General features: G+C 39.3%; 2 protein-coding genes, 1 long non-coding RNA gene and 1 pseudogene across 10 annotated transcripts; 3 read left to right on the top strand and 1 right to left on the bottom strand.

Moving 5' to 3' along the window:
- Positions 1-7,536: 7,536 nt before the first annotated feature.
- Positions 7,537-8,146, top strand: LOC131821798 (tubulin beta chain-like; annotated as a pseudogene).
- A 13,985-nt stretch (positions 8,147-22,131) lies between these two features.
- Positions 22,132-75,883, bottom strand: LOC131821799 (uncharacterized). Of its 7 annotated transcripts, none has more exons than XR_009349984.1 (10): positions 75,703-75,883; positions 64,170-64,259; positions 63,374-63,532; positions 61,250-61,320; positions 55,830-55,958; positions 55,117-55,268; positions 28,573-28,728; positions 26,199-26,252; positions 24,061-24,156; positions 22,132-23,200 (listed from the first exon to the last, which is right to left on the bottom strand). It is a non-coding gene; the product is annotated as an uncharacterized LOC131821799 (long non-coding RNA). The 7 variants fall into 7 exon arrangements; XR_009349989.1 differs by having other exon boundaries at positions 75,606-75,883; XR_009349983.1 differs by lacking the exon at positions 63,374-63,532 and having other exon boundaries at positions 75,707-75,883.
- Positions 75,884-108,982: 33,099 nt separating this feature from the next.
- On the top strand, positions 108,983-112,013 carry LOC131821689 (germ cell nuclear acidic protein-like). Of its 2 annotated transcripts, none has more exons than XM_059157953.1 (3): positions 108,983-109,118; positions 109,701-109,770; positions 110,110-112,013. In XM_059157953.1, exon 3 carries the CDS (start codon positions 110,138-110,140, stop codon positions 111,830-111,832), a length of 1,695 nt encoding a protein of 564 aa, XP_059013936.1. In that variant the 5' UTR covers positions 108,983-109,118; positions 109,701-109,770; positions 110,110-110,137; the 3' UTR covers positions 111,833-112,013. The 2 variants fall into 2 exon arrangements, with proteins under 2 accessions (XP_059013936.1, XP_059013937.1); XM_059157954.1 differs by having other exon boundaries at positions 110,115-112,013.
- Positions 112,014-121,297: 9,284 nt separating this feature from the next.
- TCEAL3 (transcription elongation factor A like 3) lies at positions 121,298-123,379 on the top strand. Its single transcript, XM_059158206.1, has 3 exons — positions 121,298-121,492; positions 122,044-122,117; positions 122,492-123,379. Exon 3 carries the CDS (start codon positions 122,519-122,521, stop codon positions 123,119-123,121), a length of 603 nt encoding a protein of 200 aa, XP_059014189.1. The 5' UTR covers positions 121,298-121,492; positions 122,044-122,117; positions 122,492-122,518; the 3' UTR covers positions 123,122-123,379.
- Positions 123,380-144,179: the final 20,800 nt, after the last annotated feature.

Consider the following 144,179-nt stretch of genomic DNA (forward strand, 5'->3'; position numbering starts at 1 on the left):
TAGATTCAGAGCCTTGATCCAATTCATATTTTTTTGGCAAAATTACCTCAGATGTATTGTTGTTTATCCTCACAGTATTACACCAGGAGGCTTATTGTGTCTAGTTGTCTTCCACCTTGTGATGCTGAGATTAGTCACTTGGTTCAGATGTTGTCAGCCTGATCTGTCCATTATAAGATTTCCCATCTGCTTTTCACCTCAAGTTTTTTGCAGCATGTAAAGATTGTTGCCTATGATGTGGATGGAATTAGAGGGTATTATGCTAAGCAAAATAAGTCAATCAGAGAAAGATAATTATCATATAATCTCACTCATATGTGGAATTTGAGAAAGAAGACAGAATCATAGGGGAAGAGAGTAAAAAATGAAGCAAGACAAAACCAAAGAGGAAGACAACCCATATCTTAATCTTGGGAAACAAACTGAGGGTTGCTAGAGGGAAGGGGAGAGGGGGTAACTGGGTGATAGACATTGGGAAGGTTATATATTGTAATGAGCACTGGGTACTACATAAGACTGATGAATCACAGACCTGTATTCCTGAAAGCAATAATACACACATATATGTTAAACAAATAAATAAACAAATAAATAAAGATTGTTGTATAGATCTACATTTCATTAGAGATCACAAAATGGTGATATTCTAATCTTACAATCTCTTCTACATTTATTAGCTGGAATTCTCCCATAAAAGGAACTTCCCCTAATCTCCTGTTAGGTTATGCTGTGGTATGGTTCACACAGGAAGGATGAATGTTTAATTCTTTTGCAATATTTCTGTTTTCAAATTTTTTAAAGATTTTATTTATTTATTTGACAGACAGAGATCACAACTAGGCAGAGGGGTGGGGAACAGGCTCCCTGCTGAGCACAGAGCCTGATGTGGGGGGCCATCCCAGGACCTTGGGATCATGACCTAAGCCGAAGGCAGAGGCTTTAACCCACTGAGTCACCCAGGTGCCCTTTATATTTGTTTTCAAAATAATAAATTATTTCCCTAGGATCCTTCGAAAGTAAGCAATAAGTTGGTTTTGTTGCTTTTTTTCTTTCAAAATGTCATCATGAGCTCTTGATTCATTTATATTTTGATGAGTTTTAATACATTGCAGTCATTATTTTATTTGACAATCAAATGATTTTATCTTTCATCAGTGAACGCCCTTTCAGGTTGACTTCTCTGTCTTTGACATGCTTTCTGGTATGAGAGTTTGGTCCAGGCTCACCTGGAACAATTCCTACCCAGACCTGGAATGAACCATTTCTCCAAGAAAGCTGAATTCCTTTCAGTAGAGAATGCTTCAGCGGATTCAGTTTGAGGACTAGGGGTGCTCACTGCTACTGGGTTGTTCACTGTTTCCCTGCCCTCTTCAGTATATAGAGCTCATAAATCTGTATAGTATTTTTAAGAGAATACAGATCATAACCTTCCATCCTGGGCTCTTTCTCTGTCCTCTTACACATAATAATCTTTATCTGTTTTTGTTTTGTTTTGTTTTAACCTTTAAGTTCTTAAATATACAAACAAATATATTTTAATTGTCTTTCCTTTCATAGGTAAAAGGTGGTATATTCTACATTAGCATTATCCAATAGAAATTTCTGCAGAGATAGAAAGACTCTGTGTTTTCATTGTCCAACACAGTAGCTAGCTGCTTATAGCTGTGGAACATCTGAAGTGTGGTAAATGCGACTGAGGAATTGAATTTTTAATTTCATATAAATTTAATTATCTTCTATTTAAATAGCCACATGTGTCTGTGCCTACCATATTGGATAGCAGCAAGTTTACACATTTTCCTGCACCTTGCTTCTTTCACTGAATAATATATCCTGGAGATCATGCCATAACAATATAGGGAGGAGTTCCTTTTTGCTCCTTATAGCTGCATAGTACTCTAGTATTAGATGTCCTTAGATTATCATTTAACCTTATTGGTAAACATATGTCTTATTTCTTGTCTTTTGCTGTTATGATTTGTTCTGTGAAGAATTGCTTTGTGCTAATGCCTTTTTGTCTTTTTTACGTGGTATCTCCTATACAAAGTCTAAGAAGAGATTCCTGGCTCCAAGAGAAAACACCTTTGTCTCATAAATAGAATGCAAATTTTGGTCCCCTGTCATCATTCCCTTCATTCCATGTATCTTCTGGTCTCTTATTTTCTTTCTAGTTTGACATGGGTAAAGCAGTTGCTTACTGAGCTCCAAGAAGTAGAACAGAATAGTAAAGAATAATAATGGGTGATCTAGACAAAAGATGGGAATCATCAAATCTCTATCCCACTGGCAAGACACTCTGACTGGCACAGGATACAAATCACTTAGGCAAAGATGATGTAAGTGACAGAAACAGTCTACACAAGCATGTGTAATTTAGAAGGTCATTAAATGTAATACTCAACATGTTAAAATATTTATATAAAATATCTAGACCCTAGTGACAAAGAGATGGCTTGTGACCTTGGTGTGAGAAAGCAAGGGTTCATTGCAATCACAGGGGCAGAAGCTATAGTACAACTGAAGAACGAGTCTTTGTGTTGGGGAACGTCATGAAAAAGACGCAACCTCTGATTGACCTGTGAGCTTGGACCCAGGCACTCAAAAACTTCTCACCCCCTCTCCTGTTCTTGGAATGTGAGTTTTTCTTGCCTTTCCTGTTCCCAGGGGCTGCCCCAAGAACATAGTGTTGAGATGTTGATGTGGTATTGAAAACACCTGTACAGTATACATGACTGAACCCGGTTAGGGCATCTTTATAAAAACATTAAAGATTTGGAGGGCTGGTGCAGGGATCCCTTCATCTTGCTGTTGCCCAAGACAAGCTTTATATGTAAGTTCCCTTTCCTTATTAAAACTGCCACTTACCAACCTGGAGTGGCCTGTTCTTTCTTCAGTCTCTCCCTGCCTTCGAAGTACAGGATCCAGTTTCAGATAACATCGGGAAGCTCCTGGGAGGGTTCCAAACCAACACTGTAGGAGATGGAAAAATGTTAACAGGGCATGTTTAAAAAAAACTCTGGAAATCTTATTTTGAGGGAGGAGAGAGAGAGTGAGGAAGACTTGTGACTATATGGGGATGAGGGGTCCAAGGAGGGATTTTTTAAAATCTCCAGTTCCCTGAAAGTTTTAAAAGTTCGTGTGAAGAGTCGTTTCTTCTCTGGTTTAATTCTTGAATTTCCCCATATACTGACTTTCCTTCTTACCATTCTCACTTCCACTGAAGATTTAGTGAGACATCTCCCGTGGAACAGCATGGGTTTTGAGCTCAATATATTTAGTGAATGGAAGAACAGATAATTGCATGTCAAAAAAAACAAAAAACAAGAAACAAAAAACTAGGCTTTGTGGATTTTTTGCCTCTCGGGGAGGCAGCAGATGGCAGGAATCCTAGTGTGGTGTTATTGGATAATGCATGATCTGAGCACGCTTGCACTGGTGACTGCATGACGGGTCCAGAATTTTTCTATAAATATGTTAGAATATAGAGTAGTCCAGGCATAACAGTTAAGAAACACAACAGCTTGCTGCCTAGTGCCATCCTCCACTGAGCTCACCAGGTGAGTCAAAGACAAGCCTGTCTTCCTAGCATGGGGAACTGCTTTAAGGTCTTCTCAGGGGCACAATGTTGAACAGCTCTTATGAGATTCTGAATCGCCCAAGAAAGTGAAGAATCTCTCTGTCCAAAACTTTGAGTCAAGGCATATCAGAGAGATAATTGCTTCCCTCCTCTACCTTTCTGTAATCTCATTAAGAGAAACAACTTTTCACGGTGCCTGCCTTATCCTTGAGGCTCAGCCAGCACAGACTGTGTGTTCTAGCTCAACATTTAAAGGGCCCCTGAAGTCCCACTACATGCATATAATATAGGCAACTTTTCTCATTTACTCTTTGAAACAGTTCTGTACAAAGGTATGGTGAGTACTGCTTCACAGGTGTCCAGGTTCAGACTGACAAAGCCTACTTAAGTTACCTCTCTAGATCAGTGGAGATGGGAATGAGGTTTCATCCTACCCCTCCCTAGGGGACACAGAGCAGTCTCCCTTTTTGAAGATGGGCTTCCAGGGATGGAGAAGTCATTGGATCACAAACCCCCTGCCATTGTGGCCGCTCAGGTATTCACTCAGCAACCGCTCTGGGTGATAAAGATAACTGAGGAAATGAAATACGGCCTTTATGCGGAGAGACCTGGGTGTCAGACCACATCTGTTGGCTGATCTCTAGGGAGAAGTGGGGTTCAGGCAGAAACTCAGGTGTTACCCTTGGAACAGATGATCTAGAGGGAAAGAAAGTGATATGTACAGGGCCACATTAAGCAAATATATATTTTATCACCTTTGATCCTAACAGCTATGCAGGTTACCTATCATTATGACCAACTAAAAGTACTTCTTTTAGAGAAGTTGAATCAATCAATGAGCCAACTCTGTTATCTCCTGATCAGCAGCTCACTCTGGAATTACTCAAGCTTTTTTTTTTTTTTTTTTCCTTCCGCTTGTCTTGATGTCTTGATGCCAGGGTTCTAAATGCTATAATCTTCCTGAGGCTAACAATACAGGCTCCCCACATTTTTCCTTTTTTAATTATACTGTTGTTTCTTTTTTTTTTTTTTTTTTTATTTTTTATAAACATATATTTTTTATATACATATATTTTTATCCCCAGGTCTGTGAATCACCAGGTTTACACACTTCACAGCACTCACCAAATCACATACCCTCCCCAATGTCCATAATCCCACCCCCTTCTCCCCAACCCCCTCCCCCCGGCAACCCTCAGTTTGTTTTGTGAGATTAAGAGTCACTTATGGTTTGTCTCCCTCCCAATCCCATCTTGTTTCATTTATTCTTCTACCCACTTAAGCCTCCATGTTGCATCACCACTTCCTCATATCAGGGAGATCATATGATAGTTGTCTTTCTCTGCTTGACTTATTTCGCTAAGCATGATACGCTCTAGTTCCATCCATGTTGTTGCAAATGGCAAGATTTCATTTCTTTTGATGGCTGCATAGTATTCCATTGTGTATATATACCACATCTTCTTGATCCATTCATCTGTTGATGGACATCTAGGTTCTTTCCATAGTTTGGCTATTGTGGACATTGCTGCTATAAACATTCGGGTGCATGTGTCCCTTTGGATCACTACATTTGTATCTTTAGGGTAAATACCCAATAGTGCAATTGCTGGGTCATAGGGCAGTTCTATTTTCAACATTTTGAGGAACCTCCATGCTGTTTTCCAGAGTGGCTGCACCAGCTTGCATTCCCACCAACAGTGTAGGAGGGTTCCCCTTTCTCCGCATCCTCGCCAGCATCTGTCATTTCCTGACTTGTTGATTTTAGCCATTCTGACTGGTGTGAGGTGATATCTCATTGTGGTTTTGATTTGTATTTCCCTGATGCCAAGTGATATGGAGCACTTTTTCATGTGTCTGTTGGCCATCTGGATGTCTTCTTTGCAGAAATGTCTGTTCATGTCTTCTGCCCATTTCTTGATTGGATTATTTGTTCTTTGGGTGTTGAGTTTGCTAAGTTCTTTATAGATTCTGGACACTAGTCCTTTATCTGATATGTCGTTTGCAAATATCTTCTCCCATTCTGTCAGTTGTCTTTTGATTTTGTTAACTGTTTCCTTTGCTGTGCAAAAGCTTTTGATCTTGATGAAATCCCAGTAGTTCATTTTTTCCCTTGCTTCCCTTGCCTTTTGCGTTGTTCCTAACAATAGCCCAGGGCCAGACGGCTTCCCGGGGGAATTCTACCAAACATTTAAAGAAGAACTAATTCCTATTCTCCTGAAACTGTTCCAAAAAATAGAAATGGAAGGAAAACTTCCAAACTCATTTTATGAGGCCAGCATCACCTTGATCCCAAAACCAGACAAGGATCCCACCAAAAAAGAGAGCTATAGACCGATATCCTTGATGAACACAGATGCGAAAATACTCAACAAAATACTAGCCAATCGGATTCAACAGTACATTAAAAAGATTATTCACCACGACCAAGTGGGATTTATTCCAGGGCTGCAAGGTTGGTTCAACATCCGCAAATCAGTCAATGTGATACAACACATCAATAAAAGTAAGAACAAGAACCATATGATACTCTCAATAGATGCTGAAAAAGCATTTGACAAAGTACAACATCCCTTCCTGATCAAAACTCTTCAAAGTGTAGGGATAGAGGGCACATACCTCAATATCATCAAAGCCATCTATGAAAAACCCACCGCAAATATCATTCTCAATGGAGAAAAACTGAAAGCTTTTCCGCTAAGGTCAGGAACACGGCAGGGATGTCCATTATCACCACTGCTATTCAACATCGTACTAGAGGTCCTAGCCTCAGCAATCAGACAACAAAAGGAAATTAAAGGCATCCAAATCGGCAAAGAAGAAGTCAAATTATCACTCTTCGCAGATGATATGATACTATATGTGGAAAACCCAAAAGACTCCACTCCAAAACTGCTAGAACTTATACAGGAATTCAGTAAAGTGTCAGGATATAAAATCAATGCACAGAAATCAGTTGCATTTCTCTACACCAACAGCAAGACAGAAGAAAGAGATATTAAGGAGTCAATCCCATTTACAATTGCATCCAAAACCATAAGATACCTAGGAATAAACCTAACCAAAGAGACACAGAATCTATACTCAGAAAACTATAAAGTACTCATGAAAGAAATTGAGGAAGACACAAAGAAATGGAAAAATGTTCCATGCTCCTGGATTGGAAGAATAAATATTGTGAAAATGTCTATGCTACCTAAAGCAATCTACACATTTAATGCAATTCCTATCAAAGTACCATCCATCTTTTTCAAAGAAATGGAACAAATAATTCTAAAATTTATATGGAACCAGAAAAGACCTCGAATAGCCAAAGGGATATTGAAAAAGAAAGCCAACGTTGGTGGCATCACAATTCCGGACTTCAAGCTCTATTACAAAGCTGTCATCATCAAGACAGCATGGTACTGGCACAAAAACAGACACATAGATTAATGGAACAGAATAGAGAGCCCAGAAATAGACCCTCAACTCTATGGTCAACTAATCTTCGACAAAGCAGGAAAGAATGTCCAATGGAAAAAAGACAGCCTTTTCAATAAATGGTGCTGGGAAAATTGGACAGCCACATGCAGAAAAATGAAATTGGACCATTTCCTTACACCACACACAAAAATAGACTCAAAATGGATGAAGGACCTCAATGTACGAAAGGAATCCATCAAAATCCTTGAGGAGAACACGGGCAGCAACCTCTTCGACCTCTGCCGCAGCAACATCTTCCTAGGAACAACGCAAAAGGCAAGGGAAGCAAGGGAAAAAATATACTGTTGTTTCTAAGTCACATTATTGAAATTTAAAATACTTCCTTTTTTCAAAAACAATTTCTAAATGAAAAAAACACTAAGTGTTGTGTTTTTAAAAGGGAAAAACATTTATAAACTGCACCTCAGGTACTGGGTTAATAGTCATGATTAGTGAAGTGCACTCAGTAACAAAATGATTGACAACTCCTCTGCTTCCCTGGTCAGCTCAATGCTGACCTCCACAAGCTAACAGTCAACATGGTGCGCTTCCCACATCTTCACTTCTTCATGTCTGGCTTTGCACCTCTGACCAGCCTTGGAAGTCAGCGGTATTGAGCGCTCACTGTGCCTGAAATCAATGAGCAGGTCTTTGATTTCAAGAACATGATGCTGCCTGGGATGCCTGCCACGCCATTACTTCACTGTGGTTGCTGTCTTCTGTGAGCAGATGTCCATGAAGGAGGAAGATGAGCAGACCCTCAATGCGCAAAACAAGAACAGCAGCTACTTTGTGGACTGGATCCCCCAACAGTGTCAAAACAGCTGTCTGAGATATCCCACCCCGTGGCCTCAAGATGGCAATCACCTTCATTGGAAATAGCAGAGTCATCTGGGAGCTCTTCAAGAGCATCTCAGAGAAGTTCATGGCCATCTTCCAGCCAAGGCCTTCCTCCACAGGTACAAAGGTGAGGACATGGACGAGATGGAATTCACTGAAGCTGAGAGCAACACGAATGACCTTGTCTCTGAGTACCAGCAGTACCAGGATGCCACCACAGAAGAATAGGAGGATTTTGGTGAGGAGGCCAAAGAGGAGGCCTAAGGCAGAGCACCATCATCTAAGGCTTCTCTGTTCCTTCAGCCTTCCTCCTCAGTTGCCCTGGTTCTCTCCCTCAGACTTTGCATTTTCTGCCTCTGTCTCATCTTGTTTTGTTTTGCTTTGCTTCCTTTTTTGGAAGGGGGGTCCTAGAACAGTGCCTGGTACATAATAGGCACTCAATTAGTATTTGTTGGGTGTTGAATGTTTCTTCTCTTCCACTCTGGGAAACCTAGATATTCTGCCATTCTGGGTAACCCTGTATTTTGTTTTGCTGTCCATTTCTCCTATCTGTTAAGTTGATATTTCTCTTTGTTTTTTAAGATAATTCTCCAAGAAGCTAGGTAATCATATCTCATTTAGAACCACGTACTAAAAACCCAGTTGATGGACACTATCCTAAGCCCATGTGGTATACCAGGGGAAAGGAAACCAAGCTACCTCATAGTAGTAGCGGTAGCTGTAAGGAAGGGGTAGAGTTTTCTATTCTAGAGCAGTTTTGGAGAAGGATATCCAGGTTATTGAGTCCTCATTTCCATGAATTTTCCTGCTCCTCTCTCAGCTTCACAGGAGGTGTTGACAATATTAGTTCTATTTTTAGTCTTCTTCCAAGCTCTGTCCTGAAATGTTCCTTTTGCAGGGGTCTACCCCGCTCTGTTAAGCAAGATCCTTCCCTCTCCTCTATAACCTCCTTCACATGTTAGATTCCTTCTTTTTCTCCTGGTTGGAGAAGGCAGGGCAAGAAACTAGCCTTGACCCCTAAAGTCTCCAGAAAGGCCCTCCCTTGATCCCTAAAGCCTCCAGAAAGGCCATCCCCACCTTTTCTTAGTCGAAACCCAGCTCTAGGGGCGCCTGGGTGGCTCAGTGGGTTAAAGCCTCTGCTTTCGGCTCGGGTCATGATCCCAGGGTCCTGGGATCGAGCCCCGCGTCGGGCTCTCTGCTCAGCGGGGAGCCTGCTTCCACTTCTCTCTCTGCCTGCTTCTCTGCCTGCTTGTGATCTCTGTCTGTCAAATAAATAAATAAAATATTTTTAAAAAATAAAAAAAAAAAGAAAAGAAACCCAGCTCTACTGTGTACATGTGGAAAGGTGTGTATTGGCACCTAAATCTTTTGAATCATTCTTCCAGACAGGGGACAAGGAGACCCTCCACCTTTTGGCAACATCTCAGTTCTTCCTTTTGCTATTACCTACCCACTCTCCTCCCTTGATTTCATCCTGCCCTACTCTTCAAATTTCTATTTTGTGTTGAATTTGCTTTTTTTCATACTGAAAAATAACATTGCTCCAAGAGCCAAAAATAAATGACAACTGAAAGAAATGATTAGCAACTAATTTCAGCAAGAAATTCAAATAAATATATATAGCAACAATAAGTATTGGGGTGCCTGGGTGGTTCAGTGGGTTAAGCCTCTGCCTTCGGCTCAGGTCATGATCTCAGGGTCCTGGGATCGAGCCCCACATCGGGCTCTCTGCTCAACAGGGAGCCTGCTTCCCCCCTCTCTCTCTGCCTGCTTCTCTGTCTACTTGTGATCTCTCTCTCTGTCAAATAAATAAATTCTTTTAAAAAAATAAGTATGTTAGAACATACTTAAAGCAGTAGTGTCTTAGGGTTTTCCAGAGAAATGGAAACAGGACGTGCATATATGTGTATATATATATATAGAGAGAGAGATTGATTGATTGATTTACGAGGAATTGGCTCATGCTTTCATGGAGGATGAGAGGTCTCACAGTCTGCCATTTGCAAGCTGGAGACCCAGAACAGATAGTGGTAACATTCAGCTTGAGTCCATAGACCTGAGAACCTGGGAAGACAATGGTTTAAATCCCAATGTGAGAGCCAGAGAAGATGAGATGTCAAGCAGTGCTGTAGGCAGGAAAAAGGGGAAAATTCTTCCTCTTTACACTGTGTTCTATTCAGGCTTTCAACGAGATTAGGTGAGACTCAGCTGTCCTAGGGATGACAATCTACTGAGTCCACCAATTCAAATACTAATCTCATACAGAAGCAGTCTCACAGACACACCCAGAAATAATGTTTAAACTGGGCACCCCATGACCGGTCAAACAGACATATAAAATTAACCATCACTACTGAACTAATAAGATGAAAATATAAACCCCAAGAAGAATATTAACTGGAAAAAAATAATATGAAAAAGATTAGAAATGTGATTCTTGTTTGAGAGACACTGTGTGTGTGCAGGTGTCTATGTTCATGTAACCCTTACCTACAAGGACACATCTTACTGACAATAGACCCCTTCGGGTCAAAGGGTGGCAGTTGGGTTGATGAGAGATGCAGACTAATTTATAATATACTTTCATATATTGTTTGAAATGTAGTATTGAGGGGAAAAGTATTTGGATAAAAATTTGAACACAATATATTTGTGGACAAATTGACAGAAGTAATATGCACATATATTTCTTACTTTGAAAAACTTTCACTGTATTCAATTATGGGGTAATTAAGCCAATAAAAATTGAATTGACAGTGTATCTGTGGGCGTGGGGGGAGTATGTGTGGTCTTGTGTTTGTCTCTTCCAGCTGGATCACCCCTCAAATACAAACTCACAAGTACAGCTTTATCTTCCGTTTGACAAAGGTTGGACAAACAAATTAAGGTTTAGAGATCCCAGAAAATGATAGCTTCAGAGGAGTTATTCCCTTTGAAGAATAATTCTAGAAACCTGGCTGATACCATTAAACTAAGATCCCAAACTCCACCGCCGCACTTTGCTTATCCCCCAGGCGGGACTCTCTGAGCTGCAATCCTGGATATGGCCACTAGGTGGGAGCCCGCTCCAATTTTTAATGAAAAGGAGCACATTTTACAAAGAATAACATGTCTTGTGTTAGATAACAAAAAACAACTAAGTACATTTTTTTAAAGATTTTATTTATTTATTTGAGAGAGAGTGAGCGAGAGAGAGCACGAGCAGGCTGGGGGGCAAAGGGAGAAGCAGCCTTCCCTACCGCCCCCCCCCCCCAAATGACCATCAGGGAGCTAGATGTGGGGTTACATGTGGGGCTCAATCCCAGAACACTGGAATCATGGCCTGAGTAGAAGGCAGATACTTGACCAACTGAGCCACCAAGGCGCCCCTCAACCAAGTAAATTTTAAAGATCTAACTGGGTTTATTAATCCGTTCATGAATCAGGCAGCATCCCATCTAGCAAATAGAGGGAAACTCCAAAGGACTATAAAAAAAGAGTAAGAGAGAGAAAGGTTTGTTAAAGGGAGAGAGCGAGAGAGCAGAAAAAAGGAAATTATTAGAGAAAAAATGTACTGTTGGGATGCCTGGGTGGCTCTTTCAGTTTAGAGTCTGCCTTCAGCTCAGGTCATGACTCCAGAGTCCTGGGATGGAGTCCCACATTGGGCTCCTTGCTCAGTGGGAAGCCTGCTTCTTCCTCTGCCTGTGGCTCTCTCTGCTTGTTCTCTCTCTCTCTCTCCCTGACAAATAAAATCATTTTTTTTAGAAAAGAAAAATGTATTGTTTTAGGCAAGGTCGTGCTCCTAAGGGAAGAGGAGGGGTCCACCAATAAATTCCTAGTGCTGACTGAGAAATTCCCATGTTCACTGGTTAAAGCTTACCTTTCTGGGAGGTTGGAAATGAAGTTAGGTTGGGTATTGGGTCTTGGTTTACTGACTTGGGGCCTTAACCTAGTGACACCACCTGGGGCCTGTGGTTTACTTTTTAACACTTGGAATGGTTTCTTTAGTGTATTACCAATTCTGTGTAGAAAAATGACATGTTTATCATAGCAATTCCATCTGCTGTTGACCCCAAATCTACATCACACTTACTGATTTTGCTCTTCCCTCATCAGTGTAGGATGACTGATCCATACTGTAGAGGCAGTTACCTCCAAGAGGACAGGATATTCATCTTTCATTATCCCATCCCTCTACAAACTGCCCATTTCTTCTCCCAGCCCCCTACCATTCCCTGTCCAGGACACTAGACACAGAACCCCAGATCACACTTCAATGCCCCATCTTTTTTGGCACCTCCTGCCTGCCCTGCCCTGCTCTTCACCTACCTGCTGCCCATTGTCAAGGAGCACTATTTCATCTTCTCAGGTCCTGAAGTATATGTTTTTACAGTCTTCTTTTACATCCATCAGTTTTTTTTCAATCATTCGACACATAAGTTCATAGGCTGTGTCTTAAGGCAGTTTCCTTCCTTCCTTCCTTCCTTCCTTCCTTCCTTCCTTCCTTCCTTCCTTCCTTATCTTCCTTCTTTCCTTCCTTCTTTCTGTTAAAGATTTTATTTATTTACTTATTTATTTACTTACTTACTTACTTACTCCTTGCAGGCACAGCTTAGAAATTTGATGACAGTGGTGCGTTGGTGCCATCTTGTGACAGAAGCCTGAACTGCACACACATTTCCACTTTTGGCTAATACTCCACACATTCATGTACAAGTTTTTATGTAGGCATATGTTGTCTTTTCTCCCAGGAATGGCATTGCTGGGTCATTTGATAACTCTCTGTTGAACCATTTGAGGAACTGTCAGACTGTTTTCATGCCTGTGACAGTGTTGGGGAGTACATGCATAGTCTTATTTTTCTCTTGATTGGACCGTAATTTTTGGTTTTGAGAAAGAAAACCAGAGTTGAAGTGCCCTTCTCATCACATATTTAGGAGAATGTAATATTCATGTAACATCACTGTGGTCTGCCTCCCACCCAGAGCCTGCAGCCTATCACATGCTCAGGGATGCCCTGCCATCAACCACTGGGCCAGAAGCCTGGGGTTTGGGGCCTAGTGCTGTGACTGAGCCAACAGTGGGCTCCTCCAGGAATGGGCTTATCTGACCTAGTCATCAACCTTCTCCAGCTGAGCATCTGTCGCATGGGAAGCTTTGCATCCTTTTAGTCTTTGCTAGCTATTGTGTGTGTATGTGAAATGTTTTTATGGGGGTTGGGGTGGGGGCTCACTGGGTCCCGATTTTGGTGGTTTTATTTTTGTAGTTTACATCTAATAAATTTCATGCTCTCTTAAAAAAAAAATCAGAGGGGTACGTGGGTGGCTCAGCAGATTAAGCATCTGCCTTCAGCTCAGGTCAAGATTCCAGGGTACTGAGATCAAGCCCCACATTGGGCTCCCCGCTTGGCGGGGAACCTTCTTCTCCCTCTCCCTCTGCCTGCTGCTCCCCCTGCTTGTGCTCTCTCTGACAAATAAATAAATTTTTTTTTTTTAAATCGGAGATGTTCACCTTCATCGCTGGGCTAAGATGGTACTTGTCTAGTTTCCCCATTATACAGTATGCATTTTTCATTCACCTGCTCTGTTCCTTAGAAGTGAATCACTAAGTCTTCCTTGCCCTCAGGTGCAGGAGGCAGAATGTTTCAACTCATGGAGGGAAGGTATTTATACATATTATTTTGAGCTATCTGCTAAAGAAAATGTATCTCCAGTAGCAAAAGGGAGTAACAAATAATCTGATTAAAAATGGACAGAGGACCAAAAAGCCATTTTTCCAAAGATGACATCCAGACATCCATGCCAACAGACACCTAAAAAGATGCTCAACATCATTAATCATTGGGGAAATGCAAATCAAAACCACAATGAGATATTATCTCAAACCAGAATAGTCATAAAAGATAAGAAATAGCAAGTGTTAACAAGGATATGGGTAAAAAGAAACTCCTGTGCACTTTTGGTGGGAATATAAATTGATGCAGCCACTGTCCAAAACAGTATGGAGGCTCCTCAAAAAATTAAAAATAGAAATACCACACAACCCAGTTATTCCACTTCTTGGTAAGTAGCTGAAGAAAATGAAAACACTAACTTGAAAAAATTCATGCACTCCTGTTTATTGCAGAATTATTTATGATACCCAAGATTTGAAAGCAACTTAGGTGTCGATAGTTGAATGAATAAAGATGTGGCATGTGTATATATAATGGAATATTACACAACCATAAAAAAGGACTAAATCTTGCCATTTGCTACAACACGGATGGACCTAGAGGGTATTATGTTAAGTGAAATTAGTCAGACAAAGACAAATATTGTATGACTTCATGTAAATGTGGAATCAAACAAATGAACAAACAAGCAAAAAAAAACAAACAAACAAATACAGAAAACAAACTGTTGATTGCCAGAGTGTTTTATGGGGGGAGTGGTATGGGCAAAACAGGTGAAGGGGATAAAAAGACACAAACTTCAGTTATTTTTTTAAATATTTTTTTTATTTGAGAGTAAGTGAGAGAGAGAGAAAGAGAGAGAGTATGCACATGAGCAGGGGGAGGGGCAAAGGGAGAGGGAGAAGCAGACTCTCCACTAAGCAAGGAGAGAGCCCAGTTTGAGACTCCATCCCAGGAAACAGAGATCATGACCCGAGCTGAAGGCAGATGCTTAACTGACCAAGCCATTAGGCCCACAAACTTCCAGTTGTAAAATAAATAAGTCACAGGGATGAAAAGTACAGCACAAGAAAAGGTTCAATAATATTGTTATAACTTTTTATGGTGACAGGTGGTAACTCACTTATTGTGGTGAGCATTTCATAATGTATAGAATGGTCAAATCACTGTTGTACACCTGAAACTAATATGTCAACTATACCTCAATAAAAAAGAAATTTTTTAAATCTCCTCTCCTATTTATTAATTCACTTATATTAATATAGATTCATGTATATTTTTATTATAAAGGTATTATTTTACTGGAAGGATATATCCCAAAAATGTTATTTCTGTGGTGAAATGTAAGTATTTTAGAGTCAGGAACCTACAAAAGATTTATCACCACTATTACATTTCAGAACCATTATACTGTCTAATTGTGGTATACCAATGTTTTTAGACAATACATTTAAGCATGGCAGAGTCTGAGACATAATTTTAGATTATTTTATTGCATACTTGGAAATCAGTTGAGAAAGAAATAACAGATAAGACAGTTTAATAAAGTGACCATAAAAATTGTAACATATACTAAATTTATTTACAAAATCTATTTTAATGAAACAAAAATACAGGATGTAAGAAGTGTGAAAAGCTTTTATTTGAAAGCCTGCTGTCCAAAGCACAGCATTCACATTATCTGACTCTATAGAAGGTATTTTACAACTTTTTTTGGTAACTAGTAGCACTGCAACATAATCCTTGTCTATACACAAGTAAATGAATTCTGTCCTTAGGACAGAAATACCTCCTGGAGAAGTAGCTACTTGTCTCCTTTGAACCTTCATTTCAACAACCTTGTTCTATAAATGTGACAAAGAGGTGGTTGTTGACCTTGCCAAGGTTAATGTCCATGGAAGCATGGTGGAACAGAGCTCTGTTAGATGAAGGATAAAGTCTGAACTGGAGAAGTGTGGGGCATATAAGTTGAGATTCATGAATTCTTTATAGGGTGGGCACCTGGGTGGCTCAGTCCATTAAGTGTCCAACTCTTGATTTCAGGTCAGGTCACAATCTCATGGGATATGGGATCAAGCTCCGAGTCGGGTTCCATGCTCAGCATGGAGTCTGCTTGAGACTCTCTCCCTCTCCCTTTGTCCCACTCTGCCATGCTTGTACATGCATTCTCTCTCTAAATAAATTCTTTTTTTTAATATTTTATTTATTTGTTTGACAAGAGGAAGAGATCACATGTAGGCAAAGAGGCAGGCAGAGAGAGGTGGAACCAGGCTCCCTGCAGAGCAGAGTCCGATGCGGGGCTCCATCCCAGGACCCTGAGATCATGACCAAAGTAGAAGGCAGAGGCTTAACCCACTGAGCCACCCAGGTGCCCCTCTCTAAATAAATTCTTAAAAAAAAAAAAGAATTCTCTATAAGACTTTGGGGCGAAGGGGAAAATATATGTAAAGAGGACAGAAACTAGAGGAATAGAGAAGGGTTCATGGTATTAAACTGCATTTGAAATTGTCAACTAGAGGAAACTTGAGCAGACTGAAAGCTTACTGGGAAGGAGCCATCTTTTCTTATTTACCACCTAAAGGGGCGCCCAGGTGGCTCAGCTGGTTAAGTGTCTGCCTTTCGCTCAGGTCAAGATCCCAGGGTCCTGGGACTGAGCCCTGCACTGGGCACCCTGTTCAATGGAAAGCCTGTGTCTCCCTCTACCTCTGCTGCTCCCACTGCTTGTGCTTTCTCTCATTCTGTCATATAAATAAAATCTTTTTTTAAAAATCTACTATCTGAACTTACCACTTGACCCTTTCCACATTTTACTTCCTTGTTTCTATTCTGGAGCAGCCTGAAACTTAACCAAAGCAATGATGTAGTTTGGTGCTAATGCCTGTTGATTGGATGCATGGATGGATGCAGGAGATGTCAAACATGTGCTGGGAAGTTAGAGATTTTTGCATCAGGATAGAACTCTTCATTCAACTGACGAACTGGTAGTGTTGAGTAGCTGAGAAAACACAGCTTCTCAGGACTCTGCAAGTGAGGGCTGTAAGATGGGAGCCCTCAACTTCAGGGTTCATGGGCAGATTTAGGCAGACTGCCGCACAGGTCCTGGAGGGATCCTGCCCCAAGCAGGAAGACAGTCTTGCCATCCTTCAAGGGTGTGGGATTACAGTCTGCTCAGAAACATGCTGTGGTTCAGTTCTTGTGTCATTCAAAGTCTCAAGGAAGAGCAGCTCCAGCTCCTCCCCAAACTTGAATTCAAAATGTATCACAGAGAGATTTTCTCAATCTCCTTCTAGGCATACATACTGTAATTAGGAACCCCCAGAGGCTACACAAACACTCACACACAGATCCTGGAGCCTACTAGCCAACAGTAGTACTAGGAGAACCTGCAGGCCTTTGTGGCTGTTGCTCATTGTTAGGCTGCATATGTAACTGGACCCCTTTGCATGGAAAAATAATGACAATAATGGTTAACAGAGTCTTTTGTATAGTAGGAAAGCTTTTTAAATAATCTTAATATTCAGTTAAATATGATGACGATAGATTTTCTACTTATTATGTCAGCAAAGTATAACAAACTGTTGAGGATTCCCAATGTGGGTGTGCGTGTGGGGAAGCCTGCAGTCCTGTTATTGCTAGTGGGGATGTCAATAACTACAACCTCTTTCTAGGTTGAGTTGTCAGTGTTTACCAAAAGTTTCTGTTCTCCCAGTCTCTACATATTTGGGGCTTGCTCCTTCAAGTGTTCATCCTCAGCATGACCCTCATCCCTCTCAGAGAATCCATATTCCTTGAATCATGTTGTCTGAGCCCCCTACCTTCAAAAATATCTTAAACATATTCTCTTGGGTTTTTTTAGCTTTATTAAGGTATAAATGATACATACAAATTTACACACATTTAATGTGTACATTTTCATGAGCTTGGACCTATGCATATACCCATAGCACAAACACCACAACCAAGGTCCTCAACATATCCAGCACTTCCAAAAATTTCCCTGTGTTCCTTTCACACTCCTTGTTTTTACAGAATAGAAAATTGTGGTTGAAACAGCTTCACTGACTTGTATAAATACAGACAGCACCAGCATCTTGGAATCATAAACAAAAATACAGGTTTCAGAAGTGAAAGAGATGAACAGGAAACCAAGATTTTCTTCATTGTGTGATGTGCAGCTGAGTATCATGTAGTCTACATTTGAACATATAAGGTTGCAGTCTCTGCTTTTAGTCTCAGTAGCAGTGTGACCTCCAACCAGGTTCCTCAACCTCTCTGTACAGTGTCATTTTACTAGATCTAAAATGGTGGGGCAATCACATCCTCTGCGTCCCTAGAATTTTGTGGGAAACACATGAGACAAAATGGTAGCTTGAATTCAGGGACATCGAGTCCTCCCGGGTTTCCTGAGGTCAGGAGTCCTGCTTTTTGTGAGAGTTTTAAGTTCCAACCACTCTATGACCATGCACAAATGGTCGTTCAATTATAAAACACTCTAAAAACTTACTGAGTTCACCTAATACAGAGTATGACAACAGCTGCAGTGAAGACTGGAAATAATTACCTGGAAATCACTGCTCCTTCCCTCCCAACTAAGGTCTCAAAAGTGCTTTCTTTCTTTTTTAAGATTTCATTTATTTATTTGACAGAGAGAGAGAGAATACGTACATACAAGCAGGGGGAGCAGCAGGCGGAGGGAGAAGCTGGTTCCCCTCTGAGCAGTGAGCTGGATGTGGGACTCAATCCCAGGACCCTGGGATCATGACCTGAGCTGAAGGCAGCTGCTTAACCAACTGAGCCACCCAGGTGCCCCAAAAGTGCTTTCCTAAATGGAATTCCATTTACCTCTAGTCTTGTCTGAAAGCTTTTATCCAAAAAACATGAGCACAGGGAAAAGGACTTACCCAGAGTGTTCCCAGTGTTCTATTACAGGGTCCTTTTGCAGAGCCTCTTCTCTCAGAGTTATGCTGTACATACTATTTTTGAGAGACTAACGCAGAAGATTAAAAGTGGGATGGAAGGGGCATGCGGGTGATTCAGTCAATTAAGCATCCAACTCTTGATTTCCATTCAGGTCATGATCTTGGGGCTGTGAGATCAAGCCCTGCATTGGGCTCCAAACTGGTTGTGGAGTCTGCTTAAGATTCTCTCCCTCTTGGGGAGCCTGGGTGGCTCAGTGGGTTAAGCCTCTGCCCTCAGCTCCAGTCATGATCCCAGGGTCCTGGGATAGAGCCCCACATCAGGCTCTCTGCTGAGCAGGGAGCCTGCTTCCCGCTCTCTCTCTGCCTGCCTCTCTGCCTACTTGTGATCTCTGTCTGTTAAATAAATAAATAAATAATAAATATTTTTTAAAAAAAGATGCTCTCCCTCTCCCCTCTGGCACTCCCCCACTTTCCCTCTCTAAAAAAAAAAAAAAAAAAAAAAAGGTGGGATGGGAAAGTATATGAAATAAAGTGAAATGGGGTGATAGTTTTGATTTTGCTTTTTTTCCTCAACAGTTATCTCATATCAACTATAAAGGGTTTCTGTTTTATAAATGAGAAAAGGCAAACTAAGAAATATTACATAGTTTTTAAAAATCTTGCCCTAAGTGTAAAGATCACAGAAATCCTAATCCTGAGGCGGTATTCTCCTCATATAACACAATGCATCCTTTTTACTTTGTAGCCATGCAAAGCTTAGAGATAAGTGTTTCTGAATTGTCTGCACATGCTCTTCTTGACAAGCTGTGCATGTATGGACACTAGTATACTTTCTCCAAGTGGACCTTTTCAGCAAATGAAAGCATTTAGGTCTCAGATGAGGGATCTGGGACATGGATTTTCACTGGAATTTCTGGCAAATAGTACCCACCCAATAAAAACTGATTGAAATCACAAATCCATGAATCAGTAGAGTATTACCATTAATGCATGTAGAGCTCCTATAATAAAACAGCAAAATGGACAAAATGTATAAAGAGTTCACAGTTGAAGAAAAGCAAATAAATGGTCAATAATCACAAGAAAATATGTTCTAAATCACTAATAATTTAAAGAATGCAAATGAAATCATCTAAATATCCTTTTATTACCTACCATCTGATATATATTAAATACAGAAAAAAAATTGTACCTCTTAATTCCCTTCATCTATTTTGTCCACCTCCCCATTCACAGTTATGAAACTTCCAGTTACAAAATACCCTAAATGTGAGGCAGGAAATCATTAAAATCCTAGAGGAGAACACAGGCAGTAACCCCTTTTACATTAGCCATAGCAACTTCTTGCAAGACATGTTTCTAAAAGCAAGGGAAGCAAAAGTAAAAACAAACTATTGGGACTTCATCAAGATAAAAAGCTTCTGCATAGCGAAGGAAACAACTAACAAAACTAAAAGGCAGCCTACAGAATGGGAGAAGATATTTGCAAATGACATATCTGATAAAGGGCTAGTATCCAAAATATATAAAGAACTTAAAATACTCAACACCCAAAAAAACAAATAATCCAATTTAAGAAAATGTTTCAGCAGAAGACATGAACATTTAAAGAAAACATAAAAATGGCCAAAAGACACACATAAAGATGCTCAACACAACTCATCATCAGGGAAATACAAGTCAAAACTACAATGACATATCACCTCATACCAGTCAGAATGGCTAAAATTAACAAGTTAGGAAACAACAGGTGTTGGCAAGGATGCAGAGAAAGAGGAACCTTACTGCATTATTGGTGGGAACATAAACTGGTGCAGCCACTCTGGAAAATAGTACAGAAGTTCCTCAAAAAGTTAAAAATAGAACTACCCTACAATCCAGCAACTGTACTAGTAATATTTACCCAAAGAATACAAAAATACAGATTGGAAGGGACACATGCACCCTGATGTTTATAGTAACATCATCAACACTAGCCAAACTATGGAGAGAGCCCAAATGTCCATTAACTGATGAGTGGATAAAGATGTGGTGTGGGGTGGGGTGGGGTGGGGTGGGGTGGGGTGTGTGTGTGCGTGTGTGTAATAGAATATTACTCAGCCATCAAAAAGAATAAAATCTCGCTATTCATAATAATGTGGTTGGAGCTAAAGTCTATTTTGCTAATCGAAATACGACAGTCAGAGAAAGACAAATACTGTATGATTTCATTCCTATGTGGAATTTAAGAAACAAAATATATGAACATGGGGGGAATAGAGGCAAACCAAGAAAGAGACTTTTAACTATAGAGAACACACATGGCTACTGGGTGGGGGGATGAGTTAAACAGGTGATGAGGATTAAGGACTGCACTTGTGATGAGCACTGGGTGTTGTGTGTAAGTGATGAATCACTAAATTCTATACCTGAAACTAATATTACAGTGCATGTTAAATAATTGGAACATAAATAAAAATTTAGAGAAAAAATAATAAAAGTCACAGAGATGAAAAGTACAGTATAGCAAATATAATCAATAATACTGTAATGACATTGTATGGTGACCACATTTAATGTGGTGAGCACTGAGTAATGTATAGAATTGTGGAATTAATATGTTGTAGACCTGAAACTAACATAACATGATGTGACAATTACACTTCAATAATAAATAAAAAATAAAAATAAAAAATATATGGAGAAAAATGAATAAAAATTTAAAATTCACAAATAAAAATGTGAAAATGGCTCTGTGTGTGTGTGTGTGTGTGTGTGTCTGCATGTGTGTGGTAGAGGAAGAGAGAAGGAGATTCAATTTCAGTAGGAGTCAAGGAAATGGAAACACAGAGACCAATTTAAATATTATGAACAAGTATAGAGGTGGGTAAGAAATGAGAACACTTGGGGCACCTGTGTGGCATAGTTGGTTAAGCCTCTGACTCTTGATTTCAGCTCAAGTTGTGATCTCCGGGTCATGAGATCAAGCCCCATCTCGGGCTCTGCACCAGTCTGTTTGAGATTCTCTCTCTCTCTCCCTTTGCCCCTACCCCCTGCATATGCTCTCTCTTAAATAAATCTTTTTTTTTAAATGAGAACACTCACTTTTTGAGGGAGTTTAAACTACTGAAATGAAGCCCCAGGGAAGATCATTAAGCAATGCAATGCACAGAAATTTTTTAATATGTGCAAAAGTAAGGAGGTAAGAGATCATCTGATACAGTATTGCATGAAATAGAAAAAAAAGAAAAGAAAAATATAAGCAATCTAAATGTCCACGAGTACAGAAAAACTATAAGCAAAGTTAACAAACCATTTATACTTCCCTATGGACCTCAAAGCAAAATGGAAAAATATTTTAATTCCAGAGTGAGTTGCTGATCAGGAGATAATAAAGTTATCTCCCTGACTAATTAGACAACACCAAGTCAGTACTCTGATCTGAATAATGGTCATAATGATAGGTAACTTGAACAGCTGTTAGGATTAAATAAATGAAACAGGGACGCCTGGGTGGCTCCGTTGGTTAAGCAGCTGCCTTCGGCTCAGGTCATGATCCCAGCGTCCTGGGATCGAGTCCCACATCGGGCTCCTTGCTCCGCAGGGAGCCTGCTTCTCCCTCTGACTTTGCCTTCCACTCTGTCTGCCTGTGCTCGCTCTCGCTCGCTCTCTCTCTGACAAATAAATAAATAAAAATCTTTTAAAAAATGATTTTTTATTTTTTATTTTTTATAAACATATATTTTTATCCCCAGGGGTACAGGTCTGTGAATCAATAAAAAATTAAAAATTTAAAAAAAAATGAAACAGAATGTGTATTTACTTAATGCAGTTCCACACATATCACTTTCTCTCCCTCTAGATCATCTGTCCCATCTATGCTGGGACAGCCTGATTCAGCACTTCAGGGATTAGCCACTACATGTAGCCTGACATATGCATAGTCAGATCTGTGGGCACAAGGGATGGGATTTCAACTCCTCTGTCTTCTTCATTACCCAAATGGGTTTCTGACTGGGTTACTCAGGGGTGAGAGTAGCAGGAAATTGTGACCAACCATTTCTCTAGCCCTGAAAGCCCATCTTCTAAGAGGGAGGCTGCTGTGTGTCCTTTAGGGAGGGCAAGAGATGGAACTTCATTCCCACCCTGCCACAGACCTGGAGTGACGACTTAGGTTCTATCAGCCTGAGCTTGGTCATCTGTGAAATAAGACTCATGATACCTGATTCCTTTGTCACAGAGCAGTCCCAAGGGGTGAGAAAACCTGCCCAGAGAATACAACACGTAGGGGGATTGCTTGGCCCTTTAAATGTTGTGATTTGGCAGAAGGGGTTGGCTGAGCCTCAGGGCTAAGGCAGGTTTCATGAAAAGTTGTTTCTCATTGTTTCCCCTAATGAGGTTACGGACATGTAGAGGAGATGAACAAATATGTCTCTGACATGGCTTGAGTTCAAAGGTTTGGGGATGGATGGTGATCTACTTTCCTGGATATTTCTGAAGCTTATTATAGCTGCTCACCATCATTAGGTTCTGCTCAACAGAACCTAATGCAGGCCTCCATGCTGGGAAGACAGGCTTGTCTTTGATTCACCTCATGCGCTCAGTGGGAAATGGCACCAGGGCAGCATGCTATGCTGTTTGCCTAGCTACTGCTCCTGGACTGCTCCATATCTTAATACATTTATGGAAAAATTCTGGATCCATCTTGAAGTCACCAGTACATTATTCAGCCACACCATACCAAGCTACCAGCCATTTACTGCTTTCCTAGGAGACAAAAATCCAAGAATTATTATCATTTCTTTGATACACCATTATCTATTCCTCCATTCACTAGTAACTAATAAATATATATTGAGCTTATGAGTATATGGGCAAACTCAAGGGTTAAATCTGAGATGGGCTAGTTCCTCCCTATTCACTTTTAAACTCACTCAAATTTCAAAGAACTGAAGATTTCTAAAAATCCCTCCTTGCTCTCCTCATCAAAATTCCAAAAAGAGTTTCTTACCTTCCTTGGTAACATTCTTTACTTCCCACTAATACCTCCTTCCACTGCACTATAGCTCTGTCCCCATGACTGCAATGAACATGGCCTCACTAAGGTCACAAGCCACGTTTTGTCACTAGGTACACTAATTTTGTATAAAAATATAAATATATAAATATAGCTTTTAATGAACACCTAAAACACTCATGCTTGTGCAAACTGTTTCTGTCACTTAACAAATCTGACAGTTTCCAGGCTCTAGATCATGAGGTACTGTACGAATCCAAGCTGTACTACTCCCTAACTATGTAGTCCTGGGCTAAATCCTTATACTCTCTGTACCTCAGCTCTTCATCTGTAAAAATGGGGATTAACACCATATCTAACTCATAATAGTTCTGTAAGCATAAATGACTCAATACATATAAGGTACTTGCTACATAATACCTCTTAGTCATTTTAATTTCTCAGTCACTGTCTTTGTTGGCCATTATTATCTCTACTATCCATATGATATGTACTAATCTTTATTCACAATCAATGACCTTAGAGGTACATTGTTAGACGTGAGCAGGTCGGAGCGCCTGGGTGGCTCAGTTGGTTAAGCATCTGCCTTCAGCTCAGGTCATGAACCCACCGTCCTGGGATCGAGCTCCACATTGGGCTCTGCTTAATGCAGAGCCTGCTTCTCCTCCCTCTGCCTGCCGTTCCCCCGCTAGTGCACATGCTCTCTCTGTCAAATAAATAAATAAAATCTTTTGAAAAGATAAGCAGGTTACAAAACTAAATAAATGCATATGTGCATAAATGTATAAATACCAGCATAAGAAAATTTCTGAAAGGATATAACACAGATGAAAATCTTAGCAGGACTTTTCTTCTGGTGCTTATGTTTGAGGATAAAATTATTCTCTTTTTACGTTAATTGTTAGTATTTTTTCTGCTATCTAATTTTTACTATACTAAATGCCTTGTAATAAATACTCTTACAATTACACAAAACAATGAAACAACAGTAAAATTTAAGCAGTCTCAGCCCATCTATAGGAAAGCTGTCAGCTTTAGAACAGGGACATCCCAAAGGCACAGGACAGGAAAGAAGATACTGGGGGAGCCCCTTCTACAGTAAAACAGGACACAGCTCCCCAAATTCCAAACTACAATAATTATTATCAATACTTCAGATCTCTGCTTAGTTAACTGGGGAAAAACATGGTACCCTAGTTTGTTTCATTTTTCTTCACCCGGATTAAAAGTAAGGTTGACAGTCTTACCATATGAGAGGCAGTATCATATACTGGTTGGATGAAGTGACTCAGGAGCCACAAGCCTGTGTTCTAATATAAGCCTAATGACTTACTAGCTCTGTCCTCACTGTGCCTCGGTTCCCTGATTTTAAAGTCTGGCAACAATAGCTCCTCTTTATAGGCTGTGGTGAGGTTGAAATAAGTGAAAGCTTAGCCCTGACACCAGTGTGGGGCACTGAGGAAGTCAGAAATATTAACCTTTCTTATTATTATTATCACATCAGAATGCATTAGAGATTCTACTGTCATTTTTATTACTATATGGATGTACACTGATAGGCATGGATTGATCTTTATAACATATTTATTGTAAAAAAGCCATTTACAAAACTGTTAAGTAGATATAATTTCATTTTTGTTCTTAAATATACAGTAACATATAAAATTTCTGAAAAAACATATATTCAAATGATAACAGTGGTTACTCATGAATAGTAGACTTCTAAGGGTTCTTAACAATCTTTTCATCTCCTACATTTTGCATTTTTATCTACAACAAGAATGACTTGAGGGGCACCTGGGTAGCTTAGTTGGTTAAGCATATGACTGTTGATTTCAGCTCAGGTTTGTGAAATCAAGCACCGGGTCAGGCTCCATGCTCATCAAGGAGTCTGCTTCTCTCTCTCTCTCTCTCTCACTCACTCTCTCTCCCTCTGCCCTGCCCCCCACTCATGATCTCCCTCTCTCTAAAATAAATAAATAAATCTTCTTTTAAAAATGTCTTGATTTGGGAAAAAAAATGTCTTGATTTGGGGGGCGCCTGGTTGGCTCAGTGGGTTAAAGCCTCTGCATTTGGCTCAGGTCATGTTTCCAGGGTCTAGGGATCAAGCTCCGCATGGGGATCTGGGCTCAGCGGGAGGCCTGCTTCTCTTCCTCTCTCTGCCTACTTGTGATCTCTGTCTGTCAAGTGAATAAATAAAATCTTTAAATAATAATAATAATAATAAGTAAAAATGTCTTGATTTTGGAAGTAAAAGAAATATATACCCTCAGCCCTTCCCATAAGAAAGTGGTTCAGGATCAGAATGCGTAATATCACTAACCCTCGGGAATTAGGTAATAGAATGGTCTTAGAACTAATTTAGTAATCTACCACATGACTGTTCTAATTGGGTGTCTTTGGGAAAATTATAGATGCCTAGGGAAGAGCAAGCATGTTGCTCATATAAACCTTGCATTCTACAGACAGACAATGTTTCTACCTCCCAGGATTTAGCAAAGGTCATGAGACAAAAGTATTTTCACAACATGCTTCTCTTAACTCCCAAATAAAACCCCCCTGAATGGAAAGCAGGCTCATGGGTTTAGCCTCCTGGTTAGCCAAGCATTAAAATAGTAAAAGGAAAGGAAAATATACAGTTGCCCAGCATTTGTAATTGAAATCAGCTCAAGTTCAGAATGGGATGCATCCCTAAACCAACCCAAGGATTTGGTCATTAGTCTGTACACAGGAAAACAAACTCCTTACAATCACTGTCTTCTTTCACCAGAGTGGCCCAGATTAGATTCCAGATCTACAAACCTAGATGAGTAACAGAGAGGATTAAAGCCAGAAAATTAAGCCTGGATAAACAAGAAGATGTTCTGCATTCAGGACATATTCAGGTACTATTTCACAGTGGCTGGCACCTAACAAACTAAAACTTTGAACATCACACACAAAAAAGTTACTGAAAACAGTATGTTCAAAATCTATTCATGCTCCTTATAACATATAAACTGAGAAAATGGGTGTGTCCATTTTAGAAGCTTAGAAAGAAAACACATATAGCAAGGACGCTGATAGGGCAGGTCACACTGCTAAAATGTGAATGTGGATTTGTTTTTCTCATATTTCTTCCTGTTTAATTTCTGTGAGATAGCCAAGCATCTATGGGTAAACATATGCAACAAAATAATACCGTATTTTTTGTAAAGAATATATACATATGTAATAAAACTACAGAGAAAAGTATTAAGAATGAAAAATCCAATGTTTTGCTAGTAGTTATGCCTGGGTTAGAAGGAGACTAATGCTATCAGAAAAGAATTCAAATGAGATATGTAATGCTTTATTTATTAATATGAGTACCAAACTCCATTATATGATTTCTATAACTTTTTGTATGTGTGAAATACCATAACAATCACCATTAAATGGTTTATATATGCTGTAAGCAACAATACACATCAATTCGAAAATTTCGGAAAGCACAGTTAATTCCAGTGATACATAATTATTCAGCAAACCAACCACCTATTAATATAAAAAAAATACTGTCAGAGGCACCTAGGTGACTCAGTGGGTTAAGCGTCCAACTCTTGATTTTGGCTCAGGTCAGATCTCGGTGTTGAGACCAAGCCCCACATTGGGTTCCATGCTGGACATGGAGCCTGCTCTGACGCTTCCCCTACCCATTCTCTCTCCTCCTCCTTCTCTAAAAAAAAGATATTGTCACATATGTTCATTTCCTCCCATTATATTCACTATGCATGCATATATAATGTATATACAACACATATGGGTTTCATAGATCTGAAGACTTATAATTTGCTTTATGAAGATCATGAAACCAGCAATTAAACATGCCCAAATTTAAATCACACTCCACAGAGCCCATGTCCCTATCCACTGAGTAGATAATCTTTTTCTGTGTCAGGGCTGAGGTCAGCAAAGAGGAGGTAGCTACCCACAGTCCTGTGGGCAAGAATTTTTCTGATATTTTGGATGTAGGTCTCCTATTCCCAGTCAGCTGCAGAGCTGACCCATCTTCATACTCTGTTATTCTGTACTGTTTCCTTTCTGGAAATGAGTGGGGCCAGCTATAACAATGTCAAAACAGACATTGTTTTTTGACATTGACGACAAACAAAATGTCAAAATCTTTTAATTAAAAAAAAGATTCAAAAGTTAAAGATCAAATAAAAATTTTATGAGAAGATGAAGTAAAAAGTAAAGAGAAGATGATCTGCATCCTCTTTCCCATCATCCCCACGTAACTTCTTATAGGAATAAGAAATGCTACCAAATCATACATATAACATAAAGAAAATTTAAAAATACCCCACTACTTCAAAAACCATAAAAATTTCAACTTGAATGAGAAATGACAGTCAACATATAAAAACAGCAAGATGCCGCAGATGTTGGAATTATCTGATAAGGATTTTAAAGTAGTCATTCTCAGAATGTTTCAAAGAGTAATTATAATTATACTTGAAATAAATTAAGGGACAGAAATTCTCAGGAAAGAAACAGACAATATATATGAAGAACAATATAAATATTTTAGACCTGAAACACAATAACTGAAAATTTTAAAACTCAGTATATGGACTCAACAACTGAATGAAGAGGAAAATAAAAAGAATCAATGAACTTGAATACACAACAATAAGAAGTACCCAATTTGAGCAATGGAGAGAAAAGAGACTAAAGAAAAAAGACAATGACTCAGGGACTTGTGAGATTATATCAAAAATCTGAAATTAGTGTCATGGTTATCTTAGAAAGAAAGGAGAAAGGGTGTATGGATAAAAAGTATTTAAAGAAATAAAGGCCAACAACCATGTAAAATATTACAATTCATATTAAGGGGATTTGATACTATTTAGTAAAATTACTAGACTATTTCCTCTTGGAACCAGCACTTTCTCTCCTAAGACTCTATCCCAAAGATATATGCAAAAAGACAAAAAAGCATAAGTACAGGACCATGACTAGCAAAACAATCACAATAGCAGAAGATAAGAAATAAGACAAATGTCTCCCCATAGGGTACTGGGGGGAGAGGTACCATAGGGTACTCCATCTACATCCTAGAGTACTAAGCAAGTATAAAAAAACATGAGGGAAAGGGCACCTGAATGGCTCAGTTGGTTAAGCATCCATCCTCAGCTCAAGTCATGATCCCAGGGTCCTGGGATAAAGTCCTGCATCCGGCTCCTTGGTCAGTGGGGAGCTTCTCCTTCTCCCTCTGCTGCACACTCATAGTCTCTCTCTGTTAAATAAATAAAATCTAAAACAAAAGAGGGAAAAATGTGTATATATATGCATATACAATGGAATATTATTCAGCCATTAAAAATGAAATCTGGGGGTACCAGGGTGGCACAGTCGATTAAGCATCTGACTCTTGGTTTTGGCTGAGATCGTGATCTCATGGTCATGAGATGGAGCTTCTTGGGCTCATGCTCAGTGCAGAGTCTGGTTCAGATTCTCTCTCCCTATCCCTCTGCCCCTTCCGTTTGTGATTTCTCACTAAAATAAAGAAATTTTTTAAAAAAGAATTAGGGGAATAAGTCAAGCAGAGAAAGACAACTATCATATGATCTCCCTGATATGAGGAAGTGGTGATGCAACATGGGGGCTTAAGTGGGTAGGAGAAGAATCAATGAAACAAGATGGGATTGGGAGGGAGACAAACCATAAGTGACTCTTAATCTCACAAAACAAACTGAGGGTTGCTGGGGGGAGGGGGTTTGGGAGAAGGGGGTGGTATTATGGACACTGGGGAGGGTATGTGCTTTGGTGAGTGCTGTGAAGTGTGTAAACCTGGTGATTCACAGACCTGTACCCCTGGGGATAAAAATATATGTTTATAAAAAATAAAATAAATTAATTAATTAATTAAATAAAATATGCAAAAAAAAAAAAAAAACTCCCAACCAAAAAAAAAAAAAAAAATCAAACAAACAAAAAAAACCAGGCCCAAATGGCTTTGCAGGATAATTCTGCCAAATATTTAAAGAAAAAGTAGCACCAATCCTCCTCAAACTTTCCAAAAATTTGAAGAGGAGAGAATATTCCCAAGCTCATTGTATGAGTCCAGCATAACTCTGACACCAAAACAAGACAGAGATACAAGAAAACTACAGAACAATATCTCTGATGAATATTGATGTAAAAATGCTCAACAAAATACTAACAAATGAAATTCAATAGCACATTAAAAAGAATATACACCAGAGAGGAAAAATATATATATATACACACACATATATATGTGTATATATGTACATATATATGTGTGTATATATATATATATATATATATATATATATATATATATAAAACGTGACCAACTGGGATTTATTTCTGAAACACAAAGACATTTCAACATATGATAATCAGTCAATGTAATATATCACACATTAACAGAATAAAAGGAAAAAAATCTCATGTAATCATCTCAACTGATGCACAAGAAACATGAGAAAATCCAAACTCTTTCATGATAAACTTTCAACAAACTAGGAATAGAAAGAAATCACCTCAACATAATAAAGGCTGTATATAGAAAGCATATAGCTAACATTGAACTCAGCCTTGAAAAACTGAAAGCCTTTCCTTCAATTATCAGGAAAAGGCATGAATGCCAACTATTACTACTTCTATTCAACATAGTATTAGAAGTCCTAGCCAAAATAATTAGGTGAAAGAAAGAAAGAAAGAAAGAAAAGCCATCCCAATTGGAAAGGAAAAGTAAAATTATCTCTGCTCACAGATGACATAATCTTACATGTAGAAAATCCTAAAGATTTCACCAAAAAAAACCTGTTAGAATAAACAAATTCAGTAAGTTACAGGATATAAAATCAACTTTCAAAAGTCACTTGAATTTTTATATACTAACAGTAAACAATCAGAAGAAGAAATTAAGAAAACAACTCTACTTTAGGTGATATCAAAAAATAATAAAATACTCAGGAATAAACTTAATCAAGGAAGTGAAAGACTTATACGATGAAAACTACAAGACATGGATGAAAACTAAAGATACAAACTAATGGAAAGACATCTCAGGTTCATGGACAGGAAGACTTAAAATTATTAAAATATCCATACTTCCCAAAGTGATCTACAGAATCAGTGCAGTCACTATCAAAATCTCAATGCCATCTTTTGCAGAAATAGAAAAAATAATCCTAACCTTCATTTGGAGCTTCAAAGGACCTGCTAATAGGCAAAACTTGGGAAAGTCTATCTTGAGAAAGAGAAACAAAGTTGAAGGCTTCACGCTTCCTGATTTTAAAACATATTACAAAGTTATAGTTCTCAAAACAGTAGGGCACTAGCATAAATACAGGCATATAGACCAAACAGACTAGAGAGCCCAGAAGTAAACCCTTGCATATATGGCTAAATGATCCTTGATAAGGTTGTCAAGGTGACACAATGAAGAAAAGATATAGTCAATTCAACAAATGATACTGGGAAAACTGGCTATACACATGCAAAAAAAAAAAAAGATGCTGGACCCTTAACTTACACCATATAGAAAAATTAACTCAAAATGTATTAAAAACCTCAAACGATAAAACTCCTAGAATAAAATATAGGGGAATACCTTCATGACAGTGGACTTGGCAATGATTTCTTCATGACACTGAAAGTACAGGAAACAAACAAAAATAGACAAATGAGACTACATCGAATTTAAAAACTTCTGGGACACCTGGATGGCTCAATTGGTGGTACGTACTCTTGATCTTGAGGTTGTAGGTTTAAGCCCCACAATGGGTATAGAGATTACTTAAAAATGAAATCTTAAAAATTTTTAAAACCTCTGTGCAGCAAAAGGAAATAACAGACTGAAAAGGTAACATACTGAGTGAGAGAAAGTATTTTCTTTTTTTTTTTAAAGATTTTATTTATTTATTTGACAGAGAGAGAGAGATCACAAGTAGACACAGAGGCAGGCAGAGAGAGAGGAGGAAGCAGGCTCCCTGCTGAGCAGAGAGCCCGATGCAGGGTCGATCCCAGGACCCTGAGATCATGAGCTGAGCCGAAGGCAGTGGCCTAACCCACTGAGCCACCCAGGTGCCCTGAGAAAATATTTTCAAATCATGTATCTGATAATGAGTTAATATCCAGAATATACAGAGTTCCTACAAGTCAACAACACAAAACAAATAACTAGATTTAAAAAATGGCCAAAGGACTTGAGTAGACATTTCTTCAAAGAAGATATACAAATGGCCAAGAAGTCTATAAAAAGATGTTCAACATCACTGATCATCAGGGTAATGCAAATCAAAGCCACAATAAGATATCATTTCACACTCACTAGGATGACCACTATTAAAAAAACAGCAAATAACAAGTATTGATACAGATGTAAAGAAATTAGAAGCCTGTGCCCTGTTGGTGAGAATGTAAAATGGTTTATAGCCCCTATCATAAGCAGTATGGAGGTTCCTCAAAAATTAAAAGATACAATTAGGGGCACCTGGGTGGCTTAGTCAGTTGAGCATCTACCTTTGGCTCAGGTCATGATCCCGGGGTCCTGGGATTGAGCCCTACATCAGGCTCCCTGCTCAGCAGGGATCCTGCTTCTCCTTCTCCCTCTGCTGCTCCCCCTGCTTGTGTTCTCTCACTCTGTCAAATAAATAAATGAAATCTTTTCAAAAATCCATACAATTAATATATGATCCAGCAATTCTACTTTGGGGTATAGATACAAAAGAACCGAAAACGAGATCTTGAAGAGGTATTTGTACTATTTTTCACCAAAACAATATTCACAATAACGATGAGGTAGCAACTGTCCAACTACCAATGGATAAACAAAATGTGACATATCCATAAAATAGAATATTATTCACCCTTAAAAAAGAAGGAAATCCTGTCATATGCTACTACATTGATGAGCCTTAAAGACATTATGCTAAGTGAAATAAGCCAGTCACAAAAAGATAAAAATACAACATGATACCACAGATACAAGTGTCTAAAGTAGTCAAATTCATAGAAACACAAAGTAGAATGGTGGTTGGAAGGGTCTTCGAGGAAGGAGAAAGCATTGCTCAATGGAAACAGAGTTTCCAGTTTTATAAGATGAGGAAGTTCTATAATTGTTGTTGTTGCACAACAATATGCATATAGTTAACACTACTATAAACTTAAAAATTGTTAAGATTGGGACGCCTGGGTGGCTCGGTGGATTAAAGCCTCTGCCTTTGGCTCAGGTCATGATCCCAGGGTTCTGGGATCAAGCCCCGCATCGGGCTCTCTGCTCAGCGGGGAGCCTGCTTCCCCTCTCTTCTCTCTCTCTCTGCCTGCCTCTTCACCTACTTGTGATCTCTGTCAAATAAATAAATAAAATCTTAAAAAATATAAAAATGGTTAAGATGGTAAATTTATGTGTGTTTTAACTTAATAATTATTTAAATAAAGCAATGAAGACTCCTTCTCTGTAGGGATATAGCATGGTATCCAAGATACATCATTAAGCGAAAAAAGCAAGGTGCATTTAGAGAGTTAAGATGGCAGAGGAGTAGGGGTCCCTAAGTTCATCTGGTCCCAGGAATTGTACTGGATAGTTATCAAATCATTTTGAAGACTTACAAAATCAATCAAAGATCTAAGAAAAGAATCGTGCTACAATTCTAAAAATAGAAAAGTGACCACTTTTTGCAATGTAGGAGGTGTGGAGACATGAATCTGGGGTGGGATGTGAGAGGATACTACAAGGGGAGGGAACCTTCTTAAGGAGGCTACTGTCAAGTATTATAAGCAGTGGAACATAAAATCAGAACTTTTAGGTCTGCTACAGTGGGGCATGTCTCTGGCTTAAAGGTTCTCAGGTGGTGAAACAGGGCAGAAAACCAGGTGGGAAAGTGAGGTATCAGGATCCCTGGGGTCATAAGAACAGGGGGAGGGGAAGCTGAGTGTGGCAGTGATGCCAGGCATCAGAGTGGGGAAGCCAACTGTAAACAGTGAGTCTAGACACCAGCTTTCTGCTTGGTGTTGCCATAAACTGAGAACCAGTGCATGGTTGCATGACTGCTCTCAGAGCAGGGGCCCGGTAAAATGCAGAAGCACATTTACCCGGGAGGAATAGCGCAGGTCCATGCCACAGGAGTTGTAAAGTTTGGAGACTTGAAACTCAGTTGTGTGCCTGAGATAAAAATTCTCAGTCACAGGCTGGGGAAAAATAGTTTGGACAGAAACCAGAGAGACAAGATAACTGCTTTTCTGTGAGGGCTCACTGAAGAGTGGGGAGCACGAACTTTCGGCTCCAGAGCTAGAGATCAAGGCCTCACCATTTTCATCCCACACCTCTGTGCCAAAAGCCATCAGGGAGCAAAACTGCGCTACATATTGCAATCTGGAGCCTCTTGCACTGAACCTGGCCCCCTGGCAAGGGGGATGCAATTCCACCAGAGCAAGGGCATCAAGAATCAGCACACAGGTACCTCCCAGAAGACCAGCAGGAACAATCAGCTAGCACCGAGTTTGCTGATCAGAGAACTGCAAAATTTCAGCCCTTGGGGAAAAAGGTATATAGCGGACATGGTTTTTGGCCAGGTCTCAGGTTTGGCCAGCAAATCCTGAGGCAGTAAATGAAAAGATCACTCCAGACACCTAAGTAGAAGAAAGGAGAGGGCAGCGGGACCAGATGCTCTAGTGGCAAAAGGCCCGAGCTAAGCGCTGCCTCCACTTTTATTAGGAATGTTATCAATATATCAAAGGAATAAGAGAAACAAAAAGGAGTGCAAAGGTTTAATAATCAGGTCAGCGATATAGGGGAGTATCATGTGATTAGAATGAGCTGTGCTCTTGATGCACATGCAGGCAGGGAGTACGTGACCACCAAAGATAAATCTTTCTCCTAAGGATTTACTCCCTGGATGGGTACATTGAGCCGCAATAACAATCTAGCTGTTTTTAGTCCAAAACCGTTTAAAAAGGCGAAGTTTTATGGACACTCGTTCTTTGCTTTTCAACTAGTCTCACCCAGGGAGGCATATGTTTATTAAAACTTACCTAGCCAGGTATTACAAATTCCCACAGGTTTTATTATTATTCTTTAGTCTTTTGGTTTTATTTTCTTTCCAACTATTTATTTACTTTCTCAATTCTATCTCTTATTCTTTTTTAATGTTTATTTTTATGTATACATTATATACACACATACACACACACATATATATATATTTTTATTTTTTGTTTCTTTCCATTGTCTTTTATTTTATTTTTGTATATATTTATAAGTTTTACTTTCTTTCCTATTTTGGGATCTAGTTTCTTTTAACAACTGACCAAAATATACCCAAGATCTGGTTTATTGTTTTGTTCTGTTTTACTTCTTGCTTTATTTTTTTCTTACCTTGTTTTGTTTATGCTTTCTTCTAGTTCGTTTTGTTTCTACAATTCTGGCCTTGTTATTTTTGTCTTTTCTCTCTCTTTCTTCTATTATTTTCTGGACATAATGATAAGATAGAGAAACTCACCCCAAAATAAAGAAAAGGAGGAAGTACTCACTGCCAGGGATTTAATTAATATGGATATAAGTAAGATGTCAGAACTAGAATCCAAAAATTCAAAACAATGATTATAAAGATACTAGCTGAGCTAAGAAAAAAAGCATAGAAGACACTAGAAAATCCCTTACTATAGAAGTAAAAGAGCTAATATCTAATCAGGCTGAAATTGAAAATGCTATTACTAAGATACAGTCAAAAATGGAGGCTCTAACGGTGAGGATACATGAGGCAGAAGAATGAGTCAGTGATCTAAAAGACAAATGATGGCAAATAAGGAAACTGAGAATAAAGGAAAAAACAACTACTGGATCACGCGGAGTGACTGCAAGAAATCGGCAATACCATAAAGTGAAATAATATCCAGATAATAGGGGTCCCAGAAGATAAAGAGTGAGAGATGATCAGAAAGTTTATTTGAACAAATTATAGCTGAGAACTTTCCTAATATGGAGAAGAAAACAGGCATTCAAGTCCAGGAGGCACAGAGAACCCCCCTCAAAATCAATAAAAATAGGTCAACACTTTGACATGTAAGAGTGAAGCTTGCAAATTTCAGAGACAATGAGAAAATCATGAAGACAGCTCAGGACAAGAGGTCCTTAACCTACAAGCTTAGAAACATAAGGTTGGCAGCAGATCTGTCCACAGAGACCTGCCAAGCCAGAAAGGACTGGCATGTTATATTCAATGTGCTAAATGGGAAAAACATGCAGCAAAGAATACTTTATCCAGCAAGGCTGTTATTCAGAACAGAAGGAGATAGTTTCCAGGACAAAGACTAAAGGAATTCATGAGCACTAATCCATCCCTGGAAGAAATATTAAAGGGGATCCTTTGAACACAGAGAGAGCCCAAAAGTAATAAAGACCAGAAAGGAACAGAGACAATCTACAGAAACAGTAATTTTACAGGTAATACAATGGCACTAAATTCATCTTTCAATAACTACAGGGAATGTCAATGGACTAAACGTTCCAATCAAAAGACACAGGGTATCAGATTGAATAAAAAAACAAGACCTACCCATATACTGTCTACAGAGACTCATATTGGAGCCAAAGACACCTCCAGATTGAAAGTGAGGAGGTAGAGAGCCACATATCATGCTACTGGACATCAAAAGAAAGCTGGAGTAGCATCCTTATGAAAGATAAACTGGATTTTACACCAAAGACTGTAATAAGAGATGAAGAAGGACACTATATCATAATAAAAGGGTCTATCCAACAACAAGATCTAACAACTTTAAATATTTATGCCCCCAACTTGGGAACAGCCAAATATATCAATCAATTACAAACTTAAGGAAACTCATTGATAATAATACAATAATAGTAGGGAATACTAATACGCCATTCATAGCTATAGACAGATGGTCTAAGAAGAAGATCAAGAAAGAAACAATGGCTTTGATTGACACACTGGTCCAGATAGACGTCACAGTTATATTCACAGCATTTCATTCTAAAGCAACAAAATACACATTCTTTTTGAGTGTACATGGAGCAGTCTCCAAAACATATCAGATACTGGGTCACAAATCACATCTTCACAGCTACCCAAAAACTGAGATTATACTAGGCATATTTTCAGACCACAATGCTTTAAAAGATGAACTCAATCATAAATCCCCCTACGATTTGCGGTCTCTTCTGATTTGGTTAACACACATTTTTCTGGGGTCTTTTCCACCCTTTTAGTACTTTATTCTCTCCTTCACATATTCTTATCTGGATAAAATGACTAGGCTGAAAAACTCACCACAAAAAATAAAAAGAGGGACACCTGGGTGGCTCAGTGGGTTAAGCCACTGTCTTCGGCTCAGGTCATGATCCCAGGGTCCTGGGATCGAGTCCCAAATTGGGCTCTCTGCTCAGCGGGGAGCCTGCTTCCTCCTCTCTCTCTGCCTGCCTCTCTGCCTGCTTGTCATCTCTCTCTGTCAAATAAATAAATAAAATCTTAAAAAAAAAAAAAAGAACAAGAGGCAGTACTGAAGGCCAGGGACCTAATCAATATGGACATTGGTGATATGTCAGATCTAGAGTTCAGGATGGCGATTCTAAAAGTGCTAGCTGGGCTCGAAAAAGGCATGGAAGATATAGGAGAAACCCTGTCTGGAGAAATAAAAGCTCTTTCTGGAGAAATAAAAGAACTAAAATCTAACCAAGCTGAAATGATAAAAGCTATTAATGAGGTGCAATAAAAAATGGAGGCTCTTACTGCTAGGATAAATGAGGCAGAAGAGAGAATTAGTGATATAGAAGACCAATCACTAATTCTCTCTTCTGCCTCATTTATCCTATAAAGAAGCTGAGCAAAAGAGAGACAAACAACTACTGGACCATAAGAGGAGAATTCGAGAGATAAGTGATACCAGAAGACAAAACAACATTAGAATAATTGAGATTCCAGAAGAAGAAGAAAGAGAGAGGGGAGCAGAAGGTATATTGGAGTGAATTACTGTAGAGAATTTCCCTAATATGGCAAAGGGAACAAGCATCAAAATCCAGGAGGCGCAGAGAACCCCACTCAAAATCAGTAAGACTAGGTCCTAATAGTAAAACTTACAAGTCTAGTGACGAAGAGAAAATCCTGAAATCAGTCCAGGACAAGAAGTCTGTAATATCCAATGGTAAAAATATTAGATTGGCAGCAGACTTATCCACAGAGACCTGGCAGGCCAGAAAGAACTGGCATGATATATTCAGAACACTGAACGAGAAAAACATGCAGCCAAGAATACTATATCCAGCTAGGCTATCATTGAAAATAGAAGAAGAGATAAAAAGCTTCCAGGACAAACAAAAACTAAAGAATTTATAAACACCAAATGTGCTCTACAGGAATTATTGAAAGGGGTCCTCTAAGCAAAGACAGAGCCTAAAAGTAGTAGACCAGAATGGAACAGAGAAAATATACAGTAACAGTCACCTTATAGACAATACAATGGCACTAAATTCATATCCCTCAGTAGTTACCCTGAAGGTAAATGGGCTAAATACCCCAATCAAAAGACACAGTATATCAGAATGGATAAAAAATAAACCCTATCAATATGCTGTCTACAAGAAACTCAATTTAGACTCAAAGACACTCCCAGATTTAAAGTGAGGGGATGGAAAACAATTTACCATGCTAATGGACACCAAAAGAAAGCTGGGGTGGCAATCCTTATATCAGATCAATTAGATTTTAAGCCAAAGACTATAATAAGAGATGAGGAAGGGCACTATATCATACTCAAAGGGTCTGCCCAACAAGAAGATCTAACAATTTTAAATATCTATGCCCCTAACGTGGGATCAGCCAACTATATAAACCAATTAATAAGAAAATCAAAGAAAGACATCGACAATAATACAATAATAAGGGACTTTACACCCCCCTCACTGAAATGGACAGATCATCCAAGCAAAAGATCAACAAGGAAATAAAGGCCTTAAATGATACACTGTACACTGAACCAGATGGACATCACAGATATATTCAGAATACTCCATCCCAAAGCAACAGAATACACATTCTTCTCTAGTGCACATGGAACATTCTCCAGAATAGATCACATCCTGGGTCACAAATCAGGTCTCAATCAGTACCAAAAGTCTGGGATCATTCCCTGCATATTTTCAGACCACAATGCTCTGAAGCTAGAACTCAATCACAAGAGGAAAGTTGGAAAGAAATCAAATACATGGAGACTAAACAGCATCCTTCTAAAGAATGAATGGGTCAACCAGGAAATTAAAGAAGAATTGAAAAAATTGATGGAAACAAATGATAATGAAAACACAATGGTTCAAAATCTGTGGGACACAGCAAAGGCAGTCCTGAGAGGAAAATATATAGTGATATAAGCCTTTCTCAAGAAACAAGAAAGGTCTCAAATACACAACTTAACCCTACACCAAAAGGAGCTTGAGAAAGAACAACAAAGAAAGCCTAAACCCAGCAGGCGAAGAGAAATAAAGATCAGAGCAAGAATCAATGAAGCAGAAACCAAAAACCAATAGAACAAATCAACAAAACTAGGAGCTGGTTCTTTAAAAGAATGAATAAGGTTGATAAACCCCTGGCCAGACTTATCAAAAAGAAAAGAGAAAGGACCCAAATAAATAAAATCATGAATTGAAGAGGAGAGATCACAACCAACACCTAAGAAATACAAACAATTATAAGAACATATTATGAGCAACTCTATGCCAGCAAACTTGACAATCTGAAAGAAATGGATGCATTCCTAGAGACATATAAACTACCAAAACTGAACCAGGAAGAAACAGAAAACCTGAACAGACCTACAACTGGTAAGGAGATTGAAACAGTCATCAAAAATCTCCCAACAAACAAGGGCCCAGGGCCAGACGGCTTCCCAGGAGAATCCTACCAAGCATTTAAAGAAGAATTAATCCCTATTCTCCTGAAACTGTTCCAAAAAATTGAAATGGAAGGAAAACTTCCAAACTCATTTTATGAGGCCTGCATTACCTTGATCCCAAAACCAGACAAAGATCCCGTCAAAAAGAAAATTACAGACCAATATCCTTGATGAACACAGATGCAAAAATTCTCACCAAAATACTAGCCAATAGGATCCAACAGTACATTAAAAGGATTATTCACCACAACTAAGTGAGATTTATTCCAGGGCTGCAAGGTTGTTGGTTCAACATCTGCAAATCAATCAATGTGATGTATTAATAAAAGAAAGAACAAGAACCATATGATACTCTCAATAGATGCTGAAAAGCATTTGACAAATACAGCATCCTTTCTTGATCAAAACTCTTCAACATGTAGGGATAGAGGGTACATACCTCAATATCATCAAAGCCATCTATGAAAACCCCACTGCGAATATCATTCTCAATGGAGAAAAACTGAGAGCTTTTCCACTAAGGTCAGGAACACGGCAGGGATGTCCATTATCACCACTGCTATTCAACATAGCACTAAAACTCCTAGCCTCAGCAATCAGACAACAAAAGGAAATTAAAGGCATCCAAATCAGCAAAGAAGAAGTTAAACTATCACTCTTTGCAGATGATATGATCCTTTGTGTGGAAAACCCAAAAGACTCCACTCCAAAATCTGCTAGAACTTGTATAGGAATTCAGTAAAGTGTCAGGATATAAAAATCCAATGCACAGAAATCAGTTGCATTTCTATACACCAACAACAAGACAGAAGAAAGAGAAATTAAGGAGCCAATCCCATTTACCATTGCACCCAAAACCATAAGATACCTAGGAATAAACCTGACCAAAGAGGCGAAGTTCTGTACTCAGAAAACTATAGAATCCTCATGAAAGAAATTGAGGAAGACACAAAGAAATGGAAAATGCTCCATGCTCATGGATTGGAAGAACAAATATTATGAAAATGTCTATGCAATCTACACGTTTAATGCAACCCCTATCAAAATCCCATTTTGTTTTTCAAAGAAATGGAACAAATAATCCTAAAATTTATATGGAACCAGAAAAGCCAGAGGAATGTTGAAACTCGAATAGCCAGAGGAATGTTGAAAAAGAAAGCCAAAGTTGGTGGCATCACAATTCCAGACTTCAAGCTCTATTACAAAGCTGTCATCATCAAGACAGTATGGTACTGGCACAAAAACATACACATAGATCAATGGAACAGAATAGAAAGCCCAGAAATAAACCCTCAACTCTATGGTCAAGTAATCTTCGACAAAGCAGGGAAGGATGTCCAATGGAAAAAAGACAGTCTCTTCAACAAATGGGGTTGGGAAAATGGGACAGCCACACACAGAAAAATGAAACTGGACCATTTCCTTATACCACACACAAAAATAGACTCAAAATGGATGACGAACCTCTATATGAGAAAGGAACCCATCAAAATCCTTGAGGAGAACACAGGCAGCAACCTCTTTGACCTCAGCCACAGCAACTTCTTCCTAGGAACGTCACCAAAGGCAAGGGAAGCAAGGGCAAAAATGAACTATTGGGATTTCATCAAGATCAAAAGCTTTTGCACAGCAAAGGAAACAGTCAACAAAACCAAAAGACAACTGACAGAATGGGAGAAGATATTTGCACACAACATATCAGATAAAGGACTAGTATCCAAAATCTATAAAGAACTTCTCAAACTCAACACCCTAAGAACAAATAATCCAATCAAGAAATGGGCAGAGGAAATGAACAGACATTTCTGCAAAGACATCCAGATGGCCCACAGACACATGAAAAAGTGCTCCCCATCACTCGGCATCAGGGAAATACAAATGAAAACCACAATGAGATACCACCTCACACCAGTCAGAATGGCTAAAATTAACAAGTCAGGAAACAACAGATGCTGGCCAGGATGCAGAGAAAGGGGAACCCTCCTACACTGTTGGTGGGAATGCAAGCTAGTGCAACCACCCTGGAAAATAGCATGGAGGTTCCTCAAAAAGTTGAAATAGAGCTACCCTACGACCCAGCAATCGCACTCCTGGGTATTTACCCAGAAGATACAAATGTATTGATCTGAAGGGGCACGTGCACCAGAATGTTTATAGCAGCAATGTCCACAATAGCCAAAGTATAGAATGAACCTAGATGTCCATCCACAGATGAATGGATAAAGAAGAAGTGGTATATATACACAATGGAATACTATGCAGCCATGAAAAGAAATGAAATCTTGCCATTTGTGATGACATGGATGGAACTAGAGGGTATTATGCTTAGCGAAATAAGTCAATCAGAGAAAGACAATTATCATATGATCTCCCTGTTTTGAGGAAGTTGAGAGGCAATGTGGGGGGTTTGGGGAGTAGGAAAAGAATAAATGAAACAAGATGGATCGGGAGGGAGACAAACCATAACAGACTCTTAATCTCACAAAACAAACTGAGGGTTGCCAGGAGGAGGGGGGTAGGGAGAGGGAGGTAGGGTTATGGACATTGCAGAAGGTATGTGCTATGGTGAGTGTTGTGAAGTGTGTAAACCTGGCCATTCACAGACCTGTACCCCTAGGGCTAATAATATATGTTAATTAAAAATGAAAATTTTAAACACATAAATAAATAAAATAAAAATAAAAGCCACTGAAGGTTAAACCTCTGCCTTCAGCTCAGGTTATGATCTCACAGTCCTGGGATCGAGCCCTGTGTCGGGCTTCCTGCTCACTGGGGAGCCTGCTTCCCCCTCCCCCTCTGTCTGCCTGTCTGCCCCCTTGTGATCTCTCTCTCTGTCAAATAAATAAATAAGATCTTTAAAAAAAATAAAATTTTAAAAAATGCCATTGAAGACTTCAGAGAATTAAAATTAAAACCACAATGAGATACTACCACAAGCTTACCTAAACCACAAAAATGAAAAAGACGAAAGGTACCAAGTGTTGCTGAGATTGGAAATATAGCCTGTAACAACCACTTTGAAAAAGTGTTTGGTAGTATCTACTAAGCTCAGCATGCACACACACATACTATGACTCAGAAATGCCTGTCTTAGGTATGTGTCCAAGAGAAAGGAAAGTAAGTATCCATCTAAAAGGTAGGTACAAGTATGGACATCCATAGCAACATTAAGTAAAAGAACTAGAAAATACCCAACTCCCCATAACAGATATATAGATTAAAGTATCTACAATGTAATACTATACACCAATGAGAATGATCTGCAACTACAATGATAATATAAATCACATACTCAAACACACACACACACATACACACACAAATCCCTATTATGTTGATCTGAAGGAGCCAAACGTAAAAGAGTACATGCTGTATAATTCCAGAAATTTTTTTCTTCGAATCTCCCTACTGAGTTTAAGAAAGAAGAGGAAAATCAACACCTCATTTCCTTTCATTTGAAAGTATTTAGTGTCCCCTTATATTACCTTCAGAATAACCTCAGAGAAGCACATATCCTCTGAGCTCTTGAAAAGTGGTGCACTGCACAGAGTACCATATCTGATGGAAAGAAAACTGAGTATTAGCAGGAGATATATCTGACCTGCACCAGACCTAACCCACTAATTCTAGGTGACCTTGGGTAAGTTAAGACAGCTCTGCTTGCCTCACCAGTCAAAAGGGGTCAGATCATACTTCCCACCCAACAACCGAGGCCTCAGACACAAAATAATGTCATTCTCATCTTGAAGAGCACTCTGAATTTATAGAAAGAATTCATAGTGGAAGCCCAAGGTATTATTTTTATAGACAAGTTGTCCAATGCATAGTAACTATGATAATTTTTTTTTGTTTTTTATAATTATTACCTTCTCGTTTTTCTTAAATAAATACCCCCTATGTATTTTTTAAAAAATGCACACTGAAGCATAGCTTTAACCCAAAGACATGGCCCTGGGGGCACCTGGCTTCCTCAGTCAGTAGAGCATGTGACTCTTGATCCTGGGGTCATGGTTTTGAGTCCCACACTGGGGGCTGAGATTACTTAAAAAAAATAAATAAACTTTAAAAAAAACATATAGCTCCAGCCTAACATCACCCAGTATGAGCTGACATAGTTCAACACATGTTTTTGTTGTTGTTCTTGATGTTGTTTAGATTTTATTTATTCATTTGAGAGAGACAGCATGATTGGTGGTTGGGGGGTGGAGGAGGAGAGGGAGAAGCAGACTCCCCACTGAGTAGGGAGCCCAACACGGGGCTCAATCCCGGGACCCCGAGATTATGACCTGAGCTGAAGGCAGACAGATGTTTAACCACCTGAGCCACCCAGGCACCCCCAACACATGTTTCTTAATTCTTCTTCAGTACACTGGTTAGGAATGTAGCCTCTGGAGACAGACTAGGGCCAAACCCTAGTTCTGCCATTTACAAAGTGTGAGTGTGAATATTTTACTTCTCCTTGGATTGGCTTCCATCTCCCCTTCTGACCTCATTTCCTACCATCTGTACTCTATCTGCCAGGATCCAGCCACTCAAGCTCATCATCAGCTCCTGGAACAAATGATGCCACACACATCACAAATCAAGAAGCCAGCCTAGGCCTAGTAGCCTCTTGTCCTTCAGGACTCACCTCAAATGCCACTTCCTGAGAAAGAACTTTATGGACAGCCCAATCTAAGTAATCCCTGACCCATCATTTTCTCTTCTGTGTATGTGTTTACCTTCCTAAAGCCCAAATGGAACTGACCCACTTATGATCTAACAGCTTATTGCCAGTTTTCCCGAATCTGAATGAAAGCACCAGAAACTCTGCCTATCTTGTTCTCTGTGCTATATTCCCAGTACCTAGTTTAAGGCCTCACATATAAATCACTAAAAATGTATGACCTAAATGAAGGAATTATTACCTATTTGACACACAGGAGCAGACACAGATATTTGACAAATAAATTAGATGCCAAAGATTCAAAATTTTAAGAACATTTTGTTGTAAATCCAGAGTTCTTTTCAAATTGGAATGAGCCAGAACCAACTATTTGAACCAAATTATTCAAAATTTAAACCCTTCCCACCTACCTCCCTGTTTGGGATACAGCAGACCTAGGATGAGCCCAGGAATCTTAAGTTTCCACCAACACTCCCTGACAATTTTGATGAAGTGGTCCATGAACCACACTTGGCAAAATCCTGACCTAAACATCTGATATTTGTGTAACATTAATGCATACCATGCAGATTATGTGATATGAAGGGCATCTCCATTAATATAATTACTCAAAGGGGGCACTGGTCCTTCCCTCCTACCTATGACCACAGATTGCTTCCCCACATAAAATCACACTTAAATTCAACAATATTCCTGTGTAGGGGGAGGAATTGGGTATCACTTTACTAAAGTATAGATGAGGCTGGTGGAAGGGTAGTGACTTACCTAACGTTTCCCAATGATGGGAACCCGATGTCTTCATTCTTGCTCCAGGAAACTGACTAGCACACTGGAAATTATACTTGGTTCTTCTCTATCAGCTCCTGTTTGGAGGGCCTACACTCCACACCTTTCTCTGATGTTCTACTAGAAGGGAAAGTCAAGGAATCAGACAGAAGTTGGAATAGAGGAAAAAGTGAGAGGAAGGGAAAGCACATGAAAGACAGGGGAAAGGGTGAGCACAAGCTTGCCTGTGCCCACTCAGTTCACAGAAAGCTGTGCAATGATGCATAGCCCCCTCCCACACACACAAGTGACACTGAAGCTCTCATATCATGGAAATGAGGCCTCATCCCTGTTTACTGTTCCATGTCCAAGTACTCTCTCTGGTAGTTATACTATGAGGTTTATGTCAGAGGTGGGATCACATTGACAGAATTAAGGAGGCCAAGTTGGAAGAGGCAACTAGCATTTAGAGGGCCTACTAAATGCCACCCAATATAAGTCATTATTTTCAGACTTTTTTTCTTTAAATCCTCAAAGTATTGCTCTAACATGGGCAACGTTGCTTTCTTTCTATAGACAGGGAAATACTCCAGCTCAGAAAGTAAAAAGTCCATGCTCAAAGACCCCTAAGGAAATGACAAACAGACAGAGAAGCCAACCTGAAGAAGCTTCGGATGGCGGGACCTCAGCTTCAGCAAGCAGACCACTGCACAACTTGCTACCCAAAATAAGCAAAGGGAGCCTCTGCAGATTACTGGACTGAAGGAAAAAGAGGCCAAGACTCAATAGCAGAACACATACAATACACACAGGAAACACAAGCAGAAGCACCAGGCCCTGGGGAGCAGGGGACACTACACTGCAGGGCACTACAGGACCTCTTCTTTTTAAGGCGATTATCATTCAGAACAAGAGAATTAGTAGACTTTCCTAACATACAGAAACACACAGAAAGTGAGACAAAATGAGGAGATAGGGAAACATCTCCTAAATGAAAGAACAGGACCAAACCACAACAAGAGACCAAAGTGAAACAGGTACAAGTTGTATGTCTGATAGATAATTTAAAGTAATGATCATAAAGATACTCACTGGAACAGAGAAAAGAGTAGAGGACATCAGGAAGACCCTTTACACAGAGATTAAAAAAAAAAAAAGAACCAATCAGAGATCAAGTGCACAATAAAAGAAATTAAAATTAAAAATACACTTGATTGAATAAATAGCAAGCAAGGTAAAGCAGAGGAACAAGTGAATTAATGACCGGGAAGACAGAGTAATGGAAAATAACCAAGCTGAGCAAAGGAGAGGAAAGAAAATTATGCAAATTGAGAATGGTCTTAGGGAACTCAGTGACTCCATCGAGTGTAATAACATCTTCATTATTAGGATCTCAGCAGAAGAAGAGAGATAAAGGGGCAGAAATTTTATGTGAAGAAATAATAGCTGAAAATCTCACTAGTCTGGGGAAAGAAGCATATATCTAGATCCACGAGGCATAGAGATCCATTCCCCTCCAAATTCACCCCAAGGAGGTCCACACCTTGTAATATAAGGCTATTATCATACAGAACAAGAGAATTAGTAGACTTTCCTAACATACAGAAACACATAGAAAGTGAGACAAAATGAGGAGATAGTTAAACATCTCCTAAATGAAAGAACAGGATCAAACCACAATAAGAGACCAAAGTAATTAAAAGGTCAAAAAGGAGCAATAGGGTGCCTGGGTGGCTCAGCTGGTTGAGCGTCTGCCTTCGGCTCATGTTGTGATCTCAGGGTCCTGGGATCAAGTCCCACATCAGGCTTCCTGCTCAGTGAGGAGTCTGCTTCTCCCTCTGCTTCTGCTCCTTCTCCCTGCTCATGCCCTCTCTCTCACTCTCTCTTAAATTAATTAATAAAATATTTTTTTTAAAAGAGCAATAAAGAAAAAAATTTTAGAGCAGCAAGAGAAGACAGTTACATAAAAGGAAATCCCCATGGGGCACCTGGATGGCTTGGTCAGTTAAGCATCTGCCTTCCACTCAGGTCCTGATCTCAGAGTCCTGGGATTGAGTCCCACATTGGGCTCCCTGCTCTGTGGGGAGCCTGCTTCTCCCACTACCTCTGCCTCCCTCTCTCCATTTCTCATGAATAAATAAATAAAATCTTTTAAGAAAAAAAGAGGATATCCTCATAAGCTTATCAGTGAATTTTTTAGCAAGAACTTTCCAAGCTAGAAGGGAGTGTTATGATATATTCGAAGTGCTGAATGGGAAAAATCTGCAGCCAAGAATACTCTATCCAGCAATGCTATCATTCGGAATAGAAGTAGAGATAAAGAGTTTCTCAGACAAACAAAAACTAAAGGAGTCCATGACCACTAAGCAGCCCTTCAACAAATATTTAAGGGGACTCTGAGTAGAAAGGAAAATAATAAGTGAGAGTATAAAAAGTAAAAAACACAAAAGCAATAAAATAAATATTACTGTAAAAATCAGGCAAAGAATTCATAAAACAAAAGGATATAAAATGTGACATAACATACCTAAAACATGGGAGGAAGAGGAGTAAAGAATGAGTTTAAGCAACCATCAAGATAATATAGACTGCTATATGCAGAAGATATTACATACAAACCTAATGGCAAACACAAATCAAAAACCAGTAATTGATATGCAAAAAATGAAGGAAAGGAATCCAAGTATATCACTAAAGAAAGCCAACAAATCATGAAAGAGAGCAAGAGAAGAATCATAGAAAATCTATAGGAAAAAAAAAAAAAAACAAGTAACAAAATGCTAATAAATACTATCTGTAAATAATTACTTTGAATGTAAATGGACTAAACACTCCAATCAAAAGACACAGGGTGACAGAGTGGATAAATAAAAGAAGACCTGGGGTTCCTGTGTGTCTCATTCAGTTGAGTGTCCAACTCTTGCTTTTAGCTCAGGTCTTGATCTCACGGTCGTTGAGTCCAGGTCCCACATGGGGCTCCATGCTGGGTATGGAGCCTACTTAAAAAAAAAAAAAGACCATCTATGTACTGACTATAAGAGGCTTGTTTCAGACCAAAACACACCTACAGATTAAAATTAAGGGGAGGGGCGCCTGGGTGGCTCAGTGGCTTAAAGCCTCTGCCTTGAAATCAACCACAGGAAAAAACTTGGAAAGATCATAAAATACATGGAGGTTAAATAACATGCTACTAAACAATGAATGGGTAAACATAGAAATCAAATAAGAAATAAAAAATTACATGAAAATGCAAGCACAACAGTCTAAAATCTTTGGGATGCAGCAAATGTGGTTCTAAGAGAGAAATTTATAGCAACACAGGCATACCTCAAGAAGCAAGAAAAATCTCCAATAAACAACCTAACCCTATACCTAAAAGAGCTAGAAAAAGAACAAACAAAACCCCAAACCAGCAAAAGGATGGAAAAAACAGATCAGAGCAGAAATAAATGATATAGAAATTTAAAAAGAAAACAACAGAATAGATCAATGAAACCAGAAGCTGGTTCTTTGAAAAGATCAACAAAATTGAGAAACCTATAGCAAGAATCATTTTAAAAAGAGGGACGACTCAAACAAAATTACTAACGAAAGAGGAGAAATAACAACCAACGGGGCGCGCCTGGGTGGCTCAGTGGGTTAAGCCTCTGCTTTTGGTCCAGGTCATGATCTCAGGGATCGAGCCCCGCATTGGGCTCTCTGCTGGGCAGGGAGCCTGCTTGCCCCTCTCTCTCTCTGCCTGCCTCTCTGCCTACTTGTGATTTCTCTCTCTCAAATATATAAATAAAATTAAAAAAAAAGAAATAACAACTAACAACACAAAAATATAAACTGTAACATAATATTATGAAAACCTATATGCCAACAAATGGGACAACTTTGAAGAAATGGATAAATTCCTTGAAATATATAAACTACCAAAAGTAAAGCTGGAAGAAATAGAAAATTGGAAGAGAAAAATTGAATCACTAATCAGAAAACTCCCAAAAACCAAACTTCAGGACCAGAGAGCTTCACATGTTCTGCTGAACATTTAAAGAAAAGTTAATATCCATTCTTCTCAAACTATTCCAAAACATAAAAAAGGAAGGAAAACTTCCCAACTCAATCTATGAGGCAAGCATTATCAGAAACCAGATAAAGACAACAACAACAAAAAAACTATAGGCCAGTATCTCTGACAAAAATAGATGAAAAACTCTCAACCACATACTAGCAAACCAAACCCAAAAATACATTTCAAAAAATCACTTACCACAATCAAGTGGGATTTATTCCTGGGTTGCAAGGCTGGTTCAATATTCATAAATCAATCAACGTGATACATCATATCAATAAGAGAAAGGATAAGATTATTTCAACCGATGCAGAAGAAGCATTTGGCAAAATATAGTATTATTCACGTTAAAAACCTTCAACAAAGTCAGTTTACAGGAAACATACCTCAACATAGTAAAGGCCATCTATGAAAAACCCAAAGCTAACATATTTAATGGGAAAAACTGAGAGCTTTTCCCCTAAGGTCAGGAACAAGACAAGGATGTCCACTCTCACCACTGTTATTTAACATAGTACTGGAAGTCATAGCGACAGCAATCAGACAACAAAAAGAAATAAAAGGCATCCAAAGGCAAGAAGGTAGTAAGACTTTCACCATTTGCAGATGATATGGTATTATATATAGAAAACCCTAAAGACTCCACCAAAAAACTGCTAGAACTGAAAAACAAATTCAGCAAAGTCACCGTACACAAAATCAGTGTACAGAAATGTTTCATTTCTATGCACCAAAAACAAGGCAGCAGAAAGAGAAATTAAGAAAACAATTCCATCTACAATTATACCCAAAACAATAAGATACCCAGAAATAAACCTAACCAAAGAGGTAAAGGATCTATACTCTGAAAACTATAAAACATTGATGAAAGAAATTGATGACACAAAGAAATGGAAAGACATTCTACGTTCATGGATTGGAAGAATAAATATTGTTAAAATGTTTATTTTACCCCAAGAAATGTACACACTTAATGCAATCCCTATCAAAATGCCAACAGCATTTTTCACAGAACTGTAACAAATAATCCTAAAATTTGTTTTGAAACACAAAAGATCCCAAATAGCCAAAGTAATCTTGAAAATGAAAAGCAAAGCTGGAGGCATCACAATTCCAGACCTCAAGCTATAGTACAAAGCTATACTAATCAAGACAGTATGGTAATGAGGAGCACCTAGTTGGCTCCATCAATAGAGTGTGGGACTCTTGATCTCAGGGTCATGAGTTCATGTCCCATGTTGGGCATGGAGTCTACTGAAAAATAAAAAAGAAAAAAACATGCTATGATACTGGCACAAGTCAAAGGAACAGAATACAAATCCCAGAAATAAACCCACAATTATATGGTCAATCTTCAACAAAGCAGGAAAAAATATCCAACGGGAAAAAGACAGGCTCTTCAACAAATAGTGTTGGGAAAACTGGACAGCAACATCCAAAACAATGAAACTAGACCACTTTCTTACACCATACACAAAAATTAACTTAAAATGAATTAAAGACCTAAATGTGAGACCTGATACCATAAAAATCCTAGAACACAAGCAGTAACTTCTTTGACATCAGCTATAGCAATTTCTTTCTAGATATGTCTCCTGAGTCAAGGGAAACAAAAGTAAAAATAAATTATCAAGACTACATCAGAATAAAAAGCTTCTGCACAATGAAGGAAACAATCAGCAAAACTAAAAGGCAACCAATGGAATGGGAGAAGATATTTGCAAATGATATCTCTGATAAAGGGTTAGTGTGAAAATATTAAAGAACATATAAAACTTAAGACCCCAAAAAACAAATAACACAATTAAAAAATAGACAGAAGACATGAATAGACATTTCTCCAAAGAACACATCCAGATAGCCAATGGACACATGAAAAGATGCTCAACATCATGCATCATGATAAGTGTACTCTTTAATCTCCATCTCCTATTTCCTCCACCCACATTGCCACTTATCAGATGAAAAAAATAAAATGAAATGATTAAAGTTTTATATAAGGTATGAAATTAATAACATTTAGTTTGTAAAAAAAAAAAAAAAGGAAAGCAACACTTGATAACTATCATAGTAACAAATGATCCAGGCAACAGATCTGAGTGCATCAGTCTGCATCAAATCCCACAGCAGTCACTGAGTCACTATGGTAAACATATAAACATATTGGCCAGGGAAAGCTAGGAAAAAGCAAACAGCAACCACCCTCATTTGGTTCCTAACATGTGCTAGGAATTGGGCTGGACTGACATAACACACAGTAATTCACCCCTCAAGTATTCCTGACAATATATTCCCAGCAGCTTTAGTAATATATACATATGTGCATACATATGTACCACATTCACATATGCTTCTTCCTCTTCTCTCCCCACTCGAGATCCCAAGAATTCATTATAGTGGAATATCTGGGGAGTAAAAAAGAAAAACACTACAATTCAATGGATTCAATTCTAAATACACATACAAACTTGAAAACTACTAAACTATTTTTTACAGATGAACTGTAGACTTGTCTTTGGAACATTTTTCTCCCTAGTTTCAATACATTGCCAATAACCTCTAAAAGCTGATATAAAAATACAAACAAATGCATGTTATACATCAAGTACTTTTTCCACTGCAGAGGAAGTAGCCTGAGCTTTCAACCAAAAAGATTCCTCGATGGCTATTTTTCAACATTTTGGCTTCTGAGAGTTTAGTGAAAATATATGTGTAAATTGCAATTAAAAGATAGTGTCATTTGGACACCTGGGTGGCTCAGTCATTAAGTGTCTGCCTTCAGCTCAGGTCATGATCCCAGGGTCCTGGAATTGAGCACCGCTTCAGGCTCCCTGCTCGGCAGGAAGCCAGCTTCTCCCTCTCCCACTCCGCCTGCTTGTGTTCTTTCTCTGGCTGTCTCTCTTTCTGTCAAATAAATAAAATCTTTAAAAAATAATAAAAATTTTTTAAAAATACTATCATTCATGATAGTACCAAAAAGTATAAAATACTTGGGAATCATCTCTCTACTTATATGTAAAGGTAGGTACATTGAACAGTACAAAACACTGCTGACAGAAATTAAAGATCCAACTAAATAGAGGGATATACCATTTTCATGTGTCAGAACACTAGTATTATTAAGATTCTGTTCTGCTCAAACTGATCTACAGATTCACTGTAATCCTAATAAAAATCCTAGCACACATTTTGTTTTTAAGAAACTAAGAAGTTGATTCTAAAATTCATGTTGAAATGTAAAGGACCTAGATTATAAGAACAACTTTGAAAAAGAACAAATTAGATTGTGCTATTTACAACATGGATGGACCCAGAGGGTATTATGCTAAGTGAAGCAAGTCAGACTAAGACAGACAAATACCATATGATTTCACTCATATGTGGAATCTAAAAAAGCAAATGAATAAACAAAGAGCAGAATCAGACCTATAAATACAGAGAACAAACTGATGGTTGCCAGAGGGGAGGGGGTTGGAGGATGGACAAAATGGCTGAAGGGAAATGGGAAATACAGGCTTCCAGCTATGGAATGAATAGGTCACAGAAATAAAAGGCAGAGCATAGTCAACAGCTTTGTAATAGTGTTTGTATGGGGACAGATGGTAGCTACACTTGTGATGAACACAGAATAACGTATAAACTTCTTGAATCAAAATGTTGTACACCTGAAACTAGTATGACATTGTGTGTCAACTACTCAAATTTTTTTTAAAAAAAGAACAAAGCTGGAAGATCAAAACTACCTGATTTCAAGAGTTATGATAAAGCCTTCAGTAACCAGAACAGTGTGGTATTGGCATCAAGGTAGACAGGAAGAAGATCAAAGGAACAGAATTAAGAGTCCAGAGTTCACACCCATATGAACAACTGATTTTTGACAAAATTGCAAAAGCAATTCAGTGGAGAGAGGAGAGTCTTTCAACAAATGGAGTTGAGACATATTGAGTACAATATGAGTGCATATCCATATGCACAATCATCCATGTATCTTACCATATACAAACATCAACTCAAAATGGATCATAGACCTAAATATAAAACCCAAAACTTCTAAAATAAAACAAATGAGAGGGGTACCTGGGTAGCTCCATCGTTAAGCATCTGCCTTTGGCTCAGGTCATGATCCCAGGGTCCTGGGATGGAGCCCTGTGTCCGGTTCCCTGCTCTGCGGGAAGCCTGCTTCTCCCTCTCCCACTCCCTCTGCTTATGTTCCTGATCCCACTGTCTCTCTGTCAAATAAATGAATAAAATATAAATTAAAAAAAAAGAAAAGAAAAAGAAAGGAAAAAAATCCTTATGACCTTGGGTTAGGTGAAGATTTCATAGATGCGAAATCGAAACTATAATTAATAAGTGAACAAATCAATAAACTGGACTTCCTCAAAGTTAAAAATTTCTACACTTCCAAAGACACTATTGAGAGAATTAAAAGATAAGCCACTGACCGGGAGAAAATATTTGTAAATTAGAACTCTGATAAAGGACTTGTATCCAGAATACAGAATTTCTCACAATGGTCATTAACAAGAAAACAGTTACTCTAACAAATAAATGGGCAAAAAAATTTTGAACAAACACTGTTAGAGAGAAGGGAGTTGGGGTAAATTGGAAGGGGAGGTGAATCATGAGAGACTATGGACTCTGAAAAACAATCTGAGGGGTTTGAAGTGGTGGGGGGATGGGAGGTTGGGGTACCATGTGGTGGGTATTATAGAGGGCATGGATTGCATGGAGCACTGGCTGTGGTGCAAAAATAATGAATAGTGTTTTTCTGAAAATAAATAAATCACTTTAATAATTTTTAAAAAAAGATACATAAATGTTTGGGCACCTGGGTGGCTCAGTGAGTTAAGCCTCTACCTATGGCTTAGGTCATGATCTCAGGGTCCTGGGATCGAGTCCCGCATAGGGCTCTGCTCCACAGGGAGCCTGCTTCCTCCTCTCTCTCTCTCTTCCTGCCTCTCTGCCTACTTGTGATCTCTGTCTATCAAATAAATAAATAAAATATTTTTTAAAAACATACATAAATGTTAAATAAGCACTTGAAAAGATGCTAAACAAACTTTTCTCAAATATTCAAATCCATTAGGGAAATATAAATAAAAACTACAACATACCACTACACCCTTCTAAGAACAGCCAACATTAAAAAAACTGACCATACCAAGTCCTGGCAGGGTTGTGGAGGATGGAACTCTCATACACTGCTAATGGCAATGAGAAATGGTGCCAACACTTTGGAAAACAGTTTGCCAGTTTCTTAAAATGTCAATCTTACACCTACTATATGTCCCAGCCATTGTACTCCTAAGTATTTACCCTAGAGAAAGAAAATGTTATGTCCAAATGAAGACTCATATACAAATATTCATAGCAGCTTTATTTATAAGAGCCCCAAAGTGGAAGGCAGCTATGCTCACCACTATACCACCAATGCAGAGAGCCCCAAATCGGAAACAACTCAAATATTCATGACCAGGTAAATGGACAGAACAAATTGTGATACATCCATACAATGGAATAATGGAATATTAGTCAATCATAAAAAGGAGGAACTATCCATACATGCAACAAATGGATAAATCTAGAAATAATTAGATTGTAGGAAACAAGACAAAATACACACTGAATATTCTATTCACATACAACTGTAAGAAAAGAAATCTAACCCATACTGACAGAAGATCAGTAATTGCCTGGGAATGGGGTAGAGTGATGTGGAGAGAGAGAGGATGGAAAGCGGTAGATGGGGGTATTACCAAGGGGCACAAAGAATGTTTTTAAGGTGATGGATATGTTCATTATCTTGACTGTATTAGTATTAGATTCACAGGTACATACATGCAACAAAGCTTATCAAAGCATATACTTTAAATATGCAGTGTACTGTATGTCAATCATACATCAATAAAGTACTTTACATATATTTATATATTCAAATTCTCTGATGCAATTAAATAAATCAGGGAAAAGATTTCCACAACTGTGTTCTTGTAACATTAGCAGATCCACACACTGTCTTACCAAATTTGTCCATGCTACATATAACCAAAATAGAAATAATCATTTTAGTGAAATATATCCAAATACTTAGGGAAAGTTGATGTCCATATCCTTCTAAAGTATGGAAATAAAAATATTCTATTCTAGGAAAATAATCATAATGACATTTAAGTGTAACTGGTTATTTTAGGGAATGTAGCTGAGTATCATTATAAGAGGGCAAACTCTAGGGTAATAATTATCTTTTTTATGTTAAGTTCTAGGGGTACCTGGGTGGCTCAGTTGTTTGAGAGTCTGTCTCTTGGTTTCAGCTATGGTCGTGGTCTTGGGGTCCTTGGATCGAGTTCCACGTTGGGCTCTGCACTCGGTGAGGAGTCTGTTTGTCCCTCTCTCTCTGCTACTCCCCTTGCTCTCTCTTTCTCTGAAACAAGTGGATAAAATCTTTAAAATAATAATAATAACAATAATAATATAATAACAGTAATAATAATAATTTCTTGTCACTGATATCTTTAACTAACACTTGGAAATTTTCTGGCTCTTTAAAACATTTCATTATATAATAGGAAAAAATCATGGGCACCAGAGAAAAATCTGTTACAATGTCATATTACTAGGAAGATCTAACAAATGCACATTTCCATACCCATCTGAAAGACATGAGAATTGCTGATTATTTACACAGAACAATTTAGGTGTATTTATGTTAATGTATATTAAATGTATGTTTAAGACCAAGTAAGTTTCTTCCTAAACCGGATGATTCATTGTTTTTAGGGAAAAAAAAGTCTCTCTAAGATGGGCCTCAAGGGCTTACTACACAGGCTATAGCTGCTGATGAAATAAAATTCCACCTGCTAAACCTCTTCTCCCATGATGAGATCAAAGCAGCTTCTCTACTTTTAGGCTAGTTTGTGAACCTCAAAGGAGCTGTTCCACAACATGCTTTTTTCAGATCTATGCACTCTCTTTAGCCAGATACCATATTCCACCAGGGATGTAAGGTGATGGGCTCTCCTGAGGACTGCTAGAGTAGAAGCCATCCGGACACATCCTCAGAACCTGCCTCCTTCAGGCACCTGATATGAGCTGGGCCATCCACCATGAAGAGCTATACAGGGAGAGACAGATCCAGCAATCACTGTGTTTTACTGGAATAACTAAGTGCCTAATACAACACTAGGTCCCCTTTCACCAAAAGCAAACCACCTTCACTCTTCAGACCACCACCACTAGCTGCCGGTGATCACCCCTCCATTGGAGCAAGTTCAGGGAAATGAGCAACCATATTAGCAATAATAAGCTGGTATTGGAGGAATGAAGGGAAAATGGAGTCTCACATACAACGTTATGTCAAATAGGCATATCTGTTTCCTAAGGCCCATGTTACGACAGATGAATAACTTAAACGGCCTTTGAGATGGAAGTCCCATTTCTCCCAACCAGAGAGTTTCAGATGAGGGTTTAGAAAAGGATTCCAAGGTGATTCTGACCTATGTCCAGGTTCAGGGCCCTATCTGAGCGGCAGATAAAGGAGATACAGGAGTTATCTGATTTGGGGGGGTACAGACATCTAATATTTATGAAGCATTTAGTTAAAGCAGGCCCTAGGGAAAGGTTCTTCATGTTGTTGACTAGATTTAGTTCTTCACCGCAAACTTGCTATGAGGTGTTGCTATCCTCTCTTCATGGATGTTTGCAACTCCAAGCATGTGTTCCTAACCAGAAACAGACAGCAAAAAGATAAAAGTCCAGGTTCCCCCTCTCAGCTCCACTGACATGGGGTGGGGGGTGTTTGTGCATGGTAGTGGAAGGGAAGGAATGCCTTGTTCCTGTTTGGCAGAAGTATGATTTCACTACCCCCCGCCAGGCCTCCACTGACACCACCCTGGCAGGTGGGGAGGACCCTTCCTTACTGCCTTCCGTGTGATCTCCACTGACACTGTGGAGGGGAGGAGGCCTTCTCCTTATTGGATGGTCACAAAACTTCTAAAAGAGGAGAAGGTACCTCATTATCACTGAATGGGGTTGGAAGGTAGGCTCCCACATGGTCTCCACTGACGCCATGAGGAGGGGTGCTCATTTCCCCCAGGTTGGAATGAAAGTCTCTGTTCTACATACAGTCTTTTCTCATATCCCCCAAGGGTAAGGATGGGTGCCTAATTACAATTGTGTGGGCATGGAACCCATGCTCCCCACTCAACTTTTGCTGGCATGGTGGAGGTGGAGCTATGCTTCACTCTGTGGTGTTTGGGCAGTTGTCTAAAAACTATCTTTCTTGTTGGGTTCCCCCCTTTCTGGTTCTTTGTCCAGAGAAAAGATTCTCTGGGGGTTCTTCTCATCTTTTCCTATTGGCATTTTTTTAGTTCCCTATTCCTCTAGCACCCAGTCTGGTATATACAAGGCAAAATACAACCAAGAGAATTCACTGTGTATCATTACTTAGGTTCCAAAGTCCCAAGACAGTCTGTCTTTTTCCTCTCCACCTTTCAGAGTCTTGTATTTGTTGCCCATGTAATACCCAGAGATTTCAGCTGCACCTAGTAGTAACAGGGAGTGTATCTACTCCTTCTGGTCCCCAAAAGAGAAGTCCTTTTACTTTTAATACAAGTAAAACATTTTTACATTTGCATTCCCCCTTTCCTAGATAAAAAGTACCATGCAATTTATAACTTTGAATACACTGACTTTTTCATTTAACATTATATTCTGGAGATCCCTCCACAGTCATATGTGGAGATTTTCATCAGTCTTTTTACAATGTACTTTGTGTACACCTTGTGTGACTGTGTGATAGTTTACTTATCCATTACACAACTGATGTATAAAGTTATTCCCATTCTTTTGCTATTCAAATAGTACCAGAGTGAGTATCTATATCTATATTTATTATTATACCCCTATCAAAAATCTTTTTGTGTCATTGCCAGTATATCTTTAGGACAATTCTGGAAATAGGATTTCTGAGTCAAAAAGTAAGGTCATATATAAAATTGCAAGATACTTTCAATTTCCCCACTGTAATGATTTGTTCCCTATAGTTACTTTAAAAATTACCACATACTCAGTGTCATTAAATGGAAATATTATCTCACAGTTTGGAGGCTAAAAGTCCAAAATTAGTTTTATGGGGCCAAAATCAAGGTATTAGTAGTGCTTCACTCCTGGAGACTCTACGGAAGCTTCCCTGCCTCTTCCAGCTTTCAATATCTACCAACAGTCTCAGGCTATGGCTTCATGACTCCAGCCTCTATATCCTTGGCACATTGTCTTTCTTCTTCTGTCTATGTCAACTCTCCCTCTGTCTCTCTTATGAAGACACTTGGGTTTGCATTTAGGACCCATTTTGATAATCCAGAATAACTCCACCATTAGGTTGTTCCCATTCTCTTGCTATTCAGATAGTGCCACAGTGAACAGCCATATATATATATATATATATATATATATATATATATATATTATGATTATACCTAAAAGCATCAACTTAATCACATCTGCAAAGAACATTTTCCATATAAGCAATATTTACAGGTTCCAGGGATTAGGACCTAGTATCTTTGGGGACCACTATTAAGCCTACTCCAGCAATTATACCATTTTGCACCTCCGTGAGCAGGGAGTGAAAGGACATATTTTTCCACATTCTCACCAACTGAATATATTGATAAATATTTGGATCTTTGCCAATCTAACAGTTAAGAAACAATATCTTAGTGTAGTTTTAATTGCATCTCTCTTAATTAAAGCAAGGTGGAAACTCTTCATACATTTAAAGGCAATTTTTCATACATTTAAAAACAACTTGTTTTCTGTTAACTGTTAATTTCTTTGTCTTTGATAGCACTGTTTTTTCATGCCTCTATATTGATAAGCATTTACATAGGGGGGATATCAATGCTTTGTTAAAGATGTTAGCTGCAAATATTTCTTCCAGTGTCCTTAAATGGCTAGGCTAGCATGTTTTTGCCATGCAGAGTTGTCATTTTTATTTTTATATTGTCAAATATATCAATCTTTTTCTTTACTGCTCCTGGATACTGATTTATATTGAGGAAACTTTCTTCCACACGGGTTATAGAATAATTCGCCTATGTTTTCTTCTAATACTTATATGGATTGTCTTTTCTTTTTACATTTCATTCAGAATTGTTTGGAATCTATCCTGCTGTTTCAAGATAGAAAAATGGGCTCCTATTTATTTTTTAACCTTTTGGTTACTTAGCTATCTCAATACCACTTCTTAATCATCCATTATATCTCCACAGATTTGAAATGTTGCTTTAGTCATACTTTAGTTTTTTAAATGTAATTGAGCTTATGTCACTATTTTCTATTGTTACATTAACCTAACCTTTTTGCCAATTAATGGGCCAATAAAATAAAAATAAAAAGGATCTTTTAGGGGTGCCTCGGTGGCTCAGTGGGTTAAGCATCTGCCTTCAGCTCAGGACATAATCCCAAGGTCCTGGTATCGAGTTCTAAGTCAGGCTCCTTGCTCAGTGGGGAGCCTGCTTCTCCCTCTCCCTCTGCCTGCCTCTCCCCCTGCTTGTGTACTCATGCTCTCCCTGTCAAATAAATAAATAAAATCTTTAAACAAAATAAAATAGAAGGATCTTTTGCCTCCACTCACATAGAGCTTTTTCTTCAACATGGGAAACTACACTTTCTGTCCAAAGGTCCTTAATAACCATACCTTGGAAATGTCCCCTTTCCACACAATTTCCAGAAGGCTCTGTCTGGGTAGTTTGGGGCCACAGCCCCTCCCTCCCACCTTCCTGCTCTGCCAAGTTCAAGCTGCAGTTCAGCTTTTTGTCACAAGATGGCACCAACTCACCACCACCATTAAATTTCTCTATAAAGAAAGGTCAGCTAGGAGCAAAAAACCACAATACCTTCATTTAAAATACAGCCTTTGAATCCACGTTCAGAATGATTCTAATTCTGTCTGAGAAAACTGATGAATGTAGAAGATTCGAAAACATATGCTCCAGGTCCTGCAGATGATGAAACACTAGGTGGCAGTAGCATGCCTTGGCAGTGTGTGTGAAGAGGCAGCTGAGGCAGGAGGGAGGTGACTGAAAGGATGGGGCCTTTGGGCAGGGTCTGGACAGCTGTGTGCTGTGTCATGGACAGATGACAGGGGGTGGAAGAAGGTTTGGAAGGCTTATAAGGATGGAACAATGGAGGATGAATGCCCTACTCTCTCGGAGAACGTCTACAATGTGGACATGTCAACCCATATTGGGGAGGGAAGAAATACGTCAATGAACATGAACTAGATTTAGGGTCAACTATGGATGGAATTCCTTTAGTATTCATATGAATTTTCCCATTTTTTACTTTTTAAAAAAGATTTTATTTATTTATTTATTTGAGAGAGAGAAAGAGAGAGCATAAGCAGGGGGAGAGGAAGAAGCAGACTTCCCACTGAGCAGGGAGCCCAATGTAGGGCTCAATCCCAGGACCCCAGGATCATGACATGAGCCAAAGGCAGATGCTTAACCAACTGAGCCAATTGGTGTGTCTTAGTAAACAAACCATCTGATATTTCTTCCCCTTTGCTAAATGCACTCGTTTCCTCTAAAAAAAAAAAAACAAACAAGGAAGGGCGCCTGGGTGGCTCAGTGGGTTATGCCGCTGCCTTCGGCTCAGGTCATGATCTCAGGGTCCTGGGATCGAGTCCCGCATTGGACTCCCTGCTCAGCAGGGAGCTTGCTTCCCTTCCTCTCTCTGCCTGCTCTCTGTCTACTTGTGATCTCTCTGTCAAATAAATAAATAAAATCTTTAAAAAAAAGAGATATTATTTAAAAAATAAATAAATAAAAAGAAAGAAAAAGAGAAAAAAAAAGAAAGAAAGAAAAGGAAAAGGGAGATGGACGCCACCAGGTAGCCAGATCTAGAATGTCAGCACTAAGAGTTTCAAACCTGGGGGATCGGCAAGGGGAAGAAAGGGACGGGAGTTTGGATCTTGGTCTAATAGTTTCAGCCAGAGTTTAATGGAACTTTTTAACCCACTAGCAGCCATCCAGCTGTATCACCATCACTTTCTGGGCTGTCTCGGCCTGAGATTGGCTGTCCAGCATTGGTCTGAGCTGAAGATAAAGATGCACTTGTGAATGTGAGTATGTGGGGTGATACAGCTAGAGAGACCTATAAACACACATGCGTACAGGGAGAAACACTTTCAATTCTATTTTTTCCTACATCATTTTTCTAAGTAATTTTTTAAAATGAATGCTTTTCCAAAGTAATGAATACATGTGTGCATTACTTTTCTGAATCTGTTTATAAGTATATTCTGCTTTCAAATTTTCATCAAAATACTTTTTTCCTAAATACTGTATTTCAAACAACATATGCAAGTACATTTATAAACGGAAATTGTCCTGCATTTCTTACCAGCCACAGTCCTACTGCCTGACTCAAAGGGGTCTGTTGTCATAGAACAGTGCTCCTCTCCAGATGTGTCCCTGTAAGTGAAGGATACATGAAAACAGATGCCTGCACATGTGTGTGTGTGCACAAATATACACATACACACACATATGTCTTTTCCAAAAAAGGAATCACATTTCTCATCTTTTGCATATTATATTTTCCACTCAACATGAATCTAAGCATTTATACTCGCATCTTTTTAATGCTTGTGATTTGGGCATATTTTGACATGTTTACTATTCATTTATAATTTTACATGAATTTACTATTTAAATTACAAGCCAATTTTTATTACTAAGTGTGTTTCACAAACTATGGACACTAATCCAGTAGATGAGCTGTAGTTTGCCAATGATTTCTCCCTTGTTTTCACACAATTCTTAGTATATTCTCCATTTAGAATGTTTTAAATTTCAATAATATTGTAACAAAAACTATGTAGCTCACAATTCTAAAAATTAAGTAACACATAGAGACCTTGCCTAGGGTTTAAGTCATTCAGAGCCCAGGAGGATTCAAGACAAAAGGTGAAAAACTTTAAAATAATACCAGTTCGCTGTTGATTCCAAGAACATAAGTTGTTTCCCTAATGTATTTAAACTCCCTTAAAGTCAGTACCTGATTTGAATAATGTATATTTAAAGCTGTTAAGATTAGAGGAAATTAAATATAAAATACATTTGCTTAAAGTAGCTCTGTTCTTATTGCTTCCCTTCTCTCTGGATCACCTGTCTGATCTGTGCTTCTGCCCCAGCCTAAGTCAGCACTTAGAGGATCAGCCAACACACGTGGCCCAATACCCAGGTCTCTTAGCACAAAGGGTGAGATTTCATCTCCTCTGTTATCCTCATCAACCAGAGGGGTTGCTTAATGAGTACCTGCAAAGCTACAATAGTACGGGAGCTGATCCAATCAGTTCTCCAGCCTTGGAAGCCCATCTTCTGAAAGGGAGGTTGCTCTGTGTCCCTTAGGGAGGGCAAGAGATGGAACCTCATTCCCATCCTTCACTAATCTAGAGAGGTAACTTAGGTAGGCTTTGTCAGTCTGAGCTTGGACACCTGTGAAATGGGACTCACCAGACCTTTGTCACAGAGCTGTCTCAATGAGTAAATAAGAAAACCTGCCTAATTAAGGAAGGTACATGATCTGATGAGTACTGGGTGTTATGCAACTAATGAATCATTGAACACTACATGAAAAACTAATGATGTACTACATGTTGGCTAACTTAATAAAAAAAGAAAGAAAAAGAAAATCTGCCTGGAGTATATGGCATGTAGTATGACTTCAGTGGCCCTTTAAATGCAATCAACAGTAAGACTGAGGGTCTATGCACACTGGTTAAATGCAGGGTTTCAGAAGCCACACAGAATCTGTTCAAATCTTGGTCTTATGACTTGCTAGCCCTGCCCTCACTTCACCTCGGTTCCCTGATACTTCAAGTCAGGCAGCAGTAGCTCCTCCTCATAGGCTGTGGTGATGACTGAGTAAGTATAGGTTTATCATGTACACCACTATGGAGAACAAAGGGAGTCAGTCATAATACTGACTTTCTTATCATTATTATCATGCCAGAATGCATCATTAGAGATCTTAGGGTCACTTTTATTATTATATGGGATTATACTGATTGGCTTGAAGTCACTTTAATAATATGGTGTTTACCATAAAAAAGTAATTTACAAAACTGTAAGTAGATGGTTATATCATTGCTAAGCTTAAAAATGCATGATTATACAAGCATAGTAAAATTTCTGAAAAAAAAAATACAAATGATCACAGTGCTTATCCATGGAAAATAGACTTCCAAGGGTATTTAATGATTTTTTTTCCTTTTGAGCAGTATCCATTTTTAACTACCATAAAATTGTCTTGGTTTTGAGCGTGAAAAAATAAGAAGAATAAGTAAATATCCCTAGACTTCCCCATAGCAAAGTGGTTCGGCCTCAGAATGGGGAACATCACTAAACCAAGGGAATTACATACTAGGCAGTCTCAAAACTAATTTTTGAATCTACATGACAGTGTAAGGGACACTACAGATGCCTAGGGGAAAGGCAAGCATGCTGCTCAAAAAAATCTTACACTGGAGAAGTCTTCTGATGTCTCCACTCCCCAGGACTTGGTAAAGGTCATGAGAGGAAAGTAGTTTCACAGCATGCTTCTTTCTCTTCTCTCCAAATAAAGCCCCTTGAACTGAAAGCAGGCTCCTGGGTCTAACCTCCCAGTTAGCCAAGTGGGAACCTACAGTGGAGAGAATGTGGGAGGGAGCATGAGATGGCCCAGTGCTCTCAGCCCACAGCTTCCAGAAGGGAAATGTTTCACCAGCGGGATTCAGGGGGAGGTTTAGTTACCAGCTACTTCAGCCCAGGGCCCAGGGCAACCAATGTACGTGGATTAAAACACTTCTAAAGCACCTTCTTTGTACAATGAAAATAGTAAAAGGAAAGGAAAATATATACAGCCCAGCATATGTAATACAAATCAGCTCAAGTTCAAAATAGAATGGGTCCCTCAGTGAATGTAGGGATGTGGATATTAGTCTGGACACAAGAGAATGAATTCCCTGCAGTCACTGCATCTCTCACCAGGATGGCCCAGATCAGGCTGCAGATGTACAGGCCTCAGTGAGTAACAATGTGAATAAAAGCCTGAAAATAAGGCCTGGGAAAAGGGAAGATGTTTCAGGTTCAGGAGACACCTGACAATGTTTTGGGCTAGCCAGAGGCTGGGAACTCCAAGACCAAACATAGCTGAGTAAAAAATATATATATATGTCTAAAAACAGTATCCTATCTGCTGATTCTGTTAGAGCTCCTACAGCATATAAAGTGAGAAAATGGGTGTGTCTGCTTTGGAAGCTCTGAAAGAGAATACATACCGGATATATACTCGTAAGATATATACTTGCTTTCCTGCTCCAAATCCCAGTGGTCTCTATGAGTTGTTCATGGTAAAGTCATCTCCTCTACTGGGGAGAGAACACAGAATATGTGTCAAAGTTTTACAATATTACATGTCAGATACTTCCTGTTGGTTTGTTCATTTCTCCTCATAGCAGTCTGTGAGGTTAGTACCAACTTGCCCATTTTACAGATGACCAACTACAGGACCACACGCATCTACTTAAAAGCATCTTTCTTCATTTTCTACAGGTTATTTTTTCCCAGTAAAAAGACACAATGTTTAGAAACAGAAACAAAATGTTTTCTTCACAGCAGATTACAAAATCAGTAACTGTGATGTGATCCCAATCTCCTTGAAAAACATTTACATAAAAACATTTATATAAAAACAATGAAAGGATATATGCATCATTTTATACCCTACTTATGCCTTTATACCTACATCTCATGTTAATTAAATGTGAATCAGATGCCTGCTGTGTGACAGGCACTGTCCATCCAATTCCACATCTGCATCCACATCTTCCCTCTCTTGATATCTAGACTGGAGATCTAGAAATACCCACAGGCTACAAGGTGAATATTAGTGTCCAACCCAGGAATGGTGAGGTATGGCCTTAAATAGACTCCATTCCAAGCAACTTTAGCCCAACCATGACCCTGAGACAAGATGGAAACCCAGCATCTAAGCAGGAAATAAGGTGGTTGAACAGGGAGATGCTATTCCCTGGGACGCTGGGAAAAGGCAATTTGTAACACACACCTCCATCATCTTGAATATCACTAAGAGACTGAAACCTTCTCCTGAGGAGATCTCACAGAGAGTGAAAGACAAGATAACAATTGTGTGGTTTCGGTGTTGGTTCTCTCATGGTTGCAAACTAAAGGTTTTACTTTCTCTTTAGTCCATAGCCAGGTTATGTGGAAGATTTTGGAAATGATTTTGTGTTTCTCCTTATCACTAGAAGGGTGGTCCTCTCATTTAGACCTACGAAGGATCCATCTAAGGTGGCATGGAATTTCTACTTCACTAAAGACCTCATCTCCCAGTTGTGTGGGGTCTGGACACACATCCACAGGAGAAAGAAGAGAGACTGAGCTCTCGAAGACAAGCCCAAGACCAGGATCCTGACTTCACCATCTAGTTCTCCTGACTTAGTAACATGGTTTTCACAGATTTCTTACAATATGGTCACCTCCCCTAAGTGCTCCTCCTATGCCTGACACCCTAATATGATTCACTTCTCTCATCTCTCTTCCTGCCCACAGAAGCACACCCACTGAAATTCCTCTATAACGTGGAGGTGGAGGGAACTTTTCCAGCTATGCCTACAAATCTAGAGGCAATTAGGGGGAAAGTGATGTATTTAATTTCATTTAAAAATTACATGGCAGGGGCACCTGGGTGGCTCAGTCATTAAGTGCCTGCCTGTGGCTCAGGTCATGATCCCAGGGTCCTGGAATTGAGCCCCGCTTCAGGCTCCCTGCTCAGCGGGAAAGCCTGCTTCTCCCTCTCCCACTCACCTTGCTTGTGTTCTCACTCTAACCCTCTCTTTCTGTCAAATAAATAAATAAAATCTTTAAATAAAAAATAAAAGTTACATGGCAAAAAAAAAAAAAAAAACAACAAAAGCAAAAGCAAAATGAAAAATTACAAATTGGGAAAAATATTTACAACCTACATCGCAAATGGTTATATCCATAATACACAGAGTCATGAAAAAAATGAAGGCAAAACACCCCCAAAAAACACCAGGAAAGAAAAAGGGACAATACATACAAACAACTATTTCACCAAAAAAAAAAAGTGTCTTAAACATGTAAAAATTGCTCAGCCTAACTCATGATAAGACATTAAAAAAAAAAAATTTCTTCTCACCAATTAGCATGTGAGGAAATCAGCATTCCCATGCATCACTGAAGGTAATATGAAATGGTTCAAACTCTGTAGATGGGATTTGATGCTATCTAGTAAAATGACATGCGTATTTCCTCTTGGAACCAGTCATCTCTCTTTTAAGAATCTATCCTACTATGGTGAGTGCTGTGAAGTGTGTAAACCCGGTGATGCACACACCTGTACCCCTGGAGCTAATAATACATTATATGTTAATAAAAAAATATGCAGTTAAAAAAAAAGAATCTATCCTAAAGAAATAATACAAAAAATGAAAAAGTATCAGTTACAAACAAGGTCATTCCTTAAAGAAAAATTCGTAACAGCAAAAAACTAGAAATAAGACAGCTGTCCACCAATAGGGGACTGGATAAATACCCTATGGCACATCTATATCCTAGCATACTATGCAGCTTGAAAAGCAATAAGAAAAAAAAGAAAAGCAATGAGGACTCCCTCCCTATAGTGCTATAGCTGTATTGTTTAGTGAAAAAAGCAAGGTACAGAAAAATATATAGATCTATTTCTGTCCAATATGATAGTCATAGACACACAGGACTATTTAAATTTTTTAAGATGTATTTTAGAGAGAAAGAGCAAGAGCAGTGGGAGGGGCAGATGGAGAGAGAGGGGGGAAGCAGAGTCCCCACTGGACCCAGGGTTTGGTCCCAGGACCCTGACATCATGATCTGAGCCAAAACCAAGAGTTGGACATTTAGCCAACTGAGCCACCCAGGTGCCCCTAAATTTAAATTAGTTTTATTAAATGAAATTAAAAATTCAATTCCTCAGTTCCAGTAGCCACATTTTAGTTGCCAAACACACCCACATGTAGCTAGTGACTACCAAGTTGGATAGAACAGATACAGAACATTTTCATTTCTGCAGAAATTTTTATTGCAGAGCACTGGTGTAGAATATGCCACCTTTTTACAAATGAACAGGGACAAAAACTAATAAATATATATTATAAATTATTATATCTTTTAAAATTGGGAGGTTAAAACCCAGTTGAGAAAAATGATTACCTATAAGGTGACAGAGGAACCTATAAGCCCAGGATGGAAGAAGATGATGTACATTCCCATAAAATATATAATACATATTTACAGGTTCCAGGTAGTAAAAAGGACAATCAACAGTGACCAACCCAGTAGCAATGAGCATCTCTAGTTCCCAGACTGAGTGCTCTAAAAAAATATTTACCCCTAAAAGAACCAGGCTTCCTTGAAGAAATAGCTGATTCTAGGGTTAAGAAGGGATTATAGCAGATGACCCAGGACCAAACAGCTCATACCAGAAAGCATATCAAAGAGATAAAAGTCAACCCAAAGGAACTCCCACAGGCCTAAGATAGATCAACTGAACATCAAAAACATTAATGGCTGCAGTAGATTACAACCTCAAGTATATAAGCATCTAGAACTCATGACGACACTCTTAAAAAAAAACAAAAAATAAAAAACAAATAGCAAATTCACAGTTCATCTTTGGAGGATCCAAGGGAAACAACTCATTATTTATAAAAAGCAGAAATAGTACAAAAGAAATAAGCATTCATCCTTCCCTTCTGTGTGGACCATACCTCAGTGTAACCACGTAGTTGTTGAGAGGAAGTTTGTTTTATAGAATTCTAATATATGCAGAAGAAATTACAGAATTAAAACATTACTCCTTACATCTGGTTTTTCTTTTAAAGAATTTTTTTAAGATTTTATTTATTTATTTGACAGACAGAGATTACAAGTAGGCAGAGAGGCAGGCAGAAAGAGAGAGGAGGAAGCAGGCTCCCTGCCAAGCAGAGAGCCCAATTTGGGGCTCGATCCCAGGACTCTGGGATCATGACCTAAGCTGAAGGCAGAGGCTTTAACCCACTGAGCCACCCAGGCACCCCCTTACATCTGTTAAAGAAAGGTAAATCTAGGCAATTATCTTTAAGAAGATACAAAAAAACTGAGTTAAAAGATGGATTGGAAATTTAATAATGGGTGGATCAAGCTGACAACACTGGATAGACAGCACATGGAACAGAGAGAAAAGTAAGAGGAAGGGAGGGGCGCCTGGGTGGCTCAGTGGGTTAAAGCCTCTGTCTTCAGCTCCAATCATGATCCCAGGGTTCTGAGATCAAGCCCCACATCAGGCTCTCTGCTCAGCAGGGAGCCTGCTTCCTCCTCTCTCTCTGTCTGCCTCTCTGCCTACTTGCGATCTCTATCTGTCAAATAAATAAATAAAGTCTTTAAAAAAAAGAGGAAGGGAAAACACATGAAACACAAGGGAAATGGGTGTGCTTGCCCATACCCACTCAGTTCACTAGAAGCTGTGCAGTGACACTGTGCCTCTTCCCCAGCTCCATCCCACAGCCCCCTCCCACACACAGCAGTGGGACCGAAGCTCTCACATTATGGAGATGGGGGCTCATCCCTACTTGGTGCTCCATGTCCAAGTATTCTATCTGGTAGTCATGATAGAATATTCATGTCAGAGGCATTATGTTGACAGAATGAAGAAGGCAAAATTAGAATGAGGAACTAACATTCTGAGGGTCTACTAGATGTCCCATGCTATACGTCATTATTTTCAGATTTTTTTTCTTTAAATCCTCAAAGCAATGCCCTGAGAGGTCATAATTACTTCCTTTCTACAGACTGGGAGATATTCAAGCTCACAGAACAAAGTCCATGCTCAAAGAATTCTAGGGAGGTAACAAACGGACACAGAAGCCAACCTGAAGGGGCAAACACTGGCCAATTCTGTGACAACATGACCAACAAAATAAATAATTATAATGTTAGGTGATGACCTTTTCAGCAACATAAGACTCTATGAGTCAGAGTAGTTAAATAAATGGATGAATAAATAAATAAACCATAAGGGAGAGCAGGAAGCTCTACCCAACATCAGAACAACAATTAATAAATCTAGAAGGAATGATAAAATTATAAAAGCAACATTTAACAACTATCATAGTAATAAATGATTCAAGCAAGAATCATGAACAGATTTTCAGGCTGTACCAAATCCCACAGCAGTCACTGAGTCACCATGGTAACTGTGCTGGCCAAGGAAACCTGGGAAAAAAGCATACAGCAAACATCCTGATCTGTCTCCTAACATGTGCTAGGAACCAAGGACTGACATAACTTATAGTAATTCACCACATATATTCCTCACAAGAAATATTCCTTCCAGCTGCAACAATACATACACACACACACACACACACACACACACACACACAGAGTTATACATATTCTCTCCCTCTTTTTCTTACCACTCAAGAACCCAGGAACTCATTGAGGTGGATTTATTTGTGCATAGGGAAAGAAAACTTCACAATTCAATTTTAACCACACATATAAGGTTGAACGCTACTAATCTATTTGATTTTAGTGATTATTTTTCTGGAGATGACCTATAGAATTTTCTCTGGAACACTTTCTCCCCAGTTTAAGTACTTTATCAATAATATCTAAAAGCTAATATGGAAATCTAGGCAAATGAATATTGGGGTGATAAATTTTAAAATTTAAATTTTATGCATCAACTTCTCTAGGCCACAATGACTAAATATTTGATCAAACATTATTCTGGTTGTTTCTGTAAGACTACTTTTGAAAGAAATAAACATTTAAATGCGCAGTCTTTCAGTAAAGCAGCCAGCCATAAGGTAGGTGGTCCTCACTCAATCACCCGAAGGCCTGAATAGCATAAAGGACTGATCTCCCGGAGCCAGAAGGAATTCTGCCAGACTTGCCTTTGGAATTTATCTACAACTTCACCTTCTCATGTTTCTCTAGATGACAGCCTTCAGACTCCAACTGTAACTCATTCCAGAGTCCCCAGACTGCCAGCACCCCCCCCACCAGATTTTGGACCTGCCAGGACTCCACAATCTCATGAGTCAATTTCTTAAAATAAATCTCTGTCTATAAATATGCTATTGGTTCTGTTCCTCTGGAGAACCCTAATACAGGTGCTAAGCATCAAGTATCTTTTTCAGCCCAAAGTAACTTGTGTTTTCAACTGAAAAGATTCCTGGCAACATTTGGCTACTGACAGTACAGTGAAAATATAATACTTGAGAAGTATAATAAAAATATTACCATTAGGGCAAATGGGTGGTTCAGTTACTTAAGCATCCAACTTTGGCTCAGGGTCCTGGGATCAAGTCCTGCATCAAGCTCCTTGCTCACCGGGGAGCCTGCTTCTCCCTCTGCATGTCACTCCCTCTGCTTGTACTCTCTCTCTCTCTCTGACATATAAATAAATAAAATCTTTTTAAAAAGTATTACCATTGAGGGGTGCCTGGGTGGTTCAGTTGGTCAAGCATTTGCCTTCAACTCAGGTCATGATCCTGGGGGTCCTGGCATGATTCTGGGATCCTGGCAGCAAGCCCCCCACATTTGGCTCCCTGCTCAGAGGGGAGTCTATTTCTTCCTCTCCCTCTGTTCTTTCCCCTGCTCTCTTTATGCTCTCTCTCACTCTTTCTCTCAAATGAATAAATAAAAATCTTTAAAAAATTACCATTGACGGGGCACCTAGCTGGCTCAGTTGGTTAAGCAACTGCCTTCAGCTCAGATCATGATCCTTGAGTCCGGGGATTGAGTCTGGCACCAGGCTCCCTGCTCAGCAGGGAGTGTGCTTCTCATTCTGACCTTCTCCCTCTCATGCTCTCTTTCTCATTCTCAAATAAATAAAATCTCTTAAAAAAGACAAGAAATAACAAGTATTGACAAGGATATGGAAAAAGAAAACCTTCATGCACTGTTAGTCAAAATGTAAATTGGTGCAGCCACTGTGGAAAATTGTATGGAGGCTCCTCAAAAATTTAAAAACAGAACTGCCATACAATCCAGTAATTGCACTACTGGATATTTATATCCCCAAATGAAAATACTAGTTCAAAAAGATATGCATCCCTATGTTTACTGAAGCATTATTTAAAATAGCCAGGATATGAAAGCAACATAAGTATCCGTTGATAGAAGAATGGATAAAGAAAATGTGGCGTATAGAAACACACACACACAAGCACACACTCGATGAGATATTATTTGGCCATAAAAAAGAATGAGATCTTGCTATTTGTCAAAACATGGATGGACCTACAGAGTTTTATACCAAGCAAAATAAGTCAGAGAAAGACAAATACCATATGATTTCATTATATGTAGAATATTTTTTTTAAATGACTGAACAAAAGCAGCAGAAACAGGCCCATAAATACAGAGAAAAAACCTGGTAGTTGCCAGAGGGGAGAGGGATGAGGGGATAGGCAAATCTGATTTAAAATAAAAATAATGCCACTGACAACAGCATCAGAATGGATAAACTTAGCGGTGCCTGGGTGGCTCAGTGGGTTAAGCCTCTGCCTTCGGCTCAGGTCATGATCTCAGGGTTCTGGGATCAAGTCCCGCATTGGGCTCTCAGCTCGGCAGGGAGCCTGCTTCCCCCTCTCTCTCTGCCTGCCTCTCTGCCTACTTGTGATCTCTCTCTCTCTTTGTCAAATAAATAAATAAAATCTTTTTTTAAAAAAAGGATAAACTACACTGAGGTAATTTATGTAGCACAGCTATGTCCACAAATGTGTAAAGACTATACTCTGAACAGTATAAAACATTGCTGAGACAAATTAAACAAAGCCTAAGTAAAAGGACACATCATCTTCAGGGTTCAGAAGTCTCGTTATCATTAAGATGTCTATTCTCCCCATGGTGATCTATAGATTTGATACAATTCTAAAAAATCCTAGCTTACTTTTTTTTAGAAGAAATTGACAGGCTTTTCTCCAAAGTCATGTGGAAATACAAAGGGCCTAGACTATGAAAATAACTTTGAAAAAGAAGAAAGTTGGAAAATAAGCGCTATCTTATTTCAAGACTCATTATGAATCTACAGTAATCCATATAGTGTGATACTGGGACAAAGGTAGAAACGTATATCAAAGGAACAAAATGAAGAGTCCACAAATACCCACACATATATAGATGACTGGTTTTCAACAAACCTACAAAGGCAATTCAGAGAAGAAATGACAGTCTTTTCAACAAATGGTTCCGGGACAAGTATGTATCCATATACACAAACATAAACTGTGATCCATATATATATTGTACCATATGCAAAAGTCAACTCAAAGTGAATTACTAAGAAAAGTACAAGAGCTAAAACTATAAAACTTCTAGAAGAAAACACAAGAAAAAACTCTTGTGGTCTTAGGTTAAATGAAGATTTCCTAGATAGGACATCAAAAGCAAAATCAAAACCATAACTGAAAAATTAAAAGTAGACATCCTCAAAATTAAAAACTTCTGTTCTTTCAAAGGCACTCTTGAGAGAATTAAAAGACAAGCTTCTGACTGCAAGAAAATATTTGCAAATCTTATATCTCATAAAAGACTTGTATCCAGAATTTTAAAAAAAACCTTGCAAAGTCAATAAGAAAACAGACACTCCAATAAATAAGTGGACAAATGATCTGAAAAGATGCTCCACCAAAGAAGGAATACAAATGTTAAATAAGCAAATGAAAAGATTTTGAACATCATTAGTCATTAGGGAAAAGTAATCCCACTACACCCTGAAAATGGCTAAAATAAAAACAGTGACCACACCAAGTCCCAACAGAGTTGTGGAGGATGGAACTCTCATACACTACTGGTGACAATGAAACATTGTGCAACCATGTTGGAAAAATAGTTTAGCACTCCTACAAAGTTAATTTTACAAATTCTTTAAGTAAATACACCTCAGTACTGGAGAAAGAAAACATGCCCAAGCAAAGGCTTATACCCAAATATTCATAGCAGCTTTATTTATAAAATTGAAAATAAAATTAATATAAAATTGGAAATAATCCAAATATCCATTACCAGGTGAACAGATAGAACAAATTGTGGCATATCCATAAAGCAGAATATTAGGCAACAAAAAAGAAGGAACTATTAACATGTGTAACAAATAGATAAATCTAGAAATAATTAGGTTGAAGGAAAGAAGACTGGCAAAAAAGAATACACAATATGATTCCATTCATATAAAATTATAGGGAAAATAACTAATCCATAGTGACAGAAGATCAGTGGGTTGCCTGGAATGGGGTAGAGTAACAAAGACAGAAATACTGGAGAGAGGTTGATGGAGCACTACAAAGGGGTATGAAGAAGCTTTTTAAGGTGATGGATATGCTCATTATCTTGACTGTAGTATTGGATTTACAAGTACATGCATATTAAAACTTATTAAAGCAAAAACTTTAAATATGTATAGTATGTTGCATGTTAATCATACCTGAATTAAGTATTTGTAGAATATTTATACATTCATAATTCTGCAATGCATAATTCTGCAATCTTTCTTAGATGAAAGATTCCCACCATTATGTTCTTACAGTATCAACACAACCATACTATGTCTTGTCAAACTGGTTCGTGGTACATACAACCAAAACAGAAATAATCATTTCCCAGTGAAATATATCCAAATATTTAGGGAAATACAGAAAAATATATATATACTTTGGTTATAGCAATTTCTTACTAGACACATCTCCAGAGGCAAGGGAAACAAGAGCAAAAATAAACTATTAGGACTTTATCAAGATAAAAAGCTAAAGTGAAGGAAACAATCAATAAAACTAAAAGGCAGCCTGTGGAATAGAACGTATTTGCATATGACATGTTGGATAAAGGATTAGTAACCAAAATCTACAAAGAACTTATCAAATTCAATACCCAAAAACCAAATAATCCACTTAAGAAATGGGCAAAAAACAGGAATAAACATTTTCCCAAAGAAGACATCCAGACGGCCAACACACACATGAAAAAACGCTCAACACCACTCATCATCAGGAAAATGCAACTCATAACTACAATGAGCTATCACTTCACACCAGTCAGAACAGCTAAAATTAACAACACAGGAAACAACAGATGTTGGCGAGGATGCTGAGAAAGGGGAACCCTCTTACACTGTTAGTGGGAATGCAAACCAGTGCAGAGACTCAGGAAAACAGTATGGAGGTTCCTCGTTATGTTAAAAATCGAACTACCCTGAGATCCAGCAACTGCACTACGAGGTATTTATCCAAAGGCTACAAAAATACTGATTCAAAGGGGCACCCAATGTTTACAGCAGCATTATCAACAATAGCCAAATTATGGAAAGAACCCAAGTGTCCATCAACTGATGAACGGATAAAGAAGATGTGGCATATATATACACATATACACATATATAATGGAATATTACTCAGCCATCAAAAAGAATGAAATCTTGCCACTTACAATGACAAGGATGGAGCTACAGTGTATGATGCTAAATGAAATAAGTCAGTGAGAGAAAAACAAATACAATATGATTTCACTTATATGTGGAATTAAGAAACAAAACAGATGAGCATAGGGGAAGGGAAAAAAGAGGGGGAAACAAACCATGAGAGACTTAATGATAGAAAACAAACTGAGAATTGTTGGGAGGGAGGTGGGTGGGGAATGGGCTATATGGGTGAAGGGTATTAAGGACAGCACCTGCTGACTGATGAATCACAGACCAGTACCCCTGAAACAAATAATACATTATATGTTAATAAAAATACATAAATAAAATAAAATAGAATAAGAGAAAAAAGAAGAGGGCACTTGCTGTGATGGACACTGGGTATTGTATCTAAGTGATGAATCACTAAATTCTACTGAAATCAATACTACACTATATGTTAACAACTAGAATTTAAGTAAAAATTTGAAGAATAAAAAAGCAACAACTTCCTTCATCAACTAGACAATTATTTTTCAGGAAAAAAAAAGCTTCTTTAAGATGAACCTCAAGAGTTACTACACAGCATGTAGACACTGAAGGAATAGAATTCCACCTGCTAAACCTTTTCTGCCATGATGGGATCAAAATAGCTCTCTATTTTTAGACTAGTTTGTGAACCTCACAAGAGCTATTCCACATCATGCTTTTGTTCAGACCTATGCATTCACTTGATCCAGGCATCAATTTCCACCAGGAGAGTGAAGTGTTGGGGTCTCCTGAGGACTGCTGCCCTTGAATTTGGAGTAGAAGCTTCAGCAGCCATCATGACGCAGATCCTCGGAATCTGCCTTCTCCAAGTACCTGATATGAGTTCATGAAGAGCTGCACAGGAAGAGACAGATCCAGAAATCACTATGATTTACTGGCCTAAGTATGTGCTCAGCACCATGCCAGGCACTGGGTTAGTGGCAATGACACTGATACAAACTGCATCGTGATCGTAACAACCACGTTTTAATGGGCTTCTCAAAGAGCCTTTTTCTCCTACTTTCCTAATTTATCCTCCAGCAACAAAGCCGAAAAGGAGTAAGAAGTGGCCTGAGTTCATACATTCATGATCCCACAGTAACCACCGGGCCATGGGCTTGCTCGTGTGTATCACTGATTGTTCTCAGCGATCCTGTGAATGCAGCATTCTCATACCCATTTTACAGACGGGAAAGTTGGGTCTCAGGGACGTTGTCTGTCTTACCTCCCGCACCCCTGTCTTTAAGTGAAAGCATCTCCACGGCATCCCCTCAAGCAGGACTCACACTAACTGGGGCGGGGCGAGATCCCCACGGTTTTACCTACAAGACAGCGGTGCCTCCGACTTCCAACTCGGGAAGGAATCAGCTTGGATCTGGAGTTCTTTGTCTCCTCACGCCCCGGGGCGGTTCAGCCCCCACCGCGGGGACCAACACCTTCAACAGAGCCCCAAATTCCTGAAGGTGGACCCCTGCTCTTCTATCGAAAGAACGTCCGTCTCTACTAAAAAGTCGTCACGGCCGCCATATTGACGTCATGTTTCTATGGCAACCGCGAAGCGTGGGCTGGTCCTCCACAACTCGTAGAGCTTCTGCACGCGGCTCCAACCCCTCGCGCATAGTTGTAAGCTCTTCAGGCCACCACGTGAGAAAGCATAGTAGTTAGAGGCACCAGACTCGGACCCGAACAATTTGTGGAAGTCTGCTCTTGTTGATGGAACAAAACATGTCACTGTCTTCAAGAATTTTGCTTCTTTTGAAGAAACACTAGGGTAGTATTATCAATACACAGAGGCCCAGGGGAGATTTCCTAGGGTTCTTGAAGATAAACTAGACCTTGGAGGGTAAATATTAGAAATCAGGACCATATTAAGCGGTTAGCCATCTGAGGCAGAAAACTGAAAGATTGTCTGCAATGTGACTGAATGATCTAGATACATACGCAAATAATGTCATTTCAGAAATCTCAGAGTAATTTCAGGGAAGCAGCCCTAAACTATACCAGCCAATTAGTAGGCAGACACCTAGTCAGTTGTACCATGCATTGTTTTTTCCTGGAGAACTCTTATCCTCCATTTCCCATATTTTCTTCCAGGTGTAGAGACATCTATAACCAAACACACTTGCTTCATTCTCAAGAGAATCACTTACTTGATTAAATGGGTTGTAGGACCCAAGCAGTCTCCCTTCAAAACTCTTTTGGCAAGCTGCCCTTATGGAGCACATATTTTCCTCTGCCCTCAAGGATGAGTCTAAAAATAGACTCCCAACTCTTCTCCCCTTTTCTGTGTCTTCTTTTCTTCCCGAGTGTTCCTATGGTCTTGGTCCAAAATGTTTGGGCCTTTAAGGGATGCTCAAAATACACCCTTTCTCCATATCTGGGTTCTAAACCACCTAAAAAATACGGGGAAAAAGAATATTAAGGAAAGTATATCTACTTTATTTTTATAAAGATGATATTGGAGAATGTGGCTTAGGTTTGCCACAAGGGAATTAGGCTTCCTATTAATGAACCCCAGAACTGAGCAAACATTACTATCCAGCAGTGCTGCACGGGGACATTCAGAAAGGTTAAGGACTGCAATGCATCTATATCTGCTATCTGATGAAGGAGTTCTGCGTGTATTCAAGAAGAGTGTGTTCCTTGCAAGGTTGTCCCCGTAGCAGGAAAAAGTTTTTCGGGACAGTTTCTTTGAGAAAACTTCTTGAGATGACTAAATAATCCTTGTTCTAATTACGTACTCACCAAGCCACCTTCTGAGGATATGGTTTTCCATGCATCTCAGGAAGCAGCTTGAAGCATTACCCTGTCATTTCCTTGACAAGCATGATTGCAGGGGAGTCTCTTCTTGTAGAAGGGGGTTGGAATAAATTTCTAAATTCCAAGAATAGGATGAAGGTCAAACATCATGAAAATTTTGTTGGAAATCCATTCAAGAAGGAATTGAGGAAATGTTCAAACTCTATACCCACACTTAAACTCACACACTAACCATAGCCAAAATTATAACTAAGTCCTACCAAACTTTCAAGAATAAGCAAATCCCTGTTTTACCCAATGATTACAGACCACCCAAAGCACATGTGTTGGATATCCATTTCTGTTCAACAAACACCACCAATAACCAATTTTTATCCCTCAGGATTCTGTGGGCTACCTGGCCTCAGCTAGGTTGTTTTCTGCTCCATGTGATATTTGTCACCTGGGGCTGCAGTCATCTGGAGTTCCCACTCAGCTGGGACATCTAATCACTCACATGGGCCATTGTTGTTCGTTGTTGCGGGGGATTCAGCTGGAGCTGTTCACTGGGGCACCTTGGTTCTCCTCCACAGCATCTTACTTGTATACAGTTGCCAGATAATATCAGGACACCAAGTTAAATTTGAATTATAGGTAGCTAACAAATAATTTTTACTGTAAATATTTCACATGCAAGGTCACTTTGTTTATCTGAAATTCAAGTTCAACTGGGCATCCTGTACATTATTTGCTAAATCTGGCAACCCTAGGAGAGGAACATATGAATTTGTCAAAGAGCATATTCATTTTCTGAGAACCATATTACTATAGCTTAATGATTTGAATGGCTTTAATACGGAAGTCTTATTTTTACCAACAAGAGAAATGCGTGTGAGGGTTTAGAAATGGATCCCCAAAGTGATTCTGAGGTACAATCTAGTTAAGGGGACCTGGGTGACAGAGAATGTCAGGACCAATTTCCTGATTCAAAGAGGAAAGATAGTTACTATTTATGGAACAGATTGTTTTGAGGGGCCCAGACCCAGGGTCTTCATGCTAGTGGTAGTATTTAATCTCACAATAGCCCTGCTAGTGGGGTATCACTATTTTCTCTTCATAGATATATGTTATTCCAAAGTACATGCTCCTTTTTTTTTTAACAGATAATCTCTTTAATATGTAACCAATTTTTTTTTAATTTTTTTATTTTTTATAAACATATATTTTTATCCCCAGGGGTACAGGTCTGTGAATCACCAGGTTTACACACTTCACAGCACTCACCAAATCACATGCCCTCCCCAATGTCCATAACCCCAACCCCTTCTCCCAAACCCCCACCCCCGGCAACCCTCAGTTTGTTTTGTGAGATTAAGAGTCACTTATGGTTTGTCTCCCTCCCAATCCCATCTTGTTTCATTTATTCTTCTTCTACCCACTTAAGCCTCCATGTTGCATCACCACTTCCTCATATCAGGGAGATCATATGATAGTTGTCTTTCTCTGCTTGACTTATTTGGCTAAGCATGATACGCTCTAGTTCCATCCATGTTGTTGCAAATGGCAAGATTTCATTTCTTTTGATGGCTGCATAGTATTCCATTGTGTATATATACCACATCTTCTGGATCCATTCATCTGTTGATGGACATCTAGGTTCTTTCCATAGTTTGGCTATTGTGGACATTGCTGCTATAAACATTCGGGTGCATGTGCCCCTTTGGATCACTACATTTGTATCTTTAGGGTAAATACCCAATAGTGCAATTGCTGGGTCATAGGGCAGTTCTATTTTCAACATTTTGAGGAACCTCCATGCTGTTTTCCAGAGTGGCTGCACCAGCTTGCATTCCCACCAACAGTGTAGGAGGGTTCCCCTTTCTCCGCATCCTCGCCAGCATCTGTCATTTCCTGACTTGTTGATTTTAGCCATTCTGACTGGTGTGAGGTGATATCTCATTGTGGTTTTGATTTGTATTTCCCTGATGCCGAGTGATATGGAGCACTTTTTCATGTGTCTGTTCGCCATCTGGATGTCTTCTTTGCAGAAATGTCTGTTCATGTCCTCTGCCCATTTCTTGATTGGATTATTTGTTCTTTGGGTGTTGAGTTTGCTAAGTTCTTTATAGATTCTGGACACTAGTCCTTTATCTGATATGTCGTTTGCAAATATCTTCTCCCATTCTGTCAGTTGTCTTTTGATTTTGTTAACTGTTTCCTTTGCTGTGCAAAAGCTTTTGATCTTGATGAAATCCCAGTAGTTCATTTTTTCCCTTGCTTCCCTTGCCTTTTGCGTTGTTCCTAGGAAGATGTTGCTGCGGCAGAGGTCGAAGAGGTTGCTGTCCGTGTTCTCCTCAAGGATTTTGATGGATTCCTTTCGTACATTGAGGTCCTTCATCCATTTTGAGTCTATTTTTGTGTGTGCTGTAAGGAAGTGGTCCAATTTCATTTTTCTGCATGTGGCTGTCCAATTTTCCCAGCACCATTTATTGAAAAGGCTGTCTTTTTTCCATTGGACATTCTTTCCTGCTTTGTCGAAGATTAGTTGACCATAGATTTGAGGGTCTATTTCTGGGCTCTCTATTCTGTTCCATTGATCTATGTGTCTGTTTTTGTGCCAGTACCATGCTGTCTTGATGATGACAGCTTTGTAATAGAGCTTGAAGTCCGGAATTGTGATGCCACCAACGTTGGCTTTCTTTTTCAATATCCCTTTGGCTATTCGAGGTCTTTTCTGGTTCCATATAAATTTTAGCATTATTTGTTCCATTTCTTTGAAAAAGATGGATGGTACTTTGATAGGAATTGCATTAAATGTGTAGATTGCTTTAGGTAGCATAGACATTTTCACAATATTTATTCTTCCAATCCAGGAGCATGGAACATTTTTCCATTTCTTTGTGTCTTCCTCAATTTCTTTCATGAGTACTTTATAGTTTTCTGAGTATAGATTCTGTGTCTCTTTGGTTAGGTTTATTCCTAGGTATCTTATGGTTTTGGATGCAATTGTAAATGGGATTGACTCCTTAATTTCTCTTTCTTCTGTCTTGCTGTTGGTGTAGAGAAATGCAACTGATTTCTGTGCATTGATTTTATATCCTGACACTTTACTGAATTCCTGTATAAGTTCTAGCAGTTTTGGAGTGGAGTCTTTTGGGTTTTCCACATATAGTATCATATCATCTGCGAAGAGTGATAATTTGACTTCTTCTTTGCCGATTTGGATGCCTTTAATTTCCTTTTGTTGTCTGATTGCTGAGGCTAGGACCTCTAGTACGATGTTGAATAGCAGTGGTGATAATGGACATCCCTGCCGTGTTCCTGACCTTAGCGGAAAAGCTTTCAGTTTTTCTCCATTGAGAATGATATTTGCGGTGGGTTTTTCATAGATGGCTTTGATGATATTGAGGTATGTTCCCTCTATCCCTACACTTTGAAGAGTTTTGATCAGGAAGGGATGCTGTACTTGGTCAAATGCTTTTTCAGCATCTATTGAGAGTATCATATGGTTCTTGTTCTTTCTTTTATTGATGTGTTGTATCACATTGACTGATTTGCGGATGTTGAACCAACCTTGCAGCCCTGGAATAAATCCCACTTGGTCGTGGTGAATAATCCTTTTAATGTACTGTTGAATCCTATTGGCTAGTATTTTGTTGAGTATTTTCGCATCTGTGTTCATCAAGGATATTGGTCTATAGCTCTCTTTTTCGGTGGGATCCTTGTCTGGTTTTGGGATCAAGGTGGTGCTGGCCTCATAAAATGAGTTTGGAAGTTTTCCTTCCATTTCAATTTTTTGGAACAGTTTCAGGAGAATAGGAATTAGTTCTCCTTTAAATGTTTGGTAGAATTCCCCCGGGGAAGCCGTCTGGCCCTGGGCTTTTGTTTGTTTGGAGATTTTTAATGACTGTTTCAATCTCCTTACTGGTTATGGGTCTGTTCAGGCTTTCTATTTCTTCCTGGTTCAGTTGTGGTAGTTTATATGTTTCTAGGAATGCATCCATTTCTTCCAGATTGTCAAATTTATTGGCGTAGAGTTGCTCATAGTATGTCCTTATAATAGTTTGTATTTCTTTGGTGTTAGTTGTGATCTCTCCTCTTTCATTCATGATTTTATTTATTTGGGTCCTTTCTCTTTTCTTTTTGATAAGTCTGGCCAGGGATTTATCAATTTTATTAATTCTTTCAAAGAACCAGCTCCTAGTTTCGTTGATTTGTTCTATTGTTTTTTTGGTTTCTATTTCATTGATTTCTGCTCTGATCTTTATGATTTCTCTTCTCCTGCTGGGCTTAGGGTTTCTTTCTTGTTCTTTCTCCAGCTCCTTTAGGTGTAGGGTTAGGTTGTGTACCTGAGATCTTTCTTGTTTCTTGAGAAAGGCTTGTACTGCTATATATTTTCCTCTCAGGACTGCCTTTGTTGTGTCCCACAGATTTTGAACCGTTGTATTTTCATTATCATTTGTTTCCATGATTTTTTTCAATTCTTCTTTAATTTCCCAGTTGACCCATTCATTCTTTAGAAGGACGCTGTTTAGTCTCCATGTATTTGGGTTCTTTCCAAACTTCCTTTTGTGGTTGAGTTCTAGCTTTAGAGCATTGTGGTCTGAAAATATGCAGGGAATGATCCCAATCTTTTGATACCGGTTGAGTCCTAAATAAATTATTTTTAAAAAGTAAATAAGATTCACAATAATAGTATAATTTAAAAGTAACAGAGGCCATTATTAATAAGTTAAACAACACTTTGGGCAGCATCAAATGCCCAGAGAGATTAGAGCATTCAGAGCCTTGGCAGCTTCAGGACGCATGAGAAAAATTTTAGTGTAATTCCAGGTTTCACTGCTGGGCAGGCTTTCAGAGCAGTTTCCCTGATTTATTTAACCTCTCCTAACTTCCTATCATGATCTGGATTATAGGATTGAATTGGTAGCTTGAAGAAGTGTTCAGACTAAAGGAGATACTACAGGGTGACTGGCTGGCTCAGTCTTGATCATTGGGTCTGTAGTTCAAGCCCCATGTTGTGTACAGAGACTTACTTTAAAAAAGATTAAAGGAGATTGAAATTTAGAATATCACTTGTTTACATTAATTCTATAAACATTATTTTCCTACCCTCTATATCCTCTTTCCCAGAGAAAATATCTGTTCTGACTGATCCTTTTTTATTTATCATCTTAAAAACCAACAACAAGGGGTGCCTGGGTGGCTCAGTGGGTTGAGGCCTCTGCCTTTGGCTCGGTTCATGATCCCGGGGTCCTGGGATAGAGCCCTGCATCAGACTCTCTGCTTGGCAGGGAGCTGCTTCATCCTCTCTCTCTCTGCCTGCCTCTCTGCCTACTTGTGATCTCTGTCTGCCAAATAAATAAAATCTTTAAAAAGAAAAAACCCAACAACAATTTACATACTCAATTCTCTTGACTTTAGGTGCAGGATTTCATTTCTATAATCATCATCATTATCATCATCATCAGCATCACTGTCACCACCAAGAGTGATTGTTGAGTATCCATGAGGAAGCTTAAATGACCTGTTCTTAATTCCTGGTGGCCCATGATATACATAAAAGGTCATAGTGTGTACAAAGTGTTGTCAATTTTCTTTCATTATCTCCCCCCTCAAGGAGCCTTGTCAGACTCAGTAAAGTGTCAGGATATAAAATCAATGCACAGAAATCAGTTGCATTTCTCTACACCAACAGCAAGACAGAAGAAAGAGAAATTAAGGAGTCAATCCCATTTACAATTGCATCCAAAACCATAAGATACCTAGGAATAAACCTAACCAAAGAGACACAGAATCTATACTCAGAAAACTATAAAGTACTCATGAAAGAAATTGAGGAAGACACAAAGAAATGGAAAAATGTTCCATGCTCCTGGATTGGAAGAATAAATATTGTGAAAATGTCTATGCTACCTAAAGCAATCTACACATTTAATGCAATTCCTATCAAAGTACCATCCATCTTTTTCAAAGAAATGGAACAAATAATGCTAAAATTTATATGGAACCAGAAAAGACCTCGAATAGCCAAAGGGATATTGAAAAAGAAAGCCAACGTTGGTGGCATCACAATTCCGGACTTCAAGCTCTATTACAAAGCTGTCATCATCAAGACAGCATGGTACTGGCACAAAAACAGACACATAGATCAATGGAACAGAATAGAGAGCCCAGAAATAGACCCTCAAATCTATGGTCAACTAATCTTCGACAAAGCAGGAAAGAATGTCCAATGGAAAAAAGACAGCCTTTTCAATAAATGGTGCTGGGAAAATTGGACAGCCACATGCAGAAAAATGAAATTGGACCATTTCCTTACACCACACACAAAAATAGACTCAAAATGGATGAAGGACCTCAATGTACGAAAGGAATCCATCAAAATCCTTGAGGAGAACACGGACAGCAACCTCTTCGACCTCTGCCGCAGCAACATCTTCCTAGGAACAACGCAAAAGGCAAGGGAAGCAAGGGAAAAAATGAACTACTGGGATTTCATCAAGATCAAAAGCTTTTGCACAGCAAAGGAAACAGTTAACAAAATCAAAAGACAACTGACAGAATGGGAGAAGATATTTGCAAACGACATATCAGATAAAGGACTAGTGTCCAGAATCTATAAAGAACTTAGCAAACTCAACACCCAAAGAACAAATAATCCAATCAAGAAATGGGCAGAGGACATGAACAGACATTTCTGCAAAGAAGACATCCAGATGGCGAACAGACACATGAAAAAGTGCTCCATATCACTCGGCATCAGGGAAATACAAATCAAAACCACAATGAGATATCACCTCACACCAGTCAGAATGGCTAAAATCAACAAGTCAGGAAATGACAGATGCTGGCGAGGATGCGGAGAAAGGGGAACCCTCCTACACTGTTGGTGGGAATGCAAGCTGGTGCAGCCACTCTGGAAAACAGCATGGAGGTTCCTCAAAATGTTGAAAATAGAACTGCCCTATGACCCAGCAATTGCACTATTGGGTATTTACCCTAAAGATACAAATGTAGTGATCCAAAGGGGCACATGCACCCGAATGTTTATAGCAGCAATGTCCACAATAGCCAAACTATGGAAAGAACCTAGATGTCCATCAACAGATGAATGTATCCAGAAGATGTGGTATATATACACAATGGAATACTATGCAGCCATCAAAAGAAATGAAATCTTGCCATTTGCGACAACATGGATGGAACTAGAGCGTATCATGCTTAGCGAAATAAGTCAAGCAGAGAAAGACAACTATCATATGATCTCCCTGATATGAGGAAGTGGTGATGCAACATGGGGGCTTAAGTGGGTAGGAGAAGAATCAATGAAACAAGATGGGATTGGGAGGGAGACAAACCATAAGTGACTCTTAATCTCACAAAACAAACTGAGGGTTGCTGGGGGGAGGGGGTTTGGGAAAAGGGGGTGGGGTTATGGACATTGGGGAGGGTATGTGCTTTGGTGAGTGCTGTGAAGTGTGTAAACCTGGTGATTCACAGACCTGTACCCCTGGGGATAAAAATATATGTTTATAAAAAATAAAAAATTAAAACAATAATAATAATTTATTTGTTTGTTTGTTTGACAGAGAGAGAGAGTGAGAACACCAGGCAGAGAGGGGGAGAAGCAGGCTCCTCACTGAGCAGGGAGCCTGACATGGGACTTGATCCCAGGACCCTGGGATCATGACCTGAGCCCAAGGCAGGAAATCTCAAGAAAAATTTAAAAAAACCTATAGAACACAATTTAAATGAAAAGACAAAATGAAAACCTACAACTATCAAAATTTCAGGATTAGGAAACAAACTGTTGTCATGGTTGGGGTGGAGAGAATGAGTGACTACAAAAGGAACAGGGAAATTTTTTGACAAGATAGAACTCTTGTCTATCTTGACTGTGGTGATGGTTATACAACTGTATGTATTTTTCAAGACTTATGGAACTGTATACTAAAAAGAGTGAATTTTTTTTCTTAATCAAAATTTAATGAAAAAAGTTTCTAAAACAGTCATTTGTTGGGGCTTCTGGGTCGCTCAGTGGGTTAAGCCTCTGCCTTCAGCTCAGGTCATGGTCTCAGGGTCCTGGGATCGAGCCCCACATCGGGCTCTCTGCTCTGCAGGGAGCCTGCTTCCTCCTCTCTCAGACTGCCTCTTTGCCTACTTGTGATCTCTGTCTCTCAAATAAATTAATAAAATCTTTAAAAAAAAAAGCAGTCATTTGTTAAATGAAGAACATAAGTAGATTAGTGTTAATTCTGTGATTCCAATTTCATATCTGAAAAATAAATCAATTGATGAAAAGGGCAAAATATGTATATTCATAGATATATTTTTCAGGATGCATAGAAAAATGAATGCCAAGTAAAATCAAATGATAGCAGTGGTTACCTTTGGGGAACAGGAAGGAGAAATAAAGGTCAGGTAAGAGACTTTCACTGTGGGGATGCCTGGGTGGCTCAGTCAGTTAAGCTGCTGCCTTTGGCTTAGGTCATGATCCCAGGGTCCTGGGATCAAGTTCTGCACTGGGCTCCTTGCTTGGCAGGGAGCCTGCTTCTTTCTCTGCCTCTGCCTGCCACTCTGCATGCCTGTATGTTCTCTTTCTCTCTCTGACAAATAAGTAAATAAATAAAATCTTCTTAAAAAGAGGAAGACTTTCACTGTGGCTATGAGGCATTTTAAACTGCACATAAATTAGCTCTATTTATAATCCATTATGAAATAGCATATATGGAAGATATTCTGACAGGAAGTAAGGGTACTGAGGAGAAGTATAAAAATGATATTCAATATACACTTAAAATATATTTGTCTAACTCTTTGTTCCACTAAAATTAATGTAGGAATGATAACTAGCTTCACATGGTTTATGAGAGAAAAAAATGCAAAAAATAAAATGTTCAGTGGATACAGTTAAAATTTAAATAAATGTGGTCTATATTCCTTTTGAATTGTAATTCATAAAGAGAAAATACTATGCCCTGAGTGAATAATAATAGTATCTTTTAAAGAATATCAAATGATCAGGAACTGTGCCTGAGTATTGTTATTATAATAGAAAAAATGTCATAGAAGAATATGGGTCTCTTGTTATGAGCATAAGAATTCTTAGATATTTCAGAGGTACTTGGGTGGCTTACAGAATTGAACATTCGGCTCTTGATTTCAGTTCAGGTCATAATCTCAGGGTCATGGGACTGAGCTTCACGTGGGGCTACACACTCAGCAGGGAGTCTGCTTGGGAATTCTCTTTCTCCCTCTCCCTCTGCCCCAACCTTTCTCTCTCTCTCTCTCTCAAATAAATAAATAAATACTTTTTTGAAAAAAGAATTTCTAGGTGTTTCAGACCCAGACAAAGAAAGTGAGCTGTTTGTCTCTGTGACCTCTGTCCTCCCTTAGCAAGGCTTATAGACTGATGAAGGATCAGTTGCCCCCCAGCCCTCTTTACCTTATGCAGTACATTCACAGGGGTGGGAGAATCAGGATTCTCACTTGCCAGCCCACAGCCTGTCACATATTATCACCAGCCACTAGCCATACATCAGGTTTCCATAGTAACAAGGACAAAGTCCTGTCACCTCAGCAACAGAAGCTGTATCCACAAGGCTGTTCTTCATTGCTGCTCTGCTCTGAGGAAGGATGATATTTCTACTCTCAGAATCCAACACCTTCCTGGTTACCAAAAGCAAGTGGACTCTCACCTGGTTACAAACTCTCCAGTGCCTTGCCAGAGCTCTGCAGGTAAAAGGCAAACTCCCAACCATGGCCTAGAGGGCCCTGCATACTCTGGCCCCTGCCTTCCTTACTACTCCTATCTAGGGTCACTTACTCTCTCACAATCACTCTGCTACCATGGCCTCACTCCATTCCAAAAGTGTCAAACTACTTCCCACCCCAGGGCCTTTGCACATGCTACCCCTCTCCCACCTGGGATTCTATCCCACCCTAGCTCTCTCCTCCTCACACTTCAGGTTACCCTTAAATGTAATTTCTCAGAGAGTATTTTTTTAAAGAGTTTATTTATTTGACAGACAGAGATCACAAGTAGGCAGAGAAGCAGGCAGAGAGTGAGGAGAAAGCAAATTCCCTGCTGCTGAGCAAAGAGCCTGATGCGGGGCTCAATCCCAGGACCCTTGGATCATGACCTGAGCCGATGGCAGAGGCTTTAACCCACTGAGCCACCCAGGCACCCTCAGAGAGGATATTTTTTACCTCCTTACCATCTAAATTAGGTCCCCAGTATTGTTCTTTCACAGGATGCTGGATTTTGCACCATGAAGACCACTTGAGCAAAAGTGATTGACAAAAAGGGAAAAATGCAAGTAAAACAGATGGCATAGTGCCTAGAATATAGTTGTTACTCAATTCAGGTACCACACCCTCTTTGACCTGGCTCCCTGATATAATTCTCTTCGGTGGCTGAGGAGAGAAGAGAGGAGATGATTCACCCAAGGTCCGGTCAATGGTGAAGGCTCAGGCGCTGAGACTCAGGCAGCACTTCTGGCTCTTGCTCTAGTGTCCCTCCCCATAGATTCATAGTCACCAAATGCCTCATCTATCTGGAACTCCAAAAAGGTCCCAGCCTCCGAACTCATGAATACACCTGAACTTAACCTACTGGACCCAAAAAGGCCACAGCAAAGGCATAATCATTCAGTAGAAAATACTAAGTCTTTTTCTCCCACCCCCTCCATTAGACAACTCATTCTATAGCATTCTTCATCACAGAAATGACCCTAAATCTTTTACATGATGTAGCTGTAGCTGAGGATGTCTGTTTTCTTTCTTCTTTTAATATCCTCAAAATTCTTTCTAAGACATAGTGACACTCTTGAGGAAAATGAAATCTCTCTTAAAGAGGGGAAAAGATGGAATGAGAAGGAAACAAACATTTGCTGCCAGTGTCTCCTATACATTCTAGATATTCTGCTTGGCATTAGGATGTCCTTTCACAGATTATAAGAGTGAGGCTCAAAGAGTTTAAATATGTGCCAGGGTCACACAACTACTATGATAAAGAAATGCTATCATAACCTCCATGTGCTTGATTCAAAGTCCTGTGCTTGGAACCAGGCACTCTAGCTCCTCTTTAGATGGACTATGCAGAGCAATGGGGATTCTCATACACAATTTGTTGAACTGTAACCTTGCATCAACTTACAGAGCAATTTGATCATATCTAGCAGATTGTGCCTATCCTCAAATAGACCCCAAAGTGTATACCCAGAACCACTGTCAAGTGTGCCCAAGGAGGCCTGTACAGGAAAGGCCTTTGCACCACTCTTTTTAAAAGCACAAATCTTTTTTTTTTAAGATTTTATTTATTTATTTGACAGAGATCACAAGTAGGCAGAGAGGCAGGCAGAGAGAGAGAGGGAAGCAGGCTCCCTGCTGAGCAGAGAGCCCAATGTGGGACTCGATCCCAGGACCCTGAGATCATGACCTGAGCCGAAGGCAGCGGCTTAACCCACTGAGCCACCCAGGCACCCCTTAAAAGCACAAATCTTACAATAACTTAAACATCCATCAACAGATTATTCTGGATAAATAAATCATGGTACAATAATACAGTGAGATACAATATACCAGTCAAAAATAGAATGTAGGTGGGGCACCTGGGTTGCTCAGTGGTTTGGGCTGCTGCCTTCGGCTCGGGTCATGATCTCAGGGTCCTGGGATCGAGCCCCGCATCGGGCTCTCTGCTCCTCAGGAAGCCTGCTTCCCTCTCTCTCTCTCTCTCTGCCTGCCTCTCTGCCTACTTGTGATCTCTGTCTGTAAAATAAATAAATAAAAATCTTTAAAAAAAAAATAGAATGTAGGTGACTCCCAGAACCAAATATGTGGTGGAAACTGCAAGTTATGCAGTGATACCTAGGCAAACCCATAGACATATGTCACCAAAACTCAAACTTGTCTGTACACCCAATGAGCCGTATGCCAGTGTTTGAGACACTGGTTTTGAAGTAAAGAAAACTTTACAATCAGAAGGCTGCCCAGTGAGAAGACAGAGGATCATTCCCAAAGCTGCCTTGCCTTGATCCTTGGGACAGCTTATATACATGAGAGGAGGGTAAGGGGCTTCTTGAAACTTTATGGGGGAGGAGTCCTTGAAACAATCTGGAGGTAAGCATTCTCCCAGACAATGAGGTGATATTTGGGACCTGTATGATCATATTCATCAAGACAGATGTTATTGTCCAGTCCCTACTAGGTTTCTACAATCTGTGGGTAAACAGGGACCAGGGGTAAAAAGACAAAATTAATGATTGGTTGTGCATGAGATTAAGAGGTACATAAAGCATAAGTAGGGAACAAAACAAAAAATGAGGAGTTAAGTTAATAATGCAACTAATACAACTATAGTTCTGCTTATGCTTTCAAAACAGGTTCAGGAACTAAGCATTGGACCTCACATATAGTGAGGAATGTAAAGACTTTCCTATGAAGTTTTATTAAAATATAGATGTTTCAGACCTACTCTAGACTTACTGAATCTCTCTCTCTATTTGACATTCCCTTGGTGTATATTTTTACTGCATGCTTGGTATATTCATGGTGTATTGAGTATGTTATGTCCTGGGATTTTTTTTCTAAGATTTTATTTATTTATTTATTTATTTTTCAGAGAGAGAGAGAGATTGAGCACAAGCAGGCAGAGTGGCAGGCAGAGGCAGAGAGAGAAGCAGGCTGCCTGCTGAGCAAGGAGCCCGATGGCAGAATCGATTCTAGGACCCTGGTTTTAAGAGAGAGGGAGAGAGAGAGAATGTGCGCAAAAGCAGGGGTGCAGGTATGGGGGAGGGGCAGAAGGAAAATGAGAGAGAGAATCCCAAGCAGGCTCTACATCCAGGGTGAAGCCTGACATGGGCTCTCTACCTCACAACCCTGAGATAAAGACCTGAGCTGAAATCAAGAGTCAAACAGTTAACCTATTGAGCCACCCAGTTGCCCTGGATTATTATAAGTCTTGAAATTTTTGTTTCTTTATAAATATTATGCTCATCTATTTTTTGCAAATCCGATATAACAGTCATTGTCTTCATTGAAAATATGCATAATAATGATCCTTAAACACATTTTGTCTAAGACTTTGTGAATTGTCTTTGTTGTCATTGTTTTGTATGCCACAGAAATAAAATTTCCTTGTCAATTATATTATTCTTGTTATAAGCTCCTCAGCTTTTTCACTTTAGCAAATTACCATCAATAAATTAACCAAAGGGTGCCCAGGTGACTCAGTCAGTTGAGTGTCCAACTGTTAGTTTTGGCTCAAGTCCTGATCTCAGGGTCCTGGGATGGAGCCCCACATCAGGCGCCACACTCAGCACAGAGTCTGCTTGGGATTCTCTCACTCCCTCTCCCTCTGCTCCTTGCCCTACTTATGCCCTTTCTCTCTCTAAAATAAAGAAATAAAATAGTTTAAAAAATTAAATGAATTAATGACAGCTATTTAAGTTCTGTCATCTACTACAATTCTGACTCCAACTCCCATGTTTTTTCCATACCGTGAAACAATTCTCCAGCACCTGCTGTATGTCCTACATTTCAATTCAATTCTGACACTAACTACCTGGAGTAGATAGCCACCACCATTCCACTTCAGACATCAATCTCAAGTCCAGGCTGTCACCTATTCTTCAGACTGATAAGCTACAGATTTGGAGGTTCCAACCAGCCCCTCCTTAGGTTTAATTAATTTGCTACACTGGCTCACAGAACTCAGAGAAACATTTTATTTACTTATTTTACTTACTCATTGTACTTACTAGATTACTGGTTTATTATAAAAGGATATAACTCAGGAACAGCCAGATGGAAGAGATGCATAAGGGAAGGTATAGAGAAAAGGGTGCAGAGCTTTGGTACCATCTCCAAGTGCTCCACCCTTTTCAAATCTCCACGTGTTCACCAACCCAAACAACTCTGGGCCCTACCTTGGGTTTTTATGGAGGCTTCATTATGTAAGCACGATTGATTAAATCATTAACTCTTAGTTATCTTTCAAGTTTTGTTTTTTTTTTTTTTAGTAATCTCAACGCACAATGTGGAGTTTGAACTCACAGCCCCAAGATCAAGAATCTCTTGCCCTACTGACTGAGCCACCAACTCTATCTCCAGTCCCTCTCCCTTCCCCAAAGGGTGATTTGGTATGGGACAGAAAGTTCCAACACTCTAAGCACAGGATCAGTTCCCCTAGCAACTGGCCCACCCTTCTCAAGTCTTGCCAGGCTGCCTCATTAACATAACAAAAGATATTATTATTGCTCTCTGCACTTAGGAAACTCCAAGGATTCTAGGAGCTCTGTGCTTGGAACAGAGACAAAAAATAAATACATATTTCTTATCATAAATCAAAATGTCATATCTATAAATAGGCTTTGTTTTACTCTGATGCTTGCCCAAAGGCTCAGCTATAGGCTGAGCCCAAAATCAGCTATAGGCCAGAGTTTATGTCTTCAGTAAAGAGGGACTGCTTCAGAGCACGGCAGAAATCTATTTCAACACAAAGAGGATAAAAATATGCTTAGTAAAGAAAAGAGTGAGTGGGCTCCTTTAAGATTCAGACAGTGCATTACTTACACAGATATTAAAAGGTTGAGTAGCTGCAGGTAACTGTTCTTCTTGTCCCTAGCATTGGGGAAAAAATGCAAAAGGGGCCAGAAAACTGCAAATGGATTATAGGGCACCCAGTTTCTGGGGAGTCAATACTGTCCTGCAGCTCAAAAGTTTTATAGCCTATAGCTCTACCTCAAAAGAGAGAGGCAGAAAGATTCACACTTCATCAGAATCCAGGAGGCAAGAAAAAACTCTTAAGATAATTTGCTAGGTAAGGAGGTGAGTGGGCAATGCTATGGTAACAGCTTCTCAGAAGGCTTCCATGCTCTCAAGTTCTGGAAAAACAACAAAAGGCATTCTTCAGTGATTCAGATGAGCTGATGTTCGAGTCTAGGCTACAAGGCCAATGTGGATACATGCAAAGTTGTTGTGGTGCTAGAAAGGAGCTCTTTCCCAAAAAAGGACTATGCTAGGTATTTTAGCCTACTGACACTTGAAAGAGTACATTTGTGGATATGGATTTCTGAAATCTTTGCTTCAGCAACTTAAACCATACCAATGGACTGAGTCCTGACTTCCAGGATGTTTTTTTTAGTTCAGAAACAGATGGGTCCATGAGACTACTAACCCAAGATCCAGCAGAACAAGAGTTAACTATATAGGACTAAATGACCTGATGAGGGATGACTGTAGTTTTTGTTTAGAATATTGTTGATACTGTTTTCATCTATATTCTGGATATACAATGTGGCCCTAGATCTTTCTGACACTAACTACAACCCATAACAATTTACTATGTACTGCACTTGTAAATTGAAATAAAACATTTGTAAATGACTTTTTTTTTCTCACTAACCCCCCCCAACCCTATGTAGAATTTACAAACCCTAATTGGGTCTTCTTACTTTTAATTACAATGTAATGATTTGCACAGATTCATTAATAACATGTACTCCTTGGAGCATGGTAACAATGAAGGTGAAATAGGACAGGCCCCTGTCTGTTGCCAGTGAGGGGGGTGCCCTATGGCCCCATCAACTACAAGTAGAACCCGTCGGATGAACCCATTGCTGTGGGCATTGGGACATTGCTCTTAGGATACTATAGCACGACAAAGTGGAACCAGGAAGGCAGGAGACTGAAAATTGAGGACTTAGAGGACTGAATCATGCTGATGCCACTGTTGCAAGCAGAGAAGGATGGGAGGGTCCTGATGATGCTTCAGGAGAGTCTGGAGAAGGAAGCCATCATCTTGAAGGATGTGCCTGACTGGGACGTGGGCAAGTCTGTCTTCTACACAGTGCACTGGGTGACTCTCGTGACAGGTGAGATCATGGGCTATACATGAACAAGGAGATCCTCAATGCCAACTATGGCTTCATGTGGTACATGTAGGGGCCTGGATCCCTCAGACCACTGGGCCCTTATACCCTCTCTACTGGGAAAGAATAAATGCTCTGGAGACCAGCCAAAAAATGTGTGCTCCTTTTTAACAGGATATAATTAGAAACTTTGGTTATGTAAATAAGGCCTTGCCTGGGATACCATATTTGAGAATGATATTCATTTAATTGAGTATGACCTGCTATAGTTAGAGCATTAAGGTTGACTCTAAAGAACCCACTGAAGAAAACTGGTTTGATACTTGGCTGACAGGGTCTCCAGTCTTTAGATGAGAAAGGAACTCAGCCTAATAGGCTGGTCAGGAACTCTGAGATAGTTTGGTAACCTTGAGAAAAGAATTTCCCCAATTTATACACCTTGTAGGTGAAGTTTGGGATAGATAGTCTCTTGGCTTCTCTTGCCAGCCTTAGGATAGGTAAATAATTAATAAGAGGCTTTTAAAAGTACAATGTGAAAAACCCGCAGCTAACATCATACTCAATGGTAAAAGACTAAAACCTTTCCTCTAAGACCAGGAACAAGAAAAGTTTGCCCACTTTCGGGGCGCCTGGGTGGCTCAGTGGGTTAAGCTGCTGCCTTCGGCTCAGGTCATGATCTCAGGGTCCTGGGATCGAGTCCCGCATCGGGCTCTCTGCTCAACGGGGAGCCTGCTTCCTTCTCTCTCCCTCTCTGCCTGCCTCTCAGTGTACTTGTAATTTCTCTCTGTCAAATAAATAAATAAAATCTTTAAAAAAAAAAAAGTTTGCCCACTTTTACCACTTCAGTTCAACATAGTATTGAAATTTCTATCCAGGACAGTTAGATAAGAAGAATAAATTAAAAGCACCCAAATTGGAAAAGAAGATGTAAGATCATCTCTTCACAGATGACATGCTCCAATATGTAGAAAAACCTAAGGACTCCACAAAAAAACCTGTTAGAACCAATAAACTAATTCAGCAAAGTTGTAGGATTTGAAACCAATACATAAAAATCAAGTTTGGAAGACTTAATATTGCTAAGATGTCAATACTACTCAAAGTGAACTACAGATTGTTCAAATCCCTATCAAAATTCCAATGATACTTCTTGCGGAAATAGAAAAATTTATCCCAAAACTCATATGAAATCTCAAGGGACCCTGAAGAATCAAAATATTCTGGGAAAAAAAAAGTTGGAGGTCTCGCACTTCCTGATTTTAAAACTTACTACAAAGCTACAGTGATCAAAGCAGTGTGGTGTTGGCATAAAGACAGACCTTTAGATCAATGGAATAGAACAGAGAACTCAGAAATAAACCTTCACAAATATGATCAATTGATTTTTGACATAAATGGCAAAACCATTCAATAAAAAAGAATAGTCTTTTCAACAAATTGTTCTGGGAACACTGGGTATCCATATGAAAAAAATGAAGTTAGACTTCTACCCTATACCATATATAAAAATTAATTCAGAATGGACCTAAGATCTAAATTTAAGACCTGATATTATAAAACTCCTGGAAGAAAACATAGGAGAATATTTTTAGGACACAGATTTGGCAATTATTTCTTAGAGATGACACCAAAAGCAAAAATAGACAAATGAGACTACATCAAACTTAAAAATTGTGCAGCAAAGTAAGTAATCAAGAGGGTGAAAAGGCAAACTACTGATGGGAAATAATATCTGTAAACCATATATCTGACAAGAGGCTAATATCCCGGACATAAAAAGAACTCTTACAACTCAACAACAACAAAAAACAAGTAACCAGATTTAAAAATAGGCAAAGGACTTGAATAGGCTTTTCTCTAAAGAAAATATGCAGATGGGGGCGCCTGGGTGGCCTCAGTCAATTAAACGTCTGCGTTTGGCTCAGGTTGTGATCCCAGGGTTCTGGGATCAAGCCCTGTATCCAGTTTCTTGCTCAGAGGGGAGCCTGCTTCTTCCTCTCCCAATTCCCCTGCTTGTGTTCTCTCTCTCTTTCTTTCTCTCTCTCTCTCTCTCTCTCTCTCTCTCTCTCTGCCTTACAAATAAATAAATACAATCTTTAAAAACTTTAGAAAAAAAAGAAAGTATACGGATGACCAACAAACACATGAAAAGATGTACATTACCAATCATGGGGGAAATGCAAATCAGAACCATAATGAGCTACCACTTCATACCCATTAAGATGACATTATAAAAAAAAAAAAAACAGAAAACAATTATTGTTGAGGATGTGAAGAAATTGGAAACCTTGTGCTTTGCTTATGGGAAAGTAAAATGGTGCAGCTATTAAAGAAAACATTATGGTGTTTCCTCAAAAATTAAACATGCAGGTTCACCTGGGTGGCTCAGATGGTTAAGGGTTTGAGTTTGGCTCAAGTTGTGATCTCCTGGTCCTAGGAGCCAGGCCCATGTAGGGCTCCCAGCTCAGTGGGGAGTCTACTTCTCCCTCTCCCACTCCCCCTGCTTGTGTTCCATTTCTCGCTGTGTCTCTCTCTCAAATGAATAAATAAATAAAATCTTTTTAAAAAAAGAATAATTTTTGAGATTACTGTTTATCAAAACTGGAGGAGAGATGATAGGGGGAAACTATTCTTCAATGGAAAATTATGAGTACACCATTCTGTGTTATTTGATTCTGATTCAATGGGAACTATTTTATAACTGCAAGCTTTAGACAACTTAGAGCAGTGGAAATAATTCCCAGGCTACAAATATGCAAATTAACGTTATCTTACAGGGCAGGGATGGGATAGCCAGCTCCTCCTGCAGAAAAACCACTGAAAAAGAGACCAGTTATTTCCAAGTGATATGATTATACTGCAAACAATACCTGGAGCAGTTCTGGTCTCAGAGCACTTTAAGATTTAAAAATTATGGAGTTTAAATTTTTTTTATGTAGATTACATCTATCAAAATTTACTGTATTAATATAAAAATTGAGAATTTTAGTATATTTATTTTAATTAATTTAAAACATAAAATAAAATACCCATTACAGCATATAAAGCTAAATTGTAAATTAATATGAAAAATACATACCTCAGAAAAAAGTCATGAGGAGAGGGGCATTTTATTTATTTTTATTTGTATATTGTTGACACACAATGATACATTAGTTTCAGGTGTACAATAGTTATTCAACAACTTTATACCTTATGCTATGCTTACCACAAGTGTACCTACCATCTGTCACCATACAATGTTATTATAAAACCATTAACTAAAAAAAAAAAAAAACCATCAACTGTATTCCCTATGCCGTACTTTTTATTCCCATGACTTATTCATTCCAAAACTGTAAGTCTCTATCTCCCATTCCTCTTCAACCATTTTGTCATCCCCCTACCTCCTCCCCTCTGACAATCATCAGTTTGTTCTCTGTATTTATAGGTCTGATTCTGCTTTTTGTTTGTTTGTTTATTCATTTGTTTTGCTGTTTAGATTACACATACGAGTGAATTTATCTTTCTCAGTTGGACTTATTTCACTTATCATAATACCCTCAAGGTCCATCCATGTTCTTACAAATGACAAACTTTCATCCCTTTTTTATAGTTAAGTAATATTCCACTGTATATATACCAGATTTTCTTTATTCATTCCTCTCTCAAACCCACACTTATATCATCAGTTAATCTATGACAAAAGAGGCAAAAATATAAAATGGAAAAAAGACAGTTTCTTCAATAAATGTTACCGGGAAAACTGGACAGCTGCATTCAAAAGAACGAAACTGGACCACTTTCTTACACTACACACAAAAATTAATTCAAAATGGATTACAGATCTAAATGTAAAACCTAAAACCATAAAACTCCTAGAAGAGGACATAGGCAGTAATTTCTTTGACATAAGCTATAGTAATATTCTAGATATATCTCTTAAGGCAAGGAAAACAAAAGCAAAATAAACTATCAGGACTACCTCAAAATAAAAAAAAAAAAACTTTTGGGGGCACCTGGGTGGCTCAGTGGGTTAAAGTCTCTGCCTTCAGCTCAGGTCATGATCCCAGGGTCCTGGGATTGAGTCCCGCATCGGGCTCTCTGCTCAACGGGGAGCCTGCTTCCCCCTCTCTCTCTGCCTGCCTCTCTGCCTACTTGGGATCTCTCTCTGTGTCAAATAAGTAAATAAAATCTTTAAAAAATTAATTAATTAATTAATTAATTAAAAAAAACTTTTGTAGAGTGAAGGATACCATCGACAAAACAAAAAGGCAACCAACTGAATGCAAGAAGACGCGGCGGGGACGCGCTGGGCTCTCCAAGAAGGGGTTAGTATCCAAAATATGTAAAGAACTTATAAAATGTAACAGCAAAAAAAATAATAACCCCATAAATAATCCAATTTAAAATGGGCAGAGGACCTGAATAACTATTTTTCCAAAAAAGACGTACAATGACCAATACACACATGAAAAGATGCTCAACATCACTCATCATCAGAGAAATGCAAATCAAAATCACAATGAGATATCACCTTACTTCATGCATAATGGCCAGAATTAAAAAGACAGGAAATAGGAAGTGTCAGTGAGGATATAAAGGAAATGTTTACAAGTACATGTGCATATATCTGATAAGGGACTTGTATCTACAACATATAAAGAATACTTACAACTCAGTAATAAGTAACAAATAACCCAATGAAATAACAGACAAAGTATCTGAATGCACATTTTTCCAAATAAGATATGCAAATGTCCACTAAGCACATGAAAAGATGTTCAACATCATTAGTCACTGGGAATGCAAATCAAAAACACAGTAAGATATCACTTCACACCCACTAGGATGGCTATAGTCAAAAACACCGATAATAACAAAGTGTTATCAAGGATGAGGAGAAAATGAGACTCTCATTTGTTGCTGATGGGAAAGTAAAATTATGCAGCCACTGTGTAAACCAGTCGGGCAGCTCCTCAAAAGGTTAAACATAGAGTTAACATGTAACCCCAAAATTCCTTCTGAAATATATACCTACGAGAAATGAAAATCTATGTCCACATAAAACCTTATAAAAGAATGGTTATAACAGCATTATTTGTAATATCCTCAAAGTGGGGGAAACCCAAATGGCCAGCAACTGATGCATGGATAAACAGATGTGGTATGAATGGAATATTATTCAGCCATAAAAACGAATGAAGGACTGATACAAGCTACAACATGGACAAACCTTGCATAATGATGCAAGGGAAAGGGGCCAGTCAGAAAACACTGCGTATTGCGTGATTCCATTCTTATGAAATGTCCGGAACAGGCAAATCTGCAGAGACCCAAAACAGATACAGCGGTTGCCTATAGTGGGGGAGTTGGGGAGAATGGACAGTGACGTCTCTGTTGCTGTGTCTGAAGAACTGCTACCCACCTCAGGGACCTCCTTCTGTCCATGGCTATAGGGCAAGACAGGCTTCAGGTGGATGCAGTGGCAGGCTTGCAGGAGGAGCGAGTCTTTCTGCACCTGGAGTGAGAAAACCTGGGTTTGAGCTCCTCCTCAGATGCTCACACCCAGCATCCTTCAGGCAAGTCGCTTCATCTTCCATCACATTGCTACTCAAAATGTGCCCGCTGGGCTGGTGCGGATCCACAAACTGTTAGCCTCCCACAACAGCGTAAACACAGATATTGAAAGAAGCATTTACAAACCTCAATAGCAATCTGACTGAGTGCCTTTATTGCTGTTGAATTTAATAACAAACAGGTTGAGCTCATTAAAACAAACAAACAAAAAACAAGAAGAAAGAAAGAAAGAAAGAAAGAAAGAAAGAAAGAAAGAAAGAAAGAAAGAATCAGAGGTGCTTCCCCCTCAGTCTCCCAGGTGGAATAACCAAGGAAGACATGTACTGGCTCATCTTAAGACACCTCCTCATACATAGGAGGGCCAGTGGCTGTGGCTCAGAGGCTGTAGGTCCACCAGAGGCCGACTCAGAATTGTATGTGGTTGCTTCAATTGGATGCTACATAATACCCATAATTGAAAGACCCTAGAGGACCCGCACCCAAGGACGCACTCACAGACCACTGGATGCAATAAGCAAGAGGATTTTATTCGGGCATGCTCGGACTCCCAGGGACACTTGACCACGAAATCCGCGAGGGATGGGTCAGTGTCTGAGAGCCCCGATCTGTTTCGGGAGTCCCTTAATATAGAATTTTACAGTCCATTACATCAGAGCCCTCACTTTTCTAGCCAGTAATTTCAAAGCATTACAGTAAGGCCTACACATAGGTAGCCAATCCTTTAAAACCAACCATTCATTTTGGCCAGTCACCGTTCAGGTAGTGTACAGTAGAGGGTACGTGTTGAATTGCACGTTTCTAACCTTTATCTGTATACGTGCTGAACCGCACGTCTCCAGCTAGCGTACGTGCTGAACCGCACGTCTCCGGCCTTGGTACGGGAGGCAACCCTTATCAATTTTACTTAGTAGTAGGGGAAATTCTTAACAGGGGAAGGGTATAACTTTATTTGATTACACAGCGAACGAGGGTTTAAGCAATTTTTCATTTCTTAGCAAAGCATTAGAAGCATTATTATACAGAAGCCAGAAACAGCTGGGTTAAACACAGATGTTCACTATTCGTTATCCTGTTATGCTGCTTGCTGACTCCCTTATCTATGGTCAGCTGGCCACAGTTTCTTAGTTAGCATAAGCTGGTTATAAAAAGAATGTTAAAACTTATAGGCTATACTATACTTCTGACCTGGGGTCCTTCATAATGTTGTAAATAATTAAGTTCTGACCTTTCAAGAATGAAAGTTTATAACCTGAAAAGAACAAAGTCAGATAAAACTGAATGAGTTAAGAGTAGCATTCCATTGGAAAGGGTCCTGAATAGCTGTTGTTTCTTGAACTTTCAGATTTAGACATTTGCATACTGAGTTTGGGTCCTTGCTTATGCTTTTCAAAGAATTTCACAATATGAATAGCATTGAAAAAGTTTGATTTGTATATGCCTGTCCTATTACTGCTATTTTCCCCGTGTTGTTGCTTATAATTTGTCAGTGAAGCAGTAGCCATTCCCTCATTTCATCTCAATAACCATAAGCATTGGGACACCTGAGTAGCCCAGTGGGCCTTCAGCTCAGGTCATGATCTCGGGGTCCTGGGAGTCCCGCATCGAGCTCCTGGCTCAGCAGGGAGCCTGCTTTTGTCTCTGCCTCTGCCTGCCTCTCTGCCTCCTTGTGTGCTCTCTCTCTCTGACAAATAAATAAAATCTTAAAAAAAAATAACCACAGCATTACATCATGATTGCTCACTAGGTAATTTTTACCTCAATCATCCACTCATAGGAATAATTAGATGTACTCAACTCCCACTCTGGTCTTCAACATCAAACTTCATCTTCCTTTCTCTTCCCCAGATTTCATAGGTGTCTCTCACACTTCCACTCCAAGTGCCCCATCCACAGCGCAATTACTGTGCATTTTATTTTTTTTAAATATTTTACATATTTGAGATAGAGCAAGAGTGAGAGAGAGCGAGAGCACAAACAGGGGAAGCAGCAGGCAGAGGGAGAAGAAGGCTCTCCACTGAGCAAGGAGCCAGATGTGGGGCTCAATCCAGGACTCCGAGATCATGAGCTGGTCTGAAGGCCGCCACTCAACTGACTGAGTCAGCCAGGCATCCCTATGGTGCATTTTAATGTTGTTCTCCTAGTGCTCTCATTTGATATCTGAAATTACAAATGCAAGACATCCACAGCAGGCACACACACACATGCACTGCGCACACACACACATATGCACCCCCCTCACACACATATCCTAATGGATTCAAGTTCTTAAAATGACTTTTTACATAATACAATGTGTATGGGACCAATATGACAGATAACGTTGAAAAACATCTGTATGTCATATTGACAAACATGGGCCTTTTAAAGCAACAGTGATTAGTATGATAGAAATTAAGCTGACTCGTAAAATGTAGTTCTGTTTTTCTTTGTTTTAAGATTTTATTTAGTTATTTGAGAGAGAGAGAGAGAGAGAGAGAGAGAAGCAAGCACCCTGCTGAGCAGAGAGCCCATTGCAGGGTCCAATCCCAGGACTCTGGGATCATGACCTGAGCCAAACGCAGATGCTAAATCAACTGATTTACCCAGGCACCCCAAGTTCTTTTTTTCTATGGCCTACAGTTCTTTCTCTGAAAAGGCTGTCTTTATGTGCGTGTGTGTGTGTGTATTCATTGGAGCAATGTTAATAGTGAAAGTATGAAACATTTTTAATATTAATAGGAATTTGATTAAATAAAATGTGATAAATCTAAAGAGTAGAATCACATGCAACAATTGAAATGCATAGGTAGTTCCATGTATACTGACATGCAAATGTGCTGAAGATATACTTTATAAAAATTATTTTTATTAACATATAATGTATTGGGGCGCCTAGATGACTTAGTGGTTTAAAGCCTCTGCCTTCAGCTCAGGTCATGATCTCAGGGTCCTGGGATCGAGCCCCGCATCGGGCTCTCTGCTCGGCGGCGCGTCTGCTTCCTCCTCTCTCCCTCTCTGCCTGCCTCTCTGCCTACTTGTGATCTCTGTCTGTCAAATAAATAAATAAAATCTTTGAAAAAATATAATGTATTATTTGTTCCAGGGGTACAGGCTGTGAATCATCAGGGTTAACACATTTCACAGCACTCACCATAACACATACCCTCCCCAATGTCTATAACCCAACCACCCTCTCCCTACCCTCTCACCCACCAGCAACCCTCAGTTTGTTTTGTGAGATTAAGAATCTCTTACGGTTTGTCTCCCTTCCGATCCCATCTTCTTTCATTTTTTCTTTCCTGAAGATATACTTTTAAGTGGAAGAATCAAGTCCAACAATATATATAATTTCACTAAATATAGAAATTATGTGTATGAAATAAGCATAAAAAATTTAATACATAATATGCAGATCTACTTTCTACATTATATATGTTTATGTTTTCTGAAAACTTTTAGAAGATTTATTTATTTATTTTAGAGAGAGAAAGAGTGCACAAGCAGGGGAAGGGGTAGAGGGAGGGGGCAAGCAGACTGCTCACTGAACGATGAGTCCCACACAGGACTCAATCTTAGGACTCTGAGATCATGATCTGAGCCCAAATCAAGAGTCAGATGCTTAACTGAGCCACCCAGGTGCCCCCCCTGAAATTTTTATAATTAATAACTAGTTAAGTTCTAGCTATGTGTGTCAAGAAACCTTAAATTTTTTTATAACTTTAGATCTTCCAATTCAATTTCTTAGAATAAATCCAAAGATGGGGTGCCTGTTTGGCCGAGTTGGTAGAGTATGCAACTACTGACCTCTGGGTAATGAGTTCAAGTCCCATATCAGGGGTAGAGTTTATTTTATTTTTTAGAGTTTACTTTTAAAAAAAGAATAAATCCAAAGAAAATGACCAGAGAAATACACCAGTATATAAATACAAAAACATCCCAAGTAGAGAAAAAAAATTATGTGAGCTTAATTCATCCTGTTGGATAGAAAATCTATAGAATAAAATACTTTGAAATCACCAAAATTATGACAGATTTCTATAACAGCTTCGATTCTCATAGCATATAATTTATCCATTTAGAGTGCACGATTCATTGGGTTTTAGTTATTCAGAGTTGTGCCACCATCACCAATATCTTAGAACATTTTCATCACCCCAAAAAGAAAGTGTATTATTCATCATTCCAACCAAGCCCTAAGCAACTATTAATCTTTCTGTCTCTAAGAATATGCCTAGTCTAGATGTTTCATATTAATAGAATCATACCCTATGTCGTCTTATTTTTTTGTGTGGAATGCCTGGGAGGTTATAATTATCTATCTATCTATCTATCTATCTAATCTATTTATCTCTAGTATAATTAATGTACAATTGTTATATTAGTTTCAGATGTATAATATAGTGATTAAGCAATTCTATATATTACTCAGTGCTCATCATGATAAGGTACTCTTAAACTCCTTCACCTGTCCCCACCTATCTCCTCTCTGGTAACCACCAGTTTATCCCATATATTTAAGAGCCCAGGGCCATCTGCATGGCTCAGACAGTTAAGCACCTGCCTTAGCTTAGGTCATGATCCAAGGGTTCTGGGATCAAGCCCAGCGTCAGGTTTCCTGCTTAGCAGGGAAGTCTGCTTCTCTCTCTCCCTTTGTCCCTGCTGATGTGCTCTCTCTCTCTCTCTCTCTCTCTCTTGCATAAATAAATAAAAAATCCTAAAAAGAGTCTGGGTGTTTTGGGTTGTTGTTTTTTTTTTTTTTTTTTTGTCTCTCTATTTTTCCCTTTGTTCTTTTCTTTGTTCATTTGCTTTGTTTCTTAAATTCCCCATATAAGTGAAATCGCCGTATGTAGTCTTTTGTGACTGGGTTCTTTCACCATTTTCTACAGTGCCCGCACCATTTGACATTTCCACCATCAGAGTATGATGGTTCCTATTTCTCTACATATTTTGTCAACACATGCTATTATTTGTCTTTTTATGAGTATGAAGTGTTATCTCATTGTGGTTTAGATTTGCATTTCCCTGATGGCTAATGACATTGAACACATTGTGCTTACTGGCCATTTGTATATTTTCTTTGCATAAATATATATTCAGATCCTTTCCTCATTTCAAAATTGAGTTGATGGGTACTTAGGATGTTTCCATATCTTGGCTATTGTGAATAATGCTGTGATACACAAGTGAGTGCAGATATCTCTTTATAAACCCATTTTCATTTTCTTGAGGTATATACCCAGAAGTGGAATTGCTGGATCATATGCTAGTCTATTTTTAGTTTTCTAGAAAACATTTGAGGAACTAACACATTGTTTTCCATACTGGTTGAACTGATTTACATTTCTATATCAATAGTGCACAAGTCTTTTCTCCACATCCTCATCAACACTTAACTCTTCTCTTCCTGATGATAGCCATTCTAACAGGTGTGAGGTGATTTCTCACTGGGGTTTTGATTTGCATTTCCCTGATGGTTAGTGATGCTGAGCGTCTTTTCATGTATCTGTTAGCCATTTGGACATTTTCTTTGGGAAAATATCTATTTAGTTCCTCTGTTCATTTTTAAATAGGATTGTCTGAGTTTCTTTGTTTTTGAATAGTATGAGTTCTTTATATATTTTGGATATATTAGTTCTATATATATTTTGTATATTAACCCCTTATCTGATGGATGGTTTGCAAATATTTTTTCACATTCTGTAGGCTGTTTTTTCTTTTTGTTGGTTGTTTCTTTTTCTGTGCAGAAAATGAATGGGATAAAGAAGATGTGGTAAAAAAAAAAAAAAAGGAAGATGTGGTATATTTATACAATGAAATATTATTCAGCCCTGAGAAAGGACATGCTGCCATTTGTGACAAGATGGATAGATCTTGAGGACATTATGCCAAGTGAGACAAGTCAGAGAAAGGCAAATACTGTACAATATCACTTATATATGGAATCTAAAACAGCCAAACTTGTAAAAATAGAGAGTAAAGTGGTGCTTACTAGGGCCTAAGAGGTAAGGAGATAGGACAGATGTTGTCTAAGGCTACAAACTTACAGTGAATAGTAATTAAGTCCTAGAGATCTAATGCACAATATAGTGAATATAGAAAACAATATTAGATTATAATCATTAAACTTACTAAGAAGCCAGATTGCAATTATTCCAACCACTAATAAGAAATGATAATTATGTTACATGATAGAGGTGCTAATTATCAACACAGTGGCAAAAAAAAGTATAATATATACTTTATTAAATCAATGTGTTGTACACCTTAAATTTAAGTGATGTTATAGGTCAAATATATTTCAATTTTTAAAAACCCCAAAATCCCTAAAGTAAAATTGGGTTGTCTGTTTCCTTATCAAGTTGCAACAGTTCCTTATATAGTCTGAATATAAGTCCCTTATCAGATATATTACTTTCAAAAATTGTCTTCCATTCTGTGGGTTGTCTTCACTTTCTTGATGTTGTCCTTTGAATTACAAAAATTCTACATTTTGATAGAATCCCATTTATCTATATTTCTTTTGTTGTCTGAGATTTTAGTGTCATATCTAAGAGACAATTGCTTAATCCAAGGTCATGAAGAATTACATCTCTATTTTCTTCTAAGAGATTAATAGTTTCTGCTTATACATGTAGGACTTTGATTTAATTTAATTTAATGTAATTTTTTAAAGTAAGCTGTATGCTCAAAGTGGGGCTTGAACTCAGGACCCTGAGATCGAGAGTTGCATGCTCTATTGACTGAGACAGCCAGGTACCTCCAGAACTTTGATTTATTTTTGAGTTAAGTTTTCTATGTGGTATGAGGTGGAGGTCCAAATTCATCTCTGCATGTTGTCTCAGCAGCATTTATTGAAAATTGGAATTTTCTTTGGACTCTGGTTGACAATCCATGACCATAAATCTGAAGGTTCATGTCTGGATTCTAAATTCTATTTCATTGGTTGTAAGCCCTTATGCCAGTACCACACTGTCTTGATTCCTATAATTTTATATTAAATTTTGAAATCTGGAAGTGTGAGGCCTCCAACTTTGCCCTTCTTTTTCAAGATTGTTTTGTCTATTCCGTGTTTGTTGCATTTCTGTGTGAATTTTGGGATCAGCTTGTAAATTTATGCAAACAAAGCAGCTGAGATTTTGACAGAGATTGTGTTGAATCTGTAGATCAATTTGGGAAATGTTACCCATATTAACAATATTAGGTCTTCCAATCTATGAATATAAGATATCTTTCCCTTTAAGAATTCTTTAATTTCTTTGAACATAATTTTATAGCTTTCAGTGTACAAGTCTTAGACTTTTTAATAAATTTATTTCCAAGTATTTTATTCTTTTTGATGCTATTTTAAATGGAAATGTTTTACTTTCAATTTCAAATTGTTCACTCCTAGCATATAGAAATACAATTGATTTTTATATATTGATCTAAACTCATTTATTAGTTCTCATAGCTCTTTAGTGGATTTCTTGGGATTTTCTATATATAAGGTCAAGCCATCTGCACATAAAGGAACTTTTTCTTTCTTTGTAATCTGGAAGCCTTTGATTTCATTGTACTTGCCTAAAGGAACTTGATTGTAGGTCAGAAAATAAGGATCTTCCTTTTTCTTTAACTATTTAATTATACAAAGGTAATTTCCATAATAACCTATTTTTCTCTACTGACCAGAGATGGATTCTTATCACATACTGAAAACCTTTATACTTGGGTATGTTGTGGGATCTCTGTGTTTTATTCCTCCTGCTACGCTTATTCTAATTCCATGCTGAGTTAAGCATATAGCTTTATAAATCATTCTGCTTCCTTGAAGTGTGAGTTCCTCTATCAGGTATAAATGAATTCTGGGGATGCCTGTGGCTTAGTCGGTTAAGCGTCTGCCTTCGGCTCAGGTTATGATCCCAGGGTCTAGAATCTAGCCCCATATCAGGCTCTCTGCTCAGTGGGGAGCCTGTTTCTCCCTCTCCCTCTTCTTGCCACTCTGCCTACTTGTGTTCTCTCTCTGTCAACTAAATAAATAAAATCTTAGGAAAAAAAGAATAATAAATAAGTAAATGAATTCCACACCAGGTAAGATAAAGTAGCTAACACAGTTCCTGGCATATAGGTGGCATTCTCTAGAGGGCAATACCACATCCTGTGACTATCTCTTGTGTCCCACTACCCATAGTAATTGGGGATCATAAATCGTTAATAATTTCTACTGTGTATTGAGAACCCAACATTTTCATTATTTTTCTTAACCAAACATCCAAGTATAACCAGGGTAAACAAATGTATTAAGAAGATTATGCTGGGGCACCTGGGTGGCTCAGTGGGTTAAAGCCTCTATCTTAGGCTCAGGTCATGATCCCAGGATCCTGGAATCGAGCCCCGCATCAGGCTCTCTGCTCTGCCGGGAGCCTGCTTCCTCCTCTCTCTCTGCCTGCCTCTCTGACTACTTGTGATCTCTGTCAAATAGATAAATAAAATCTTTAAAAAAAAAAAAAAGAAGGTTATGCAACTAAATCTGTGTGATGGACAATTGTGATATTCCATTTTTTCCCATTATAAACAAAGCCTACATAATGAATACTGTAGCCCCAGTTCCAACAAAGAATAAATGCATAATAAACAATTATTATAGGAATTTTTAAAATATAAAGCATTTTTTAAAAAATAAGATTATAGTTTAGCACATTATTAATTCTCTCCATGGGTAATTACTAGAAGTGAAATTACTGAACCAAAATATCAAAATTTTTTTAGGTTTTTATTTATTGATTTGACTGAGAGAGATCACAAGTAGGCAGAGAGGCAGGCAGAGAGAGGGGGGAAGCAGGCTCCCTGCCCAACAGGGAGCCTGATGCAGGTCTCCATGCCTGCTGGATGCCGGCTCTACTCAGGGCTCAATCCCAGGACCCCCAGATCATGACCTGAGCTGAAGGCAGAGGCTTAACCCAATGAGTCCCCCAGGCACCCCAAATATTTTTATTTTAAAACAATTTACCAGCTTACTTTTCAGAATATTTTTTACCTTTCCACTCAACTAGAGCAGGGAAGAGTGCATGTGTCCTCAATCCCTTAAGAAATTGGTACACAGGGTGCCTGGGTGGCTCAGCCATTAAGTGTCTTATCTTCTCCTCAGGTCATGACCCCAGCCAGGGTCCTAGGATTGAGCCCTGCATTGGGCTCCCTGCTCAGTGGGAAGACTGCTTCTCCCTCTCCCACTCCCCCTGCTTGTGTTCCCTCTCTTGCTGTCTCTCTTCCTGTCAAATAAATAAATAAAATCCTTTTTTAAATAGTGACAATGACACTATTGTTTTAAAGAAAGAAATTGGTACACATTTTCAGGTAGTCAAATCTATCAACGTTTTCCTTAGTTGTTCATGTCTGTTATATTTTTAAAGGCCTCCCACACAAAAACCTTAAACATAGACTACTAATTCAGAACTTGTTATAACAAGGGACTCAGCCACCATTACTTGTGTTTGGCAGAGACTTAATGTCCATGGGGAGTGGAAAAGCTTTAGCCCAACAAAATAGAATACTTTAAGTATTCTCTGATTGGAGGCTGTTGGCAAGGGGAAGCTGGAAGCAGGCTAACTAAAAGCGGCACACCTTATACGATTGGTTTGGGGAGTCTATTTCGATTTCTCTTGGTGGGGGCAAAAATAGGGAGGCTGGCAGTCAATGATAAAGTCCTGAAGATCGTTTCAGAGGCTAGGATTTGGCTTCCTGGGCTGCTTGCTGCAGAGGTTGTGGGTCCCCAGTTCTATTGTCATGTATGGTCAGGTCTTTGTCCGTTGTATATTCAGTAGCTCGCTTATAAAAAAAATCTTTCCTTTATTCTGCTTCAAATATGATTTTAAGATTTAAATAATTAGAAAATTAATGTTTGCACATGTCAGAAAAAAGGAACAAATTTATCTCGAAAGGAACATTTTTCCAAATTTTTTCTAAAGTGCAATATTCTGGGGTGCCTGCGTGGCTCAGTGCGTTAAGCCTTAGACTCTTGATTTTTGCTCAGGTCCTGATTTCAGAGTGGTGGGATGAAGCCCTGCAAGGGCTCAGAGCTCAACGGGGAGTCTGCTGGATATTCTCTCTCTCCCTTTCTCTGCCCCTCCGCCCTAAAATAAATAAATACAACTTTAAAAATTTAAAATAAAAAAACAAAGGGCAATAGTCTATGTACCACATGAAAGTTCACATTCATACGATTTCATTGGCTGGCTCTAGTCCTTTCAATGGAAATTAAGAGCAACTGGTCAAGACTCCTCCCCCGACCGCCCAACCCATGAAAAAAAGCCTCTGTGGTTTTTATTAAAATTATTCCTTCGACCACCTCAAGAAGAGAAAAAGGACAAAAGAGCCCAGAGAGGTCAGAGGGGAAGCGCTCCAGAGAGCGGTGGGGTGACTGACTGGAAGACGCCGGCTGGTGGGCGGGGCGGGCGGGGAGAGAGGGGGAGGGGGGCGAGCTCGGGTGACGCGACGCTCACGTGATCGTCGGGGCGCAGATGTGGGCACCAGTCTGGGAGCCCGCCCTCTTCCCCTGCGGTCGGATCCGGAGCGGTCTGCAAGCTCCTAATTGTTGCTCCAGGTTCTTTGAGGTCAGTGTGAGGGCCTTCGTCGCCTCCTGCGGAACCCTGGAATGGGGGGTGAAGCACGAACACGGAGAGGCAAAAGGGTGGGGATGAGGTCCGGGTTGAGGGAAGCTGGCCGGAGTGTAGCTAGAGATGGGGGTGGGAAAATGGCTAAGGGGGAGCTAGCGACCAATCGGCGGAGGGTGGGCAGAGCGGACACCCCCTAGTACTCGTGTACCCTTTTCTCCCGCACCTCCGTCTCGCTGCCCTCCGTCCATTTTGGAGCCGGAGCTGGTGAGCTGGGGGGCGCCCCGCCAGCGAGACAGTGGAAATGAACCCTCTCTATCACTCTATGCGTAGAGAAAAAAAGTTGACCTTAAGGGTGGGGAGGCGACTTGCCTCTGGGGAGAAGGACGCAGAGATCCAAAATTAGTTTGGAAAACATCCTGGTCTGGCTCCCGAGGCGTGAAAAGAAATGGCGGCTAGGGTGCGGGGGGCGGAGGAGGTGGGGGAGGGAAACGTTGGATGAGGAGGGCCAGGGTTCGGGAAAGGGGCTGAGTCCCGGCGCATCCACCAAACGCGCAGCCCCTGTCTCCTGTCTGTATGCAGGTCTGCGTGTCGGTTCTCAGCACTCTGGAAGGCTAGAAAAGGAGGAGGAATCTGTTCAGAATCCCTGCAGGTCAGTGAAGGAGGGGCGTCTCTGGGCAGGGACCCAAAGGGGTGGGGAGTGTGGGGGGTACAGTACCAGCAGAATATGGGGCGTCAGTTTCCTGCTCCAAACGCATTTATACACACTCTGTCGTGCGGGCAAACGTAGAGAAAATGGCAGGGCTTGCAGGAGAAATGGTTGGCTCACATGTGTGAGGGGAGAGGGTGGGCAGAAAGCACACTTAAAAGCCGGCTCAGGTCAGGAGAACCCTGACAAGGGGAGAGATGCCTGTACTATTCGGACCTGCATTCCACCCTAAGCCCTCAGTTTCCCTTGTCTTCCCTTTGTTTCCTCTTCTCCCCAACCCAGGACAGGAGAAGGAGAGGGAAATCTCAACATGGAAAAACTCTGCAGTGAAAATGATGGAATGGCTGAGAACGAAGAAAAGATGGAATACAAAGAACAGTCACAAGATGCAGGAAAGCCGGAAGTAGCCTGTACTATGGAAAACAAGGAAAAGTTAGAAAAAGAGACAATGACAGAAGATGAGGAGATACTAAAGGATAAAGAAAAGCCAGAGAGTGTGACACAGCCAAAAGATGGAAACCCGGAGAGCGAGGGAGAGCGGGAGAGTGAGGAAGAGCCGGAGAGCGAGAGCGAGGCAGAGCCGGAGAGCGAGGCAGAGCCGGAGAGCGAGGCAGTGCCAGTGATGAAGGCAATGCCGGTGAGCGAGGGAACGCCGGAGAGGGAGGCAGTGCCCGTGATGGAGGCAGTGCCGGTGATGGAGGCAATGCCGGTGAGCGAGGGAAAGCCGGAGAGCGAGGCAGAGCCGGTGATGGAGGCAATGGCGGTGAGCGAGGGAAAGCCGGAGAGCGAGGCAGAGCCGGTGACGGAGGCAGTGGCGGAGAGCAAGGCAGAGCCGGTGACGGAAGCAATGGCGGTGAGCGAGGGAAAGCCTGAGAGGGAGAGAAAGCCGGAGAGCGAGGGAAAGCCGGGGAGCGAGGCAATGCCGGAGAGCGAGGCAATGTGGGTGATGGAGACAATGCCGGTGAGCGAGGGAAAGCCAGAGAGCGAGGCAATGCCCATGATGGAGGGAAAGCCAGAGAGCGAGGCAATGCCCATGATGGAGGGAAAGCCAGAGAGCGAGGCAATGCCCATGATGGAGGGAAAGCCAGAGAGCGAGGCAATGCCCATGATGGAGGGAAAGCCAGAGAGCGAGGCAATGCCCATGATGGAGGCAATGCCGGTGAGCGAGGCAATGCCCGTGATGGAGGCAGTGCCCATGATGGAGGCAATGCCGGTGAGCGAGGCAATGCCGGAGAGGGAGAGAAAGCCAGAGAGTGAGGCAATGCCCGTGAGCAAGGGAAAGCCGGAAAGCGAGGGAAAGCAAGTGAACGAGGGAAAGCCAGAAGAAGGAGGAAAATCAGTAAGCAAGGGAAAGTCACATGAAGAAGGAAAACCAGTGGGTGAGGGAAAGCCAAAAGAAGAAGGAAAACCAGTGGGTGAGGGAAAGCCAAAAGAAGAAGGAAAACCAGTGGGTGAGGGAAAGCCAAAAGAAGAAGGAAAACCAGTGGGTGAGGGAAAGCCAAAAGAAGAAGGAAAACCAGTGGGTGAGGGAAAGCCAAAAGAAGAAGGAAAACCGGTGAATGAGGGAAAACCAAAAGAAGGAAAATCAGTGAGTGAGGGAAAGCCCAAAGAAGAAGGAAAACCAGTGAATGAGGGAAAGCCAGTGAATGAGGAGAAGCCAAAAGAAGAAAAGCCAGCCATGGAACCAAGGGTTGCAGGAAAGCGCCCAGCTGGGGATGATGTACCCAGGAAGGCTAAAAGAAAAACCAACAAGGGGCTGGCTCAGTGTCTCAAGGAATATAAGGAGGCCATACACGATATGCATTTGAGCAATGAGGAGATGATAAGAGAATTTGACGAGATGGCCCGGGTAGAGGATGAGGTGAAGAAAACCAGACAGAAATTGGGGGGGTTTATGTGGATGCAAAAAAGTTTACAGGACCCCTTTCACCCGAGGGGCCCAAGGGAACTCAGGGGTGGATGCAGGGCCCCACAGAGGGGCTTTGAAGACATTCCTTTTGTGTAGTGCCCCTGGCAGGCATTTGCCTAGGCCTTGTGCTTTAACCTTATACTAATACTTGCTTTAGCTATCACTCTTGTACCTAACTGCAGCCTTCAATGTTTCAGTAGCAGATTTTTGTCCATTGCATGGAAAAATGTTTATGGCATATTGTAAAATTAAAAAGAAAAAAGTTTGTTGAACCATATATATGGCATCAGTCCATTTTTGTAAAACTACAAAGGCATTTACCTAGTGATCTATGTACAGAGAAAACTCTGAAAGCTACATCCTGGTTATCTGAAGGTGATTTTTTTTTTGTTCTTTTTTGTTCATTTTATGTTTTCTCCTAAAAAAAAAAAAAAAACACCGATTACTTTCATCATGAAAACAATATATGCCAAGCAATCCAAACAACTAGTTAGTTAGCTCATGAATGTAGTGGAGACACCAAAAATTCTTGGTCAGGATATAAAATATTTCTTAAAACTCATGTTTGAGACTGGAAGCTGGAAGACAACCTGGCTGATAGTACAAATCCATTGCTGTAACAAACAGCCTTGTCATCTGTTGAATGGGGTAAAACTTGCCTTCCAGGGTCATGGAGAAGATAGATGAGGTAGTGAGTGTGACCTGTGTTGGGCTGGTTCCTACCCTTTGCCTTGCAGTAGCAGAACCAGAATTCTTTCAGATGTTTAGGGGAGGTATAAGAGGTCTCAGCAGTCAGATAAAATGTGGGTGCCATTGTCCCCTGGGTAATGCCATGTCTCTTGGGCACTGTGCCCCTTCTCAGGGGCTCTGTAATCGCCTGAAGCTCCCACAGCTACTGGTGGTCTGGAGACCATGATGGACTAAAGCAACACTGTCTCAACAGAAAGGTGGAGAATTCTCTACCTACAGCAGAGTTACCCTAATTCAGGTGGGTAGTACCCAGTTGTCATTGGGTGTTGATATTTTATAAAGTTTTTAAAAAACACTCTTCCAGAATTTTTGTCAGTCTGTGTTTTTGCATACAGTGCCATCTCCACTGGATGTAGATACTGGAGGTTGAGCCAGAAAAATCTGAGTGACCAGATGCTGTGCTATTCTCACCTGTTAATCTCATGTCTGCTGACACTTTTTTCTTAGGAGGAATTGTCTCTCAGGAAGTTCCTGTTAAGCCCTGCCTTACCATTTCAACAGATCCATCTACCTATGTGATTCCCCCTTTTCCCTGCGGCCCCCCCTGCCCCAGCTCTTCATTATCCTTTAATTTGCTTCTAGTGTTTTTTGGATGAACTTTTATTTTAGAAGTTAATGACTTAGAGAATTATTGCAAAGATAGTACAGAGTTTCTGTATACCCCATACACAATATTCTCTATTAACATCTTACATTAGTATGGTGCATTTGTCATAGTGAACCAATATTGACCAAATAATACATTATTTACCAGAGTACCTATTAAATTCCCTCAGTTTTTCCCTAGTGCCCTTTTCCTGTTCCAGGATCCTATCCAGGTTACCACCTTATATTTAGTCAACTTGTCTCCATAGGCTCTTTCTGGCTGTGACAGTTTCTCACTTTCCCTGTTTTTGATGCTCTTGACACTTTTGAGAAGTACTGGTCAGGTATTTTGTATAATGTTCCACAATTTCAGTTTGCTTTTTTCCTCATGGTTACACAGTCGTTAAGTGCTTTCGGGAAGAGGACCAGAGAGGTAAGTGCTATGTCACCACATTTATATAAGGGGTACATGTTATCAGGGTGCCTGACTGGTTCGGTCCATAGAACATGCCATTCTTGATCTTGGGGTCGTGAGTTCAAGCCCCATGTTGAGTGTCTAGTTTATTTCTTTTTTTCTTTCTAAGATTTTATTTGACAGAAAGGAACACAAGGGGGGTGAATTGGGGAGGGAGAAGCAGGCTTCCCACTGAGCAGGGAGTCTGATGTGGGCTCTATCCCAGCATCCTGGGATTGTGACCTGAGCCAAAAGCAGTTGCTTAACAACTGAGCCACCCAGGCACCCCAGATTTTATTTTATTTTATTGACAGAAAGAGGGAACATAAGCAGGGGGAGTGGGAGAGGAAAAAGCAGGCTCTCCCCCACGCAGGAAGCCTGATATGGGGGTGGATCCCAGGACCCTGGGTTCATGACCTGAGCCGAAGGCAGTTGCTTAACACTGACCCAGCCAGACACCCCGTCTAGTTTACTTTTTCAGAAGAGGATGTATACTATCAATATTACCACTGTTGTAAACTCTTGTGACCTGGGCTGAGGTAGGGTTTGTCAGGATTCTCTATGGTAAAGCTACTCTTATTTCTCCCTTTCCATACTGTCCTCTTTGGAAGAAAGTCACTATATGTACAGTCTTAGGAAAGACTGAGTGGGATGTTAGGTTCCACTTACTTGAGGGTATCGGTATGGATCCTTTTTTTAAGTTTTAATTTTAATTCCAGTTAGTTACCATACAGTGTTATATTAGTTCAGGTGTACAGCATAGTAATTCAACAGTTCCATACATCACCCAGTACTCATCATGACAAATGCATTCCTTGATCCCCATCACCTATTTACCCATCCCCACACCACCTTCCCCTCTGGTAACCATCATATTGTTCTCCATAATTAAGAGTCTGTTTCATGCTATGTCTCTCTTATTTTTTCCCTTTGTTTGGTTTCTCAAGTTCTAAATTTGAGTGAAAGCATATGGTATTTGTCTTTCTCTGACTGACTGACTTAGCATTATACTGTCGGTGCAAATGGCAAGATTTCATTACTTTTTATGGCTGAATAATACTCCATTGTTCCTCAAAGAGTTAGAATATAACTACCTTAAAATCCAGCAGTCAATGTTTAGCATATACTTTGGATTATAATCTAATACTACTTCACATATTTTCATTGCTCTAGTTCCAACTTCGGCCATTGAAAGCTCTTTCACATGGCACTTGTATTTATTTAACATACCTCCTCCCATCCCTGTGTGCATATGTGTGTGTTTAACACTTTCTGGCACTACAAGATGAGGTAGTCTTGTATATTTCCTGTCCAAGTCCTAGAATTTCCCATTTACCCAAGGGGCCCTGGTACCTTTGGTTAGAGAATGGTATAAAAACCAAGATCTGGGTGCTAAGAGTAATCATTACTATTGGGGTATCATTGCTTCTAGGCCCTTGCAGTTGATAGAGCAAGGAGATCTATTGATATATAATAACCTGTGTGTATCTATGCATGTTTATGTATGTTTTTATCTTTAACTATTTTTATATATTTATTTATAGAGAAATATCTGCCTTTAGTTTTATAGACTCCACTCCCTTCCAAAATTACCTTATGTCAACACCTTATTCCTCCTTCCTTTTCAGTGTGGTTGTTTCATATATTTGTAATAAACTTAGATTCTTTAGGCACATTCTGTATGTGGGGAGTAATATTATTTATGGTATTTTTAAATTTCAAATTCCATTTCATTGCTGGTATATAGGAAAGCAACTGACTTTTGTATATTAGCTTTACAGCTTTACAGATCTTGTAGCCAGGAGTTTGTCAATGCTGTGGCATTTCTACATAGAAAATCATGTCATCTTTAAAGAGACAGTATTATTTCCTCCATTCCAAGCTGTATATGTTTTATTTCTTTTTTTGTGTTACTGCAGTAGCTAGGACTTCCAGGATGATGTTTACTAAGACCAATGAGAAAATAATACCTTGCCTTGTTCCTGATATTGTGTTGTTCCTGTTCCTTACCCTTACGTATGTTGTTACAGGTTTCTTGTAGATATTCTTTATCAAATTGAGGTGTTACCCTCTAATTCTGTTTTAAGAACCTTTATCATAGATGGGCGTTGGATTCTGTCATGTACTTTTTCTGTATCAAGTGATAAGATCATATAATATATCTTATTTAGGCTGTTTATGTGTGGATTATACTAACTGATTTTCAGATGTTGAATCAGCTTTGCACGTGTACAATAAATTCATTCCCTTGTTAGGTGCATGATTTTTATACATTGTTGGATTTGATTTTCTGATACTTTGTTGAGGATTTTGTGTCTGTGTTCATGAGAGAGACTGGTCTGTAGTTTTCTTTTCTTGTAATGCCTTCTGTCTGGTTTTGGAATTAGGGTAATATTGGCCTCAGATAATAAATCGAATATTCTCTCTACTTCTGTTTTATGGAAGATATTGTGGAGAATTGGTATTATTTCTTACTTAGATGTGTGGTAGAATTCCCTGGTGATTTCTAAAAGTTCACTGGTGATGCTTAAATGTTTGGTAGAATTTGGTCTTGGTGATTTCTGTCTGGAAGGTTATGGATTATTCATTCAATTTCTTTGATACAGAGCTGTTTAGGTTATTGTTTTCTCCTTGTATGAGTTTTAGTAGTTTGTATCATTGAAGGGGATTGGTTCATTGTATCTAAGTTATCAAATTTGTAGGCACAGGGTTGTTAATAGAATTCCCTCATTATCTTCTTAATGTCCATGGAATCACTACTGATAACCTCACTTTCATTTCTGATTTTGTTAATTTGGATCTTCTTTCTTTTTTCTTGATTATCCTGGCAAGATATGTATCAATTTTTTTTTTTACCTTTTCAAAGAATCAGATTTTCATTTTGTTGATTTTTTTTCTATTTTTTTTTCTGTTTTACTTGTATTGATTTCTAATTATTAATTTCTTCTCTTCTGGTTACACTAGGTTTAAAATTACTTCCTTTAGTTTCCTCAGGAGAAAACTTAGGTTATAGATGTTAGATCTTTTCTCACATACTCATTTAAACTAGAAATTTCCTTCTAAGCACTGCTTTTTCTATATTCCCCAAATTTTGATAGGTTAATTTTATTTTCATTTAGTTCAAAATATTTTTGCATTTCTCTTATATTTTTCCCTGACTCATGTGTTTAGAATTGTGTTAATTTCCAAATACGTGTGTTTGTCCTTCTTTCCATTGTTGATTTCTACTTTAATTCCACTGAGAGCTTACTTTTTATGATTTCTGTTCTTCTAAATTTGGTAAGGTGTATTTAATGGCCTAGAATATGGACTCGCAGTGAATGTTCTATATGAACTTGATAAAAAGTGTTCTGATATTAGATGTAATGTTCTGTAAATGCCATTTGGATCAAGTTGATTAATAGTGCCGTTCAGGTCAACTATATCTTTACAGATATTTTGCCTTCTTAATCTGTCAATTACTGACTAGGGGTGGTTGAAGACTGCAACTCTGATAATAGATTTGTCTGTTTTATCAGTTTTCCCTCATATATTTTGATATTTTTGTTAGGTACATATATATTTAAGATTATTATGTATTTGTTTTTTTCCATAATTGATCCCTTTGTCATTATGTAGTGCCTCTTTTTTTTTAATCTGATACTTTAATTATTCTCAAGTCTTCTTTATCTGAAATTGTATAGCTATTCCAGCATTTTTTTTGTAGGCTCTGTGCCTACTGTGGGGCTTGAACTCATCCCCCAAGATTAAGAGTCAAATGCTCTACCCACTGAGCCAGCCAGGCACCCCTCCATCATCCTTTTGTCTATATTTCTTTGATTTAGTTTATATGGTTGTATATATCTTCCTCCATTGTTTTAATTATAACCTTTCAGAGTCTTTATTTATTTTAAAGATTTTATTTATTTATTTGCCAGAAAGCACAGCAAGGGGATAAGCAGGCAGAGGGAGAAACAGGCTCCCCTCTGAGCAAGAAGCCCATTGCAAGACTTGATCCCAGGATCCTGGGATCATGACCTGAGCCAAAGGCAGATGCTTAACCAACTGAGCCACCCAGGTGCCCAGACTCTTTCTTTTAAAAATGGGCCTCTTGTCCAAAACGTATAGTTGGCTTTTATGTGTTCATTCTAACAATTTGTCTTAAATGGGTGTATTTGGAGCATTTATATTTAAAATGATTCTTGAGATACATTCGGATTAGTATCAACCATGTGTAACTGTTTTCCATTTGTTTCCAAGAGTTCTTTTTCAGTTTTGAGTATTTTACATGATTCCTTTTGTCTTCTTTTAGTGTATCAATTATATTTCTTTTTGAAAAAGTTTTAGTGATTTCCCTCAAGATTACAATATGTATTTTTCACTAGGTTTACTTTCAAAGAATATTCTTCTGCTTCACTTACATGTAGTGTAGATACCTTACTACAGAGTATTCATTCATTTCACTTATCCATATGCTATAATCACTAAATATATTGTTAACATTAATACTTCAGATATTTATCTTTTGTATCAATAAGAAAAAGAAACAGTTTCATTATACTTTCATATATTCCTTTCCACTGCTCTTTATGAATATTCGAGTTGCTGAACTAATTTGTGTTTCTGATCAAATTTCTTTTCTCTAGAGAAAATCTTTTAATGTTTCTTTAATGGAAGGTGTGCTGGTCATCAGTTTTTGTTTTGATTTTTGAGAAAAATCTTTATTTCTCCTTCACTTTTGAAGAACAATTTTGCTGGATATAAAATTTTAATTTGGTGATTTGTTTCTTTTCAACACTTTAAATATTTACACAGTTACAGAAATAGGAGTGTTATAATGCTTAAATAAAAGCTTTGTTTATTTCTCCTTGTAGTTCTGTCAAATTTTGATTTATTTATTTTGAGGTCAATCCAATAAGTGCATACAAATTTTAAAAATACCATAAAGTGATACTCGTTATGTTTTGTAATGCTTTTTGTTTTGAAGTCTATTTTGTTATTTATAATGTCTTCCCATTGGTTAGTTTTCATGTTATAATTTTCTTCTATACTTTTACTTTCAGTCTCTATGTATTTTTGTATTTTAGATGTCTTTCATAAGCAGTATAACATTGTGTTTTTTCCAGTCTGAAAATCTTTACTTGCTTCATGTAAATCATATTTAATGTACTCACTGGTATTAATAGATATAAATTAACCATTCTATCAAGTTCCTTCTCTATGTCCCATCTAATGTATGTTAGTTTTCTCTTCTTTAGGATTATTTTCTTGTTTTTGCTCCTCTACTAGCTTAGAAGTTTTACCTTAATGTTTTCTGGCAATTAGAGCGTACAATCATGACTTATCAAAGGCTAATATTAATTTTGTACTTTTACTTCAGCCCTCTTGACTCCTATGTTATTTTTTGATATGAATTAACAAGGTATTACTAGTTTTATGTAGTATTGATTTAAGTTTACATACATATTTGTCTTTTTAATTGTTGTTTTTCCCTTTCATATCTCCATTATTCCATCTGGGATCATTTTTCTGTCAAAGGAAAAATGCCTTGTAGCATTCAGTATTTCGTTTGGTTTATGCCTGCCGATGGGAAACTCTTTTTATTTTTAAAGGTCTTTATTTCACCTTTAATTTTGAAGGGTATTTTTACTGGTTCTCAATTTTTTTGGCTGGCATTTATTTTCCTAAAAGTTACTAAAGATATCATTCTACTATCTTCATACATCCATTGTTTCTATTGAGAAACCATCAATCACCCTAACTTTTGTTCCTTCAATGGGTATTCTATTTTTCTGGCTACTTTTATGATTTTTCTCTTTGTCTTTGATTCTCTGCAAGGTTACTATTATGCATCTCTGTATGAGTTTCTTTTTATATTATTTGGGATATCTTGGACTTCTTCGATCTATGGATCAATGTCTTTCATCAGTTCTGAAAAATCCTCAGTTGTCTCTTCAGAGGTTGCCTCTGAACACATCCATTTCTCTTTTCCTTCTGGAATTCCTAGTAAACATTTGTTAGATCTTATGCCCTCCCATCTGAATTTTCCATCTTTTTTACTACCTGTGCAGCCTTATGGATAGTTTCTTCTGAACATAATTTCTAGTTCTTTAATTATCTTTTGAGCTGCATCTAATCTGCTGTAAAAGCCATCCATTGAGTTTCTAATTTCAGCTGGGTTTTTTTTTTTTTTTGTAGTTTTAGAATTCCTCTTTTTTTTCCCCACTTTTTCTGATTTCTAGCACCCTGTTGAAATTTTCAAGATTGGATTTTATTTATCTGAATACACTAAGCATTGTGGTTAGTAGTTTGTATCTGATGATTCAGATAATTCAAAACTAATGGATCTGTTTGTGTTAGCTGTTGTCTCTACTACTTCTTACTTATGCCTTTTTTAAAATTTGTATTCCTGGTTATCTTTCTGTGTGGACATTGTACATGATCAATTGTTTGTTGAAATAATTTGGGGCCTAGGATGATGGACACTTACTCCAGAGAAGATTTTGTTTGCACTGGTCAGGACTTATAAGGGTTCTTCCTGTCTGGAACCACCATAATCTATGTCCAAAGCTTAAAGTATACTAGTCCAATTAGATGTTGCAAGGACAAACTAATAGACTTTGTGAGAGCTAGTTTATTTCCAGTTTTTAATTACCCCTAAACTGAAACATTTGAGGTTCCCAGCATTATATGGGTGCTGGTTTGTTAGGAAACCCCTCTCCTTGTAATGAGCCTTGGGGCTTTGATTTGCTGCCTTGAGTCAGCAGCAGATTCAACTCAGTTTGGCACTGGTGTATTACTTAACCTCTATTCCTAACCACAGATGCCCTCAGGACAAATACAGTTAACCATACGAGTACTAAAAGAAGACATGGGTGAATTCCTCTGGCCTCATGTAGGAAAAGAATTCTTAACTATGAATCAAAATCCAGATGCAATAAACATTTGATAAATTTGACTACTTTTTTTAATGCATGCCAGAAATACACCATATACAAAGTAGAAAAGCAACAAACTGGAAGTAAATATTTGCAACGTAAAACATAAAGGCCTAATACTGTTAATGTATACAGGGTACTGAAAATGAGGGGAGAAGGACCAACAACCCAACAAAAATGTGGAAAGACGTTAACAGACAATTTACAGTGGTGTTTAAATTGTCCAAAAAATTGCAAAATAAAATGCCATTGAGATACTACTACTCACCTATTATGTTAGTGAAAATGAAAAAGTATTCCAACACATGGTGGAAAACGTGTGAAGAATCAAGCACTCTCCCCTGCTGCTGATGGATCAGAAAGCAAAAAGTGGATCTAAGGCTCGGGGGGAGGGCACAGCCTGGAGATGGAGATTTGAGAATCATCTGTGCTTAGAGGTTAATGAACAGAAATCATTCAGGGTGAGAGAACATGGGTACAGAGAAGAGGTCCAGAAACACAGCTAATCAAGGTGGCAGTGCCGCTTCCTGGCGGTACTACTGCCTGGGCTCAGGAATCAGGCAGAGCCGGTCTTGAAAGCAGCCTGTGGGACTCGGTTGTTGAGCGCTCCTGGCAAAGTCGAGTACCGTCCCTGTGAACAGCGGTCACACCTGGCAATGGCGTACATCGCAGAGGGATGCAGTGCGAGGGCCTGAGATGCGCCAGGTAAAGCACCTGCGGTCCGGAAGCCTCCCGGCTTCTGCCCTCTTGATTCCCCATTTGCCACTCGGCCCTCCACCGCGTGTGGTTGCTTGGTCCCTTGGGGATAGGGGTAAGGGGGGCGGGGTGGGGGACCGAGCTCGGGTGACGCGGCGCTCACGTGACCGGTTGGGCGCCGACGTGGGCAGCAGCCCCCGCGCCCGCCCGCTCGCCCGCCCTGCGGTCCGGTCCCTGCGCTGTCCGCTCCCATCGCCTGCGCAGAACCAGCTCCGTGAGCTGCCTGGGTGGCCGGCGAGGGGCGAGCGGGCTTCGGCGAGCCCGAGGAGGCGCAGGCCTGCCCGGGCCCCACAGGTCAGTGTAAAGGTGGGCACTGCTGGCAGCCGTGGGCAGGGGTGGAGGTGGATGGGAGTAGGAACCCGGAGCAGCGCGGAGTGGAATGGGGGTCCGGGAGGTCGGTGAGGAGCGGGATGCAGCGTGGACGTGGGCAGGTGGGGATGGAGCACCCCACCACCGCCTCCTCGACGCCCCTCCTGTGCGCCTTCCATCCATTTTTGGACCTGAAATGGGGGGGGGGGGTGCGCCCCTGCAGTGCGACAGCGAAATGTAGACATTTTAGAAATAACCCCCCTCACACTCTGCACCAAAGAGGAAATACTGCCCTCCGCGGAAATACTGCCCTCCGCGGTAGGGTGGGCGGCTTGCTTGCAGGGAAGGCGGAACACAGAAACCCAAACAGTTTGGAAAGCATCCTGGTTTGGTGCCTGAGGCCCGAAAAGTAATGGCGGCTGGGATGCGGGGGAGGTAGGAAAGGAAAATGTTGCATGAGGAAAGCCCAGGTTCAGGAAAGAAACTTCAGTTGGCTGAGCACACAGGCCCTGCCCGTGTCTCCTGTCTGTCTGCAGGTCTGTCTGCCTGTCCCCTGCACTCTGCAAGGCTTTCTAGAAAAGGAGGAAGAACCTGTTTAGAATCCCTTCAGGTGAGTGAAAGGGTGGAGGGGCACTGGACAGGAATGGTAGGGGGAGGGTGTAGAGGGCACGGTGGGGGCAGAATTTGAGGTCCCCACTGTCCATCTCACCACCATGTATGTTGCACCCACCCCACCATACTGAGGGATGGTACAAAAGGTGGTAGGACCTGCCAGGGAAATGGTTGGCTCTCAGGTGTAGGGTGAATTATGGGGTCAAAGGTGGGGAGAAGACAAACTTGGAGGGCTTAAGCACGTCAGGGGAACCCAGCCAAGGGGAAAGATGCCAGTACTATCAGCACCTGCATTCCACCTCCAAGTCCTCAGTCTCCCTTGTCTCCTTTGACTTCTCTTACCCCCGCTCTCCCACTCTACCCCCAACCCAGGACAAGGAAAAGAAGGGAAAATTCAACATGGAAAAACTCTACAATGAAAATGAAGGAAAGCTGGAAGTTGAGGGAAAGCCTGAAGATGAAGTAGAGCCTGAAGATGAAGGAAAATCAGATGAGGAAGAGAAGCTGGAAGTGGAGGGGAAGCCAGGGCATGAGGGAAAGCTCCAGAATAAGGGACAGCCAGATAATGGGGGACAACCAGAAGATGAGGGAAAGCAAGAAAAGCAGGGCAAGTCTGAAAATGAGGGAAAACCACACGGTGAGGGCAAGCCAGAATCCCTGGCAAAGCCTGAGAGTGAGCCACGGGCTGCTGAAAAGCGCCCAGCTGAAGATTATGTGCCCAGGAAAGCAAAAAGAAAAACGGACAGGGGGACAGATGATTCCCCTAAGGACTATCAGGAGGACTTACAGGAAAGGCACTTGGGCAGTGAGGAGATGATGAGAGAATGTGGAGATATGTCAAGGGCTCAGGAAGAGCTAAGAAAAAAACAGAAAATGGGTGGTTTTCATTGGATGCAAAGAGATGTACAGGATCCATTTGCCCCAAGGGGGCAGCGGGGTGTCAGGGGCATGAGGGGCGGAGGTAGGGGCCAAAAGGGTTTACATGATATCCCATATCTTTAATGCCTTTGGCCTTCAATTTTAACTTCTCTAATGAGAATATTGCTGACCATGCTTTCCCTGACAGGCATTTGCCAGGCTATGTGCTTTAACCTTAAGCTGATACTTTGCTTTAGGTGTCACTCTTGTTACCAGCAGCCTTTTGATCCAACTACAATGTTCTCTGTCTTTCAGTAGGGAATTTTCACCCATGTGCATGGAAGAAATGTTCATGGTACACTGTAAAATAACAATAAAGAAAATACAGTTTTCAGAACCACATATACAGTATCAGACCATTTTTGTAAAAATATAAATGTTTGCATAATGCATTTGTGCATAGATAAAGCTCTGAAAATGTGTATACTAAAAAAAAGATGATGGTTTTTCCTGTATGGTAGCAAAAAAAAAAAAAAAAAAGGTCTCATTTTTATTCAAACATGAGTCCAGTCACCTTATGGTTAAGTATCTTTATGCCATTCGGTGGGCATTACTCATCCCCATGCCTTCTTCTAGTTGTAATTGTGTCAGTGGGCACTGCTGCTCCTTCTTCTGAGTCCTCTACCATCCTATGACTGCCACCATGTGTGATTCTTTTTATTCGCTTTTCTCACTAACCACTTTTTTCTAAAGGATGGACTACGTTTGTCATAATTTCAAAAACCCTAGAAATCAATACATGATAAACAACTGAAACGTTCAATGAGTATATGAGGGCAATAAAGACACTTAAAATTCCTGTTGACAGAATGTAAAATGATAAGTAAAACTCACATTATCTCTGAGACTCCCAGCTAGAGAAATCAACTGGTGGTTATAGCAACAGAACCAGTGCTGTAAAGGGTCAGTCTTGTCATCTGTGAAATGGGAATAAAATTTAAACTCACATACTGCTGAGTGGGTCAGATTAGATACTGAGTATGTGAGCTATGCTGGGCTGGCACCTTGGTAGTAGTAGGACCCTGGACTGTCAAACACTAAGAGGAAGGCCAAAGGTAGGTCTCACCTGTACCTAGGAATAAGACCAAGCAGCCGAGAAGAGGGGGCTACCATTCTCTGGATACTACCATATGTGCTGGGCACTTCTGTTCTGCCCTGCCCTGTATCCTATGCTAACAACTATTGATATGGAGTTGTGGTGACAAAGCCTCTCTGATTCCCTATCATCCCCAAAGGGCCAAAGCCCCTACTTGACTGCTGTAGGAATGTGGATAAAGCCTCTCTCCCAGCTTCAGAGTCATGCCCACTCAAGTGGTACTGCCCCACAGCTCCTTGGGCTGCCGTGTATTCCACAGTTCTTAGCATAGTCATTACCACTTTCAGTTCATTTTATATTTGCTTATAGCTCCTTTTCTCTTCAGAGGACTTGGATATTTGGGGTCTACTAGGGGCTGTGTCCTGAGACTAATCTATGGACCAGACAATGGATGGTGATTTTAATTGAACACTATACCACAGTACCCCAAAAAAACCATATCTAAATTTACATACCTTTCTTAGACTGAGCTTTCTAAAGTATCCTGGCTGGCTCACAATACAAAATTAAGGGACCTGTCCACACATAATCAGAGAGGGTTATGCAACTGAGTTTCAAGCTGAAAATATCCCTTTCCATTGCAAACCCAATTCCAACTGAAAAGGGTAATAGTGCTCTTAAAAATATTAAAAACTTTCAATGTTAGGTATTTTGTTTAACCCACCAGTATTTTCCTTTATCAAAACACTTTCTTATTCATCCTGATATCCCCTACACTGTCCTTGACACATATATTTAAAAATTATGATTGAATATGGGGCCCTGAATTTAGAGAGATAACTATTCATGGATTAGAAGACCCAGTAGTGTTAATATGGTAATTCTCTCTAAAACTGATCTATAAATTCAATGTCATACCAATAGAAATCCCAGCAAACTGGGATTCTAAAAGTTATATGGAAAAGCAAAGAACATAAGATAGCCAGAATATGTTGAAAAAGAACAAAGTTGGAGGACTCTGCCTGACTTCAAGACTAACTATAAAGCTATAGTAATCAAGACTGTGTAATATTGGCATAAGAATAGACATGAGAAGGGGGAGGGTCAGAGGGAGAATCAGACTCCATGCTGAGCAGAGAGCCCAATGCAGGATTCTATAGACTACAGACATAGTCAATAGAGTAAAACAGACATTCCAGAAATAGGTCCATATGTATATAGACAATTCATCTTTTAAAAAGATCTCAAAGTAATTCAATGGAGAAAAATAAACTGTTCAACAAGTGATTCTGGAACAATCAGATGTTGTCTTAGTTCTAGCTGCTATAACAAAAATACCATGAACTGTGTGGCTTAAACAACAAACATTTATTTCTCACAGTTCTGGAATCTGGGAAGCCTAAGATCAAGGCACTGATGAATTTGGTATCTGGTAAGGCCTGATTCCTGGTTCATAAAGAGATGTATTCACATGACAGAAGGGGCAAAGCAACTCTCTGGGGTCTCTTTTATAATGAAACTAATCCCATTCATGACAGTTCCACCACATGGCCTATTCACTTCCCAAAGATCCCACCTCCAAATTCCACCACATTGGATGTTAGGATTTAAATATGAATTTGAGGGTTACACATTCAGTCTGTAGAAGACATCCATATACAAAAAAAAGAGTACCTTTGGGGAACCTGGGTGGCTCAGTGGTTAAGCCTCTCTGCCTTCGGCTCAGGTCATCCTCTCAGGGTCCCAGGATCAAGCCCCCTCTCTCTCTGCCTGCCTCTCTGCCTACGTGTGATCTCCCTCTCTCTCTATATCTGTCAAATAAACAAATAAATAAAATATTTGGGGTGCCTGGGTGGCTCAGTTTGTTAAGTGCCTTCAGCTCAGGTCATGACCCTGGAGTCTGGAGATTGAATCCTGCATTGGGCTCCCTGCTCAGCATGGAGTCTGATTCTCCCTTTGACCCTTCCCCTTCTCATGCTTTCTCTCTCTCTCTCAAACAAATACATAAAATCTTTAAATAAATAAATAAAATCTTTTTTTAAAAAAGTACCCTTGCCTCACACCATATACAAAATATGGACTCAAAATGGCTCATAGGTCAAAATGCAAAAACTAAAATTATTAATACTTCATTAAAAAATAGAAAAAATAGGGAATAATCTGCAGAGTAAAATATTGCTTACTTAATGTTATAGTGGTTTAAAGACTTTTGAAATTATTTTTCTTCCACTATCTACTTAATAAGTTCCAGTTTTTCCTACTAAAAAATAGAAAAGGACAAATGCTAATGATAAAACATTTAAATGCAGACAATAGAATTTAAAGTATTGTTAGAAGGGTGCCTGGCTGGCTCAGTCAGTGGTGCATGCTCTGGACTTTGGGGCCCAGAACCCAAAGGGGTTGTGAGTTCAAGCCCCACATTGAGTGTAGAGATTACCTTAAAAATATATAAAATTAAATATTGTTAGAAAAAATAGGAATAAAGAGATAATCTTGGGTTAGGCAAACCTTTCACAGAAGGATGTTAAGTGCTAGTAAAAAATATATAAATTGGATGACATCAATATTAAAATATTTTTATATTTTAATGGCTCCTCATTAAATGGAGGCTCCTCATTAAAAAGCTCCTCAAAAGCCATTAACATGTTAGGAAAATGAAAAGACAAGCTTCCACCTGGAAGATCATTGATAAAGTATCTGTCTCCAGAATATACAAAGAACTCTTACAACTCAGTAATAATAAGACAAATAACAAGAAAATTAGACAATTTAAAAATAGGCAAAGATTTGAAAAGACACTTCACCAAAGAAAAGATGAATATGGCAAATGATCAGATGAAAACATGTTCAACACCATTAATTTTCAGGGAAATGAGATACTACTACACTCCTACTAGAGTGGCTAAACTAAAAAAACAAAAACAAAAGGCTGTTATTAAAAAGTTCTAACAATGATATGGAACAACTGGAATTCTCACTGTTGGTGGGAATTTCTGGCTGGCTCAAGTCAGTAGAGCATGCCACTCTTGATCTTGGGGTCATGAGTTTGAGCCCCATGCTGGATGTAGAGTTTACTTAAAATAAATGGGAAAAAATGGCATGGCCTCTTTAGAAAAGTTTGGCAGCCATACATTTACCATATGACCCAGTAATCCCACTCCTAAGTATTTACCCAAGAGAAATGAAAACTTTAGTAGCTTCATTCATAAGAGCTCAAAACTGGAAACAATCCAAATTATCCCCCAAATGGTGAATGGATAAACAAGAAGAAACTACTGGCTCATGCAAAAACATGAATGACTCAAATTCATTAGGCTAAGGTGAAAGAAGCCAGACCAAAAAAGGTTATGCTCTGGGGGCACCTGGTTGGCTCAGTCATTAAGCGTCTGCCTCTGCCTTGGCTCAGGTCATGATCCCAGGCTCCTGGGATGGAGCCCCACGTTGGGTTCCCTGTTCAGTGGGGAGCCTGCTTCTCCCTCTCTCCCTCCCCCTGCTTATGTTCCCTCTGTCACTGTCTCTCTCTGTGTGTCAAATGAATAAATAAAATCTTTTTTAAAAGGCTATACTCTAGTTTGCTTCCATTTATAAGACATTCTGGAAAAAGCAAAAACTAAAAGGGACAGAAATCAGATTGATTCTCAAGTGTATTCTGGATTTGTTCCTAACTGTAGGAACTTTAACCCTTATCATCTGCCTCTTCTAGCACCATCCCCAGCCCAAGGCCACTCAATACCCTTTAATAATAGTCTCTTTCTGCTCAAATTAACCAGAGTTGGCTTCTGTGGCTTGTAACTAAGCAACTGAACATCTAATGCCTTGTATTCCCTCCATTCAGTTTTTCTGAAATTTACCAGAAATTCAAAGTTCTTTTTCTGTGATCAACTCACAAAATGATTAAGCCAGCCTGTGACCTCATTTAAAAAAAATGTGGGGGGGGGTGCCTGGGTGGCTCAGTTGGTTAAGCATCCAACTCTTGGTTTTAGCTCAGGTCATGATCTCATGGGTTGTGGGATGGAGCCAGGAGCTGGGATCCTCACTCAGCAGGGAATCTGTGTGAAAGATGCTCTCCCTCTGCCCCTCCCCCAGTCTCCCTCTCTCTCTTTCTCTTTCTCTCTCTCTCTCTCTCTCTCTCAAAATAAATAATCTTAAGAGCTTCATTTCTAAAAAAAAATTTTTTTTTTTGGTTTGTGGTTTTTATTTTCTGGACCATTTATGTCTACTGACTGTTCTTCAAAGTTAAAGCATCCTGATTGTTATTCAATGGCACAGGGTCAAAATTGTTCAAAGCTTGGCTCTCTAAGCCCCTCCCTGTCTGTGCCAAAGTCTGGTTATCTCTCAATTACTTTTTTCAAGGAGGGACTTTCCCACCTAACCCCAAAGAAATTTAGGGTTCAGGACCAAAGAGAGAGAGAGCCCTATGCTAGCCAGTTTCCACAGGCTCTTGGGAAAATATTGTCAGAGGCAGCATAGAAAAATCAGGATCAGGGTGCCTGAATGGTTCAGTTGGTTAAGCATCCAACTCTTGGATTCAGCTCAGATTATGATTTTGGGGTCTTGAGATCAAGCCCCACAACAGGTTCCATGCCCCTCAGCACGTTATCTGCTTGAGAGTCTCTCCTTTTGCCCCTTCACTCCCCCACTCTCTCAAACAAATAAATAAATCTTTTAAAAAAGAGAAAAGACCAGGCTCAGCTGGTCTGAAGGTATCTACTAAGTTATCTCAATTAAAAAAAAAGATGGGGTGTCTGGGTGGCTCAGTTGATTAAGCTTCTGCCTTCAGCTCAGGTCATGATCCCAGAGTCCTGGGATCAAGCCCCATGTCAGGTTCTCCGCTCAGTGGTGAATCTGCATTTTCCTCTCACTCTCTCCCTGTGTGCATGCTCTCTCTCTCTCTCTTAAACAAAGAAATAAATAAATACATAAATACAAAAAAAAAGAAAGAAAGAAAATATCAGGCAATGTTTAGGCACCAGCTCACAAAAGGTATCTGGATGGTTATGAAGAAACAGGGGCACAGGGATTCTTCATGGTGGATGCCCTGAACAAGTTTCTGCATGTTTTTAGCCATTGGGAGGATCTTGACATCTAGACCACATTCCCTTCTAAATAGTCGATATCTATATATTCAGATAGCGAGTGTACCCACTGGGGGCAGCCACTGCAGAGAAAGCTCTCAATAATTAGGAGAAAAAATGACCATCTCTGTAGATATCATTCAGTTTTTCCTCCCAGCAATCCTGGTGTTTGCTCAATGAGCCCCCGTAAAGTGGCCATGAGAGCAAGAATAGAGCTATGCAAGAGTGCAACAATATTGACTCCCCTTACCAACCTGATGTGACTACTTGTCACAGCTGAGTACAGAACCTGCCAAGGGCACCATTTCCAGGGGGTGCCAGACATTCACATGGGGAGGGTTGATTACAGTGGGCCTCTTCCACCACAGAAAAAAAGTGGTTTGTCTTTAAATGGAAATAATTACACTTTATTAGATACCAGTTTTATTAAGATATAATTCACATGCCACAAAATTCATCCCTTTTTAAAGTATACAATTCAGTTATATTAGTATATTCACAAAGTTGTGCAACCACGACCACTATCTAATTTTAGAGTATTCTCATCATCCATAAAAGAAACCCTATACATGAGCAAACATTACATATTCTCCTCTACCACCATCCTCACCTTACCCAGTAACTGGTAACCACTAATCTACCTTCCCCGTCTCTATGGATTTGGCATTGTGGACATTTCATATAAATGGAATCATACAACATGCAGTCTTTGTGACTAGCTTCTTTCACCCAACACGATGTTTTGAAAGTTCTTCTATGTTGTAGCATGTATCAGTACTCCATTCATTTTTACTGCCTAATAGTATTCCATTCAATGGCATAGCACATTTATTTATCCATTCATCAGATGATGAACATTTGGGGTGTTCTCATTTTTGGCTACAATGAATAATGCTGCTATGAACATTTGTGTAAAAGCTGATGTGTGAACACGTTTTAATTCTTTGGAGTATACACCTAGGATGTATACTAATTCTAGGATTAGAATTGCTAGGTTGTATGGTAATTCTATGTTTAACATTTTGCAAACTACCAAATGTTTTTCAAAGTGACTACACCATTGTACATTCCCACCAACAATGCATGAGGTTTCAGTTTCTTCACATTATCACCAGGACTTGCTATAGTCTGTCTTTTTATTTTGTCTATCCTTGTTGATATGAAGTATCTCACTGTAGTGCGATTTATATTTCCATAACAGGTAATATTATTGAATATATTTTCATGGGCATGATCACCATTTGTATATCTTCTTTAGAAAAAAGTATATGCAAAACATTTGTCCATTTAAAAATTAGATTTGATTACTTGTCCTTTAATTGTTGACTTGTAAGAGACATTTATATATTCTGGATAGCAGTCCCTTATCAGATATTTGATTTGCAAGTGTTTTCTCTCATTCTGTAGGTTGATTTTTCATTTCCTGAATGGTGTCCTTTGAAGCATAAAAGTTTTTTTTATTTTGACTAAGCCGCCAATTCATCTATTTTAGCTTTTGTTACCTATGCTTTTGGTGTCATGTCTAAGAACATATTGCCTAACTTATGATCATAAATGTTTACTCATATGTTTTCTCCTAAGAGTTTTATAGTCTCAGCTTTTACACTTAGAACTATGATTCATTTTGAGTTCACATAGGATGTGATGTAGGGGCTCAAATTAATTCTTTTGCATGTAGCTATCCAGCTGTCCTAGCACCATTTCCTAAAAAAACTATTCTTTCCCCCATTGAATTATCTTGGCACATTTGTCAAAAATCAATTGATCACAAACATGAAGGTTTAGTTCTAGACTCTGAATTATATTTTATTTTTCTATATTCCTATCCTTATATAAGTACCACACTGTCTTGATTATTGTAGCTTGTAATAAACTTGGAAATACAAAACTATGAGGCCTCCAATTTTTTCCTTTTTCAATATTGTTTTGACTATTCTGGGTATTTTGGATGTCCAAAAGAATTTTGGGATTAGCTTGTCAAGTTCTGAATGTCAGCAGGAACTTTGATAGAGGTTGCAGTAAATCTGCAGGTCAGTTTGGGAAGTAGTGCTAAGTTAACAATATTAAGTCTTCCAATCCATGAACACAGAATATCTTTACATTTATTTAGGTCTTTCTTAATTTCTTTAAGAAGCATTTAAAAAATTTTTCAGTGTACAGTGGTTGCATTTCTTTGGTTAAATTTGTTCTCAAGTATTTTATTCTTTTTTACCTTACTGTAAATAGGATCAGTTTCTTAGTTTTATTTTTTTAAAGATTTTATTTATTTACTTGAGAGAGAGAGAGAGAGAGAGAGAGCGAGAGAGCATGATTGGGGAGGAAGGGCAGAGGAAGAAGCAGACTCCCCACAGAGCAGGGAGCCCGACTTGGGACTGGATCCTAGAGCCCTGGGATCATGACCTGAGCCTAAGGCAGACACTTAACCGACTGAGCTACCCAGGTGCTCCACTTTCTTTTCTTTCTTTCTTTTTTAAAAAAGATTTTATTTATTTGTCAGAGAGAGAGTGAGCACAAGTCGGGGAGCAGCATGCAGAGCAGGTAGAGGGAGAGAAGCAGGCTCCCCACTGAGCAAGGAGCCCAGTATGGGACTTTATCTCAGATCCCTGGGATCAAAACATGAGTGGAAGGCAGACACTCAACTGATTGAGCCACCCAGGCCTTCACCAGGTACTCCATTTTTTTCATTTTCATCTTCAGATATTCATTGCCAGTGTATAGAAATATAACTCATTTTGAATATTGTTATGGCATTCTGCAGCCTTTCTGAATGCACTTATTAGTTTTAAAAGCTTTTTAGTGTGTGCATACCTTTGGAATATTATTTACAAAATCACGCTATGAATATAGATTTACTTCTTGCTTCAAATCTGGATGCCTTTTCTTTTTCTTGCCTAATTGCCCTGGCTAGAACCTCCAGTATAATACTGAATAAAAGTATGAACATAAAAAATTCTTGCCTTGTACCTGATCTTAGGAAAAAGCATTAAATCTTTCACCATGAAGTATAAGGTAAGGTGGTATAGTTACATTGTATCTTTATCAGATTGAGGAAGTTCCCATTTTGTCAAATGCTTTTTCTGCATCTAGTGAGAAGATCATGAGATTTTTTTTCTTTATTGAATTAATATGGCATTTTATGTTGGTTGATTTTTATACATCAAATAAGCTTGCATTCGGTCGGGATGCCTGGGTGGCTCAGTCAGTTAAGCGTCTGCCTTTGGCTCAGATCATGATCCCAGGATCCTGCGATCAAGTTGATCAAGTCCCTTGTTTGGCTCCCTGCTCAGTGGGGAGCCTGGTTCTCCTTCTGCCCGCTGCTCCCTCTGCCTACTGCTCCCCCTGCTTGTGCTCTCTCTCTTCTCTCTGACAAGTAAATAAATAAAATAATTAAAACATTAAAAAAATAAGCTTGCATTCTTGGGATGAATTCCACTTGGTCATGGTATTGTTATATATGATGTTGGATTATTTTGTTAGTATTTAGTGTCTATATTCATAAGGCATATTGTTTTATTGTTGTCTTTTTTGATATTTTTATCTGGTTTGGTATCAGGGTAATGCTCATATTATAGAATGTGTTGAAAATTGTTTTCTCTCCTATTTTTACAAGAATATTAAAGGTTTATTATTTTTCTTTAAAAGTTTAGTAGAGAGGTGCCTGAGTGGCTTAGGCATTAAGTATCTGCCGTCGGCTCAGGTCATGACTCCAGGGTCCTTGTACAGAGCCCTGCCTCAGGCTCCCTGCTCAGCGGGAAGCCTGATTTTCCCCCTCTCCCACTCCTTGTGTTCCTTTCTTGCTGTCTCTCCCTTTGTCAAATAAATAAAATCTCAAATAAATAAATAAATAAATAGTAGAATAAATCAATGAGGCTGTCTGGGCCTGGGATTTTCTTTATGAGGCTGTTTTTTATTACTAATTCAATCTCTTTACTTGATATAGGTCTATTCAGATTTTCTAATTCTTTTTGAGTCAGCTCCAGTATAGTATATCTTTTTAGAAAAACGTCCATTTCTTGTAGATTGTCTAGTTTGTTGACTTGCAATAGATTCATAGATTCAGAGATTTTCGTTACAGTTCACTTCATTCTGTAAGGTCGGCAATGATGTCCCCACTTTTGTTCCTGATTTTAGTAATGAGAATCTACTTGCTTTTTCTTAGTGTAGCTATCAGTCTGTTAATTTTGTTGATCTTTTTAAAGAACCAATTTTGATTTAATTGTCTCTATTTTCCTGTACTCTATTACATTTATTTTCACACTAATCTGTATTTATTCTTTCCTTCCTTCTGTTTGCTTTGGTTTAGTTTGTTCTATTTTTTCCCCCAATAATTGTGTTAAACCATAGAATAAGTCTCAAAATATTTAAAAGTATTGGAATCTACAATCTACAAATATATCCTATGGCCAACATGTCATGAAATTAGAAATGAGCACATGTGGGGAATTCACAAATGTTCAGGAAATTAAAAAAAAAAAAAAAAACACCTCCTAAAAAGCTGATAGGTCAAAGAGGGGTGGGATTACACAATAATTTGAGATGAAAGAAATTGAAAACACTACATACCAAAACTTATGGGATGCAGTTAAAGCAGAGCCTAGAGAAAAAAATCGTAGCTGTAAACATCTATATTTTAAAAGGAAGAAAGATCTCAATAACGTGGTCTTCCACCTCAAGAACTGAAAAGAATACCAACCTGAACACAATGCAAGTTAAAGGCAGGAAATAATAAAGATTAGAATAGAAATTAATGAGATAGGGAACACAAAAAAAGTAAAGAAAATCAATGAAACCAAAATTTGGTTCTTTGAAAAGAACCAACAAAGGCAACAAATCATTAACTGCACTGAACAACAAGAGAGAGAAAAAAGTGAGAAGATTCATATTACTAAAATCAGGAATGAAAAAGGGGACACCAGTGTCAACCTTACACAAATAAAGGATTGTAAGACAATACTATAAATAATTGTATGACAATGAATTACATAACCTAGATGAAATGGACATTCCTAGAAGGAGTTAAACTACCAAAACCAAGTCAAGAAGAAATACAAAGTCTGAATAGACCTGTAACAAGTAAAGAGATGAAATTTGTTACTTAAAAAATAAAACACCAAAAACTTTCTGTGAAGAAAACCCCAGGTTCAGATAGTTGCACTGATGAATTCTACTGTGATATTGTGGTTTATAACAAGAAGTATATATTTGGGGGGGGCTGGGCGGCTCAGTGGGTTAGGCCTCTGCCTTTGGCTCAGGTCATGATCTCAGGGTCCTGGGATCAAGCCCTGCATTGGGCTCTATGCTCAGCAGGGAGCCTGCTTCCCTCTCTCTTTCTGCCTGCCTCTCTGCCTGCTTGTGATCTCTCTCACTCTGCCAAAGAAATAAATAAAATATTTTTAAAAAGAAATATGTATTTGTTCTCTGTCCTGTTCCTGGCACAGAGCTCCTAAAACCCTTGGAACTTCCTAAGTGATGAGAGCAATAAAGGTGTCTTATTATTCACAACAAGCCCTTTTCAGCCATACCACTTTATATTAATGAGATGACCTTTGAAAAGTCCCTAGGTAACCTAAGGACTGAGGCTAGTTGCCAAGAGAACCAACCATAATTAGAGGGATGGAATTTTCAGCTCATCCTTCCCTCCCCCATCCCACCTCAGGGGAGGGAAAGGGAGCTAGAGATTAATTGCCAATGAACAATAATTTAATCACTCATGCCTATGTAATGAAACCTCCATAAAAATCCCTGAATATGGGGTTCAAGAAGCTTACCAGTTAGCAAGAACATGGATGTTCTGGTAGAGTAGCTCTCCCAGAGAAGCCATGGAAGCTCTACATCCTTTCACACATATCTTGCCCTATGAATCTCTTCTATTTGGCTGTTCCTGAGTTATATCCTTTTACAATAAACTGGTAATCTAGTAAGTAAAATGGTTTCCTGAGTTTTAAGAGCTGCTCTAGCAAATTAATTAAACCTGAGGTGTGGGTCATGGGAACCTCCAATCTCCAGCCAGTCAGAAGCACAGGTATCCTCACTTGCAATTGGCATCTGAAGTGGCAATGCGTACAGGGTTGTAGAACTACTCCATGGTATATGATGCTGTCTCTTAGTAGACAGTGTCAGAACTGAGTAGCGAACACACAGCAGGTGTTGCAGAACTGCTTGATGTGTGGAAAACCCAAAAGTCTGCTGTCAAAGTGAAACAGTGTTGTAGCAGAGTATTGAGAGTAGAGGAGACACATGAGTGTGTGTTTTTTCTTTACATCTACCAGTGTTTAAAGAAGAGTAAATGACAATACTTTACAAATCTGAAGAATTGTTAAAAATAAACTGAGGCACGGGGCGCCTGGGTGGCTCAGTGGGTTAAAGCCTCTGTCTTTGGCTCAGGTCATGGTCCTGGGGTCCTGGGATTGAGCCCCGCATCCGGCTCTCTGCTCAGCTCTCTGCTCAGTCTGTCAAATAAATAAATAAAATCTTCTTTAAAAAAGATAAACTGAGGCATATTAACAATATTAAGGGTTTAAGCAAACATCAGCTCAAATCCAACAGTGCCAAACTGGAAGAGGTTAGAAATGCTCCACAGTCAGGAGCTAGGGGCTGGATTTTTTTATTAAGATTTTATTTATTTACTTAACAGGGGTTTGGGTGGAGAGAGCACAAGCATGGAGAGTGGCAGGCAGAGGGAGAGGGAGAAGCAGGCTTCCTGGGAGCTTGGGAGCATGACCTGAGCAGAAAGCAGAAGCTTAACCCACTCACCATGCAGGCATAGGGGCAGGATTTTTATAGAGAAGATACAGAAGCAAAATGAGGGAATTATTTAATTGGATATCTTAAGTGATTGCATTATCCCGGGAAGCCTAGTTAGCTGTTTGTGATTGGTTGTTCTTCTTAACCTTGAGATAGTTATAGGAATTGATTCTGGTTTAGGTTTCGGTTTGCTTTAGTCTAAAGTCATTAATGCCACTTCAGTCTAATGATGACCTTGCTCAATTACTTTAATAATTCCCTCCTTTTGGTAATTCTCTCATTCATGAGAGATTAACCAAAATTTTGGTATTAGTGTCACTCTCCATCACCATCAGGTTTAAACTAGTCTTGTCTCATGAAACTCATTAAGTTATGATGTCAGTTTTGTGGAAGAATTGTTTTTGCTATTCCACTTTGTTGTTCATCTTGTTTGTTTCTCCAAGTATGGTGAGACCATCTGCTGTATGCTGATGACTGTGAATATGTACTTCAGACCCTTGAGAGAACACAGCATACCAGGGAGACTACAGTGATGACTATCAGGAGATAATGCCAAAGACTGAAGTATGCTCCTTAATAAGGGGCCCCACGAACCAAACCAATTGATAGCAAATAAATTTTAAAAATATACCTGAAGAGACATCAATCTGTTTTAGCTAAGTGGCTTGTTAATTCCGTGTAATTGCTACAATAACAGAGGTACTGATCCAGATACAGTGGGAGGCATTTGCTATGGCACAAACTCCTCCTTGTACAGCCAACAAGCAGTCTAAAGCAATTCTATTATCTAAAGCCACCAAAGCAAGAAAACCTAGGGATTTTTGCTGTGTACCTATGGCCTTAGTGTTAGATTCAGTGATATTTACCAGAGTTTGTTTGTTTGTTTGTTTTGTTGTTGGGTTTTTTTAAATTTTATTTTTCATAAACATATAATGTATTTTTATCCCCAGGGGTACAGGTCTGTGAATCGCCAGGTTTACACACTTCAAAGCACTCACCATAGCACATACCCCTCTCTCAATGTCCATAACCCCACCCTTCTCCCAAACCACCTCCCCCCAGCAACCCTCAGTTTGTTTTGTGAGATTAAGAGTCCCTTGTGGTTTGTCCCCCTCCCAATCCCATCTTGTTTCATTCATTCTTCTCTTACCCCCTTAACCCCCCCATGTTGCATCGCCACTTCCTCATATCAGGGAGATCATATGATAGTTGTCTCTCTCCGATTGACTTATTTCACTAAGCATGATACCCTCTAGTTCCATCCATGTCGTTGCAAATGGCAAGATTTCATTTCTTTTGATGGCTGCATAGTATTCCATCATGTATATATACCACTTCTTCTTTATCCATTCATCTGTGGATGGACATCTAGGTTCTCTCCATAGTTTAGCTATTGTAGACATTGCTGCTATAAACATCTGGGTGCATGTGTCCCTTCGGATCACTACGTTTGTATCTTTAGGGTAAATATCCAGTAGTACAATTGCTGGGTCGTAGGGTAGTTCTATTTTCAACATTTTGAGGAACCTCCAAGTTGTTTTCCAGAGTGGCTGCACCAGCTTGCATTCCCACCAACAGTGTAGGACGGTTCTCCTTTTTCCACATCCTCGCAAGCATCCTTCATTTCCTGACTTGTTAATTTTAGTCATTCTGACTGATGTGAGGTGATATCTCATTGTGGTTTTGATTTGTATTTCCCTGATGCCGAGTGATGTGGAGCATTTTTCATGTGTCTGTTGGCCATCTGGATGTCTTCTTTGCAGAAATGTCTGTTCATGTCCTCTGCCCATTTCTTAATTGGATTATTTGTTCTTTGGGTGTTGAGTTTGATAAGTTCTTTATAGATTTTGGACACTAGCCCTTTATCTGACATGTCGTTTGCAAATATCTTCTCCCAATTCTGTCCGTTGTCTTTTGGTTTTGTTAACTGTTTCCTTTGCTGTGCAAAAGCTTTTGATCTTGATGAAATCCCAATAGTTCATTTTTGTCCTTGCTTCCCTTGCCTTTGGCGATGTTTCTAGGAAGATGTTGCTGTGGCTGAGGTCAAAGAGGTTGCTGCCTGTGTTCTCCTCAAGGATTTTGATGGATTCCTTTCGCACATTGAGGTCCTTTATCCATTTTGAGTCTATTTTCGTGTGTGGTGTAAGGAAATGGTCCAATTTCATTTTTCTCCATGTGGCTGTCCAATTTTCCCAAACCATTTATTGAAGAGTCGTCCTTCTTTCCTTTGGACATTTTTTTCCTGCTTTGTCAAAGATTAGTTGACCACAGCATTGAGGGTCTATTTCTGGGCTCTCTATTCTGTTCCATTGATATATGTGTCTGGTTTTGTGCCAGTACCATGCTGTCTTGATGATGACAGCTTTGTAATAGAGCTTGAAGTCTGGAATTGTGATGCCACCGACTTTGGCTTTCTTTTTCAATATTCCTTTGGCTATTCGAGGTCTTTTCTGGTCCCATATAAATTTTAGGGTTATTTGTTCCATTTCTTTGAAAAAAAAATGGATGGTATTTTGATAGGAATTGCATTAAATATGTAGATTGCTTTAGGTAGCGTAGAAATTTTCACAATATTTGTTCTTCCAATCCATGAGCATGGACCATTTTTCCATTTCTTTGTGCCTTCCTCAATTTCTTTCATGAGTACTTTATAGTTTTCTGAGTATAGATTCTTAGCCTCTTTGGTTAGGTTTATTCCTAGGTATCTTGTAGTTTTGGGTGCAGTTGTAAATGGGATTGACTCCTTAATTTCTCTTTCTTCTGTCTTGTTGTTGGTGTAGAGAAATGCAACTGATTTCTGTGCATTCGTTTTATATCCTGACACGTTACTGAATTCCTGTATAAGTTCTAGCAGTTTTGGAGTGGAGTCTTTTGGGTTTTGCACATATAGCATCATATCATCTGCAAAGAGTGATAGTTTGACTTCTTGTTTGCTGATTTGGATGCCTTTAATTTCCTTTTGTTGTCTGATTGCTGAGACTAGGACTTCTAGTATTATGTTGAATAGCAGTGGTGATAATAGACATGCCTGCTGTGTTCCTGACTTTAGCGGAAAAGCTTTCAGTTTTTCTCCATTGAGAATGATATTTGTGGTGGGTTTTTCATAGATGGCTTTGATAATATTAAGGTATGTACCCTCTATCCCTACACTTTCAAGAGCTTTGATCAGGAAGGGATGCTGTACTTTGTCAAATGCTTTTTCAGCATCTACTGAGAGTATCATATGGTTCTTATTCTTTCTTTTATTAATGTATTGTATGACATTGATTGATTTGCGGCTGTTGAACCAAACTTGCAGCCCTGGAATAAATCCCACTTGGTCGTGGTGAGTAATCCTTTTAACGTACTGTTGAATCCTATTGGCTAGTATTTTGGTGAGAATTTTCACATCTGTGTTCATCAAGGATATTGGTCTGTAGTTCTCTTTTTTGATGGGATCCTTGTCTGGTTTTGGGATCAAGGTGATGCTGGCCTCATAAAATGAGTTTGGAAGTTTTCCTTCCATTTCAATTTTTTGGAACAGTTTCAGGAGAATAGGAATTAGTTCTTCTTTAAATGTTTGGTAGAATTCCCTTGGGAAGCTGTCTGGCCCTGGGCTTTTGTTTGTTTGGAGATTTTTGATGACTGTTTCAATCTCCTTACTGGTTATGGGTCTGGTCAGGTTTTCTATTTCTTCCTGGTTCAGTTGTGGTAGTTTATATGTTTCTAGGAATGCATCCATTTCTTCCATATTGTCAAATTTGTTGGTGTAGAGTTGCTCATAGTATGTTCTTATAATAGTTTGTATTTCTTTGGTGTTAGTTGTGATCTCTCCTCTTTCATTCATGACTATATTTATTTGGGTCCTTTCTCTTTTCTTTTTGATAAGTCTGGCCAGGGGTTTATCAATCTTATTAATTCTTTCAAAGAACCAGCTCCTAGTTTCATTGATTTGTTCTATTGTTTTTTTAATTTCTATTTCATTGATTTCTGCTCTGCTCTTTATTATTTCTCTTCTCCTGCTGGGTTTAGGGGTTCTTTCTTGTTCTTTCTCCAGCTCCTTTAGGAGTAGGGTTAGGTTGTGTACTTGAGACCTTTCTCATTTCTTGAGAAAGGCTTGTATGGCTATATATTTTCCTCTCAGGACTGCCTTTGCTGTGTCCCACAGATTTTGAACTGTAGTATTTTCATTATCATTTGTTTCCATGAATTTTTTCAATTCTTCTTTAATTTCCTGGTTGACCATTTTTTCTTTAGAAGGATGCTGTTTAGTCTCCATGTATTTGGGTTCTTTCTAAATTTCCTCTTGTGATTGAGTTCTAGCTTCAGGGCATTGTTGTCTGAAAATATGGAGCGAATGATCCCAATCTTTTGATTCCAATTGAGACCTGATTTAGGTCCCAAGATGTGATCTATCCTGGAGAATGTTCCATGTGCACCAGAGAAGAGTGTGTATTCTGTTGCTTTGGGATGAAATGTTCTGAATATATCTGTGATGTCCATCTGGTCCAGTGTGTCATTTAAGGCCTTTATTTCCTTGTTGATCTTTTGCTTGGATGATCTGTCGATTTCAGTGAGGGGAGTGTTAAAGTCCCCTACTATTATTGTATTATTTTGATGTGTTTCTTTGATTTTGTTATTAATTGGTTTATAGAGTTGGCTGCTCCCACATTAGGGACATAGATATTTAAAATTGTTAGATCTTCTTGTTGGACAGATCCTTTGAGTATGATATAGTGTCCTTCCTCATCTCTTATTATAGTCTTTGGCTTAAAATCTAATTGATCTGATATAAGGATTGCCACCCTAGCTTTCTTTTGGTGTCCATTAGCATGGTAAACTGTTTTCCACCCCCTCACTTTAAATCTGGAGGTGTCTTCGTGTCTGAAATGATTATCTTGTAGGCAACATATAGATGGGTTTTGTTTTTTTATCCTTTCTGATACCCTGTGTCTTTTGATTGGGGCATTTAGCCCATTAACGTTCAGGGTAACTACTGAGAGATATGAATTTAGTGCCATTGTATTGCCTATAAGGTGACTGTTACTGTATATTGTCTCTTTTCCTTTCTGATCTATGACTTTAAGGGTCTCTCTTTGCTTAGAGGACCCCTTTCAATATTTCCTGTAGAGCTGGTTTGTTGTTTACAAATTCTTTCAGTTTTTGTTTGTCCTGGAAGCTTTTTCTCTCTCCTTCTATTTTCAATGATAGCCTAGCTGGATATAGTATTCTTGGCTGCATGCTTTTCTCATTAAGTCTTCTGAATATATCATGCCAGTTCTTTCTGGCCTGCCAGGTCTCTGTGGATAAGTCAGCTGCCAATCTAATATTTTTACCATTGTATGTTACAGACTTCTTTTTCTGTCCTGCTTTCAGGATTTTCTCTTTGTCACTAAGACTTGTAAATTTTTCTGTTAGGTGACGGGGTGTGGACCTATTCTTGTTGATTTTCAGGGGGGTTCTCTGCGCCTCCTGGATTTTGATGCTTGTTCCCTTTGCCATATTAGGGAAATTCTCTCCAATAATTCTCTCCAATATACCTTCTGCTCCCCTCTCTCTTTCTTCTTCTTCTGGAATCCCAATTATTCTAATGTTGCTTCGTCTTATGGTGTCACTTATCTCTCGAATTCTCCCCTCGTGGTCCAGTAGCTGTTTGTCCCTCTTTTGCTCAGCTTCTTTATTCTCTGTCATTTGGTCTTCTATATCACTAATTCTTTCTTCTGCCTCATTTATCCTAGCAGTGAGAGCCTCCATTTTTGATTGCACCTCATTAATAGCTTTTTTGATTTCAACTTGGTTAGATTTTAGTTCTTTTATTTCTCCAGAAAGGGCTTTTATATCTCCCGAGAGGGTTTCTCTAATATCTTCCATGCCTTTTCGAGCCCGGCTAGAACCTTGAGAATAGTCATTCTGAACACTAGATCTGACATATTACCAATGTCTGTATTGATTAGGTCCCTAGCCTTCAGTACTGCCTCTTGTTTTTTGTTTTTTTTTTTTTTGTGGTGAATTTTTCCACCTTGTCATTTTGTCCAGATAAGAGTATATGAAGGAGAAAGTAAAATACTAAAAGGGTGGCAAAGACGCCAGGAAAATACACTTTAACCAAATCAGAAGAGACCCCAAATCGTGGTGGGGGGGGGAGAAAGGGGATAAAAAGGGTTCAGGAAAAAAAAGAAACAATTAAAATAAGAAAACGAATAAAGAAAAAATATAAAAAAATAAAAATATATCTATATATACTTATATATTAGATAAACTAGTTAAAATATGTTAAAAAAGAAAAGGGTAAAAGTTAAAAAATAATTTAGCAGCAGAAGAAAAAAAATTTGAAAAAGAAAAAAAAAAGGAAAAAAACCCACCAAATTAAATTAACTGCAAAACTAATGAATCATGGGGAGAATGCCATGAGTTCATTGCTTTGCTTTCTCCTCCTCCAGAATTCCGCTGCTCTCCTTGGTATTGAACCTGCACTCCTTGGTAGGTGAAGTTGGTCCCTGCTGGAGTTCTTGTAGATCTTCTGGGGGAGGGGCTGTTGTAGTGATTCTCAAGTGTCTTTGCCCCAGGCGGAATTGCATCACCCTTACCAAGGGCCGGGCTGAGTAATCCCCTCAGGTTGGCTTTCGGGAGCTTTTGTTCCCTGAATGCTTTCTGTAGAGGACAGGAATGAAAATGCCGGCCTCCTAGTCTCTGGCCCAGAGGAGCCCAGAGCTCAGGGCCCCACTCCTCAATGCGCCTTCAGAGAACAGCGCCCAATAACTCCCGTCTCCCTGGCCTCTGGCTGCGCTCCGAGCTGACCCAGGCTGCGACTGGTTCAAGGTAACCCTGAGCTCAGAGCTCACTCCTCAGCTCTCTGTAGCCGGCTTCCCCGTTCTAATACCTGCAAGCTCTTGGACCCTCTGACACTCCTGATCCTTCTGTGACCCTGCGGGACCTGTGGCCACTCTGACCCCATGTGGGCTTCACCCGGGTTTAGCTTCTGGAGTGATGTCCCTCAGCGGAACAGACTTTTTTAAAAGTCTGATTTTGTGCTCCGTTGCTCCGCCGCTTGCTGGGAGCCGGCCCCTCCCCCCACAGTCTATCTTCCTATCACTTTGGATTCATTTCTCCGCCAGTCCTACCTTTCAGAAAGTGGTTGGTTTTCTGCTTCTGAAATTGCTGTTCTTCTTCTCTTTGATCTCCCGTTGGATTTGTGGGTGTTTGCAATGTTTAGACAAGCTATCTAGCTGATCTTCTGCTACCTGATGTAGCCTCAGCCTGCTACTTCTCCTCCATCTTGACTCCTCCCCCCGTTGGTTTTTTTTTTAAAGATTTTATTTATTTATTTGAGAGAGAGAGAAGGGAGGTCAGAGGGAGAAGCGGACTACCCATGGAGCTGGGTGCCTGATGTGGGACTCAGTCCCAGGACTCTGGGATCATGACCTGAGCTGAAGGCAGTTGCTTAACCAACTGAGCCACCCAGGCACCCCCTTCCTTGTTTTTTAAGGAATTTATTTATTTATCTGACAGAGACAGAGAGAGAGAACACAAGCAGGGGGATGGTGCAGAGGGAAAAGCAGACTCCTTGTTGAGCAGGGAGCCTAATACAGGTTTGATCCCAGGACCCCTAGATCATGACCTAAGCCAAAGGCAGACTCTTAACCAATTGAGCCCCCCAAGTGCCCCCAGAAGATGTAATTTCTAATGAAATCTAAGAAGTAAGCAATTGTGGACTGCCTATTACACTAACATTGTATGGGTTCGCAAATTTAGAAATATATTTCATAATTTCTAGAAGTGTATTCTTCTTCACAGTAAATTTTTCAATATGATTATGATTACATTACAGAAGAGGGAGAAACACTTTCCAATTAATTCTATGAGACTAGTATCACTCTGATATCAAAACAAGACCAAGTACAGTAAGAAAACTACAGACCAATACCTTTTATAAATTGGATGCAAAACCCTCAACAAATTACTACCAAATTGAATCCAGCAATATATAAAAATTATTATACCCAATGACCAAGTGGAATTTATCCCAGAAATGTAAATTTAGTATAATACACAAAAGTCAGTCAATATAAGCCACCATATTAACAGAATGAAAGCCAAAAACCACAAGATCATCTCAATATAATAGATACAGAAAAAACATTTGACAAAATCCGGCACCCTGTCATGATAAAAATATCCAACCAACTAGGAATACAAAAGAACTTCTTCAAATTGATAAGGATATCTACCAAAACACACAACTTACATCACTCTTCGAAGAAAGACTGAAAGTGTTCCTTCTAAGAACAGAAACAATACGAAGATGTCC

This window comes from Mustela lutreola, chromosome X (assembly GCF_030435805.1).
Source record: "Mustela lutreola isolate mMusLut2 chromosome X, mMusLut2.pri, whole genome shotgun sequence".
NCBI classification, from domain to species: domain Eukaryota; kingdom Metazoa; phylum Chordata; class Mammalia; order Carnivora; family Mustelidae; genus Mustela; species Mustela lutreola.

Coding starts and splice junctions, on each gene's coding strand:
- LOC131821689 (XM_059157953.1), top strand. CDS start 110,138: ATGGAAAAACTCTGCAGTGAAAATGATGGAATGGCTGAGAACGAAGAA.
- TCEAL3 (XM_059158206.1), top strand. CDS start 122,519: ATGGAAAAACTCTACAATGAAAATGAAGGAAAGCTGGAAGTTGAGGGA.